This window comes from Anastrepha ludens, chromosome 3, assembly GCF_028408465.1.
Source record: "Anastrepha ludens isolate Willacy chromosome 3, idAnaLude1.1, whole genome shotgun sequence".
Lineage (NCBI taxonomy): Eukaryota > Metazoa > Arthropoda > Insecta > Diptera > Tephritidae > Anastrepha > Anastrepha ludens.
Genome location: NC_071499.1, coordinates 34345628 through 34471761, shown reverse-complemented (window position 1 = coordinate 34471761; position 126134 = coordinate 34345628). Strand labels below are relative to the sequence as shown.

General features: G+C 36.5%; 4 protein-coding genes across 4 annotated transcripts; 2 read left to right on the top strand and 2 right to left on the bottom strand.

Moving 5' to 3' along the window:
• Nucleotides 1–10159: 10159 nt before the first annotated feature.
• Nucleotides 10160–54961, bottom strand: LOC128857387 (xenotropic and polytropic retrovirus receptor 1-like). The gene is made up of 9 exons (XM_054093129.1): nucleotides 54637–54961; nucleotides 18538–18629; nucleotides 18067–18462; nucleotides 17735–17996; nucleotides 13524–13894; nucleotides 13113–13455; nucleotides 11775–11941; nucleotides 11577–11710; nucleotides 10160–11523 (listed from the first exon to the last, which is right to left on the bottom strand). Exons 2-9 carry the CDS (start codon nucleotides 18604–18606, stop codon nucleotides 11244–11246), a joined length of 2022 nt encoding a protein of 673 aa, XP_053949104.1. The 5' UTR covers nucleotides 18607–18629; nucleotides 54637–54961; the 3' UTR covers nucleotides 10160–11243.
• A 1958-nt stretch (nucleotides 54962–56919) lies between these two features.
• LOC128857385 (transcriptional adapter 3) lies at nucleotides 56920–59227 on the top strand. The gene has a single exon (XM_054093128.1). The coding sequence runs from the start codon at nucleotides 57052–57054 to the stop codon at nucleotides 58510–58512; it is 1461 nt and encodes a 486-aa protein (XP_053949103.1). The 5' UTR covers nucleotides 56920–57051; the 3' UTR covers nucleotides 58513–59227.
• A 5927-nt stretch (nucleotides 59228–65154) lies between these two features.
• LOC128857384 (uncharacterized) lies at nucleotides 65155–68307 on the bottom strand. Its single transcript, XM_054093127.1, has 6 exons — nucleotides 67946–68307; nucleotides 66982–67884; nucleotides 66748–66915; nucleotides 66246–66536; nucleotides 66012–66167; nucleotides 65155–65947 (listed from the first exon to the last, which is right to left on the bottom strand). Exons 1-6 carry the CDS (start codon nucleotides 68136–68138, stop codon nucleotides 65748–65750), a joined length of 1911 nt encoding a protein of 636 aa, XP_053949102.1. The 5' UTR covers nucleotides 68139–68307; the 3' UTR covers nucleotides 65155–65747.
• A 2851-nt stretch (nucleotides 68308–71158) lies between these two features.
• Nucleotides 71159–72563, top strand: LOC128856350 (3-hydroxyacyl-CoA dehydrogenase type-2). Its single transcript, XM_054091649.1, has 2 exons — nucleotides 71159–71335; nucleotides 71548–72563. Exons 1-2 carry the CDS (start codon nucleotides 71327–71329, stop codon nucleotides 72304–72306), a joined length of 768 nt encoding a protein of 255 aa, XP_053947624.1. The 5' UTR covers nucleotides 71159–71326; the 3' UTR covers nucleotides 72307–72563.
• The last annotated feature ends 53571 nt before the right edge of the window (nucleotides 72564–126134 follow it).

The following is a 126134-nucleotide window of genomic DNA, read 5'->3' as shown; positions in this document are numbered from 1 at the left end:
TCTCTGATTCTCTCCAATTCCTCCCTAAATCGAATCATCTCTTCGCTCCTGGCATTCTGACACTCATACTACTACTCATGATGGAAAGAATAATGAGATGGCGCCTATCGTGGTCCCGTTACTTTGCGCTCAAAGAATTTGACAAAGAGTTGCGTGATTTTAGCTCCAGTATGGTCAGATTACCATTTTCGTAACTTGATTTAGCATTTTTTTTTTGTTATTTAGTCTCGGAGTTTTAGTTCTTCCTTTGTAAAATATACATTTTTTTAAATTAGTTCAATAATTCACTCAGTTTTATTTAGCTTTACTTTTTTTTAACATCTGGTGGCATTGCCCGCGATTGCAGGTGTTGTTGGTGTTCTTCTGCTTTCGGCACTCAAATCTCTCTCTCGCTACTGCAGTGTTGCCTAGCTTTGGATATAAAAACGCACTAAAATGCCCATTCAAAGAAAATAACCCAACAAATTTTTATTGAATCACTTAAAGAACTTTATATGCGTGACAAATTGTCTTGAAACTGTGCGTTTTTTTAAATAAATGTGTTATGCCTATGTACAATTTAATTTATGAGGTTTTTTTGTTAAGCGAGACTCTTTTGTTAAGGGAACGACTTTTTTGCTATATTTGAAGTTATGTATATTAACTAAATAAGGTACTCTTTTTGTAAAAATGTCAGTATGGTTTCTTTAGTATTTTCTGGTATTTTCTTGTTTATTTTTACAATGAATATAACTCTTAATGTCCTATGTCTCACTAAGGATTGATGACCGGAAGAAACTATTACACCTCTATGGTTTTAATTCGCATTCAATAAATTCGAAGGCTTTTTAAAATGTGTCAAAAGGTTTTCAATCTTAAGAAGAGTTGAGAGAGGGGCATTTAATATTTTTCAATAACCTTAAATGGAGCCAAAAATTAAATTTGAACTTTCAAATTATCAAATTTTATAAGAGTAAAAAATTTTCATTAGCACTAAAATCTTCTCAGAGTGACCTTTTCTTGTTTAATAATATAGTTTGTTTTTTAACTTAAAGTTTCGGTAGCTTTAAATTAAAAAAAAGAAACAAACACGAAACTTAAAAATTTTTGCATTTTGGGTATAATAAAGCACTAAATTTATTGCGAAGAGCAAATGGTTGGCAATACTGCACAACTCAGCAAACTTGACGTCACGTACGCTCTGATGGGCTCAATCTTCTTTCTATCATTCTTGACTACTACTTACATATCTATCTACTTTATTTTATGCAGTTACAGGGAACCGTTATAATACACAAATGCACGTTCCCACGACAGTGGGCTCAACGTTACTGGAACCAAACCAATTTATATCCGGCCAAGGTCTTTCCACTCCAGCAGCATTCCCCGTACATGCAGGGGCGGATCGTGACATTGTGGGGCCCTGGGCTAATGTTACTCGGGGGCCCTGTTTTCTATGGTAATGCAGTATATAGTTATCAGAGAAAAAATCATCTTATAAAAACATTTATTTATCAAAACAAATATGACAATAAAGAATATTAAATTACAAATCAATCTTTCTGCATTTTCGTGCAGCTAATTCCATTATTTGCTCATCATCCTTTGTTTGATCACAATTTATCGAAAGAAGAGATAAATGATTAAGTCGATCGTTCGACATTGTTGTCCTATACTTATTTTCAATATATGACATCCTGGAGAAAGAGCGCTCCGCTTCGCAGCTGGTGATGGGCAACGTCAAAAAAAATTTTAAGATGGTGTAACAATTAGGAAATACACCAACAAGTTCCCTTTCATAGATAAGCTTAGATAAGCAGTCTGATTTAGATTGTAGTAAATATAATTTTAATTGAATGCATTCATTTACTAAATTTTCATCTACGTCATCTGAATAATATTTTACAATATTGCGTACACTTTCCAGATCCACGCTTTCCTGGTTTTTATTCTGCAAATCCATTAAAAAATTAAATTTTTTGCTGGTTGTCTCATAGACTTGACCCCTTTCATTTAAATCCATAATCAGCTTATCCAATGCAACGTTTAGCGTGCCTCTCTTAAATTTTTTTGCGCCGCACACTGAGACTTTAGCAGTAGACTTATCGGCAAATTTTGAAGTAATTTGTCTCTTGTAATCGTCGCTGTAATTTGTTTCCACACTAGTACTTAATTTTTTAGCTTTCCCTTCGTACTCTTTTAGCTTCTGATCAGAATGCTGTCGTATGTTGTACACGAACTCTTTTAACGAAACAATTAATTTAGTGCCTTTGCAAATATTTAAGCCAGGGCGCGCACACGAGTTGATCGATTTTAGTTGCCAAACTTACGATTTTTTTTCGTTGCAAGTAACGTTCGCTCACGTGTGCAAACAAAAGAACATATATAAAGTCAAGTATCAATGTTTATGTCAGCGCAGGATCAGCGCTGTCAAAAAGTGTGAGTACTTAATTAGTGGGCACTTAACCGTTTAAACGGTTCTGGCCGTCTAGTGTTTTTAGTAGAAAACTAATGTGAGTGTGGTAGTAAAATATCAGTGCGTCTTGTAGGGCATTCGTATTTTATTTTTATTGGTGGCTGGGGGCCCTTTGCAACCACGGGGCCCTAGGATGAAGCCCAAAAAGCCATTAGGTAGATCCGCCACTGCGTACATGTATGGCGAATGTTTATGCTGCTATAACAACAACAAAAACAACAAGTGCATTAGTGCGCTCAGGTAAAATGGCTTATATAAGTATTATAGGATTCTCTAATAGGGACTGGTCAATGGTGTCAAGCTTTGACGCGCATGCTGTTACGACGACGTCTGTCAAATCCACTATCATGCAGTCACTTTTGCTACATACATTCCCATGAATGAATTTATCTTAAGGCCTAAAAATTTCCAAAAATCGATTTTTTTGTTTTTTCGACATTTCGAAAGTATAGCATCTTAAAAATATAAATTACCAATATTATAGCTTCTACAGCCCATTAACTAGGTAAAGTGCGGTCCCCGCGCTCCTGTACCACAAACTTTAAACTCATTTATCTCGAAACGACTTTTTTCGGCCAGGTGTCAAAAAAAAAAAACTATTCATCCAAATCGTTTGAAATTTGAATATGTTGTTCGCAACATCAATGACTATCGCCCGTACTAGAATCATATTATTATTTCAATTATTTCGAATTTTTTTGATTAAAAAACGAAAAAACCCCGATTTTGAGAGTGTCAAATCCAAAGCCGCGCCATTTTGTCAATTTTTTTCTATTCTAGTACGGAACACATTCTGCAAAGAGCTCCCCATCAAACTCAAATTCAGGTTACCGGATCGCTGCAGTGTGTTCCAAGCAGAGGTGGCCGCAATCAAAGAAGTAGCTGACTGACTACTTACTTGCGTAATAACACTGTTAAGAAGGTAAATATTTACTCCGTAAGCCAAACGGCAATTAGGGCCCTAGACTCTATTATGATGCACTCGAAACTGGTCAGGGAATGCTGGTCTCACTTTCGATTGCATCACAATTCTTCGACATACGGATAATCTGGGTATCTGCTCATAGTGACATTGCTGGGCACGGGGGGCATTACGGGGCACTATCCGCGGTGTATACATGCCGTGAAACTCGGAATTACTTCGAGTCCTTTTTTCGTCAGCTGTATGGAGGATTAGATGGAATCATCTCAGCACCTGCTCCTTAGCTGCCTCGCTCTCGCGGCACTAAAATTTAAGCATCTTGGTTCTCACTTCTTTTTTGCGCCTGCTGACATAGCAGATCTTGATATCAAAAATCTGATGAACTTCATCAGCAGCATAAAACGGCTAACACAACCGCAAATTAGTCACCGTTCATAGTCCACAAATAGTCAACCCTCGCCACCCCTCTCCTTTTCGTCCTTCACTGGCTTCAAAGGATGAACCAAACTTCTTTCGTCTAAGTCGGCCCATTCTCTGGGTTACCAATAAAACCTAACCTAACGAGGCATAGCTAATTAATGATTTTTTTGGTTTTTGTGTTTCAGATAAATAGAAGAGCCAAAATGGACAACACCGTCCAGTTCCAATTTTTCGAGAGGGTGAACTTCAGCGCCATTTTTTAAATTATTAAGATTGAAGAAAAAAAATTATTTTCGTTTTTGTATATAAAAGAAGTTAAATAAAAAGTTTAAAAAATTTAAATATCGTTTTTCGTTTTAGTCCAGTCATTTGGTAAAAAAGGGAGTTACCTGGAAAGTTTTCCGGGAGTTTTCAAACTAGGTAATTTTTATAGATTTTGGCATGCTCTTTTCGAATTTCAACTTTGCCAGCTCGTATATTGAAAAAATGGCGCCTTAAAACAGTTTTTTTACAATATCTCCCTTCCGACGCATTTTATGAGAAAAACATACACATGTATACAAAATTAAACTAGAGATAATTTCCTACATTTTATGTTATTACGATTTTTTTGTAAAATCAATAGTTTTTGGCGTACGAGCGCCACAAAGTAATATTCACCTACACCCCCACGTTTTTTCGTATATTTACAATAATCTTCTACTATAGCAGGTTTTAGAAAAGCAGGTATAAGGGTAATGTGTCGCCTTTGTTGAAGGGTCCCTTTCTCTCTCGACCTTCAACGAAACATCTGTCGGTAGAACTGACATCATCATTTGGCATCGTGGTGAACCATTTTCATCTATTTGCAGTAACTACATCAAGTACGTTCGATCTAAATATAAATCCAATGCCATAATCGTATTCGACGGATATCGTAAAAATGTAGCAAACTGTAGTACTAAATTTCTTGAGCGATCCCGATGATCACGAATAACTGCTTCAGTAGACATACTTTTCGATGCGACAATGATTCCAATTGTGTCATAAGATAAATTTCTGGGAAATGATGCGAACAAGAACCGACTCATTAAAATGTTGAAAACAAAATTGGAAGCTGAGAATTTCATGGTCTCACAAGCCACGGAAGATGCGCATACTCTAATCATCAACACCGCAATACGTGTTTCACCAGCGTTCGACACCGTAATAGTGGTCGGCGAAGATATAGATCTTCTTATTCTTTTGACAGCTCTATGTACACGATCAAACGTGTACTTTCTCAAACCAGGAAAAGGTAAAATTACCCAACACATATATTCCACTGAAAGTATTATATATCAAACAGCTGCAGATCATATTCTATTTCATATTCATTCAGTGGCTGTAATACAACATATGCACTCTTTTATCAAGGAAAAATTAAATTCATTAATGTACTCCGAAAAAATCCTTATTTAAATCCAAACGTCCATCCAGAGATTATTGCTAAAGCAGGAGAACGTATTCTTCTTGAATTATACGGTTACAGTGATGTGAAAAGTAAGAAAATCATGTCTTTAAATGAGTACAGATATGCATGCTTCACAAAATCAGGATATAAAAATAAATTTAATATTGCGTCCCTACCACCAACAGAGGCAGCACCACGATAGCATTCATTCCGAACCTATCACCAGGTTCAGCAGTGGTATGCGAATGAACAAAATGCAGAACAATGGTGATGGAACAGAAACAAAACTGGGTTAGTTCCTGTTACAACACTCGAGCCCCCAGCTCCAGAATCCTTGGTAAAACTTATTTCTTGTAAATGTAAAAAGGGATGTCAGAAGGCCTGTGAATGCAGAAAAGCTGGGTTAAAATCCTCCGTTATATGCACAAATTGTAGTGGGGCTTGTAAAAATTCGCAAGTGCAATTGGATTACGATGAAGAAGAAGAAACTGCGACTATTTTAGAGCAAACGTTTGATGAAACGGACAACGAAGAGGATTGTGATGAGTCTGATAATCGTATCGCAGATGATGCGGACGAGATTTCAGTCAGCGACGTCTTAATCGGTGCCCAAGACGAACTCGTTGCGGTCCATCAGGAACGGTAAAACGTAGGAGATTGCGCTAAATTTTCGAAAGTGTGCATCACATGTGGATTAGGCCTACAGGGGACACCACGATAAAAGAAACGCGCCGCTTACTCTACCTCCAGGTGGTGTGGAAATGAGTTTTTTTCGAAAACCCATATTAAAATGTACTTTGTGGCGCTCATACGCCACAAAAATTTGATTTTACAAAAAAATCGTAATAACATAAAATGTAGGAAATTATCTCTAGTTTAATTTTATATACATATGTTTTTCTCATAAAATGCGTCGGAATGGAGATATTGTAAAAAAACTGTTTTTAGGAGCCATTTTTTCAATATGGCGGCGCTAGCGTCGCAGATACGAGGTAGCATAGTTGAAATTCGAAAAGAGCATCCCAAAATCTATAAAAATTATCCAGTTTCAAAACTCCCGCAATACTTTCCAGGTCTATCAGGTCTACCAGATGACTGGACTATTTTTTATTGTAAAATAAAATTCCTGAAAATACCCTAAATTTACGAGCTCTAGACCACCGGGACCCTAGTAGTTCTACCAAAAACTATAGCGTTTTCCAATAAAATACATGCACTTCAATCCATTTTTGGTTTCAATCGTGGTCGCGCCTATGCATAGGTTCCCAAATTAGTGGGGTCTATATTTTCGCACCGGCTCGGATTTATTTCTCACCGAGAATTGTTGCTCAAGAAGCAGTCAGGAAAAATTTATGAAATATGAACTGTGAGCGTCAAAATAAAGTGTACAAAGATATATTATATTTTACAAATATGATATCGATTTAGTATTTTGTTGATTTCTCTTTGGCTTTGATAACGGAAGACAGTCTTCGGGGCACCGACTCAACTAGTTTTTTTGTCACACCAGATGAAATTTTTTCCTACTCTTCCTTTATAGCGAGTTTCAGCATATCCGTATTGGTGATTGTCCTTTTCCGGATTTGGTGGTTTAAATGCTCCCACAAATGTTCAATAGGGTTTAAGGGGTTATATACCTTGTGGTCCGGTGAAATTAGCGAAAGTTGGGTTTTTTTTAAAGATATGTAGCAATAATTTTATTGTATAAAAGTTTTTATTATTGGATATTACAATGTTTAAAGAAAAAAAAAGGCTTTGTTTGTGTAAAAATATTTAAAAATGGCGGAGTTATGGCGTTTTCCCCCAAGACCCTTTTTTTGGAAGAGGCTTGCGGTGGACGCGATTCAAGTCCACCAAGTCAACTGAAATCAAAAAATCGAAAAGATTTCATTAGTATAGGGTTATATCTTCTTAGTGAACGATCAATATATTAAATATTTTGATTTTTGTGAAAATAGGAACATGTTTTTAAAAAACTCCACTTCTACAGTCCTAAAATTGGCATTAAAAAATTCATATCTGCAAAATAAAAATGTATACATAAAAAGTTGATCGTTCACTAAGAGGCGACATCAATTACGAACAATTTAATATAAAAAAAAATTATAAAAATCGGTTGAATACTTTTTTTGCAATCGCGTCCACCGCAAAAGCATTTTTGGAAAAACACGTTTTTGAGATAATCGCGTTTAAAGTTTCAAGCGCCGCATGAGGCCGTACGCTCAGGACGTGACGACGCACAATTTAAAACGCTGTAACTTTCGATCTATTGCTCAGATCTCTATGAAATGATTGGAAAATGTTCTCAAGGGATTGTACTTTACGATAAAGAAATAAAATTTATTTTGATTTTTTTGAAAAACACAAGGTATATAACCCCTTAAGTCCAGAGACTGTGGAGGATGATCTAATATCTTAGGAGTACGATAAAGCAGCCATTCTTTTACTATTTTTGCTGTGTGCTTGGGATCATCATTGTTGAAAGATCCAAAATACTTGCAAGTTTAATTTCTGCACACTGGTTAGCAAATTATTTTGCTTTGATATTCAAATAATCTGTTTTGTTCATGGTACTTTCAATAAAAACCAAATTGCCAACTCCGCTTGCCGCCATACAGTCATCCCCGCACCATCACTGAACCCCACCGTGTTTAACTGGGGTTATAAAATTTTGGTCGGCTAATTTACTACTTTTTGGTTCTCCAGACTTTAACCGGTTGTTTCTGCCCAAATACTTCGAAGTTATATTACTTTCATCGCTAAACAGGACATTATTCCAGAAAGAAGCATCCCGATTTTCGTATTTTTTGCACAATCAAGACGTTTTTTTTTAATATATTAACTTTCGATATTAGCGGCTTTTTTCGTGGGAGACGACCATGTAACCCATTTGCGTGCAACGCTCAACGCATTGTGCTGGCACTTACGCTAGTATCAGATGCAGTTGAAACTTTTTGTGATATTTTGACTGCACATTTAAAGGGATTTTCCTTCACATCACGCACTATAGACCATACTTCAGTCTCATTTAAAATTTTGGACGGGCTGCACCTGAGCGATTTTCTACTTTGCCGAACTTTTTGTATTTGTCAACTATTATGGCTTCTGTTGATCATAGAATTAATTTCATAAAGGTTTTACCTACCTAAAGCTTCGCAAAGTACCAGTTCTCTAACATCAGTCAAAGTTTGTTTACCCATTATTGAAAAAAATAAATAATAGAATTTAATTTACTGTAGACAAAAACTGTTCACTCTGCCGATCGCAACCAATTAAAATACAATATGAGAAAAGTTTCAATGCAACGAAAAAGGAAGTAAACAACCAAATATTGGGTTGGGGAAAAAGTAATGTCGTATTTTGTCAATTGAGCCCGACATTTAAACATATCTTGCGTTGTACTTATTGCATCGGGTCACACTAAACGGAGATTTGAAGACGACAATCTGTACTACAAGTGTCTCTTTGACAGTGTTATGATCGTACGTTTCAGTCTTAAGTTATAGCGCGTCAAAGATGGAGTCCATCAAGCAAGAAATTCATCATATTTTACGTTTTTACTACCTTAGAGGTAAAACTGCAACGAAGGGGGCGGCAAAAATTTGTGAAGTTTATGGGCCTGATACTGTAACGATTCGCACAGCACAGCGTTGGTTCGATCGATTTCTTTCTGGTGTAGTAGATGTCGAAGATGCACCCCGTACTGGTAGACCAATCGTCGTAGAGACTGATAAAATCGTTGAAATTATCTAAAGAGACCGGGATGTGAGCATTCGCTCGATTAGTCAGGAACTAGGTGTAGACCACAAAACCGTTTGGAACCATTTGCAGAAGATTGGATTCCAAAAAAAGCTGGATGTTTGGGTACCACACGTGTTGACGCAAAAAAATCTCTTGGACCGAATCAACGCTTGCGATCCTCTGCTAAAACGGAACGAACTTGACCCATTTCTGAATAGGATGGTGACTGGCGATAAAAAGTGGATCACGTACGACAACGCCAAGCGACAAGGATCGTAGTCGAGAAGCGGCGAGCCGGCCGAAACCATTGCCAAGCCCGGATTGACCATCAGGAAGGTTTTGCTGTGTGTTTGGTGGGATTGGAAGGGAATTATCCACTATGAGCTGCTTAGCTATGGCCAGACCCTTAATTCGGTCCTCTACTGTGAGCAACTTGACCGTTTGAAGCAGGCGATTGATCAGAAGCGGCCAGAATTGGTCAATAGGAATGGTGTTGTGTTCCACCAGGACAACGCTCGTCCTCACACATATTTGATGAGCCGCCAGAAGCTACGGGAGCTCGGATGGGTTGTCCTATCGCACCCACCATATAGTTCGGACCTGGCACCAAGTGACTATCATCTCTTGCGGTCCATGCAAAACGCCCTTGATGATACCAAGTTGGCCTCAAAAGAGGCTTGCGAAAACTGGTTGTCTGAGTTTTTTGCAAAAAAAGAGGGGGGTGTTTATAAAGGGGGGATAATGATGTTGCCTTCTAAATGGCAACAAGTTTGCGAACAAAACGGGGCATATTTGACTTGAATCGGATAATTCTAAGTACGTTAAATAAAGCGTCAAATTTCGATCACAAATACGACATTTATTTTTCCCCAACCCAATATAACGGTATTTTTTACGGTACAACATCGCTAAAATGCTACTGATGTACGTTATACACTTTATTTTGCGCGTAAAATATGCACTAAATTTTGTTTTTGTTGTAAAACTTTTGTTGTTGTAATTTATTTTTTATTGTTTTCTGGTATTAAGTAGAGAATCAAATACTAATTTAAAAAATATGAAATTAAAATATATTGCTTTGTTATAAAAGACTGAAATAAAATCCATATTATAACAAAATGCTTTGTGCACTTTATTTCAACGCTCACAGTATGTTTTAAGCTCTTACAACAACAACAACACAGACGTATACAAGTTAGAAAGAATTTATTATATTTCACATTTTTCTCCTAAAAATAATCACACATTTTTTATTTGTATAAATGAAATTTAATTGTGTATGTATTAGTTGGTATTAGTAAATATTACAATAGTTGATGTTAAAATAATTCGTTGACCTATTTTTACGCTTACAATCGAAGGATAATCAATATTATTTCAGTTTGAACAATATTCTTAAAATCGCTCATCAATAAAATGAGTGTCTAAAAAATTTAGATTAATTTTTCATTACTTCAGCAAGTGCGCCTAGGGCTTATTACGTAGCAATAAAAAGCAATAACAAAGGACTATTACAGATTTGATTTGCATGTTTTGTTTTTACAATTATAAAACTTACGTAAATGTTTAACATTGTGATAAAAATTCAATTTGGGGAATGCTTTGGGTTGGCAAAAAATAATTTCGCTATCGATCATTACATTATTAGGCATACATATGATACATACATATGTGTGTGTGTGTGTGTATACTAAGTCTAAATGGTTTTAATTTCTTGTCTTTTCAATTACATACCACATTTGTTTTGAATTGGTTAGTATAAAAACGAAAATCAAAAGAGCTCAACTTTACAAAATGTATAAGTACGAAATATTATTTGTAATTATTTACATAAGTAATACTGCCGAGAATATATTTAAAATTATTGTAGAATGTTTACAAAATAAACCGTTCACAATGCAATAAATGGGAATTTTACTACTTAATGTCACATTGGTTGGCTCTGCAGAAAACAACAGCAAAACGAGAATCAACTTACACTTTAAGTACTTAAATTAATGCCCAAAGAGATAATTGAACCATAGGTGTTTACGTTCGTATACAGAACGGCTGGCAAAAACAAATTTAAATATGTTTTATCTATAGCTTTTTTGCTAATATTAAGTTTTTTTTTTTTGCTTTTCAAGTTTTCAGTTTTTCCTCTTTTCAATTTTCACAATGGAAGTATAAACTTTACTGCAAGGCAAGCAGTCAACGCCTTTCAGCATTTAAACAATTATTAAAATTGACGTTGCTTTTAGCACAGCGGTGTGTGTGCGTGTGTGTGAGTGAAATTATAATTTCTTCGTGCCGTCAATATCGATGCTAAGATCCTGCATTGAACCACGCGGCTGTAGTAAGCTGCGCTTTTCAGGATCTTTGGTTTTCTTCGGTTTCGGGCGATTGGTTTTCGTATAACGATTAATGACACCATCCGGTTCGTCCATCATGCGCAATATTTGTGTTTGATCGGATGAATCGATTGGTGCAATGGAAATATCACGAACGGCACGGAATTTACCACAATTATTGAGATGTTCATTCTCCAAGCGGAAGAAGTTCCAAACGAAGCGTCTATTTAGGGATAGCAATTAGCGATGTTAATTAGAAATTATGCGTGCAAATACCTAAAAACTTCCGAAATGCCTGTAATGGACGTCATCACATCACTGCTAACTATTTTCATTTCAGTCAAGTAAAATGATAAGGCCCAAAGAAAGCGCAGCACCAAATCTTCGATGATGGCAAAGTAGTAAAATCCCTAGGCGAGTTAAAAAGAGTTTGAATTATTTGAATATTTTTGTCAATTTACTATTTGCACTCACTGTTGAGTAGACAATCTCCTCGCGCAAAAATGTGTTCTCGCCCGCATTCTTATCGAATAGACCCCAATCCATTTTTATATCCCAAGTGTAGGCGTAACAGGAAGAGATGATGGAAGCAATAATCCACAACCAAGTGAAGGGGTTATCGAACGTGCTGGCGTAGTATCCTGTTCAAATTGTAAGAAATATTCTCAGTTAAGATATGATACAAAAGTGATTGAGAGAGAGTTTTAATATCGCGACTGAGGGTCGCGACATAGATCCATAATCCAGGGACCGCCCATCATTGCAAGTTGAATCAAATCAATCATTTATATTTTATTATTATTTTGAGATTTTAAAATTTACGATCAATTACACAGGTCTGCCAAAAAATGGGTTCGGAATGTTCTATAAAAGTGTAATGTCATTTCCGAAGTAATTTTTTGCGTAGAATCCGAATCCGGGGTTTAAATTGCTATATCACGTCAGGACTTTGAGATATCCTAACCTAAAAGTGCAAAAACGCTGTTTTTGCCCATTTTTGAGGTTATGTAGCTACGAAAATTTTGCTCTTTATAAAAAAGTAGACGTGGTATTTTAAATTATAAGTCTTCCTCTTTTAAATGCCGTTGAGTTTGCTCATATATCTTAATTTTTCACTGAGATATCGAATTTTGAAGTCTCCATGGTCTAATTGGGTATTTTTTTTTTTGTGCGACTATGTAATCGACCGTATCACGTCTCATGTTATCTCAATGGATTTTCGAATATCGAAAAATTCACAAACATGGAAACTTCAAAATGCGATATCTCAGTGAAAAATAAAGATATTTAAGCAAATTCAACGGCATTTAAAAGAGGAAGAGTTATACTTTAAAACACTATGTTTTCTTTTTTATGAAGAGCAAAATCTGCGTAGCTACATAACCTCAAAAATGGGCAAAAACAGCGTTTTTGCACTTTTAGGTTAGGATATCTAAAAATCCTGACGTGATAGAGCAATTTAAACCCCGGATTCGGATTCTACGCAAAAAATTACTTCGAAAATGACCCTACACTTTCCTAGAACAAAACGTCGTTGACCTGTGTTATTACCAAGGCGAATATATTAATATTTTGCCATGTCCATGTGGCTGTCCGCCCAGAGTGAAACAAGGCGAATTCATTCCTTGTTTTCTACTTTGTCAATCTTTGACAATCAAAAGTACAAAATATTGTTGTTGGTCTAGTGACACCATATTTAAAGAATGCGCCTTGTATTTAAAGCAGTGTTCAACATTTTTTTATTGAAAATTTGAAAATAATGATTATTTTCGGTCGACAATTCGCGTCTAAAAATAATAGTTTAATACTTACTATTATTGAAACTCCTCAGCGTTGCGAATATCACCACAGCAAAAGTGCTCGAATACTTTCCAGCATTGACCAAGTGCGGAAATGCCTCACGACTATCCCGATAACGCCGCAAACATTGCGCAAAACGGAACCACGCCGGCAGGCAATTAAATATCGGACGTATAAGAAAATCTTTTTCCATGCATGCAGTAGCATCTTGCGCCTCAAACCAATTGCCATTCGTGAAATAGAAACACACCAAATACTCGAAATCCAGCAATGCCGTGGCGAGTGAATTCAATTGATCGCCCAGCCAGAAATCAGCAAAACCGACATGGAAAAAGGGCGCAGCTACCATGCGGCCCTAGGAAACAAAGTCAAAAATGTCAATTTATGGAGATACTTATTAGCAGAAATACTGTTATAACTCACGGTTATGCGCAGCAACCAGAAACGTGCGTCGTGATGGAATATGTGAAACGGATTCACCAAGAACGCGACCATTACAATTGTCAATGTCAGCGGATTAATGAAGGCCGGTATGCTTAGACTGGCGCTGTATAAAAAGCTTAACATACTCAGTGTCCAAATAACGCCAAATATAGCAGATAATTCCATTAGGTGTTGTTCGGAGAGATGATTACGTGGGTCTAATTCGAAGATGAGCACATGATTAACGCCCGATGAACGCCAACCGTATATGTTGACGCCAATGAGGAAAATAAATTCAATGATGAGTAGCGGACCGCGATAAAGACGAAACGTGACTTTGAGATTTTCGCCGGTGATGTCGTGGAAAATCGCTGAAATTAAAGTAAAAAATTACATTTACGAAAAAGTAAAAAATGTAATACATTTGAAATTTTTAATGAAGGAAGAAAATACGCGATATAAAAATCATGAAAAGAAAAACTCGCTCACGAGTCAACAAATTCCTCTTAAGCATAGTTGAGCAGCTATTTTTGCTTGGATGCTATCATGCAGATAATTCAGTAGGCACCTGCTGCAAGCGCACCTTCCTCCCAGGCAAGTTAGTAGATGTCAAATGTGTTCATAATTTACTTAAAGGTTCGACATTTACGAAATGGGCCGCTATACGCTTAAACAAAATTGGGAAATATTGAAAACCTATTTCCAAAGTGGTGAGTCTTCTTCTTCTTCCGCGGTTACAGTAAATGGCGAGCGTTACCGTGACATGATCAACGAGTTTTTGTTTCCAAAAATTGAAGAGGATGACATGGACGACCTTTGGTTTCAACAGGACGGTGCAACTTGTCACACTGCCAAAGTTACACTCGAACTTTTGGTTACCGTTTTTGAAAACCGAATAATCAGCCGAAATTCCGATATCGTTCTGTTGGACTATTTTTTGTGGGGAGCCGTTAAAGACAAATGCTATGCGAACCATCCAGAGACGATTGATGCTTTAAAACACGAAATCGAAGTTGCCATTCATGAAATTGGAGCCCAAACAATCGAAAATGTGCTTAAAAGTTGGGTTGATCGAATGGCCTACTGTAAAGCCAGTCGTGGCAGTCATTTGAACGATATTATTTTTCATTCATAAATGACAATGTTCATTCTTCAAAATAAAAAAAAAAGTTTGAAAAAATATTGATTAGTTTTTTTTTTTATAGCCGATTCAAAAAGAAAATTTTACATGGCCCACCCTATATATATATTTAACACTTGGGCATAAGGAACTACCGTTAAGCCTGTGGTAACACTCATCCAGGCTGAACTATGTTGGTGGACATAATAGCCTGATGCCAACATGGGTCCCGGGACACGTGGGTATCGTGGGTAACGAGACCTCTGACTCCTTAGCTAAGATGGGCTCTGAGGCCAACTTCTTTGGCCCTTTGGCACGCCCTTTTGTGGCCATCAAAGCCACAGTTAGCAAATGGGTTAGTACAACCCACAAGCGAGCTTGGCAGGCTGAGAGAAGCTACAGATGGACTAAACTGGTGTTACCTGTCATAGCCGATCGACTGTCGCAAACCCTTCCTGTCATCAAGCAGAAGAGAGTGCAGATGGCCGGTTGGACTGATGACGGGCCACTTTCTGTGGGCGAAGCACATGGAAAAGATAGGCATCTCAGATAGTGTATACTCTGCCCAGCTTGTGAAGAGGAGGATGAGACGACGGACCACTTCATGTGCGTCTGCCCCGCCTTCGCTCGAATCAGGTTTGAGGTCTTTGGCACTAATGCGTTAAGAAGCGACCATCTTGGCCCCTTGGCAGCACAAGATCTACTCAGATTTCCTCGGAGGTCGAGTAGATTTAAAGAAAATTAAAAGGAAATCCAAGTGTAGTACAATGGACTTAATTAATGTCTGAGTGCTGCACTTGCTAGTTGTCATCATATACCACGTTGACATAGATCTGACTATCGTGCGAACGTTTACAACACATGGCTGTTGTTTTTGTTGTTGGTGTTGTTGGTGCTGTTGCTGCATCCTTACCGAGCTCTTTCTTAGTAAGAGTGACATAAAGTACTAATATGCTACTAAAGTACTAGCGGAGAAGGTTGAAAAATCTCGGTCATTTGTAGCTGAAAGAAAGGCACACACGCTCAGTCCAGCCCTGCTCTATTTTAAGTTTAATAAGAGAACGGGGTCTCAATGAATTACTGTGATAAGTAGAGGGCACAAAACACCAGGAGGTCGCAGTGTAAACCTACAATAAATCTAAAATCTAAAGTACTAACAGCAGGGTCATCTAACGGCAGTACAATAAAACGTGTTATTTCGACGGAGTCATACCAAAAGTGGGACGGTCATTATTCCCTATCATTCAACTACCATATTTTATATATTATATCCATTTACTTACTATGCATTAATCGTGATTACCGCGCAGTTAATTCTGATTAAAATAGTAGAGTGACAGACGGATATTATACGGATTAGTGAACAGCTAATTTGCTTATGGGATAGTTTTGTCAGTAAAAGATGGGTTTTAGCTGCCCTGCTACTAAGAAATAATTATTTATTAAAAAAGTATTAAATTGTAATTTCTCAAACTGCTCCGCAATATCAAAGCAATTAATGAAATTTCGAACGTGTTAGTGCAAACTGGCATTGCACCCAGTTTTTCTTGTTCTTCTCTTTAAAAGTTTTATCATTTTTCATTCACAATAGATATTAACTGGCATTTTTCGGCAATATTGTCATCGACAATTTCCCTAATAGCTTAAATTATGAGAATTAAATCTAGTTGTCAATCCGCATTAGTATGGGTTCCTGGCCATCGCTACATTGAGGGTAACTGCAGAGCCGATCAACTAGCGAGACTCGGCACCAAGTGGACCGATGAGTACATAGACATTGACATAGGCAATGTGGCCGTCTACTGTGGCCGACTCTCAATGCTAAACGCACATAATCTTTGCTAAGCCAAAATAAGCACAGCCTTAACACACTGATTTCAGTCAGAACGGGGCATTGTCTGATAGGTAGGCACGCCCAAAGGATGAGTGTGCAAGCACATGACTTCTGTAGAAGTTGTTTTGATGAGTAAGAGGAAGAGACAATCTTGCACCTGCTGTGCCATTGTCCTGCTCTATCTAGACGGAGATTTGCTATTCTAGGCAGACAATTTTTTAACGAATTGGAAGAAATCAGTTCTGCAGAAATAGGAGGTATTCTAAATTTTTTAAAAAGCCACACTGGTTTTAGGAGAAATAGGGAAAGCTCCCCACGCGGCATCACAATGGGCTCTGAGCCTGAATGTATCCCACAGGACAACCGCTTCAACCTAATCTAACCTAACCTAACCTAGTTGCACTTCATTACTGAGATAATTCCGAATTGAGTCGTTAATCCCGATTAAATTCACCGCTGTCTAGGCTATATAAAAGCACTAACAGCGGATCCACGCTACCGGTACGACCCTAATTTATTTCCTTGTAAAACTGACACAGCACCAGCACTCCTCAAAAATGGTTGGAGAATATTTAATTGCTATAAAGACTCACAACAACAACAACAACTACAATTACTAAACCTAATGTTGGGTGAAGTAAAAAGTTCTCAAGGTTTTGCCGCTTTATTTTGACAATGCAATTAACATTTCCATAATTATTAGTATGCAAATGATTCCAAACAGTTTTGTGACTCATTTTCAATTCCTGTTCAATGGAATAAGTGCACACACGCGCATTCAACAAATGCCCTAACAAAACAGAATCATTGAAATCACCGCTTTGCAGTTGCATTCGATGCTATATTGAGTACATAAACAGAAAAAAAAATTTTTGGCCGCTTGCTCTTATTTTGCGACTTGATGTTAGTGCTACTAAAAAATGCACCAATTTTTTTATTTCTTTACCTCCATTTTGGGAAGCTGAAAAAACATTTTTTAAAGCGTAATCTCAACTTTAAATTATATTTATACAATTGGCGCTTTTTGGGTGCTTGTACGCGCTCCTTCTCCAATTTATGGTGCGTGTGTCTTGATATTTTTCCAATTTTAAATTACCGCCATATTTTATGGCCCGATACAAAGTATATGGCGTGAGATATGACTCACTAAAGATAGGCAGCGAAAAGCATTCCAACTTATTACGTCACCTTTCTTTCATTTTTTCTACCCAGAAAATTTCAAAATCAAAAAAATCATAAAAAATTCTCCCAACTCACCCGACAATATCACAACCACGGCAAGCACAATGAAACTGCCCGAAAAAAGCCCAACTTTAAAAGTAGTCCACGGACTCTGTTGTTCACCAAGTGGCGGTACACGTAAACGTTTCATGGCGCGCGTACGATCGCCGCCCTCCAACTCAGTCGTTACGGTGGTCTCAGTTTCATTGATGATATTGTCGATATCTTTGTTGATGAAAAAGTGTGAAGATTCCACATATTCCTGACGCCACTTGGCGCCGGTATCGACGCGCAGTAGCTGTAAGCAAACACAATTGCAAAAGATGATTAGCTTTTCTTATTTGGCAGCGATTATACGAAATACGCACCTTATCATGTTTCTTGAGAATTTTGCGAAAACCTGTATGATTTAAATTTTGATAGTTTTGCAGCAAAATCAAACTCAAGTAAAATTCGCTGAAAGCCAACTTCAATTCTGCGGCTTTACGATGCGGCAAACCAGGCTTTTTCAATGATTTCGACTTTTTCGCCGAACGTTCGGACTCTTCGATGCAGGTCTTCAGCTCGGCATTGAGTGTGGCGAATTTACGTGTCGCTTCGGCTAATTTTTCTGAATAGAATGTATTGATCTTTTTCAATTCCTTATCGCAATAATGAAAAAAATTCTCATCGAAATTGGCAAAATGTCGCTTAAGCACTTCATCTTCAACGCTGTCGACAGAGGGGGCTTCTTCGACGGCCATATAAAGCATGGCCTTCATTTCCTGAAATATTCAAATGAAAATATTATATGAAATACCTGGATATGCTTTCAAATGCTTCAAATAAGCAATAAGTACCTCATAATTAATGTATTGTTTGCGCCATTCCGGCGTTATATGCGCCGATAGGTGTTCGGCGAATTTCATCTTGTCTGCTCAATGGTTCGCTGCTGTAGAGGGAAAGAAATCGAATTAAAATTAATTGCGTTCAAAAACAGGTGTTTGTAGGAGTGAATTTAAAAACGAGACGCAAGTAAAAATTCGCAAAAAAAATTGTGTATATTATATCTGCTGTTATCTAAAATACTTAAGTTCTGCCGCGTTGCCATCAATCAAATAATTTGTATGCAAGCTTGTCTGCACTTCACCACAAGATTTTGATAAATTATGATTAATCGTAGTACAACCAGCCCCCTCACACATACCTACATGCACATGTGTATGTATAGGCGAAAATTTACACATCAATTTCCCTCGAGTTTTCATTAAAAAAATGTCAATGTCACAAATCACGCGCGTTGTTTGATCAATCGTCGTTACGTTTCGTCTCACTCACCCAAACCTGCTGGTAAACAAAAATAACCCATTTGTAATAACTTAAGTACATACAAATATAACAAAAGCAGCAGCAAATTATACGACGATTGATTGGGATTTATGAAGACACAGACAGCGGTGTGCGCTGACATAGAGCCGGTTTGGGTCAAAGTTTTCAACGTAACATGCTTCGGAAACCGTTTGAATTGTTTAAAACTGTAGTTTTCTTTTTCTTATTTTGAAAGAGTGCTAAAATGTTCAGAAATTTTAGGGAAATAATATTTGGGAAAATAAATAAGTGAAGTGATTAAGGGGTTAGGGGTAACCAGAGGCCCAAAAAAATTATGATTTTCAATCTTTTTTTTTTTGCCAGTTAGTTGCTTTATTTTACAAAAATAAAAACATAGCATTAATACATCAAGTTTCGACTTGACTTTAGCAAAATTTAAAAAAAAAAAAATTGTAAAAGTTATCGCTGTTTGTGTGGAAACCCTTTCTCCAGTAGTCCTTTGCGGTGATCATCACAAGTCCTTGGAGATTCATCTAAAATCAATCGGCCAAAAGAAATTTGTTTTATTAATAAATAATCTTGTTCCTGATCGAAGCATTTTTTTCCAAATTATATTGCGGCCTCAGGAAATATTTTTCAGATTTTCGAGAAAAAACCGACAATTAATTATTTAAAACAAAAACGAAATTTTGAAAAATAAATTCCTTCGATCAGGCCCGAATTTTTTATGTTTTTCAAAAGCAGTATACATTTTATTGAAATCTGCCAAGTGGGTTTTAAGTTACAGTGATCACCAATTCAAAAAACATAGTTTAGAGAAAAACGTATTTAAAGTTTTGCTATCGATTTATGTAGAGCCCGAGTACCCTTTGTTAATTGTTGAATAACTCGAAAAGTATTTGTCGGATTCAATTAAAATTTTCACACAATATTTTTAAAATACTATAGTTCAAGAAAACGCAAAAAAAATCCAATTTTCTGAAAATTCTGACTACCCCTAACCCCTTAATGTCAATAAAAATTATATGAATTAAAATGTTTCAAGCTGGCCGCTTAGTGAAATAAAATAGAACCAAACGTCGCCACTTTATTTCAAGAGTTTTTATTCTGGCAAATAACCTTTGAGTGCATGAACTCAAAAAAAATGCAAAATAATGTTGAATTAATTTTACCTCAATGTTTAGTGGAGTTATTTTTGATATTGCAGTATTGGAGTTATTTTTGATATTATTGACTTTTTTTTTCAAATAAATCTAAGTAATAAATTCAAATGAGCCCATTCAGTAAAAATGCGACGCAAATGATGGTCATTTGGCTTCAATTCTTGCACGAGCTGTGTTTTATATAGGCACATAACCCAAGGGTAATACGGAAAATTTTCTACGTAGTCGAAGGACAAAGGCCAATACGTTGAGAACAATGATAAACCCACACTTCAACGCCTTCTTCAACACTTCGCGCTACAGCAGCAATATTCGTTTCTTTCTTTGTCTTGTTGATGGTTTTGAATCGAGAAGAGTAAAAGTAGTGCGAAAACTATCAATAACTGCACGAACTACTTGCTTACTAGGCCGATTACATCGACCGTAAAATGAACTTCGCGAAAAGATTTGTTTGTTTTTTACTTTCAAAATAAGTTTCCACAATTTCAAAGCGTTGTTCTGGCATTAAACGATTTCAGTTGACTTGCCAATCCTTACAAAATTTGGCATTGTCAAACCATAGTTCTTGATATTGATAGATCTCATTCAGCTAAAAACCTTTCCAACCGACTAGCCTCACCTTTAACTGACCACCTAGGTCATTTACTTCAGAAATCACAAAAAAGGAGAACTTATTAAAGGAAAAATAATCCGTATTTAATTTTACCTCAATGCTTAGTGGAGATATTTTTGATATTGCAGGCTTACGTTCTGGGCCCAGATATGGCGCGCGGTTACCAAAGCGGGTCACGGGAATACTAAGCAAACTAATGACAACACCGAGCAAAAGAAGTCTGATCATGGCGACCAAAAACTCAATACTCTTATACAGCAGCGAAATATGCGGAGTTGCGCCAAATTGCAAAACTAAGCGCAAAGCGTTCGAGGCTGTACAACGTACAGCGGCACTCAGAGTTGCTTCGGCCTACTGCACTGCCTCAGCGCGACAGGCTGTGTAATCAGCTGGGAGATATATGTCGACCACATGGCCCGCAAACGAATGGATGCGTGGGATTCCAAGAAATACGCCACCACTATGCAGCGGTTGCTAAGTCGATGGGACATTGGATCGAGTGGCATATGGAGGGCGAAACTTATTCCAACAATAGACAAATGGACTCAAAGAAACTTCAGGGAAGTGAACCATTTCATGACTCAGTTTCTCTCTGGTCACATAGCTCAATAATCATGATTTATAGGGCCAGTACAGATTATATGGCTCCGAAATGCAATTGGCTGAGGAAATTCCGAAGAATAATAGAAGAAGAAGGGTGGAATAGAAGAATGATATCTAGCCCCAATACGCTTAACACATTTACTGACTGCTCGAAAATGTTAGACGGAGTAGGGACAGGCAAGCTAACTGTGATCACTGTAGTATCTTTCAAGCAGAAGCCTTTGCTGTAGGAAAGGCTGAAGAATTAGCAATCACAAAGACATCGAGCAACTCCAAAATAAATATATACGTTGACAGTGAAGCAGCGATAAAGGAAATAAACTCATATGAAATTTCATCTCAGGGAAGCCATAGAGAGATTGGTCCCAGACAGACGGCTGCACATCTATTGGGTACTCGGAGATAAGGGCATTGCAGGTGAGCTTGCCTTGTAGATGACATTGCCAACAGCCTGTTCACATCACATTTGAACAAGAAAACGACATATTAAAACCTTTAAATACGATCAACAATGGCATCGTTGCAGACATGAAAGGACGGATAGACAGGAAAAAAACCATGAAAAACCGAGAGAATCATGTGTAAACAGAATGCAAATAAATACGTCCGATTCGTACAAGCCCTGTCTAGAAAAGAAAGCAGAACTATCGTAGGTATACTGGCAGGCCACAACTTGCTGGCGGCACACGCAGACAAGTTAGGAATTACAAACAATGATAACTGCACATTTTGCAATGAATTGGAAGAGAAGGAAACTTTAGAACACCTTCTATGTTCGTGCGCTGGATCAACCAGAACAAGAATGAAATGCGTAGGAACTCTACAATATGAGAGTTTTAATGTATCTCGGGGTTAGCGCTTCAGCGTTTACTTAGATTCGCAAAAGACACAGACTTATTACAAGATCTCTACTATAGAGAAACGTAAAAATCTAGCACCATCTGGTACCACTAAGGACCAATAGGAGTTTAAGTGATGGCTTTCAGCCAGCCAGGTCAACCTAACCTAACCTAACCCACCATCTACATGAAGTTTCTTATTGATGTCCCGTCTTCTGACTGCAGTGCATATTTTTAAAGCTATATTGAACCAACTGCTAGAAATATACGTCTAAGTATTAATTATGCGAGCCTGATAGGTTTTAATGCCACTTTATCTAGCTTTAAATAAAATTGATTTACTGTGTTAAATTAGATATAAACAGAGTAAATAAAAAATAGAATTAAAAAAATAAATGGATAGCAAGGAATTGTATGAGTGGACGTCGTAACCGAACGGGTTGGTGCGTGACTACCATTCGGAATTCAAAGAGAACATAGGTTCGAATCTCGGTGAAACCAGAATGACCCAAAATTAAGAAAAAGTTGTTTCTAATAGCGGTCGCGCCTCGGCAGGCAATGACAAGCCTTCGAGTGTATTTCTGCCAATAAACAGCTTCTCATGAAAAATAATATTTGCCGTTCGGAGTCGGCTTGAAACTGTAGGTCGCTCCGTGGAATCACATCAAGACGCTCGCCACAAATAGAAGGAGATTCTGGTCCAAACACCTAAAAGGGTATACACACCAAGCAATATATATACAGGGTCCGATACTCGAAGTGTGACCAACTTCAGACCGCTCGCGCAGCTGATGCACGGGAATCAGCTGTCCGTTAGTTGGCTAAATGACAGTCCAGAGTATTGTTAACAAGCGCGCGGACGCATTTTGCCGGGAGCAAACGCGCAAAAAAAGAAAATCAGTAATGGATTTCAATCGTAATAGTGTGATTGCATTATATTCGGCTGGAAAATCACAACCAGCGATTGTTCGAGAGCTCGAGCACCTTAAAGTAAATAAAGTTTTTGTTTATCGCATCATTACTCGTTACAATGATACTGGTAGCATCGCAAAACGTCATCGAGGAGGTGATCAAAAGACTGCAACGTCTCGTGATATGCTTCAAAAAGTGAAGAAGCGGCTTGAGCGAACGTCCTCGGCATACTGAAAAATGATCTCAAAATCAAGCCTTACAATGTCCATAAGGCGCTTTATCTCCAAGCAGCAACAAGTCAAACTTGAGAGAGCGAAGGAGTTGCTTTGCCTAGCCGAAATTCCGAACATTATGTTTTCTGACGAGAAAATTTTTCAAATTGACAAATCGTAAACTCCTAAAGAGATAGGATTTATTTGTCCGAATGTTCATACGAGAATTTGAGTCATCGATTAGGCACCAGGAGGCAGCACCCGCCGGCAGCACAGGTAATGGTTTGGGCCGCTGTAACCGCAGATGGGTCCTCTCTAATCGTTTTTATCGAGCCTGACGTCTAGGTAAATGCGAAATATTATCGGAAAAGTATTCTGAAGGTTGCGTTGAAGCCGTAGGCAAGCAAACATTTCGGTGGTAGAGCATGGACGTTTCAACAGGATTCGGCACCGTCTCACAAAGCTCGAGTGAACCAAGAATGGCTAAAAAACAAAGTTCCGAACTCCATAACGTCCACACAATAGCTCTCAAATTCACCCGACGCGAGTCCGATGGATTATTATTTTGTTGGGCTATTTTGGAGAGCAAAATCCGAACAAAAAGATTCACCAGTCTCGAGGCGCTGAAAAAAGTGGGGCCAAATACCTGCAAGTCACTTTCGTGCAGCTTACAATTCGTTTCTGGACCGTCTCAAGGCCATAATCAAGGCAAAAGGTGGTCATATTGAGCAAAAGTAAATCGATTCTTAATTTTGTATTATAATATTTTCACACATTTTTATAAATAAAAAATGTGAATAAAAGTAATTTTCCAAACTAAATTTATGGTCTTTTTAATTTTTAATTAAACTTCGAGAGCGGGGCTCTGTATATAAGGAATTGAATGATGAAAAAAATTTAAGTAAAATCGTTAACTAATGCGAGTTTCTATTTCATCGCACACCGCTGTACGTGCATGCATATATTTTTATGTTACTACTTTGAGCGAGTTTGTTTACCTCTCTGCTGGCCGCATTCAAATAAATCAAACTGGCTTTTATCGACAATTATTCCACGCAATTGATAATACCGATTGCATTGATTTCATTTAGATTGATGAAAACTTTGCTGGGATTACATTACAATATCTTGAAATATAATCTCATGTTTTAGGGAAATGATTGGTAGATAGTTGAATGACATCAATGATGGAAAACATTTTGAACATGCTCAAGCACTTTTGGACAAAAAATTATTACACATGGTTCCATGTGTGTATATCGATCAACAATGAGGGTTTTTTGCTTTCGAGACGCGTTTCACTGAATGCCCCCACATACCACAATCTTATTACTTATTCAAAAAGCCAGTGAACTCGAAAGGCGCCCTACGATTTTTTAATTCCGATTTTAAAAGCTACTCGGGTATGCATTAAATGCCAAATATTACCTAGTGAATAAAAAAGCAATATGGCTCATGAACTGCTCTAATGTAAGAGATTTCCCTCAATGAAAAACAGGTTTCCAAACAACAACACATACACACTGTATAAACGTTCAAAGCTGAGATGCTGATTTCGCGGAAATGTGAAAAATTTTACAAAGTTTAACCCTTTTAAATTTCTTAGAAATCGCCTTTGCGAAAACTTTTCAAAGCTCCGATATAAAATTACGCGTAGTAAACTAACCACAAAACGCAATAGAATGTAAATTGTTAAGTTGTCGTTTTTCCGAGTATCAAGTGGCCCGTAGAACCTCAGCTAGTCAGATTTCGTTTAGTTGATTAATTCCGTGCAAGCGCCGCATTGCGACACTCGCTTTTAGCGCGTTAGCAGGAGAAGACTGCTTTTTGAGCAGAAACTTTGATCTATTCGAGAATTTGGATTTCCGAGCTCGCGTTTGCCACTCGTGTTGGAGTAGCGTGTCGTGACATTTGTTAACTTCTTTGCTGAAGGGAAGGAAGTCCGATGCAGCCACTTTATAGAACTGCTCTCGGAAATAAATTCCGAGTTTCCGCTTGGGAATTGCTTAAGTCTTTGAGATCTTTTACCAAGATGTCGACATTGGCTTCACTAAACCTCACTTGCGTGTTGGAAAAGTAGACAAGGTTTTCATATTTTCTCTCTCTTGTGTAAGCCAGTGCGTACGTAAGAGATCGCATTGTCTCGGTGAAAAATTATTCGTCAACGGCGGTTGGTTTTGCTAAATTCTCCGAAAACTTCTCGCAAAGAAATGGTCGTGTACCACTCAGAATTGACTTTTTTAAATTTCTCTAGTACAATTGCGCCATGACCAGATTTTCCGAAAAAACAGGCGAACGATTGGTTTGGGATGCTTCTTCTGTCGATTGCAATTTTGTTCCCGGCTCATATGCTTAGATTCAAGATTCGTCATCTGTTACGTGCTTTGAATATCGCGCCTGAATATTTTATACAATTCTTTACACCAATCGACACGAGTCCTCTTTGGGCAATTGTCAAATTATGCGGTAACTAACGAGAACAAATCTTCTTGACAACCAAATATTCATGCAATATTGAGTGTATGCTGATCCCACTAATGATCAAGGATGGCTCCACCTCACCATATGTCTCATAAAGATCTTGCGTTATGCAGCAATGATCTGGCACAACAACAGTTTTTGGACGACCTTCGTGGAGTTTATCCTGTAAGGATCGACGGCCACGTTGGAACTCGTTTTAAGTTGGTCAATGCACTTGTTTCTATAATCCACGTCGAAAATCGTAATAAATCATCGCACGAAAATCTTCACAAGTTAATTTCATCTTTTAAGTGAGATGCATTTTTCTACTAATATAATTGAAAAAAAAAACAAATAAAGGTCTGAAGTAAAATCGTTAAATGTAACTTTATGGTAAAAAATACCAAACTTTTTAATAAAATTATCGAAAATATAGGAGGCAACACTCGTACTCATCAATGAGTAAGTAAATTAATAGAGGAGTAAGTCCAGGTCACAACGGGCCCATTTCGTTCAGTTCAGTTAGAATGGCCATTTAGCAGACACATATTACTTAAAGCCGCTGAAAAATATTCAAATTTCCCCCAAAAAATCACAACCGACTACGCTTCATTTGCATCTGATTGTCATCCAGCACGACTTCTCCTTGAGGATGACGAGACATCTGAAACATGGCATGTGAAATATTTGAGAAGTTATACTCGTATACATATATAAATAGTTAGAACTTCGATCGGAAAAATATCCAGTCAACCAGAGGTTTTTAACTTTCATTACGAAGTCTATGTGGTGTTACCTATCTCTATCGAAAGATGATTAAGGATTTTTTATAGCCGGAATTGGATGGTATTGATTTGGACAACGTTTATTTTCAACAAGACGGCGCTACGTGCCACACAAGCAACGAAACCATTGATCTTTTACGGGAAAAGTTTCCGGAACGAGTTATCTCTCGCAGAGGTGATCACAATTGGCCACCGAGATCTTGTGATTTAACCCCATGAGACTTTTTTCTTTGAGGCCACGTGAAAGAGAAGGTCTACGCCAACAGCCCAGGGTCGATTCAAGACCTCAAAGATGGAATTCGCTATCGAGGACATAGCGCAGCCACTTTGCAATTCGGTTATGGAAAATTTCATGAAAAGGATATTGTACTGTAAGCGTGGTCGTGGTGGACATTTGCCTGATGTTATTTCCACTATTAACGGCATACCTTCCTCTTTATAATGAAAGAAACATCCGATCATTTATGTTAAGAAATAGCATTTTTCTTTGAATATCAAAATAACACCTCTTATTAGATAACCCTTTAGAACCGAATGTCGTGGGAACGTCAAACAAGATGATTCTTAGTATCTACTGCGTTGTCTACTAAAGTTGGCGCGCAGTGTTCATTTTAGTAACTTGAGTCCGTTGTAGATTCCAACTGGTATTGTATTCCACCAACTACCTGCTGTAGCAGACAGTAAGCTCGCATTTAAGAAAATGATCCAAGTACTTCTTCCAATACAGAGATATTATGAAAGATACTTGGCCTTCTTCAGAAGTGTTTATCTAGGCTTAAAAAATCAAATATAAAAAACTACTTTGCTGGGCTTTTCAAAATATTAAAATCTGTATTGGCGGGAAACCCATCGAAAAACAAAATACCAAAACTGTTCCCTAAGCCTTCGACGGTGTGAAGGAAACAATTCAAACACTTATACAAACATATAAAAAAACAACAATAACTATTCAGCTCACAATGAGTGTTCTAACTAATCACACCACTTACAGGCTTTTGCTGGCACAACTAAATTCACCCATAAAATTGTTGTCATGCGTGATATTTAGTAAAACAAAACAAAAAATACCTTCCACTTTCAACACCTGGTTGTGACCGCAGCAAATAGTAAATAGATTTTTCTGATAGCATGTCGCACGTGATCCCATTTCGTCAATAATATTTGCTAGCAGATTACAAATATCCTCAATATCAAAGTTACAAACATACGCACAAACATGCAATGGAATTAAGTTGTGAATGGGTTAGTAACAGGTGTAGCGCTGGAAGCAATTTTTTCACCCCAATGTAAAAACTATTGATTAACCAGCATTAAGGGAAGAGCAGAATTACGAGTAAAAGAAAATTGAACAAAAACGTAAATAGTATTTGAAAGTTCTTTTCAACTTTTTGGCAATTAATTTCAAAAAGGAAGCTTTATAGTCGGACTGCAATTACCAGGAATTTCTAAATTGGAAAGCTAGGTAGGTAGGTAGGTTAGATGGTAAGAGTACCACCACAGGTACACTACAAGTAGCCCCAGAGTGCCGTTTTGATACTATAATGTTGACTACTACCTGCGAAAAATTACAAAACTTAAAGGAAGAAAAACCACACTAAGGAATCTCAAGCGCCTAGCCATCAGACATTGGACCGGACATTTGGAAAGAAATTCGATTATACGGAAGTTCAAACTTCTCTGCATGTGTTCCGATCACCCGGTGACCGTTGAACACCACTATATGTTTTGAAGTGATTTTGAGATAGCACACTCGTTGTAAAGGTGTTGTAGGTAAGTGCCTAATAATATCCAAGGCAACCCGCGTAAAATTTTTGATCCAAAAATTTTGGATATTGTAAATTTTTCTAAAAAAGGCGGTCGCCGTAGCCAAATGGGTTGATGCATGACTATCATCCGCAATTCGAAGATCTTAGGCTCGAATCTCCGTGCAAGAAATACCAAAATGAAGAAAATGTTGTTTCTAAAGGGTGGTTAAGTTTCAAGGGCCGATGTTGATTTTGAATAAAATACAATTTTTTTAGAAAACTATTGTCATTTCTCTTTATTATGGCCTCGGCGGCACACCTCCATCCGATGGTCCAAATTTTCGATGACGCTGAGGCATAATTGAGGTTCTATGCCGTGAATGTGCCGAATTATCTCATCCTTGAGCTCTTGAATTGTTGCTGGCTTATCGATGTACACCTTTTCTTTCAAATAACCCCAAAGAAAGAAGTCCAACGGTGTCATATCACATTATGTTGGCGGCCATTTGACATCGCCGCGCCGTGAGATTATTCGGCCATAAAATTTTTCGCGCAAAGAGCCATTGTTCCGTTAGCTGAGTGACAAGTAGCACCGTCCGGTTGAAACCACATATCGTCCACATCAATATCTTCCAACTCGGGCCATAAAAAGTTCGTTATCATCTCACGATAGCGAACACTATTCATAGTAACTGCCTGACCGGCCTCATTTTGGAAAAAATACGGCCCAATGATGCCGCCGGCTCATAAACCGCACCAAACAGTCACTCTTTGTGGGTGCATTGGTTCTTCGGCAATCACTCTTGGATTATCATTCGCCCAAATGCGGCAATTCTGCTTATTGACGAATCCACTGGGGTGAAAATGTGCCTCATCACTGAAGATGAAATGTGCCAGCGATATGCATTTTGATTTGAACGCCCGTTTTCATAATAAGCCTAACTTTCCCGAGTGTATTTCTGCCATGAAAAAGCTCCTCGTAAAAAAATATCTGCCGTTCGGAGTCGGTTTAAAGCTGTAGGTCCATTTGTGTGGAACTTATCATTTGCATTTTTCAATATCTTAAAATTGTTCTATTCTCTATTGGTTAGGCAGTAGTAGCACGAAAAAGACGAACAGCGTGGAATGAACTTTCCTAACTGATTTTGATTCCATTTTTCTTTTTTCTAAGAGATCACCTTAATATCAGCGCGATATACTACAAAGTTTACTACTTATTTATTTTATTCTTATTTTCTGTTATTTAAAAAAAATTTTTTTTTATAATTTTATGTATATTTTTTCATATTTATTTTTTAATTTCTTTTATTTTTTTTAAATGATATTTTTTTTTTGTTTCAATGTATTCTTTTATTTATTTGTTTTTCTAATTTCTTGTTAATTTTTTTATATTTAATTTTTTCATATTTATTCTTTTTATATTAGTTTTTTTATTTTTTTTTTTATATTTATTTATTTTTTTATTTTTTTTTTTATTTTTTTTTTATTTTTTTTTTTTATTTTTTTATATTTTTTATACTTTTTTTATATTTTTTGTTTATATTTTTTTGTGTTTTTTTTTTGTAATTTTATTTATATTTTTCTTAGATTTGTTTTTTATATTTTTTTTTATACTTTTTTTCTGATTTTCAAATTTTTTTAGTTTTTTTTTATATTGTTTTTTCTTTTAATTTTTTTATATTTTTTTCATTTTTTTAATATTTTTTTTTATTTTCTTTTATAAGATTTTTTTTGTTTTTATAATTTTTTTTCCATATTTATTTTTTTATTATTTTTACTTTTTTATTATTTTTTACTGTTTTATTATTTTGTACTTTTTTATTATTTTTTATTTTTTTTTATTTTTTTTATTTTTTCTTATATTTTGTTTTTTTTTATATTTATTTTTTTCATATTTATTCTTTTTATATTAGTTTTTTTTTAATTTATTTTTTTATATTTATTTATTTTTATTTATTTTTTTTTATTTATTCTTTTATATTTATTTTTTTTTATTTTTATTTTTGTTTAAATATTTTTTTATATTAATTTTTTTTATATTTATTTTTTTTTTCATAAAAATATAGTTTATATAACAACAACAAAAATATTTATTAACATATAGTTTCAAACTTTGTATAAAATTATAAAGAAATCAACAAATTGTCATCAAAATTTCAAACTTTTTAAATAGAGTTTTTAGAAAATTTCTGGATATCCAGTGATTTTTTCGAGTTAGCTCTGTGCTGTTACGAATATTTTAAGCTGCATTATTTTAGCTCACCATTATTTTTTAAAAAATAAGCAAAACTTTCAAAACTTAAACAATCCACTTTTGAAAAGCGAATACCCGTTATTTAACTTCACTCAAACTGTAAAAGTAGTTGCTAATTTAATAAGAAAAAGTAAATCCCCAGCGATTAAAATAATAAAGAACAATCAAAGAAGAAGAAGGAAGTGAAAAAGAAGTTCAACTCGAAATACGAATAATTTTTAGTGCAAGAAACTAAAAAAAACCACTTCATATCTACCACAATTCTTAAAAATAACTTTTAAGTTAATTGTCAGGCCAAACCCCTTAGCAGCGCCTTGCAGGAAAAACGATTGGAATGGAAAAAGTCCCGCATCGTGGCAAATAATGAAAAAGTTCGTTTTGAATACGCTCGTAAATACGAATGCGAAGATTATTCGGTACTTTGCATACCTAACGGTACATATTACACAATTACATTAATGATCTTAATATTTTGAAGGTTCTTTTATGCGGATGGGAGCAAATTTCATTGGTTAAGATACGGGAATAAAATCACAAAGAAAACTGTGAAGCGCAGATGAGCATCCAATATCGCCTTAGATGTGAATAAACTTCTTTGAATCGACTGTATAACGATTAATAAAGAATAAAAATCAATACGTTGGCATGTAGAAGTGGAATGTAAAAGAAAATGCCCGCAAGTTGAGCATCACTGAGAATCTTAAATTCTATCGAGACAGTGATCCAAAACCCGTATCGCTGTTGATAAGAATGTTGGATGCTTTACAATGTGTCTGAAGGGAGAAAAGCGTTAGTAGCACGAACTTTGTCGTAGACAAAAAAATGAGATGCAGCCGCAAATTAAACAAAAATCACGTATGTATAAAAGTAAAGTAATTAGGGATGACAAATGCAACTCTGTCTGCAATTAGGGGCTATCAGTTGTGTTAATTAATTTATTAAGACATGCAAATTACGTCAGTAAGCAGCTTTTCACATAAATAAACTAATGATGTGTTAATTTAAGAGCTTGCGAGGAGAAATAGCAAGATTTATATATTTAATTTTAATCAAAACAAATAAGTTCACGGCGATAAGAGCAACGAGAAACCACATTTTCTTATCGTGATTGTAAATCGCATATTTTAAATGCTAAAGACGCATTAGATTATTATACCGAAGATTTTTCACTTAACAATATTTTGTAATTTTATGGAATATGGATATAACTGGGATCTTAATTCCGGTTTTTTTTTTTAATTCCGGGACTTATCGATTTAATTTTCGGGAATTCTCACTATACCTTTTTTTATCGAGTTAAATTTTTTTTTTTAGATAATAACGGCGGTTGCATAAAAGTGAATTGTCTTCATAACTTTCTGGACGCCTACTTACACAAAAAAATTTTCTGTCGTTTAACAGCTAATACGTACTTTCATTGTCTTCTGAGCATTGCCTTGAGTAAACCGCAAAATTCGCGATATCCGCGAAATTCAATAAAGGCACGTTTGAACTCAGAAGATTACATACATTTGTTGGGCAAAGTCGTGGCTAACTTTATGGAGGACCTGCCAGACACTAACGCCATATTTCAGCTAGATTACGCTGCCATACATACGTCTTGCGCCACCCGAAGCTGGTTTCAGTAAAAATAAATTCGAGAGTTGAATGAATGAAGTCGAAGTGCAAGACCTCAAAGTCTTTGGTGCTCTTACTCATTGCAGTACCTTAGGTAGGTAAGTTAGATGGCAAGAGTACCCCAGGTACACTACAAGAGGCACTTACGTACCGTTTTGATACCATAATGAGGACCACTACCTGTGAAAAAAATTAGGGAAGAGAAAACCGTCTACAGCCAACCAGTGCTGTTGATGTAGTGGAGGAAAGAAAAGGGATCTAGGCTGGAGAATTTCTTCAAGCCATTCCTAAAGGGCACGTTAAAGAATCTCAAGCGCCTAGCCGCCAGGGCCGGACATTTGCAGAAAAAGTGTTTAACAGTATCTTTCTCTGCAGGATCCCCACAGCTTCTGCAATAGGGGTTGTACGGAATTCCAAGCTTTTCCGCATGAGTACCGATCACCCAGTGACCAGTGAACACGGCAATGAGTTTGAAAATTGAATGGCGCGGGATTCCCATCACTTTAAGCGTTCTGTTTCTATCGTATTGAGGCCATAGTGCTTTTGAAATAGTACACGATGAGACAGACCTCCATCTGTCGCTTGCGCTTTTTTTAGAAAGAAATAGTGTAGTTTCCTTTTAACAACGGTCCAGGGGGCCCCGTTGTCTGAGAAGGGGAGAACTGAAACCGGTTCTGTCGACCCCTTCCCGGCAAGCTCATCGGCAATTTCATTTCCCTCTATATTCCTTTGCCCAGGAACCCACATAAGGGAAATGTTTCCTGCACGTTCGAGACGTTTGAATTCATCCTTACAGGAGTTTACCAGAAGAGAGCTGCAATATCGCGACGACAGGGCCTTGATCGCAGCTTGACTATCGGAAAAAATATTAATGTCTCCCTCCCAACAGCGATCCCTAAGCATTTTGCATGCTTGCAGGATCGCGAAGACCTCTGCTTGAAAAACGCTGCTCATTTCCGGCAGTTTAAAGGATACCGAAATGCTCGCTGATTTAGAGAAAACCCCCGCTGCCACTCCAGATTCCATCTTGGATTCGTCAGTGAAAACAGAAGTACCTATATCCGTGTCGACTCTCCCTTCTTTGCAGTACCTTATCCAACCCCAATTCCATTAGAAATCCTAAGATAGAGCTGGATTAGGCTGATCGTATGTGCCTTTCTTACGACTGCATCCGTTGTACTAGAGCCTTTGGTGACTGGTCACAGAAACGATAGGAGCCAGTGGACCATATCCCAATTCTGTGCAGATGGCAACGAAATCTGCAGTGAGTTCTGAGTTTGCCCTTAGGGAGGTTTATGAGTTACCTGAACCTCATCTGACTATATCGCAACACAATAAGGACTTCATAATTTGGTGGCCGCTCACATCTCTTAACCTTAGCTCTTCACTTCTCCTTGATGGTATGTTATCTCATAGCAAGAAAAGATTTGGGTCTTTCCGGCCGCAGCCTCTCTAGACAATGCATCCGCTATTACATGCCCAGTAGGCCGGGTCGATTTGTGGGGAGGCAAAAAAATCGCCCATTGCTCTGTGAAAATCATATTCTAGGGATCAAAATAAGAAACTTTGCCGAAGGAATCATGCCTCTAAAACGAATTCTGATGTCCCCCAATTTGGGTCGAACTTTTAGTGTCTTTTGTGGGGAGGCAAAAAAATCGCCCATTGCTCTGTGAAAATCATATTCTAGGGATCAAAATAAGAAACTTTGCCGAAAGAACCATACCTCTAAAGCGAATTCTGATGTCCCCCAATTTGGGTCGAACTTTTTAGTTTCTTTTCTCATGTAAAGGCCAAAAATGGTGATATTTTGAAATGATTGTATGGGGAACCTCCCAGGGGAGTTCCAGGGGGTGTGCCACTGGCATGGGTGGATCGGCCGTCCAAAGATAGAGGGGGTCGGTCATACATTTGGACTCGATTGGAGCACTCTAAATGGGTCAAAGTGGAGTTTTTCGTTCGACCCAAATTGGGGAAGTTCCTATCTAATTTGATCTTTGCACATAGACCGATGGCATACACTCCCGCTTGGAATATGGGGGGAAAACTACCCATCGACACAGACTGCTTTATTTTGGGGCCACATATTCCAGTGACTATGCCTTCTGGTGCCTTCAGCAGGTGTGAACCGTTAACCGGCTGTCAGCGAATTTGAAAAAATCTGCTGATTGGCTGCGCAACCGGGATTATGACAACGCACAGTGCGGCCGATTCCCGAAAAGCTGGACAAAACTCAAAAAATTAAGTAATTGATTCAAAATTTCTTACTCGAGGGTTGTCGGGGTCGCTGATTACGAATTTGATCTTAAAATTTTGAAAATCCACCCCCTTCCACCCCTATTGGCCACCCCCTCACGTGAAATAGCGTATATTCTAGAACATAATCAAGATGCATGTAAATTTATATGTTTTCGGGGTCGCAAGGTAGCAAGTGGTAGCAGCTGAATCTTGTTTTATTCAGTAACCATTACTTTTTTGAGTAACCTTTAATAGGTTTCAAAGCAGCATATCTACGTATTGCTGCAGCTAAAAATTTTGTGTCGAGGTATTGATATGTACTAAAGATTTCTCGTATTTTACTAACCTTCCGAAGATGATTCCATTTGGTTTTGTTCAATTTACTCCATTACAAAATCTTTCAAATGTGTACAACTTTCACTATTCATCGACAGTAATACGATGCTCAAACGAATGCCACGTTGCGACTGAAAATACAGAGGATACTTAGGGTACAGGACGTTGCTATGAACGGTTTTCACTACTCAAGGCATTACTGTAGCCAACCCAAAGACAAAAAAACTCTATCTAGAAACTTTTATTTTCGACTTTCCCAGCTTTTTGGGAATCGGCCGCACTGTGCAACGGTTTGTTTATGAAAAAATTGAGATTGTGTAGGTCATATACGAAAAATATCAACACAACCCCCGCTCATGTTGCTTCGTTGCCGTCTCAACAACGAATTTTTTCTGAATATTTTTTATTGTTTTTTTATTTTAGAAGCTGAGTCTTTAATCGAATTTCACATTTATGTTTGATTTTATTTTATTTTATTTTTTTTTTGTTTTTGATTTTAAATAATTAGATACAATTTTAAATAATAGTTCGAGTTGGCAGTTCTTTTAACTGCAGAACTTTTAATTTGTTTATATATATATATATATATATATATAATTGGCGCGTACACCCTTTTTGGGTATTTGGCCGAGCTCTTCCTCCTATTTGTGGTGTGCGTCTTGATGTTGTTCCACAAATGGAGGGACCTACAGTTTCAAGCCGACTCCGAACGGCAGATATTTTTTTAGTGATAGCTTTTTCATGGCAGAAATACACTCGGAGGTTTGCCATTGCCTGTCGAGGGGCGACCGCTATTAGAAAAATCTTTTTCTTAATTTTAGTGTTTCACCGAGATTCGAACCTACGTTTTCTCTGTGAATTCCGAATGGTAGTCACGCACCAACCCATTCGGCTACGGCGGCAGCCGAATTAATTTGTTTACCCCTACTAAATATTGCTAAAGAATATAAAAAATTATGAGTTTTAAAGTTTTTATTCAAAAGTTTTTAAGGAAAAACATAATAGTATATATGTAATATTCCATATGAATAACGGTGGACAACTAAGTAGAGCCAACATCCGTATTTTAGCCAATCAGCATCATGCTTGATTTTCATTTACCTCTCCCACTCTAGGATTCTCATAACGCTCATGACACGAGTGTTACAAATGCTGTGTTCTCACTCACTGTACTCAAATTGGTATGTCTCTCATATGAATATTTGGTAATGGATGGGCAGAGTCACCCTCGCTTAAAATAAAAAAATACCCTGAGACCAAAATTAGCAACCAATCCAACTTTAAAATGCCTATTCGGCCATGAATTTATTAACTTAATTTTAAGAAACTGAAAGATTTTCCATTCTAGCAAATTATTGCTGAATTTATCCAATTAATGGTTTACAGCTAATGAGAATGGCAAATGTCGATTTTGGGGACAATTGAACTGGTAGTCAAATTAGGTGCGCAAATAAAATGAAACGTTGACTGCTTGTGGGTGTATGACTTTTTGTTTGGGCCAGAATGTGCATTGATAATTTCATATACAAATTTTCGTGATAAACGTATTTATTATATGTGCAGGGAGTTTAATAGTAGTCGCAGCTGAAGTTCATTTCTTCGTTCTATTTAAAAATGTTGACGCTACAATTGAACGATTTTTTGAACAATAACAACTATGCAATTAAAGCAAATAGAGCGATAGACGATTGAACAATGAATTTTAAATTTTGAATGTCTCTACATAAACAGCTATGATCAGAGTAATAGTGGCGAATTATTATTTCTTAGAAAATTAATTGATATTAAATGATAAATATTTGCATGTCATGTAATGCTGGAAATCACTGCTCTCTAATATCGGGCAACAAAATAATTAAAATTTTTTGAATGTTTCTTTTTGCCATGTTTTCCTCGAATATCGAACAAGGAATTTGTCTTAAATCTTATGTTTCGAACGGGATTTCGTGTGCCGAATCGTTGAAAATGTTGCAGAAAACCTATAACGAGTGTGCTTTATCAAAAACATGGATCTACGAGTGGCATAAGGCTTTTGCACAGGGCCGAGAAGTCATGGAAGATTTGCCCCGATCTGGTAATTGTCGTTCCGCTACCCGACCATGACGAGGATAGCGATAATGCGGCTAAAGAACAACAAAGCCGCGGGCGCTGACGGACTACCGGCTGAGCTATTCAAACATGGCAGCGAAGAGCTGGTAAGGTGAAAGCCGATTGGAATTTAAGTGTGCTCTGCCCAATCCATGAGAAGGGTGATCCTGCAATCTGTGCCAATTACCACGGGATCAGTCTTCTAAATATCGCCTATAAGGTTCTAGCGAGCTTATTGTGTCAAAAGCTGAAACCCACCGTCAACCAACTGATTAGACCTTATCAGTGTGGCTTTAGACCTGGGAAATCTACCACCGACCAAATATTCACAATACGCCAAATCTTGGAAAATACCCATAAAAGGGCAATCGACACACATCATCTTTTCGTCGACTTTAAAGGATTATTCGACAGTACGGAAAGGAGTTACCTGTTTGCCGCGATGTCTGAATTTGGTATCCCCGTAAAACTAATACGGCTATGTAAGATGACGTTGCTCAACACCAGCAGCGCCGTCAGAATTGGGAAGGACCTCTCCGAGCCGTTTGATACCAAACGAGGTTTCAGACAGGGTGACTCGCTGTCGTGTGACTTCTTTAACCTGATGTTGGAGAGCATCGTAGGAGCCGCAGAACTTAATCGCTTAGGCACAATTTTTTATAAGAGCGTACTATTGCTGGTGTATGCCGATGATATTGACATAATCGGCCTTAACAACCGCGCTGTTAGTTCTGCCTTGTCCAAACTGGATAAAGAGGCAAAGCGAATGGGTCTGGTGGTGAACGAGGACAAAACGAAGTACCTCCTGTATTCAAACAAACAATCGCGTCGCAAATCGGCGCGTATCGGCACTCTCACGTATCGGCACCCTGTTGACAGTTATAATTTCGAGGTTGTAAAGGACTTGTTTATTTAGGAACCAGCATTAACGCCTCTAATAATGTCAGCCTAGAAATCCAACGTAGAATCTCTCTTGCCAACAAGTGCTACTTTGGAGTAAGTAGGGAACTGAGTAGTAAAGTCCTGTCTCGACGAACAAAACTAACACTCTACAAGACTCTCATCATGCCCATCCTAACGTAAGGCGCAGAATCTTTCACGATGACAACAACCGATTAGGCGCCCCTGGGACTGTTCGAGAGAAAGATTCTGCGTAAGATTTTTGGACCTTTGCACGTTGGCAACGGCGTATATCGCAGGCGATGAGACGATGAGCTGTATGAGCTTTTTGACGACATAGACATAGCGCAGCGAATAAAGATCCAGCGGCTACGTTGGCTGGATCATGTCGTCCGAAAGGATACGAACGCTCCGGTTCTGAAAGTATTCGATGCGATACCAGATGGTGGTAGCAGAGGAAGAGGAAGGCCTCATCTGCGTTGGAAAGATCAGGTGCAGAAGGACTTGGCTTCACTTAGTGTGTCCAACTGGCGCCGGTTAGCACGAGAAAGAAACGATTAGCGCGCTTTATTAAACACGGCCAAAATCGTGTAAGCGGTTATCACGCCAATTAAGAAGAAGGAGAAGATGTATTTGTGTCTTAATAAAACACCATCTGCTGTTTGAAGGCGGCAGAGACCGGTAGAAATAAGTTTGGGGGAAAAAGAAATCATTTATTTTCTCGGTAGATGGCTGTAAAGTATCGACAAACAATTTTAAGTTTATGTTCGTTGTCAAGGTGATATTTTACACTAAAAAAATTAGTTTGCTGTTTTTTAACAATGGAAGTCAACAAAGAGAAAATTCGTTACATTTTACAGTTTTCTTTGATAAAGACGAAAATGCAAGCCAGTCCGTTGAAATTGTGAATGGTATTTATGATATCGATACTGTAACAGCTAATTACGTGGAATTTTGGTTTCATCGATTCCGTTTAGGCATTTTTAATGTGAAAGAATATGGCGATAATGTCGATAAAATCACACAAATAATCGAAGTTGACCGGCATTTAGTATGCCTTCGAGCTAAAGATCGACCATAAAACAGTTCTAAGCCATTTGCGCAAAAATAATGAATTTTCTTTTCCCCAAAACTAATATTTCATTTAAAAAAGAGTAATTTCGCGCTCATTTTTGTAAATTTTTTTTTTTTTATATAATTAGCCACAAATTTAGAAAATTATTTCCTGCGTTCAGTAATTTATCATTCTAATGCCAATAGTCGATTAGGAGAAGTTGATGGTCCTGTTAATTTGCACTTTCCAAACGACAATTTATTATCTATTCGACAAGCATACCCAGACTATACTATCAATCATGTTTAATGACTATAAACGTCACCAATGAGGTGAGAAGTACAGGAACACATACACACGTATATGTGTGTATGTGCATTGAAACGCAGGAAAATTGATTTAAAGTGTTTAACTTGGCAACCGTACATACTTAGGCACATACATATATCCACTCGGAAATTGATTGAGCGATATATTAAGGGTGTGTACTCGAAGCGAAAACTACTCAACTTAATTCACAACAAGTTTTAAATGTGGTGGAAAATTTGAGCAAATTCTATATTTTCCAACATAATACGTACATATGTTGGAAAACACTTAAAGTAGCCTACTGAAAACTTAGACCAGTAAATTTTATAGTACTTGGCGCAAATGGTACCTTGGGTGCCACTAAAAAGTGTAAAATATAATGTTCAACTAGTCATATCCAATCATATGCAAAGAAAGCAAAAGATGGATGGATGAAAAATTGAGCCGCAATATATAATATAATATTTATCTGAGCTTAGGATCCGTAGATCGAGCAAATTGCATTGCAGTACATCTTAAGCGGAAATGCTAGGGGTACTGATATTTTCTCAAGTCGTTAAAATTCGCAAATCTGGTCTTCGTCCGTTAGCGGAAGTTTCATAGCGGAGGCTGAATTGTCTGTCTGCAAAATCAAATATTCCCTTGCCCACCCCTTGTCTTGGACAGTGCTAGTAAGTGCACGCTAAGCGGTGTTTCGAACCTTTTTTTGCGTTACGGCGTCGACACAGACCAATTTATGTAGCATACCGTTTATTCGAAAACAGATGCCTCTTACGGCCGCAATTACAGGAGAATAGATGCTGCAGACCATGGCGAAGTCTTAAGCAGAATATATCAGTGGCCCCGCCAGAGTCACCTCCTTACTTTAGGTTGCCATTAAAGGAGTGTTTGGTTGATTGTTACTTGAACCATATGGAAAGGATGGCTGCTGAAATGTTTCCAGGGGAATGACAGTCAAAATACTTTCCCAATTGTATGGATTTTTATGCACTAAATTATGGTCCCACCATGCCCTTGTCGATTGAAAGGTTGTCGATATTGTACACATATATAGTAACCAAGTTTATAATCTCTGCCATATAACACAGGTGGGTAAAATATCGTTGAGGGAAACCACCGACTTAGTACGGTGAAGCAAATAGTTTGTAACAAATGTTACAAATAATCACTTTTTAGTGTTCATGTACCCAAAAAACTTGCAAAGTAGGGGAAAGTGAGAAAGCAAAATGACATTTTATTTTGAGGGGAAGTTGCAAGTATTTACTGGAAAAATTTTTAATTGTAAGAATTTGCAATCTTTTTCGCAAGGTAAAAATAAACACGAATAAATTATTGTGAACAAAATAAATGAATCCGAAACTCGTTACTTTGCATTTCATTTGACTTATTTTTTTTTTAATGAAACTGCTTAGGCGTCGATGGACGAGCGAGAATGGAGAGTAAAATTTCAAGTTCATGCAACGTTTTGGGCATTTTCGTTCCGCGAGAGAGAAAAAAGATATTACGTAGAGGAAAAGGAGAGAGAGAGCTATAACTTATATATATCTTAGATACACTTTAGGTTATTTTTCCTGAGTTTTCCCTTGTGGTTCCTAATTTCTAGTGAGAAATAACACCGCCTACTTTTTGGCGCTTGTTTGTTGGCGCAAACTTGTAAGAAATATATTTTTGGTGCCTATTTTTTGGCGTTATATTTCTTTGGTGCCTACTGTTTGGGGCGTTTTCTTTTGGTACCCCTTTTTTTTGCATTTTTTTTTTGGTGCCTACTTTTGGGCGTTGTTTCCGTTTCCTGGCTAGTGCTTGTGCGTACTATAAAGTGCTATCCATTCCGGCGTCGGCTTTATTGGTATTGCCTTGCGGTATTTTGTGCCGTTGCTGCGGTCCTGGAATCGCTGCGTTTGGGCGGGTGATAAGCGCTCGGAGTAGTGCGCGTTGTTTGCACGGTTTGTGTCCGGCGTTTACCTACACCGGTCGACCCTTCTCCGTTTTTTGTAAATTTTGCCTATTTGTATTCTCTGAAAATGTTGTGAATTTATTTAGATATATATTCTTTCTCTCTCTCTCTATCTCTCTTGCATTCTCTCTCGGATCTCTCTCTCATTCTCTCTCGGATCTCTCCCTCTTTCTTTGACTGCCTTGAAAGTTTCACTTCTGTTATGTGTACTACTACGCTACACGCACTTTTTTTAATTTAATACGAGGTAGCTTAAGAAATTTTTTTTTTATATTAATTTTTGCGATATTTCCTGCCAACAATTTAATCAACTGTTCGTAAAACTTGCAAATTGCTACTGGTTTTGCGTTGAAGTATTGGGTATGGGAATAAGTTTCCGCCCTCGTAAAAGAAGTGTCGCTGCTAATACTACTTTTGTGTTCGCTTTAGTAATATACTGGTGATTTGGAGGTGTATATGTGAGGTATCGATCACAGTAGTTGACATTCGCTTGAAGCGTAAAGATCAATTTTTATCTGACGTCAAAAATGTCTACGTTCGACCCGATAAAACAGCATTTGCGGGAAGTCATGCTTCATTATTACCTTTTAAAGAAAAGTGCAGCTGAAACGTATCACATATTGATCAATATTTACGGTACTCTCGCTCTATCGAATACAACTTGGAAAGAGTGGTTTGATCGCTTCCAAAGTGGCCATTTCGACGTGAGTGATAAAGATCGCGAAAGTGCACCGAAAAAATTCGAAGATACTCAACTACAACAATTATTGGATGAAGACGCATGTCGAACCCTTGTCTAAAGAGTGAATGGGAATGGTCCAGAAAGCAGGTAACTGGGTGTTACATCAACGACCCGAATTTATATCGGACCAAGGGCTGTCACTCCAGCAGCATTCCCCGTACGTAAGTATGGGAAATATTTATGCTGTTGTTGCAACAATAACAGCGAAAAAATATTCAGGCTTCAAAGGTTATGTTGTGTATCTGGTAGGATCAGAACGGTGTCATCTATTATGAACTCCTTAAACCATCTGAAACCAACAGCTAATGCGTTTGAATCGAGCTCCCAAAGAAAAGCGGCCGGAATGGGACGGTAGACATGACAAACTGATTTTGCTACATACCAACGCCAGGTCACACGTTGCTAAATCGGTCCAGAAATATTTAGAGGGACTAAATTGGGAAATCTTGCCCCACCCGCCGTATTCCCAGACATTGCAGCTTCATATTACCATCTGTTCCGATCAATGCAGCCAGCCCTTATTGGAGAGCGGTTCACTTCTTACGAGAGCATCACAAACTGGCTCAATGAATGGATCAAGTCAAAAAACTGGAATTTTTCGTCAGAGGAATCCGTATGCTGCCTGTAAGATGGGTAAAGTTATAGCTTTCAATGGCACATACTTCACATAATATCAGGTATTATTTATTTAATTGTTTAAATAATTCGTAACTTTGGCTAAGAAAGGACGACAACTTATTCGCATACCCAATAGTTTTTTGATATTTTTCTCTTTCAGAGAGAATTCTCGGAAATTATATAATTAAATACATGAACAGACCTCATGATTCAATTACTAAAGGTTTGCTCACTAGTGACATTCGATTTTTGACACTCCCTTACAAAAGGTTTAATTTAAGAAGGTGAATAAAGTGAAAAATATTAAATCCTTTTTGGTAAAAATGGTAGCAAAAAAGTATTTTCTTACTTAAATGGAAAGAAACTGCGAACGGTTTAAAAAATAAATTTCAATTAATATTTGAAAGTAAAGAATGGTACAAATAGAAGTTATTAGCGGAAATTGGCAAGTCTAATATTAAAACAAGAAATTTTTTCACTTGATCCAAGTTTTTATTTTGTGAATTAATTTTTAAATTTAAAAACTATCGCGAAGTTACAAAGTTCGCCAATATGAAACTTTTTTGGTAAAAATAAATAAATAATTGGCACATACAATTCTGTTAGGTGTTTGGCCGTGATCCTCCTCCTATTTGTAGCGCGCGTCTTGATGTTATTGCATAAATGGAAGGACCTACAGTTTTATGTGGAGTTTTTTCATGCTGGTACTGTGCTTTGCTAAGCCTCCTCTGGACACTTCATCCATGCATGGGAAGGGGGGCTCATTGGAAACAAGTTCCGTCAATCCCAACTTTTTTATAATGAAGTCTGAAATGTTATCGATCGCGTCGAGACTATCCAATTATTCTCCCTGCAACATGAATTCCGTCTAAATCACCACATCACAAGAAATAAAGCTTTGTAAATTCTCCACTTATCGATCTCGGATTACCTCAATTACTCTGTCATGTCCTGACTTAAACGGTATGTATTTCATATCATACTACCATAGTCCTGAACCGATGAAAACTCTTTAGGGAGTTGTTGCTCGTAAGCAGACCATATTGGAAATGAAATGTTTTTTCTTTTCCTCCACTTTTACTCAAAATTTCTAGACCGAGCAACCCAGTGTCTTGCTAAGGGAGCCGATTTGTCAAGAGAGAACGAGAAAGCTGCTTACTGAGCAAACCTTTTATCATTGAATCATGAACAGACCTTATAAATAAATATATACAACAAAACATTATAAAAATAGATTTTCTTTTGAAAGTTTAAAAAAAGTATTAAATTTCATTCTGTCACTTTAAACATAAAAATGACATTCCCAATAGGGGGTTAAGTGTAATCAGAGGCCCGAAAAAATGATGATTTTCAACTTGAGTTATTTCGACTTGACTTGAGCAAAATTTCAAAACAAAAAATTAATAATTGTAAAAGTTGGGAGCGTGTCATTATTCTGTATTACAAAATTCTGGGTGACAAAATTCTGTAAATTGCAAAAAAATTCTGCTTTTTAAAATTCTCTTTTTTAAAATTCCGCCTTTTAAAATTCTGCTTTTTCAAAATTCTGCATGTTTAATGTGAAAAATTCTGCTTTATTCAAGTTTTGTGATTTTCGTCATACAAGAAGTAACAAAATAAACATTTATTCCATAAATATACATATGTATATGTTTAAGCGATAACAATATTTTAGTTTAGCCAATTACAATATTTTTTGGAATTCTTTTTAAATATGTAGTGTGACTTAATTCATTTCTTTTCTTAATAATTCTTCGCAGCTGTTCGTTTTTTTTAGAAGAGTTCTACGCAAAAATACTGTGGATTGCGTAGCCGGAGTCGGACTGATGAGGGTTATTTTTTTGAAGCGCGGCCGAAGGCCGCCCACGCGAAAAAAAGTGGATTCTATCGAAACTGAAGAAAAAATTATTATTATACAATAATATTATTATTATTATTTTTTTTATTTAATATCTCGAATAATAATAATAAATTAAATACTTACATTACCTCTTTAACATTGTTAACATTATATTTTAATACAGAATTTTGTAATACAGAATTTTGAAAGCAGAATTTTAGAAAGCAGAATTTTATAAAAGCAGAATTTTAAAAAGCAGAATTTTGTTTTTAGAATTTTGTACATACAGAATTTCGACACCAACCCGTAAAAGTTATCGCTGTTTGTATGGAGCCCGTTTCTCCAGAAGTCTCTTGCGGTGTTCATCACAAGTCCCTGGAGATGCATCTAAAATCAATCGGACAAGATAAATTAGTTTTATTAATAGGTAATCTTGTGCCTGATCCAAGCTTTTTTTCAAAATTAACAATATGGTGGCCTCAGGAAATATTTTTCAGATTTTCGAGAAAAAACCGAAAATTAATTATTTAAACAAAATCGAAATTTTTGAAAAAAAAATCCTTCGATGGGGCACGAATTTTTTATTTTTTTCAAAAGCAGTAAAAATTGTATAGAAATCTACCAAGCGGTTTTTAAGTTACAGCGATCCCCAATTCAAAAAATCAAATTTTTTGAGAAAAACGCATTTAAAGTTTTGCTATCGATATCCGGAGCGCCCGAGCGCCCTTTGTTAATTGTTGAATAACTCGAAAAGTGTTTTATCGGATTCCCTTTAAATTTTCACACAATATTTTTAAGATATTATACTTTAAGAAAGTGCAAAAAAAATCCAATTTTCTGAAAATTCTGACTACCCCTAACCCCATAAGTACACCACTTCCTATCAAAAAATATGCTTTCCAAGCAAATGACACACGCCCATACATATGTAGTGCTTAAGTATTCAGTTTCAACTTGAAATTTACAATAAATAGCAAATAATAGCATTCTAAGCAGTTCGTAGAGAGTTGAGTTTGGCAAGCCCTTATCACTGAGTATCACTGAAATGAGTTTGTGCTTACATATATTTTTGGTCTTGTTCTGCTTATCTCCACATTTGCTGCAATTGTTGGCTTTATACTGGTAAACATAATATAAAAATAATTAAATCTTTAACCAAGATTAAATCAGACATACGCAAACACACCGCACATACAACGGCGACAGTCTGTAGAGGGAAATACACTCGGAAATTAACAATTAGCGCTTGATAAATATTTGCCCAAAAAAACCCTAAACAACCACAAAGTTTGCTTTCTACTTGGCTCTCCAACGATCGAACGGAAATTTGCTAATAAAATATTGGAAATTTTTTAACCGAAAAACAAGAACTTTACTTTTAATTAGAATAGATAGGTAGAAAAGGAACGCATGAATTCACGTAACGGGTTATTCAAAACAATTGCACAATTTTGTTATTCACTGCTGAAGTAATTGGGCGGATATGAGTCCCTTTAATATTTATCTTCTTTCTTCCATGTTTAAAGATTTAACTTAGATTAGATTTGTGGGGGGTTGGACAAGTCCAAGCACCCAATTAGGAGACCATTGTACTACACCCCGATAGATTTCTTTCATAGAAAGAATAGAGAGATAGGAAAGATAAAAAGGCGGGTGGTAAGATGGATAAATTAGATTGAGGTCACTCTTCCACAAATCTCTTGGAATCATTGATGAATCTTCAGCGATCCAGAAGATGAAGAGTATGAACTTTATCCATACTCAGTATATCGCAACTCAATATCCTAAGTCTGATTCTTGAAAACGCCGGACAGCTACAGAGAAAATGATCTGCAGTGTCGTCATCTTCAAAACAGCATAGGCATATCGGGCTGCCGATTACCCCCATGGCACCCATATGCTGACCATAGGTGTTGTGCCCTGTGATTACACGCAACAGTACTCTCAGTTATTTCCGGCTGAGTTTTAGGAGAAAGGTCGATGTTTTCCTGTTTGGTTCTTTCACAAAACACTTGGCTACTCTGCACGAGTTCAACCCAGACTAACGTCCTCTATGGGCAGACCTCATGAAGTCGTCAATCCATAGTTGAATCGATGCAAAATTGACACCTAGAAAGGGTTCGGGGTCTAGTGGCATATTTGCAGAGCCTTCATTAGCCAGTTTAACAGCTAACTCATTCCCTGTAATACCACAATGTCCAGACACCCAAATAAGACTAACTTTGTTGTGTTTTGCAACACTGTTCAGTTTAGTCTTACATTCACCGACTAACTTCGAAGAGCAGCGTGGGTTAGAAAGGGCTTTCAATGCAGGTTGAATGTCACTACAAATTCCAATATTGCTACCCCGCCACTATTTCTCAATTACCCAATATGCCACGTTCAAGATGGCATAGACTTCCGTAAAGAATACCGTGGCTATCTGTCCTGTGGCATATGAGTACTTATTGTCTTCGTCTAAGTACCATAGAGATCCGCTACCATCACTGGTTTTGGATCCGTCGGTGTAGAAATTGTGCTGATATCCCGTTAATAGGTTCTCTGGACTTAACCATTGATCACTATCTGGAATCGAAACATCATATTTCCTACCGAAGCTAACGTAAAGCACCCAATTGTCCGCTAGCATCGAGAGCAATGTGCACCCCACGGACAACTGGTGGAATATCTGACAGTGGCCAGTATAATCTTCGCTTCCCCAGACCCCGTTAAGGGTCCTGTACGCTGCCTTCAACGCTTCCTTTCTAATTCAAAGATCTAGAAGTTGCAAGTTCAGGATGGCATTAAGGGCATAACCAGATGTCGTACGCATAGCCACCACCATATACAGAGGCGTATGTAATAATCGTCTAATCAGGGTGATGTAGGACCAGTGAAGATATAATTTACTTATCATATAAACCTATCGACAGTTTTGATTGTGTAGACAATCAAATGACATTAGAATAAGTGTAAATATTTTTTAGTTTTTTTAGTTAATAGCGGCTTGTTGATATGACAGCTCTTAACTTTATCGGCTCTTGTGCCTCGAAGTTGTCTGAGAAGGGTGAATCCTTGAATGATAGCCATTACAGCAGTAATCTTTTATTTTTATTACCGAAAGGCTACGTAAAAAGTCATCAAAACCAACTTTACACCAAAACCGATCATCTAGTAATAGAAAATCAATTTACATTTGAAACTAATAATAGACATTTAGTAGTGGCATTACTTTGTATTGCAACAGAAAATAAGCAGAAAACGCTATCTCTAACTGTGCCAAGGTAAAGGTCGAAATATACAGTGCCGGACAAAAGTATAGGCACAATAAGCTTTCCTCATTATTTTTTACAAAACATGTTCTAATATACCGTTACTTAAATTTTACTAGTTTTCTTTGCAAGATCAGTGAAAATTAGTGCGGTTGTGTAAGATTTTTTTGTCACAATGAGTCCGTTTCATCATTCGCACCATTGTTACCCGCTTCAAAGAGCATATGGGCATTTCCACAGAAATGTCAACCGAAGCCAAAAAATTCAAAGTATATAAAATTATGTTGTTTTAACATATTTTTATAGGGAATCTATCAAATGTAACTAATGTAAACAAATTTTACATTTGTACATACCACATTTTGAAATATTCGAATGCAAAGTCGAACCAGTGCAAAAATTCCATTTTAAACATTTCTGTTGCATGTTTTGTTTTGATTAATGATCTTGATAAGATATATTATGCCGTGTCTTTTGTTTTTTTAAATCTCGGTTTATATGTAAAGAATGTAAGAAAAATGTAAAAGGAACGATGCGATTGCCAATTACGGTAAATTTTTTCTTTGATTTACCGTATAACTCGATGTCGCGTGCGACATTGAAAAAGAACATTTGTTATCAGTGAGTCGAAGGTATTTGTACAATTTGCATCAAATATTAGTAACAAATAGATATTTTTATTGCTAATTAAATAAACAAAACTTTGCTGGAAAATAATCAGCGCTTTGCTCTTTTTACTTATTTAAAGCTTGTAGCGTGCGACATCGTAAGTGTAAAATGTACGGATTCAAAATAAATTTTCGTTCGAAAATATCTTTATTACTGTATGTAAATACAAAATATCAAATTTTTGAATGTAGATGAGTAAAAACGGCGGCGAGAAAAATAAGGCGAACTGTAAACGGTGGAGAGAAAGATTAAAGGATTATGAAACAAAATTACAAAACTATAAATTAAGAAACAAGGAAAGAATGCGGAAAGCTAGACAGACGTGGAGAGCACTGGCTGAAGGCAAAGAAGATATAATTCAAGAAAAACGGAAATATAATCGCATACGACAACGAGAGAGGCGTCAAAAACTCTTAGAAAATGGAATGTCATATGCACGTCAAAGCCGAAACGCATCGTACGAATGTAGACAAACCTTGGCGAAAGCTGTTAAAAAAGTGGAGAAAGCGATACCAAAAGACATGCACAGAAGGCTAAAAGTTCTTGAAGTCCTGGTAAAAAAATATAAGCAGTTTGAAGAAAAGAAAAACGTTAACCAATCCAACAGAACCGTACCAGAAAGCCTAATTAATGCCATCAATGCTTTTTATCAGAATGATAATATTAGTGTGCAAGCTTCGGGAAAGAAAGACGCCATTATAATTGAAGGCAAATTAATAGCTAAGCGCTTTATGTTAATGACTAGTAATGCCAGTTCTCACGGAAAGGGAGCCGTTGATGGAGTTGGAGCCGTCATTAAAAGAAAAGTGTGGCAAATAACAAAATCTAAAAACGTTTTTTTACCAGACGCACTATCGTTTTATCAATGTGCACAAAACAACACAAATGGAATTAAAATGTATTTTATGCCATCTGCTCAAATTGAAAATTTGTCTCTTCATTATAAGTTGGACGAAAAATGGAAGGAAGTGAAAAATATTCCAGGTATATCCCAGTTGCATTCGTTTTGTTGCGATGGCCAACAGTTAGAAGCAGCTAGGACTGCATATTCCATTAAAAGAACTTTATTTGACATTAGTAATACTATTCTCCGTTAAGTTAGTTTCCGTTCTTTGTTTTTACATAGTATATAAGATTAATATACTTATTTTTGTTTTTCTTTATTGAAGATATTTTGTTAAGTTTATAATTTTGGTTGTGAAAATAAATATATTGAATATATTAAAAATCATTTATAATCATCTTTTGCATGTCTAATTACATAAAAAGTAAAAAAATAAACATAAAAAGTATGATGGAACAAAATGTCGCATGCGACATGTCGCGTGCAACAATGATTAAAATTAAATAAAAAATAAACTACTTAAAATTTTTGAATAAAATAAAAAGCATTATTAAGATACATCAATGCATAACATTTAAAAATTAGTCGCATTAATATATTTCTCCAGGTTTCGCTGAAAAAAGTGTTTGATTTTTTTGCTTTGAAAGCGACTTCTGTTTTTGTCGCATGCGAATGGCTTGATTTTTTGTAATTAATATATCTTGAAAACGAATAATTTCCCAAAATCAACCTTAGCACCAATCATAGTGCCAATCAAGTGCTATAGCTTTCGCCTTTTGTCAAAATAAAATAATGTTTTGGTATATGTTTTTTTTCACTTTGAATGCGTACGAATGTCGCATTCGACATTGGAGAAATGCCCATATGAATTTCAGAATTTGCAGCGAAGTGGTCGTCCGCGCAAATTAACAGACCGAGAGCGATCGAAAAGTGAGAAATGATTCGAAAATTTCATCAGCCCAGATCGCGACGGAACTGTGAACTGAACGATCTAACTCAGAACGGGACAGCTGTGCGTTTTGCTAAAGCGCAGCGCATAAGATGGCTAGGTCATGTGATCCGTATGCCTGTTGACTGTACCGTGAAGAAAGCCTTGACAGGAAAGCTAATGGGCGTGAAGGCCAAAGGCAGACCGAGGAACCGTTGGATAGACGCAGTGGAACACGATCTTAAGAAGCTAGGAATACGTAACTACGTATTTATTGCAGGCCTTATGGACAAATCAGTTTATTTAAACATATTGAAGGAAAATCTCAAAAAAGTGCAGATCAGTTGAATCTGCCAAACTTTTTCGCATTTCAGCATGACAATGACCCTAAGCACACGGTGCATGATGTAAAGATGTGGCTTGCTTATCACACGGCACATCTTCTGCCACAACCTCTCACAGTCTCCGGACTTCAATCCTATTTAGCACTCGTGGGAGGAATTGGAACAACGAGTCAGAAAAGGTGCGATTTCCATGAAGCCTGAATTGAAAGCAGCATTAAAAGAAGAATGGCTTGATATTGACGAAGAATTTACGAAAAGTTTAGTGCACTCAATGCCAAATAGAGTGAAAGCCGTACAGGGACAGATACCTGTAAAATTTTGATTTTTTTTTTTCATAAAATATTAATATAATATAATCCTTTAAGAATATGGAAAAAAAAACCGTGGCGACTCTATTCTTTGCGTTCGAGCGCTGGGAGAGGTATAGTTACGTTGTATTCAAACTTTAGACGCGTTTTTCTCAAAATTATATTTTTCGTATTGGGGTAGGCTATAACTCGAAAAGTTATCGACCGATCTCCTTGAAATTTTGCACACATCTTTTTTATGATATTACTTTCTATGCGAATACAAGTATTCGAAAATTTTTCAAAAAAATAATTTTTTCGAAACAAAAATAGTAGGAAAATTCGCCCCAAATAGGTTTTTTAAGCATTTTATTCCGCGAATTTTTTACCCCCATTTTTGTTTAATTCATATAGAAATTATAACATTAAAAACAAAAAAAAATTTTTGGTTTTTTGTATTCAGGTCACTGACGCCAATGCTACAATGCCCGCCAATTGAGAAGCACCGCTGCGACCTTCCTGGAAGAATTGAGTGTACATCCGCCATTTTAAATGATTAAAAAAAAAAAAAAATTTTATATTATTTTAATGTATAAATAAATTGTATGCCAATTTCGAAAAAAATATATTGACTTCTTCTTCACTTAAATAATTTTAATGAAAATCAGGGAAAATACGGCCGTTTACAGGTATCTGTCCCCTTAAGACAAAAAGGCCGTCCAACGAAGTACTAACTTTTAGTTATTTATTTTTATTTTATTATTATTAAAGTCAAACGTACAACTATAGGTTATTTTTACAATGATTGACCTCAAGAATAGTTTATATTACATAAAAGGATACAGTAAAATCAAAATTAAAATTACAGATAGTAGTAAAGAAGTATAAGTTGGGGAAACTATCAAAAGGAAAGTAAGGTAAAAATAGTAGTAGTAGGAGTAGGGTTTAATTGGAAGAGATTTAAATAATGTGGAACCATTTGAGTACATTCAGCAATTTTCGGCAAGGTAGCGAAGCAATTTATTTTTGAAATACGAGCTTTCTTTTATACGTTTAATTTTGTAAGGTAAGGTATTCCAAAGACGGACAGAGAACACAAAGTATTGACGTTCAATCACCAAACAACTGTATTTCATCGGGACTAAGTTTAACGAACGGCAGGACTTTGAAAGTATAAGTCGATCTTTGAGGTATCTGGGTTTTTGAGTGTTTATGATCTTGTGGAGTAAAACTAAACATTTAAACCTAAGCAAGTCGTAAAAGGATACGGAAGCAATTTTTTTCGCAAAAACAGAAATATGGTCATAAGGTTTTTTACAGTACACGTATCTTGCAATGTTGTTATACAAAACATTAAGCTTACTACGACACACACTATCACAAGGAGTATATAACTCACAACCATACAGTAACATTGGTAACAAATATGTACGTTTTAGCTAGTAGCAGTCGAATGTTTACTGGTGTAAAATATTGAGTTGTCCATAAATTTCAGAGCATACCATAAACTTAACCTATGACAGTAAAGATGTGGTTGCTCCATGTCAAAGTTCTATTAAATGTAACCCCTAAATTTGTAACATTGTCCACATATTTGTCATTTAGTTTGACTTGTGTATAGCTTGATATATTTTTTGTAAATAACGATACATTGGGACTTACCAGGATTAAGAATTCATCCGTTGTCAGAAGCCCACTTGCTTGTGAGGCTCAAATCAGAATTCATATTACTTATGCAAATATCAATACAGCTAATGGGACAACTAACATATAATTGAACGTCATCAGCATATACATGGACATCACTATATTTAATCACACCGAACAAATCGTTAATGTACAAAACAAATAAAAGGGGGCCAAGGATAGAGCCTTGAGGTACACCTCTGGTTACAGGGAGAAAGTTTGACATGGTATTATCACCACATACGACTTGTAATCGGTCACTAAGATACGTTTCTATAAGAGTCAAAGCCGACGTTGAAAAGCTAACTAAGTTTTGAAGCTTCAAAATTAAGAGTTTATGGTCTACGGAGTCAAATGCTTTGGAATGGTCAAGTAGGGTTAGACAAGTCACATGCTTTTTGTCAATGTTGAGCCTTATGTCATTAGACACTTTTAGTAGTGCTGTGATGCAGCTCCTACTACATCTAAACCCCGACTGCAATGTGTTCACCAAGGCGTTGTTATTCAGAAATGTGTTTATTTGGCGATGCATAATACGCTCAAGAACTTTGGATAAGAACGGCAATATTGCAATCGGGCGGTAGTCTCCATTCGCTTTCTTAATTGGTATGATTTTGGCTCTCTTCCAAGAGTTGGGAAAGATTGACGTGGTTAAGACGGTATTCAGAGCATAGGTAAGATAATTTAAGATCTTTGGTAACAGGCATTTTATAAATTTTGGATGAATTCCATTCAGGCATTTTATAAATTTTGGATGAATTCCATTCAGGCCGGCCGCATTCGACTTGACACTAAGTATGGACTGTACTACCTCCCAATCATCGACACATTCAAAACAAAAACTGAACATCACAACGTTAAGATTAGAATTGTAATTGTCATAACATATTTATATTATTAACAGAGCCGGGCAAGCACACAATTTATCTCATTTAGTGCATTTACATGAACATCACATAAATCTAGCATAGGTGTAGTGTGTTTTTAAATTTTAAACATATAAAAGAACTGTGCCTATACTTTTGTTCAGCAAATGTTGCTGTACTTTTGCTTTTCTTTTAATTCATGATTTAAGCACTGTGAATTGTCGAAAATCAAAACTTGATTTTTTAACTAAAATATAATATGAGTATGCGTAACTTATGTGGGGGATTCTGCTGTTACCGTGGCGCCGCAATATTATGGCGGATTCTTATAGAACTCGACAAAAGAAAACGAAATGAAATAGTACAATTTTTTGATATCTCGCTTAGTTTTCGAGATATTGAATAAAAATACTGTGGATTGCGTAGCCGGAGTTGGACTGATGAGGGTTATTTTTTTAAGCGCGGGATGTCGAAAAATTTTACTCCTATATTTTGTCTTCTCTCTCCGAATTCTATCGAAACTGAAGAAAAAATTATTATTATTATTGTATTATTATTTTTTATTTAATATCTCGAAAACTAAGCGAGATATGAAAAAAGTTTACTCTTTCATTTCGTTTTCTTTTGTCGAGTTCTATAAGAATCCGCCATTAAATTGCGGCGCCACGGAAACAGCAGTATTGCCCTTACATATGTGGAATAAACAGTTTTTGTTATTGTTGATTTGAAAAACTTAACACATTTTTATTCCATTGTCGTTTGTGCCTATACTTATGTCCGTCACTGTAATTAAACTGCACTGCAAAAGATTTGCTAATTTTTATGGTTCAATTAAATTTTAATTGGTAAATAAATTATGAAGAGCTACTTTCAAAATGTAAAACAATATTTGTGTATCATTTCCTCGTTTTTTCCAAAACTACTGCAACCAATTAAAGCGAACTGGACAACAAAATGCACCTTCAATGTACGCAAAACGCCGCATTTTATTTTGCAGTCACATGAAAGGCATTAAATCAATGACTTTAAATCTTACTTCCATAGAAATTCTATAAAGAAAAAAAGTTCTAAAGTGGCTTGAAATGCTTGAATACAGAGTATTAAAACAGAGCCCATTAGAAACAAACGCTAAGAAAATTGCACCTCATTCACTCAAACCTGTCGAACAACACATTTCTGGGAACTCCCTGATTTTTACGATAACATTTCGAATATAATTAATCTTTTAGAGATTTTAATGGTGTTGTTGTAATCACAATTACTTTAATTTCAATTAAATCTCTGAAGGATGCTCAGTACAAGCAGCAATCGCACAACTTCTATAAGTTATATGTACAAATAAATGTACATATATTTAAAATAAAAAAATTTCATATAAATATGTATGTATGTATGTATTTATTGGATGTTCATTGACCGTTCACCCAATGGCTGTGAGTGAAACATGAAGAAAAACGAGAATTCCAAAAAAATTACCCCTTGCATTGAATATATCAGCGTTGAATGTTGCTTGGTTGATGGTCGCCGTTGTCGCGCCTATTAGCTGATTAAATTTATCACACTTTTTTGCTTCTAATTGAAAACTGATATCACAACCGTTTAATTAACACCCAAAGTAAGTAGCTTATTTTCAATCAATTCATTTAATTACTAGCCACTTTTAAGCACATTTTCACTTTTCTTAGAATTACTGGCATAGCTTAATTGATTCTTTAAGCAAAACAAGATAAATTTCTTAAGTTAATTTAAATAAAATACGGAACAAATTTTAGAAAACACCAAACACGACAAATTCGCAACTGCAACTAAACAAAGAACAGCTGAGAGATGCCAGGGCGAATTCAAACAAGGGTGGTGCCAAGGCGATTTGAGCATCATAGGTGGCGCCTTTCCAAAACAGTTACTTTATTGTTATTATTGTTATTTTTTAAAATATAATTAAAATTATAGATTAATCTAACATAAAAGATTTAGCTACCAGGGCTATTGACTTATAAGGGGTGGTTAAGTTTCAAGAGCCGATGTTGATTTTGAATAAAATACAATTTTTTAGGAAATTATTGTCATTTTTCTTTATTATGATAATATAGGTATGGTTCAATTACGTATGGAAGAAAATATCGGTCAAATGGTCACCGCAGCCTCGGCGACACACCTCCAAAGACCACCAAATGCAAATACATAGCTCCTGATCTAAAGGGTGGTTAAGTTTGAAGAGCCGGTGTTGATTTTGAATAAAATACTATTTTTTTACGAAAATATTGTCATTTTTCTTAATTTGGTAATATTGGTATGGTTCAATTACGTATGGAACAAAATATCGGCCAACTGGCCGCCGCGGCCTCGACGGCACACCTCCATCCGATGGTCCAAATTTTCGATGACGCTGAGGCATGATTGAGGTTCTATGCCGTTAATGTGCCGAATTATGTCATCCTTTAGCTCTTGAATTGTTGCTGGCTTATCGACGTACACCTTTTCTTTCAAATAACCCCAAAGAAAGAAGTCCAACGGTGTCGTTGACGTTTAGGTGTGGTTCACATTCAACATCGGCCGTTGAAATTTAACCACCCTTTATATATATAATTGGCGCGTACACCCTTCTTGGGTGTTTGTTCGAGCTCCTCCTCCTATTTGTGGCGTGCGTCTTGAAGTTGTTCCGCAAATGGAGGGACCTATAGTTTTAAGCCGACTCCGAAAATATTTTTTATGAGTAGCTTTTTCATGGCAGAAATACGTTCGGAGGTTTGCCATTGACTGCCGAAGGTCGACCGCTATTAAAAAAAATATTTTATTCATTTTGGTGTTTCACCGAGCTTCGAACCGATACTTTACATTAACCGATACTTTATTTTACGCGATTTTGACAAGTCTGACGTCAAGCTCCTTTCTAATAAAAAACAAACAAAAGATAAAATACATATTTGTGGATGGCATGATAATATTGTAATTTGTGAGATGTCAACTAAACAATCTAATGAAAACGACGTGCCGCGTATTAAATTGTGAAATCACAAATGAATATGTATTAAGTCTCCAAATGCAGTTTTTTCGTGTTTTTATGCGGAATAGCCCCTGGTGTCGCTCAAGCATGCATGTCCAGCAGGCTTATATGTGTGCGTGTCGGGTGACACTCGTACTTGCTTCGTGTCACACATACTTGTTGTCGGCTTTTGCATGATGAAAATCAAAAATTTTAAATATTAGCGTCAAGCACCCGACACGCACACATATAAGCTGCAGAACATGCATGCTTGAGCGTCACCAGGAGCTGGAAGACGCGGTGGCAAGAAAGTGTATGTATGTGGATGCGTATAACTACTTGTGTTTGGTTGTTTCCATTGATTTTACCCACTCTTCCTCTTCACAAACAAGTAATTCACCCTCTTTTTGTGTTTATTCCTGGTTTCTGACGACACAGCAAATTCGGAAGGCGCAACGTGATATTCTATAAAACTTGGATATTCTATCAATCTTCTACATTAAAACGCAAAAAACTGCATTTGGAGACTTAATACATATTCATTTGAGTTTTCACACGATTTTTGATTGGTTAAGGTTAAATCTCACAAATCACAATATTACCATGCCATTCACTGAATTTACACAAAAATGTAGTTTCTCCTGCTTTTCGTTTGTTTGTTTTTTATTGGAAAGGAGGCTGACGTCAGACATGTCAAAATCGCCAAAAATAAAGTAACTTTTTTTTGAAAGGCGCCACCTTCAATAGTCAATTTGCCTTGAAAGAAAACAAAAATTCTAATTCAGTTGGCAACGCGATCACTGACAGCTAAGAACGTAGTAATTCTGAATCAATACATCGTGTGAATCAAGAAAACGCTACAATTAATACGCAATTCATTAAATATTTGCTATAAAAACCCACATTCAATGGCTACAAGTAATGCAAAAGGCCTCAAAGCATCAGCATTTGGTGCTAGCTCGTCGGGAGGTGGCAATAGAACTGGCGGGAAGACAGGCCCGGTTTCGACGGCGTCCCAACCTGACACTGACGCTACTAGCAGTGCCATTAATATACCGTTTATAAAAACAAAAGACAACAGCAAACAATTACCAACATACCACGCAGCGCTACAACGGTCTACTGATGATCATTTAGCCGCTGAAGATTTGGATAATATACAATTGGAGCTTGAAACACTGCTGTCTAGTGTGGCGCTACGTTATCGTGTCTTAAAGTCTGAATACGAGAGTTTAGACAAAGATGAGCGACGGAATGAACGACGCACTAAACATGGCGCCAGTGGGGAAACACCCACAACTAATGTGGGTACTTCGTCTAGCGGTAAACGTAAGCGTGAGGAAACGTCAAGCGTACGAAAGCCCAAACATACACCTGCCTCGTCGTTAAAACACACAAAACATGCTAAAAACAGTCCGGTTGCACCGAATACGGATGACAGCATGGATTATGTGCCACCCTCTGGTTCACATGGTCATGGGCAGAATCGTGATCATCATCTGCAAAAGGTTACATTGCCTAAAAATGATACACCAAACAAATTTTGGCTTTCCGTCGAACCATATTGTATGCCATTAACGAACGAGGATCTACGTTTGCTCGATGATCTCTTAGATCAATATTCCGGACCATTGGTGCCGCCTATACCAGAGCTAGGTCCACATTACTCCACCATTTGGGCAACGGAAGATATGAAAGAAGTGCAACAAGCTTCAAATCCTAATGCAAATTCAAATCGCTTGAAACCACAAAATACTGCTGCAACCAGTATGATTAAGAAGGCTGAATCCATGATGGACGAATGTGTCACCGGACCCTTGACACAACGTTTAGTGTCTGCGCTACTGGAGGAGCAACTGATACAAAACCCCAGCGAACTGGCGGCAGCTGCAGTGGCGGATAGCAGCAATAGTAGTAGCGAAAATACGCACTCTTCGGCACAAATGAATTTTCGTTCTCTATCATTGCTACGTAATTGTATCGATATTGAGAAACGTGTGAAAAGAGAACTCATAGAACAAGGTATACTGGATTTAAATGATTTCCCAAACAATGACGAAGACGAAATACATGTTGAAATAAAACGTTTAATTTCGGAACTATCAGCGATTGCTGAGTACAATGGTGCTGCGCTGAAACGACTTCATGAGTCTGCCGCTGAAGAAATCAAACGTCTAGAAATTAAACGAAAACTCGACACAGTCGACCAGGAAATACTTGAAGCGTACAAACGTACCATGCAGAGTAAAGCTAAGCGCAAGCCGCTTAGTGCCGAAGATCAGCAGGAGATATATCGTTTGACTTCGGAACAAAAAACACTTTCTGATCAACTAGAGCGTATACAGGCAAATTGTTTTCTCTACGAATAGTTTTTGGCCACCACTGGTGGAGGGCAAGCACAATCAGATACGCGCGTTATTAGTGCAGCACCTGAACGCTCAATACTAGTGGCGCTTCTAAATGAAAAATAATATTAATTTTCACAATACCATAAGACCTCTAATTTATTTTCTTTTTCTCAACTATAAAATGCAAATTCAAACTTACTGCTGGAAAATGCGAAACCGCACCTCTGCACTATACCACAAATAAAAACGTTATAACCGGATAATATGCTGAAAAACTGAAAATTTAGAAGATCGCATTTTTTTTTAATTGTATTTTTGTATAAATTCAAAGCAAAAACAAAATCGGAAGTTGAAGTTTGTTTGGGAATAACTTTAAGGTTACAGTCACAGTCATTCAAATATGTATAGTCTTTTAGATTGTAGTATTGGATTTGAGGTTTGCGGCGCACAAACCTTTGCCTTAACTAGTGAGAATTGATTTAGGTTGTTGAAACTGTAAAAAATTCAGATATTTCACAGAAGTTGCATCTGTTATAGCAAAATAACATAAAATCGAAACGATTTCAATGCTGAGACAATATTTTTACCTCAACTGTATTGCCTGTTCCACCTTGTTCAGTCATTGAATTGTGATTTCTTGCGCAAATATTTGCATGAGCGGCTCTTAGCAAAATGTTATTCAATAAAGCATAATTAATAAACGAGTACCTATACAGTGGGGCCTTCTACAACCGAACCCTTACAATTCCACAATTTTAGTCCGCTTATGAGGTGGAGATGAAAACCGAAAGAAAAGTTATTTTTATTTTTTTATTTATTTATATAAGCTTATACAATGTAAATTTACATATGTATGTACAACCTAAAAACATGCAGCGCTAGCATCAGAGGCTATCAGCTGACCGTTGAATGAATGATTTGTGTTAAATTCTTCTCAATAGGTCACAATCTTTTAGAAAGTTATATATGGTTTTTATGTTTTCCTCAGTTGGGCTGGAAAGGAGGGAAATAGGATCCGTATTAGAGTAACATTATCTTTTATATCGAAGCATTGGGCAAAATTCTAATAGGTGGAGGACAGTTGCTGTGTCGTTGCAAAATGGACAGTTATTGGTTCTTATGCCACCAAGGAGGTGAGCATGCGTAGCTATTGTGTGTCCTATCCGGAGACGTATGTATGGAGTGAGAAAGTTAGCTGGAATTGTTGCAGGATATACTGGTTTGATCCTTGCTGAGTTGACTATTGTATAATGATGATTATAAGAAATCCAATCGATGAAAAGTTTCGAGTGCCTCTTTTCATTGATGAGACGATATACATATATCAGATTTTGTAAAGAAGTTGAGTGTTAATGTGGGCGCGTTAGATGCATCTTTTGCTAATTCGTCTGCGTAAAAATTTCCTGTTATACCAGTATGGCTAGGAACCCACATTAGCTTAATTTTCTTTTGATATAAAATAAGATATTCTCTAATTGAATTGATGACAGTAGTTTGGTTATAGCAATTTTTTATAGCTTGAAAACATGATAAGCTGTCGGTACATATTACATACTTTCCAGAGTTTTTAGAATCATGTAGAACAGCGTGGAAAATTGCGGTGGCCTCAGCAATAAATATAGAACAGAAAGGGAAAAGCAGCCCATAGGATATCGGCTTACCTTTCTCGCTAACGACAGCAAAAGACGTATTTGAGTTTTTAGAGTCGTCCGTGTAAAGAAATCTCCAACTATTATGTTTCAATTCGCTCGCGATTACTCGAAACTCAGCGATATAAATCGCATTAGGAGTGATGTTCTTAGGTAGGCGGACTAGATTGTCTATAAAAGATTCTTTAGGAATCAACCATGGTGGATGACAAAGTTTACGTAATTTAGGTGGTTTTAATGGCAAGTTATTTGTTTTAGCGAAAATCGCGCAAATGTATATAGCTGATTCAATTTTTGGCAATCGGATCCGTGATGACGATGAAAACAAAACTTTTCGTAGCAAGTTGTTGGAACCAAGAATAATCCTAGGGTAGAGTTTCATAGTACTGTCTTCCATGTTATCCCTTAGTGAGGGAAGGCCAGATTCAGCTAATAAATTTTTTATAGGCGATGTTGGAAATGCACGAAGCGATCTTCTTATAGCTGAATGATAGGGTGCAGCAAGCAGTTTGAGATGGTTATTTGAGTGATGTCCATAAATTTCAATAGCGTAGTTTATTACTGAGAGTATTAAAGCGTTGACGACTTGAATTAATAGAGCTGGGCCAATGAGCGAGCGCTTACATGATAGGTACTTAACAATATTTGAGTTTTTAATAATTCTATTTCTTATATACTGACAGTGATCTTTAAATACATACTTACTATCTAGAACTAATCCAAGAAACTTAAGTGTAGGAGAACATGTAATATTAACATTATTAAATGAAATGGTTGGAAAATTACAATTTTGTTGTGGAATGATTTAGATTTAGAGTACGATATATATAAAGGAAATCTACAAAGGAAGATGATATGGAATTCAGGTCGGAAGATTTGGAAAATAGGAGAAGGTCATCAGCATATAGCTGGTGACATATATTAGGAAAATTTAATAGAATAGAACTAATTTCGTCAAATGCTATGGTGAACAAAATAACTGATAACGGAGATCCCTGAGGAGTTCCGTTATCTAAGGGAAGTGTGGAAGAAGATGTATCAGAAATAAAAACTTTGATTTTACGTTTATAAAGGAAAGATTTTACGAAATTAAAAACACGGGGTCCTACCTTCCATTTAATTAATTGTCTTAGAACTACGTGTATGCCAACACGGTCAAAAGCCTTTTCAAAATCAAGCGAGAGAAGGGAAACGTGGTTTTTGTTAGATAGAGCATCACAAATGAAGTGGTCAAGGTACAAAAGAGCATCGATTGTGCTTTGGCCTTTTTTAAAAGCAACCTGATTAGAGTGAATAAGCTTATTAAATTGGAGGAACCAGGAAAGCCTTGTAGCAACAATTTTTTCTAAGAGTTATAAATTCTCTTTTCTTCTAAGGAAATATTTTTTTTATGAATTGTTTACAGTATGTACATTAAATTAATTCTATGTTTTTGTTTTTCTAAAAAATAATTACTCATTGAATGCATAAAGTAGTTTTAATTTTTACCGCCAGGACAATTTTTTCTTTAGTAGAATAAACTTTTTTGATACATGTTTTTTCCTGCCCTCTATTTTATTTGAAACAAACGTTTTGCGAACACAAAACAAATTACTCGTAAACAACGTTCTAGTCCGGGAGCCAGGGGTCGATTTTGGACTGCGTTTTTAACTCTTGACTATACTTGTGATTTAGTTTTCGTGAATAACGAAAGTGAACGTCAGCTGGCGCACCCTCGATGGGTGTGATGGTGGGAGGGTACGAAACGTGTTGAAAAACCAAGTCAGTTAATACCGGTTGAAATTTTTTTTGTGTATTGTTGACATTTAGCAGAATAAAAAAAATAGTCAACTGCGCCGTAGAGGGGGGAAATTACGTCAGCTGAACAGGCAAATGAGTTGTTAAACATTCTTTTTCGACACGTTTCGCAGCATCCCACGCACAGCTGTCGGTTGGTTTCGTCATCCATTGGATGACGTCTACCTTCAGTATTAAAATCAGTCGTCATGAAATGATGAGGTCAAAATGACTCCTGGCTCCTGGACTATTCATTGGAGCTAATAGCTACACATTTTTACAAAATTATCCAATTGCACTTACGAATGCTTTGGTGTATTTTTTGCAGTAATAATTGCGACGGTGTTACTTTTTATGAGATCGCATCGCGCGCTGTTTCATAATTTCTGCAACAATACCATCACCACGGGTTGTGTTAGTAAAGTGATGACAATCTGATGGTCAACCCTAGCTTATCAAGCGCAGTATAAAATTGTTTACGACGAAATGAATATGGAAGAGAATAAATCAGTTTTAATTAAATATATACTACTTTTAAGTGTAATACTGCTTGTGTATCGTTTTTAGGGCAAAATTAAGCTCAAAGGAAACGAAGTTATTGATGCGTTATTTCAAATAAAACGTTCGGCACGAAATAACTACTGTAATACGAAGAATGATAGAATACACGATTGCGCCTTCCGAATTCGCCGTGTCGTAAGAGCAGATGAACAAACAAGCCAAAGGAAGGGAATTACTTGTTTGTGAAGAAGACAAGGTGGATTTAATAAGGTGACAGCATTCACCCAGCTGAATTTTTCGCCGTAGGTATGGCTTATGTCAAAATGATATGCTTTGTTTGTATGTATTGGTATGTTTACATTCGTATGTTTACATTTGCTTGCTGATTTTGACATGATGCTTGCACCAAACGCAACAACAAATACATGTAGGGTTTTACTTATATGTGTTTGCTGTCACCTGTAATAAATTCGCCTTGGAAGAAGATGAGTAGGCGCAAGGCGAATTTAAATAAATAAATCAACCTTGAGTAGGCGAAAGCAATAAAAAGAACCAAGGCGAATCTATTAAAGGTGGTATCGGTAAATCAGCTGATTTGTTGTTTTTTTCTTTCGCCTTGTCCATGTGGCTGCCAGACCAGAATGAAACAAGGCAAATTCATTCATTGTTTTCTACTTTGCAAATACTTTGGTTTGACAATCTAACGTACAAAACATTGTTGTTGGTCAAGTGCCACCATCTTTAATGAATGTGCCTTGGAAACAGAAGAAGAAGAAATTATACGCACACACACATGATTTCTTTTTTTTCTTTCGCCGTGTCCATGTGGCTGCGAGGCCAGAATGAAACAAGGCAAATTCATTCTCTGTTTTCTACTTTGCAAATACTTTGGTTTGACAATCTAACGTACAAAACATTGTTGTTGGTCAAGTGCCACCATCTTTAATGAATGCGCCTTGGAAACAGAAGAAAACACATGCTTTCTTGCCACGGCGTCTTCCGCATAAAAACAAGCAAACTGAATTTAAAGACTTTATATAAATTTTTGCTTTCACAACTTAGCACACGGCACTTTGTTTTCATTAGTTTGATTAGTTTAAATCTCACAAATCACAATATTACCAAGCCATTCACTGAATTTACACAAAAATGTAGTTTCTCCTGCTTTTCGTTTGTTTGTTTTTTATTGGAAAGGAGGCTGACGTCAGACATGTCAAAATCGCCAAAAATAAAGTAACTTTTTTCTAATGGCGCCCACCTGAGATACTCTATTCGCCTTGGGACTGGTACGTTTTGCGCGTCACGACAGTTAAAGCGTTGCCGCAACGGATCCAATATGACGGGTGTGTTATATTATCATTCTTCAGTTGGATTTAAAACATAAACGATTCCCGGTAGTTAAGCATAAATTCTAAAAACTATGCCGTTAAGTTATATTGGAACTAGTGTGGGCTTCTCTTCTCAGACTTATGATGAGACAGATCCAAGTAAATATGCCAAGCAGTTTTTGGATGTTGACGTGCAGGATTTAATATTGCGGGATTTAAATGAATTTCATAATCCCACAACAAGGCCAGTTGATCGTTTGTTAGATTTTGTAATTTACCGCACGAGGAAAAAATTCTTGATTGATGAATTCTCGGTGAAGATGCTCCATTTAAACGATGTTTTTAAAAGAGAAAGTGACATATGGACTGAAAGCCCAGGCTTACCATGGACTACATATGGCGTTAAAACTAAGGGTGAAATTCGAGACGACCCTGAAAATATTCGTGCCGTACGAAAGTTTTGGCATTTGTTTGAAATCGGGGATGATATAGATTTTCCGGATTGTTGCGCGTTTGCAGGATCACATGTTTGCGACGCTGATAAGCATAAAGTGCGCACCATTTGGGATTATCCAGCCACCCTCAATTTTGGGGAAGCTGTTTTTGCTTGGCCATTAATTGAAGCTTACCAAAGATTATTACCAGAAAATACTCCTATTGCTTATGGACTGGAGACAGCAACAGGAGGGGCGAAGAAAATTAGAGAACGATTTGCAAGGTCTGATAAATACTATTACAGTCTTGGTTTTTCAAATTTTGATAAGACTGTACCCGCTTGGTTAATTGAGATCGCATTCGATATTGTGAAATATAATATTGATTATGCGCACTATCAAGAATATGGAGTTGCACACGCCCAACGAATGGTGAAAATGTTCGATCGTATACGAGACTATTTCATCCATACTACCGTTCGTATGTCTAATGGCAAGCGTTATAAAAAGGATTGCGGTATTCCAAGTGGAAGCTATTTCACCCAGCTTGTTGGCTCAATTGTTAATTGCATTGTGATAACTTATGCCATTTTGTCGACTACTCACGGAACGTTTAATGATGCAGTGTTTCTCGGCGACAAATCATTCTTTTCATGCGATGTGAAGGTTGACATTGCTCAGATTGCATCTGTGGCAGAACGTCTTGGAATGAAAATAAATGTAGAACAATCGCAGGTATCACGTTCCATTGATGAAATGAAATTCCTTGGGTATTATATAAATCATGGGCTGAGCAAGAAGACAGAAGGTGATTTGCTCCCGTCAACGGTTGAAAGTATAAAATTAAAAAAGTAGAGGATTCGGTTGCCGAAATGCGATTTGTTCTAAAAATATAATGCGAAAATTTGTTCTTTGACTTTTCCCCCGATTATGGGAGGAGTACGGGTTTTACGGTATATAAACATACATAAACACTTATTTGTAATGAAAATTTCTTCAGATTTATTAATAAATGGTAAATAGGAATGAATCCCATTGCAAGTATAAAAATATCAAATATTTATGCATAAACGTCTTTCAAATGCAACTCCGTGTATTCATTTGCAACGATACTATAAACTAAATTTAGGACTAATATCTAAAGGAAAATTCATACAAACATAAATATTTCATAGAGCAACGACTTTGTTGTTTTTCATATCACAATTTGTTTGGCATGTATGTATGTATGTACATAACTAAGTATTTATGTGATGTTTGAGTAAAATGAGTGCATGAACACAAGTTAGCGGTAGCGTCTACGGCATGGATTGTGCGAATTTCCTTCCACTACAGTCGAGTCTAAGCTAATAGAACGAACGACCTGTATACATCGCCGGCAAATCACTCGCCAATTGCATAGTTTTATGTGATGTTTAAACGACTGCGCAATGAATTTATGCAAGTTAAACTACAAATACGTTAGTGCATCATTTGTATGGCATACTGATTTGAATTGACATAACTTCAAATTTGGTTTTTTAGTATGCAATAAATGATACTTGATAATTTAATTTATCGAGGAATTCCTACGCATGTTTGGCTATAAGATCCGATTTCGTAGACACCAAAATATTGTTACAAATCGCCTTATTACGCAAATTTATATCCTCAGTCAATAAGATAACATGATCAACGTGTTGTTTGGCTTGTAAACAGCAGTTGATAATACGATCGTCTGGGGAGTTCACTTCAACGAGATGGTCAAGTTCGCTAAGAGCGCTTTGTGCTGCAGTAAAGCATCAAAATTAACAATTAAATATACATACATATATGTAGATAATTATGTTTACCTTGAATATGCTTAATTTTTGCTTCGAACTTGGCGTTCAGGTATTTAATAGCGCGCACTGCCAACACTTTGGTGCCATCGCCCACAGCAAACTGCTTCAGTTTGTCCAACTCTTGTAATACACAATATGGTATGAAGAGCACAGTACCTCTGGTTTCTATTAGGTGTACGATTATAAAATTTCAAAGTTGAATAAAATTTTAATTTTCAATTAATATCAATTACGACTACAAACCGCATAATTTCATATGGCTCAACTCTTCAATAAATGTTAGATGTTGTAGTAGCACGTTTGTGTCCAAAACAAAGTAATAAAAACCATTAAGCCACTTTCTATTTGCAGTTGTCGCATCCAGTTTCTGTTCTACTGCATAACGTAAGAGATTTTCATTGACAACGCCGTAATATTCACCCATAGTATCTGATGCTTGACTTCGAACGCTGGGCTCTGCGTTGCTAGACTCATTGCTGGATATCTCTATTATATCGGGCTTCATTTCTTCAATCGGCATCCAATCCATTGGCTCTGAATGTATGAAAATGTATAAGCATATATAAATGTCACTAAATTTACAGGAAATATGGATGTGATAGTATTTAGAGGCATATAGGGTGTTTGCTGGAAGAACGGCTTAAATACACATTTTCTTCAAATGAAATACTCCTCCAGCCGACGACGAGCAATATGTAAAACTACTTTGGAAAGTTATTATTTCTAACTATGTTCATGAACGCACCATCAACACTGCAGTTAGTGCCGCTAGCCATAGCACTATCGCGTAAAACAACGGCCAAAGCCGACGAACAAGCAGAGGCACAAATCCGCGTTGGCGTATTCAGTTCATTATTATTGGGAAGCTCTTGCTGGCGTAGAGAGTTACGCAGCCGTTCTAAACGAGTGTTAGCTTAAAAAAATTTTTGAATGTTAGTTAAAATTCATCTTTGCTAGTATCTCAATGCTTATCCCTTACCACTACCCCGTTCATATGCGGGCACCAAAAGGTTATTGGGCGTACCAAATATTTGAGATGGTGATGCAGTCAAGGCAACTGCTTTAAAATCCACAGATGGGCTGCCGTTGTTTGGCGTTGCAGTGCCTTTCATTACGATAGCCATTGGCGCAGTTGATGCCGCTTTGCGTTTATTGGAGACATCATTTTCACCATCACCTTCTATCTCAGTTGCATTATTTCTCAACGCCAAATGCACCTTAGGGCGTATGTGTGTTTCTTTTCTGCATATTTTGAGGTTATTTTTATCGACACATACTTCCAGTGGTTTTTGGCTTAAAGCCGTTTTGGTATTACAATATTTGTTGAAGGTACTTTTGCATATGGCTTTTATTTTGCTTACAATGGAACTGCCAATACTGAGGGATGCAGTAGTGCGTTGACTTGTATTCGGTTTATTTTTTACATCCTCGCTTTTATCTTTATGTGTTTCTTCTTGCTTTACTCGTTTTGGGGATGTTGTTACTGTTTCGCTTGCTAAGATAGCGTTAGACCATGCTCGCCTTTTTCGTTCATTTTTAGGCGAGATTTGTATTGATTTGTTGGGTGTGCTAATTTTCAGTGATTTATCTTTTTCCACTTTGCCCAGCAGCGCACCTTTACTTGTTGACGGTTGGGAATCCTTTCGCAACTCTATATTGTTATCGGCTTTTAAAGATTTTGATTTTGAATTTCTACTCTTTTTCATATCCGTTTCTTGAGGTACATTATTCTCGATTCCTTCCTTGATTGCGACGTCTTTGTCTTGGCTCCGTCCCCGTTGCGACTTGTTTTGTTTTTGTGAAACCATTTCTTTGCGTCCTTTTTTCAAGTTCTGTTGGAGTCGCTTAAGGCGGTCCTGGGCAGGAGTACGAAGCATTTTTGCTGTTGCAAAAGAAAATATTTTGTATTTGCTTAATTACAATAAAAGAGATATTTTGATTACTTGTGCATTTTTGTGGCGAAAGAGGTTTTTCATTTGCATTTGTAGTGGCGTCACCATCTATAAGTTCACTGCACCATTTGGTTTCGCCAGTTGTTTTGTTAAACATATAATATTTGCCTGGCCTCTTCTTTGACTGACATTTTATCCATTCGCTCGATTTGACTTCACTATTTCGAAGTTGTCGTTTTTCCATCGTGTTGTACTAATTAAGTCACCCCAAATTGCATAAAAGTATTCCAAAAAATATAAATCAGCTACAAGCCACAGATTTTTCTCGCGTCAATCATTTTCTTTTTCATTGACAACAATTTTTCACAGCTGACATATGTCAATTAACCTTTCAAAGCTCACTGCAAAAAATTGTGAGCAAACTTCATGAAGCAATAATTAAAGGTGATGGATATCTAATTTTCACCCTGTGCCGGCCATCTTGAGCCACTAAATAAATCCAAAAAAGTTACTTTTTATTTCATATCAAATTTTAAAGAAAAAGTATTTAAAAACATAGAAATGAAAACGTTTGCAAAACACTGCCCATTCAGTTTTGGGCAATTGATTTGACTTTAGCATCTTTCAATCGAGAGGTGTATTGCTGAAGCAGACAGCGAGTAACAGCATAGATAATAGTAATAGTTTGGCGGTTGGTGAATAGCTGAGCTACTCTTTTCGGAAAATTCGGTCGGTTATGGTGCTCACACTCACCATCGTAAACGTACGCCCGTACGCGTATCAGCTGAAACAATGAAACAACGATCTACGATACTACGGAACGGAACGGTGGTGAGAATTCATTTACATGGGGCTCTCATTAGTCATTACGTTGGTGAGTGTGGGCACCATAAATAGCTGACGACCTGTATACGATTCGCCTTTTGACACATATGGGCAACAACAAATGCTGAAAACAGCGAACACCGCACGGAATCCCTTACCGCAGTCCCTTACCGTGCACAAAAACTCAAAAAGAACTTTGTAACGTTTTTGTACCAATGAGCGTCGACGAGTCGCGTTACCAATATGGCAAACGAAAATATTTCTTTATAAAATGAACTGTATTGTAATCACAAAATGTCACCTGAAAACCATCCCGTCGCAATAATATTTACGGTGCCCGTCGGAATTGTGTTTAAAGGCATTCTTAAAATGTCTGAAATTTGTAATCCTCCTTTTGTAACTCCCTTGTGCCAATGAATAATCTGCTGTTTGAGTTATTCCTAATGTACGGATGCACTCAGTGGCTCCTTTTATTTCCCCTCCGATAGAGAAGGTAATATAACAAAATAAATTTCTTTTCATCGCTTGACATATCGACAATCCGTACTTAGACGATAGCTGGTGGCATTGTGTGCGGGCATATTGTCATCGTCGCTAAATTAAAAAAAAGTGCGTGTAGCGTAGTACCCATAAAAGAATTGAAACTTTCAAGGCAGACTAAGAAAGAGGGTGAGACCCGAAAGAGAATGAGAGAGAGAGAGAAAGAGAGAGAGAGAAGGAATATATATCTAAATAAATTCACAACATTTTCAGAGAATACAAATAGACAAAATTCACAAAAAACGGAGAAGGGACACAAACCGTGGCACCACTCCGAGCGTTTATCACCCGCACAAACGCAGCGATTCCAGGACCGCAGCAACGGCACAAATTACCGCAAGGCAATACCAATAAATTTGACTTCGGAATGGATAGCTCTTTGAAGTACGCACAAGCACTGGCCAGGAAACGGAAATAAGCGCCAAAAAGTAGGCACAAAAAAAAAACGCCAAAAAATTGGGACCAAAAATCGCCCCAAACAGTAGACACCAAACAAATATAATGCCAAAAAGTAGGCACCAAAAATATATTTCTTAGAAGTTTGCGCCAACAAACAAGCCCCAAAAAGTAGGCGGTGTTATTTCTCACTAGAAATTAGCAACCACAAGGAAAAACTCAGGACAAATAGCCCTAAGTGTATCTAGGATATTTATAAGGTATAGCTCTCTCTCTCTCCTTTCCCTCTACGTTATATCTTTTTTCTCTCTCGGGGAACGAAAATGCCTAAAACGCTGCATGCCCTTCAAATTTTACTCTCCATTCTCGCTCGTCCATCGACGCCTAAAAAGTTTCACTTCAATAATGTTAATGTTAAAAAAAATTTAATGCAGATGACGATACGACCCGTGAGCGAAGGCTTTTAAGGGGTATTTTACTTCTATGTGGTTTTGGTTACCAGAATTGTTTGTCAAACTACGAACTTTTGGGTATTTATTTAGGGTATTCGTCTTCCCAAGACGGCCGCCGTAGCCGAATGGCTTGGTGGGTAACTACCATTTGGAATTCGGAGTACGTAGATTCGAATCTCCGTAAAACACCAAAATGAAGAAAGAGTGTTTTTTAGTAGCTACCGCCTCTCGGTAGGCAATGGTAAACCTCCGAGTGTATTTCTGCTATGAAAAAGCTCCTTATAAAAAAATATTTGCCGTTCGGAGTCGGCTTGAAACTGCAGGTCCCTCCATTTGTGGAACAACTTCAAGGCGCACGCCATAGGAGGAGGAGCTCGGCAAACACTCAAAAAAGGGTGTAAGCACCAATTATATATATATTTAGATATCATCTCTACCAAAAGGGATTTTTTTATTAGTGCTGCCGAAAACAATTATGTATACTGCGAAATGTTAGTTTAATCGATCAAAAAACTTCACGGTTTCCCAGATTGTTAGCGCGAATTTTGTGAACTTCGCGAATCGAGGTGTTCATTTTTTCATGTATAATTAAAGCATAAAGTTATAGGTAAATATAACTTTACCAGATAGGTAAGCGTAACTACACCACAAGATAAATTTTATATGACGCTTTTCACACTAATTTCAAAATGAAGCCATTATCTTAATACACAAAAAAGACAAGCATCTTGCTCCTCCCTATACACCACTCAAAATACTATATGGTTCCGCTCAAAATACTATGTGGTTCCACTCATAATACTATGTGGTTCCATTGCTCTCAAACTCTTCCGTCTGAAAGTGTAGATGGACAAATTTTGTTAATGTTTGCAAATGCGATACCGTAAACACATTTCGAAAAAACCCAATGTTCGAAAGAGCAAAATGTGTATTTAAGGCTCAGCATGAACGCAGCTTTATTAATGCAATATCAAACTTTCTTCGAACTGTCTGGCAGCATTTCAATTGGCACTGGGAAGGGCCGCATTTATTTGTATCTTCTGGAAAGTGTACAACAACCTTGCAACCCATTAAGAAGGTGACGATAGGGCTCATCTTGGCAATTGGATGCATTTAACTATCTGGAGCAACCGGTGTTTTTCCAAATTTATATTTCTCTTATAAATACTTGTTATTAAAACAAAACCGACATTTATAATATTCTTTCGGCGCAAGCAACATGATCAAGGTGAGTACAATAACAAAGAAAAAACAATAAATAAATATTGCATTTCCCCCCCTGCGGTGTGATAAGCAAAGTCCAAAGTTCATTCGGACAAAGTGAAGAATTTGTATTGTTTTTCTACATATAAACAAGGTTTACATATTATACAATCACACTCTAATATTATCTCACTGACGATATTATGGATTCCTAACGAAATTTTCGCATTGTTCCAGAACGCTGTATCTCTAGTTACTGGCGGAGCCTCCGGTTTGGGGCGCGCAGCTGTTGAAAGATTTGCTCGTCAAGGCGCTCGTGTTGTGTTGGCCGATTTAAGCAGCTCGAAAGGCAGTGAGGTAGCCCGTGAGATTGGCGACAATGTAATCTTTGTGCCGGTCGACGTGACATCCGAGAAGGATGTGCAAGAGGCAGTGCAGACTGCCAAGGAAAAGTTTGGACGTCTCGATTTAGCTGTTAACTGTGCTGGTACAGCTGTAGCTGTCAAGACTTATAATTTCAACAAGGATGTGGCACATCGTTTGGATGACTTTACTCGTGTACTTACGGTCAACACTATTGGCACATTCAATGTCATTCGTCTTGCCGCCGGTGTGATGGGTATAAATGAACCCAACAAAGATGGCCAACGTGGCGTTATTGTAAACACAGCATCCGTAGCTGCATATGATGGCCAAATCGGACAGGCAGCCTATGCTGCTTCAAAGGCTGCTGTAGTTGGTATGACTCTGCCTATTGCTCGTGATCTTAGCACACAAGGCATTCGTGTGTGTACCATCGCTCCTGGCCTTTTCAATACACCAATGTTGATGTCATTGCCAGAGAAGGTGCGTACCTTTTTGGCCAAATCGATACCATTTCCTCAACGCTTGGGCGAGCCATCCGAATATGCTCACTTAGTGCAGGCGATTTATGAAAACCCGTTGCTGAATGGTGAGACTATTCGTCTCGATGGTGCACTTCGCATGCAACCTTAAAAGTTGTTTTTCAATCTAATCTGCTGCGTTAATTCTTTCAATTCACCGTCTAAAACGTTGCATTTAATTTGAGAGAATGTTTTTTTTTTGTAAATCTAGTTATTAAGTTGAATGTTCCAATCGTACGCTACGTGCAGACATGCCTCTATATGTGTATACTACACGTTATCTACGAAATATTCGAAAATGTCAATTATACAATTATAAATGAAAATAAAGTGAAGCAAGTTTTCTATACAATAATTCCTGTAAGAATATTTGGTTGTTTTAATTATCTGAGTGCACAAAAATAGCTTATCAATTGTCGCGTCAACTGGAACGGTGAACTTGTTTATTATCAAGCTTTGGTGATTTACTGTTATCACAAATATATTTGATTGTGTTTACACTTGCATTTATGTAGGCAGAATATCCAGGCAGTAGCAAGAAAACGCCACTAAAGCCTCTGATAGCCAAGACTTGGAAATATGTAATTTAACTTAGCTTATTTCTCGTAGAAATTTAAGAATTGTTGTAGTGCCCACACACACCGGACTTGTACGTGTGCGGTGTCTACTTGACGTCAGATACACAAAACCGAGCAAGACTTGCCCGTAAGGCGACGTAAAAAACAGCTGCCTTGTGTGTAAAATTGTATGCCTATGTTTGTAAAATAGTGAGGTACATGATGCAAAGAATAATGAGATGGCGCCCATCGTGGTCCCGTTACTTTGCGCTCAGCGAATTTGACAACTAGTTACGTGATTCTAGCTCCAGTATGGCCAGATTACCATTTTCGTAACTTGATTTAGCATTTTTTTTTTTGTTATTTTTATTATTTTTTGTCTCGGAGTTTTAGTTCTTTCTTCATGACATTTTTCTAGCTGTTCTAATTAAAATGTCATGTTTATAATTTTGTAAAATATACATTTTTTAATAATTATTTAAATAATTCACTCAGTTTTATTTAGCTTTACTTTTTTTTTAACATCTGGTGGCATTGCCCGCGATTGCCGGTATTGTTGGTGTTCTTCTGCTTTCGGCAGTCAAATCTCTCTCTGGCTACTGCAGAGTTGCCTAGCTTTGGATATAAAAACGCACTAAATGCCCATTTAAAGAAAATAAAACACGAAATTTTATTGTGTTAAGTAAGAACTTTGTATGACGCGTGAATGATAGAAAGACGATTGCGCCCATCAGAGCGTACGTGACGTCACGTTTGCAGAGTTGTGCAGTATTGCCAACCATTTGCTCTTCGCAATAAATTTAGTGCTTTTTTATACCGAAAATGCGACAATTTTTAAGTTTGGTGCTTGTGTCTTTTTGTTTTTAATTTAAGGCTACCGAGACTTTAGGTTGAAAAAAACGGTATTATTATACAAAAGAAGTTTAAAAAAGGCCACTCTGAGAAGATTTTAGTGCTAATGAAAATTTTTTTACTCTTATAAAATTTGATAATTTGAAAGTGCAGATTTAATTTTTGGCTCCATTTAAGGCTATGCAAAAATATTAAATGCCCCTCTCTCAACTCTTCTTAAGATTGAACACCTTTTTACACATTTTAAAAAGCCTTTGAATTTATTGAATGCGAATTGAATCCATAGAGGTGTAATCGTTTCTTCCGGTCATCAATCCTTAGTGAGACATAGAGCATCAAGAGGTGTATTCATAGTAAAAATAAGCAACAAAATACCAGAAAATACTAAAGAAACCATACTGACATTTTTACAAAAAGAGTACCTTATCTAGTTACATAACTTCAAATATAGCAAAAAAGTCGTTCCCTTAACAAAAGAATTTCGATTAACAAAAAAAAAACTCATAAATTAAATTGTACATAAGCATAACACATTTATTTAAAAAAAACGCACATTCTACAGACAATTTGTCACGCATACAAAGTTCTTAAAGTAATTCAATAAAAATTTGGTGTTTTATTTTCTTTAAATGGGCATTTAAGTGCGTTTTTATATCCAAAGCGAGAGAGAGATTTGACTGCTGAAAGGAGAAGAACACCAACAACAACTGCAATCGCGGGCAATGCGACCAGATGTTAAAAAAAGTAAATCTAAATAAAACTGAGTGAATTATTGAACTAATTTAAAAAAATGTATATTTTGCAAAATTATAAACATTATTTTTAATTAAAACAGGCTAGAAAAATGTTATAAAGGAAGAACTAAAACTCCGAGACAAAAAATAATAAAAATAACAAAAAAAAAAAAGCTAAATCAAGTTACGAAAATGGTTTTCTGGCCATACTGGTGCTAAAACGACGTAACTCATTGTCAAATTCGCTGTGCGCAAAGTAACGGTGCCACGATAGGTGCCATCTCCTTACTCTTTCCATCATGGTTTTCAATTATGTTTTTCCAAGTTTTTTTGTGGTCCGCCCGGCCTTCTTTTCGCTACGTCCATCTGCAACACTTGCCTCACTGCTACTTTATTTTTACTAAGAATAAAGGTGCTTTGAATCTTGTCCAGCAGTGTAACGCCGCTACCCCACCTCAGCATCCGCATTTCTGTTGCGTGCAGTTTCAGCTCTACTTCACCTCTATCACGATGGTGAATTTTTCATGGGAGAGAGAATTCCACTAAAAATTTATAAAAATTTTTCTCTTAAATATTATTCGGACATATAGTACGTATGCCTATTTCCATGCTTAAGGAGTTGCAAGGGCTTTGAAGACTAAAAAGCATATTTTTTCTATTTTTTTTATAAATAACAAAATATGTAAATTTAATATTAATTGAATAAAATTTGAAATAATGTAATAAAAATTGAAATTTCTATTTCCATTGAGCCACTGGAACCGTAATTATTACAATCTATCGCAAACAGCTGCCCGTTAACAAAAACAAAAAAAATTTGCCAGCAACTAAAAATTGAGGCAGCAAAGTAACTAAGGGGAGTCTGTTCAAGGTGGATGCATTCGAGCAACAACAACACTTTAAATTCGAACACAACAACAACGAATTCACAAGACAACATCAACTTTTCGTCAGTCATTCCGTTTTACTGGCATTTCTAAATTAAAGGCGAAATGAAGAAGAAGAAATCAACTACTCTAAATACACCATCACACTTAGATACGTCTTGAAAGTAAGAGCTCAAAGTGAGAGAAACGATTATTTTGTGTTAGAATCATCTAAAAGAATATGATTGTATTTTTGAAAAATACATTACAAATTTATAAACATACATAAAATATTCACAGAAAATATATTTTCGAGGTCGACTTTTTAAGGCTTCCAAATATTTTTTTACTTTATTCCGGCTTCTATAAAATTTCGTTTTCAGTTTTTTTTTAGTTTGTTTCTGTTTGTTTTTTTAATATGTTGACAAATTTTGACTGTTTATTGATTTATTTTTTAATTTAATATATTTTTTTGTATAAAAATATAGTTCATTCTTCAACTAAAGCCATATGAATCAAAATTTCAAAATTTGCACAAGATTTATAAAATTCGCCACAGTTTTATTAAAATTTTAAAATTTTGAAACAGAATTTAAAAAGAAAAATTAAGTTCATAGTTTCATGGCCCATTTAATTTTAGTGTAATAAAGATCAGGTTTGAAGTGGTTGAAAATTCTCTTTGGCTCTTGATAATTAATAATAATTTGCTCCCTTGACGTTGTTGTGTAGTTTCAACACATAAAAAAAAGAAGAGAGTATACAAAATCAATGGAGTTTTCTAGTAAATTCAAACTTCCCGCTCTAAGTTCCCGCAGTTTGTCAATAGATGCCGCCAGCAGTGTATGTAAATCCAGGTTAAGCTATGTAAGCAGACACAATATCCTGATGTTAACATGGGTCTCGGGACACGTGGATATCGTGGGTAACGATACCTCTGACTCCTTAGCTAGCTCTGATACCAACTTCTTTGCCCGGAGCCCGTTTTGCCACTCCCTTCTGCAGCCATCAAAACCACGGTTACAAGCGAGCTTGGCAGGCTGAGAGAGGCTGCAGATAGACTAATCTGAGATTACCTGTCATGTCCGACCGACTGTCGCAAATCCTCCTGTCATTAAGCAGAAGGGACTGCAGATAGCTGGTTGGACTGATGACGGGCCACTTTCTGTTGGCGAAGCACATGGAAAAGATAGGCATCTCAGACAGTGTACTCTCGCCTAGCTTGCGAAGAGGAGGATGAGACGGCGGACCACTTTCTTTGCGTCTGCCCTGCCTTCGCTCGAATCAGGTTTGAGGTCTTTGGCACTGATGTGTTAAAAAGCGACCACTTTGGCTCCTTGACATCTCAAGATCTACTTCGATTTCTTCGGAGACCGGGTAGATTTAAAGAAAATTTAAAGGGAATCCAAGTGTAGTACTTGCTTGTTGTCCCGACAAAAAAAAAAAAAAACTGAGGACCAAAAATTGCTCAAAATTCACCATTCGAAAGAGGCGAGAAAATACGAGAACTTTCTCACAGCATTGCAACTGGTGACAAAACGTGGTGTTTCCAACATGAACCTCAAACTAAGCACTAAGCGATAAAGTGCCGAATAGAACGCACCAGATGAGCCACCACCCAAAAAATTGCGATTGGAGAAGTCAAAAATCAAGTCGATGCTCATTTGATTTTACGATTCTAAGGGAATTGTCCACAAGGAGCGTTTATTGCATCGCATTCGTCGAACTCGCCCCGAATACCGTGAAAGAGGAAGCTGGCGCTTATTGCACGATAATGCACCATCTCATCGATCCACTCATGAGACTGATTTTTTGACTATAAATCGCATTTTAACCATCACGCCTCATATGGCTCCCTGTGACTTCTACCTATTCGGAAAATTGAATTTGGCCATGAAAGCAAAACGTTTTGCGTCCGGCAGAGTCCATCCAAAATGGTTGTACCGACATCCTGAAGGACATTCCGATGAATGACTTGAAACACTCTTTCGAAAAGCCAAAGGGGACTGTTTTGAATAAATAAACTCGAAGTTATCAGAACAACGCTCATGTCGTTTCTATTTTAGCTCAGTCTTAGTTTATTTTGGACTTGAACTTGTATGTATCAAACTTCGTCCGATTTTGATGAATGCCAGAGTTATTGATTAGCCCTCCTCGCTTAGGATGGGATATCCATGTGAAGTGTGAGGAGGAGAAGAAATTCCATTGATGCCATGGCTCATGTACGCATGACCTCCCATCTTTATAATCTGGCTACTGCCCCGTAGAAAATCTGGTCTGACTATAGCTGTAGGGATCTCACGGAGTAATTTTGTTGTACTCAACTTTTCCCTGCAATATAATAATAATCTGAATTCTCTGCATAATTTTCTGGTCTTTCACTCCATTTCTTCTATGTCTAGGATGTTGAATTAGGACTGATCATTTCGTTTACAGCACAAGCAAGGTACCCCTATTACGCCACATATCACAGATGTCAGGCTATTGCTGGAAAATTAAAAAAACGCTACCTCAAAATGACAAAGTTTGGTGTTTTACTAAAAAATTTAATCAAGCTTTCATCACAACTCCCTTTTTTTGGATTTGTTTCTCTTTTACTTCAATTTGCTCTATGTGCTGCCATCACTTTTTCACATTATGTGCGTGAGTCACGAACTACTTGCAATTCTTTATATGAGAAAACGTTCGTGAAATTCCAGCACTTCAACTTAACAAGTTGCGAGAAGTTGGAAAAAGGCGTTGACGTAAGAACCCCAGTTGCTTACTTGTTGAATTCACCATTGCAAGCCAATTGCCAGCGACTCGCTCTTTAAATAAAAATTCAATGTTGGCAAATTTTCAAAATAATCAATGTCGTAAAAAATTGCTTGCCGTTATGATTGCTTTTGTTGTACGCCGATTTTATGGGCATTTTTGTTGTTTCTATTACAACACTCGTATGTTGGCAGCTGTGCAATTTAATGTTTTCACTATTGTTGCACGAACAGTGGCTTCTCGCCAGTGTAGCAACTAGTAAATAATATCACGTTTTTGTTGTTATTGTTATTTAACATTTTGTGGCCAAAATTTAATTGAATTCATAAGTTAAAAAAGTTCAATTTGACCACAACTGGATAAGCATTCACACATACACGTGGTTCATGCATGTGTAATGGTTTTTTTTTTTGTTTTTGTTGGTTTCAGTTTGTAGCGCCTAATTTTTCGTAATTTCTATTTTAATTAAATCTAATGAATCGATAAATTGGTTTTGTTTACATTATGTATTTATTACGGCGTCAGACACTATGGCTGATGGGGCGTATGAGTAACTTCTAGTACGCAATGAATATTTTTTTGTGTTTTCATTTTTTTAATGACGGTCGCCTCAGCCGATTGCTCACTATTAGTGCCATAAAATATTAATTCTAGCGCTCCTTGTAATAAAATTCCTAGTACAAATGTGATGTATGAAAAGTAGGACAATTATATTTAAGGTTTCTCACGACTATTTATTCAATGGTGAAAATTTTGGTATAGAGTAATTTGAAGTGAAATATCTTGGGTGCTTTTTAACATTTTTATATTTTTATTTTTTTATATTTTTATTTTTTGGGGGTAAAATATATATAAAATATAGGTAGGTAGGTGAAATGGCACCAAAGTGCCGTTTTGATACCATTTTTAGACCTCTAATGGGCAGATATCTACAGCCAACCAGAGCTATTGATGTGATGCAGAAGATTGTTGGAATTTAGGTTGTACGACTTCCCCAGGCTGTCGAAGAAAGGAGCACACAGTGACCTTAAGCGCCTAGCAGCCAAACCGGGACATTTACAGAGAAAGTGCTTAACAATCTCCTTCCCTGAAAGGTCGCAGCAGCTTCTGCATCGGGGATTAAATGGTAAACCCAGCTTTTCCGTGTGAATACCGATCGTCCAATGAACAGTAAGCATAGCTTACGAAATGGAGCTCCATCTGATTTGTTCTTTGGGTATTTGGCCTAGCTCCTCCCCCTATTTGTGGCATACGTCTTGATGTTGTCCCCAAAATGGAGGGACCTCCAGTTTCAAGCCTACTCCGTACGACAGATATTTTGTATTAGAAGCTTTTTTATGGCAGAAATGCGCTCGGAGGCTTGGCATTGCCTGCCCAGGGGTGATCGTTATTAGGAAAAACTTTTTCTTCATTTTTCGTCTTTTACCGATGCTCGAACCTACTTCTCCCTGAATTCCGAATGGTCGTCACGCACCAACCCATTCGGCTACGGCGGCCGCAAGAAATAAGTTATGCAATTCTCCTTTAACAACAGTCAGGGAGATGCCGACGACCGGGTGGGAGACCTCTAAAACCAATTCAGTCGACCATTTCCGGGCAAGCTTTTCAGCAATTTCATTTCCCTCTATGTTCCTATAGCCTGGAACCGAGATCAGAGAAATGAAATAAAAGATTTGATCTCTTCTTTACAGGAGTTGACCAATTTGGAACTGTACCATGGGGTCGTCAGAGCCTTGATCGCAGCTTGACTATCGGAGAAAAGTTAATATCTCCCTCGCTCCCGCGTTCCCTAAGGATTCTGCATGCTTGCAGGATCGCAAAGAACTCTGCTGAAAAACACTAGCGCTGCTCGGCAGTTTTAAGGAAATAGATAAATTGGCTGATTTCGATAAAACCCATGCTCCGACTCCCGATTCTATCTTGAATCCGTCAGTGAATACAGAGGTACAGATTTTCCCCTCGTTCCAATTCTGCCTACTTGGAAAGATTGCCTTGGCACTACCCTCAAACTCTAGTATGCGGATAGGAAATCTGAACGATGTTCAGTGGAATTCGGTGTTAACTGCCCGTGATGATGCTACCATCTACCTTGAGAGAATGCCTTCAGAGGCTAACCTCCTTTAACTTGATTGCACTTTGAGCAGAGATGTGAGTAACGTGAAAGTCGATGGGAAATAAGTACAAAACGACATTAAAGACCATACTGGGGCAAGTTCTACATGATCCGGTGATGTCAATACAAGCACTTCTTTGCATACTCCCCAGTTTAGTAATATAATAGCCCTTACAACCAGCCGTATGTTAAAATTGGCAGAACCACTAAGTTGCACATCCAGAGAACAACCATTAATTCTTATATACATATACATATATAACATTACATAATATAATATAAATTAAATTCAATATCACAATTAAATTGTGTTTTAAGTTTTTCCTTTTCATAGTTTCCCTGTTGTGCTTAGTTGTTTTATATTTATGTTCATACTCGCATTATGTTTTGCCAATAAGAGAGGAAGTGGCTAATTACCCTTTTTTGAAAATCATTTCAGTCTTTTCACCAGAAACTCTACATACACTGGCACCTTAACACATACACATACAAACATGCAACCTTTAGCAGGAAAGGAAACAACGCTCAGACAAAGGTTTAAAAAAAAATTCGATCTAATTACATACTTATGTATATGTGTACATTAGGGCTGTCTGTTTTTTTTCCGAGAGCTGGTGAAATTTTCATCTATGTGCTTTGTTGGGTTTGAGTAGGTGGGGCGATACAACTACACACCCAAGCACTCAGGCATAAACACCCATTGCTCTTTAGATCTTTCTGTTGTAACAGGAAGAGAGAGGTATAACAAGATTAAAGGTTCTCGTGAGCGATTAACGTTTAGAATAATTCTCTTGCCAGTGCTTACATTCTCATCTTAGAACTTTTATACTCTCTGGTTGTTTGCTTCCATGAAAATCATTTTCATATATATATAATCCTATGTACATGGGTTCATGTGTGAGAACAACATCAAAATATATTAATTTAATATTTCGCCATCTAGTTGCCATCTTTGCTTCATCACCGAAATGACCAAAATCATTTTCTCTTGCATTCAATGCACTTTTCTGTTTTTTCATTGTTTATGTTGTCGACATCTCTTTTTAGGTGAGTACTCAAATAATGTAAAATATTTCTCGTTGGTTAATTTCCACTAGTTATAATTTTTAATAGGGAAAATATCACATTTAGATGCATGAGAATAAAAATTCTGAACATCGAGCATAGAGAGCTGACAATCGCAGCGGGAGTATGAGAAAACCCTCACACACATTTGTCACACTGATGAGAATACTCCAATCGTGACAACTGATGAGATTTCTACGATGAGAATGAATACTCATTCTCGTTACCAACAAGAATGATAGAAATTATATATACCGCTCATCAGAGACTGCGCCCATTGGTGCAGCTGTGCAGTGTTGCCAATCCTTTGCTCTTCGCAATAAATTCAGTGCGTTTTTATAGCTAAAATGCGACAATTTTTGAGTTTAGTGTTTTTTTGATTTGAAGCTACCAAAATTAGAAGCTAAAAAAAATTGTGTAATTAAAAAAGAGGCTAAAACGCCTCTCTTGCATTTAAGGCTTATAAAAAATCATAATTGGTGCGTATACTTCTGCTAGGTGTTTGGCCAAGCTCCCCTGCTATTAGAAAAAAATTATTTCTATCATATTACGGAACCGAATGGTAGTTACGCACCCCGAATAGTAGTTACGCTACGGCGGCCGCCTCTAAAGCTTATGCTGCGAAGATTTCAGTGCTACTTAAAATTTGTTGATTCTTATAAAATTTGATGTTTTGAAAGTGCAAATCTCATTTTTTGCTCTTTTCGAAGAATATTGGATCTGCTCCTCTTATAAAACCCTTCTATAAATTTAAAAAAGTCTTTGAATTTATTGAATACGAATTACAACTATAGAAGTGTATTCATAGCACAACAAAAAAAAAAAAAACGTACCAGTTAATACTGAAGAAACCTTTACGACCTTTTTGATAAAGGAGTATCTTGTTACATAACCTCAAATATAGCATCCTTATCTTGTTACATAACCTCAAATATAGCAAAGGCCTTTTCTAAGAAATTCTCTTAACATACATTTTAAATAATAAATAATTCAAATACACACAGTAGAGTAAATTTGTCACGCATACAAAGTTCTTAAAGTAATTCCATACGAACTTGATAATTTATTTTCTGTAAAACGGAATTACAGTGCTCTTTTATATCTAAAAATAGGCAACACTGCAGTTGCGAGGGAGAGATTTGACTGCTCCAAGGAGAAGAACAAGAACAAACTTGGAAAAAAATGTAAATAATGCGAAGAAATTTTCAACACAAATAATATACGCATAAATGACACACGAATAATCGCCAACACCAACAATAATCGCAATCGCCGACAATGTGGCCAGATGATATAAACAAAGTAAAGCTAAATAGAATTGAGTGAATTATTGAACTAATTTTAAAAAAAATTATAGTTCACATAATTATAAACATGAAATTTTAATTAAAAAAGACTAGTTAAATGCCAGGATGGTTCCATATGTAGAAGTCCAAGACGATTCTTCTACATATGGTTCAAGCAGCTCACAATTTCCTGGCTGCGCCCAAGTATTCTCTGGGTAGCTTCCGAACAGCCGTTTGGGAGTGAGCCAACGTGAAAGGGCAATGCATCCCAGGATGGCTGGTTGTGCGCTGGGTTTGGGACCCGCCACTTAAAAAGATTCACCAAGCTACTTGGCTCCTGATCGAAAATCGCGAAACCAAAACGATCATGTTGTGATAGATGGAAGACACGCTTCTAGTGTATTAGATATAAGTACGATTCAAGGACCCAACATCGACTCGGAACATTAAATCGTTGCAGCCAAACTACGCACACGCCCCTGTGCAGAAAAAAACGTACATCTACCTGCGCAAAGAATGTTCAACATCGAAAAGCTGCAATCACAAGAGACAGTCAGAAGACTCGCCACTCGACTCTCACTCCTGCTCTCAGAGAGTACTGCTCACAAACTGGCATGCACGAGCATTAGAGCAACATTTCTCGTTCTCTATGTACCGCCGCCGAACTCTGGCGAGCCCGAAAAAACCGTTGGTACGACGAGGAATGTGATGCTGCAGCAGAAAGAGGAGATGCTGCCTATAGAGCCACGCTGCGATCAGGCGCAACGCGAGCCATGTGGGATCGCTATCAAGAGCTAAGAAAGGAAGAGAGACGTATTATCCAAAAGAAGAAACTAGAGGCCGAAATACGTGAGTGCGAGGAGCTTGAGATGCTGGCCAATAGGAACAACGCCCGAAAATTCTACCAGAAAGTTCGGCGGCTTACAGAAGGTTTTAAGACCGGGGCGTTTTCCTGTAAGAACAAAGACGGCGATCTGGTGACTGACGTACAGAACAATCTTAAATTATGTAGGGAACACTTCTCGAATCTATTAAACAGTGACAGCTGCGCATGCGCCACCGAGAAAGTGAAGATCCCGATACCCCAATCGTTGGCGACGGAATTGTCGTTCCGTTACCCAACCATGACGAGGTGAGAATAGCGATAACGAGGCTAAAGAAAAACAAAGCCGCGGGCGCCGTTTTTATCGATTTCAAAGTTGCATTCGACAGTACATAAAGGAGTTACCTGTATGCCGCGATGTCTGAATTTGGTATCCCCGCAAAAATAATACGGCTATGCAAAATGATCATGCTCAATACCAGTCCTCAAACACACAGTCGGCGCACTCGCCTATGGGCACCCACGTCATTGTTGACAGCTATAATTTTGAAGTTGTAGGAGGCTTCGATTATCTAGGAACCAGCATTAATACCGATAACAATGTCAGCATGGAAATCCAACGTAGAATCTCTCTTGCCAACAAGTGCTACTTTGGACTAAGTAGACAACTGAGCAGTAAAGTCCTCTCTCGACGAACAAAACTAACACTCTACAAGGCTCTTGACATGCCCGTCCTAACGTATGGCGCAGAAGCGTGGGCGTGTCAAGACTAATTAGAGATGATCTCCATATCAAAACCTTCCGTCGCTCAACTGGTCACCTGTTGATAACGCGCTTGAAGAAAATTAGTCTCGACAGGTGCAAGCAGTCTCATCGGTGGCATGCGAGCAACGGCCATAAAAATATTATCTTTACAGATGAGAGAATGTTCACTGTTGAAGAAGTTTTTAGTAACCAAAACGACAAAATCTATGCCAAGACTTCTAAAGACGCAAAAAAATGTTGTTCCAATGGTTCAGCGTTGCCAACATCCAGCCTCCGTAATGGTTTGGTGGGGAGTATCTTGCAAAGACGTTACATCTCTTCATTTCTGCGAAAAAGGGAGTAATGCCGGAGCAAAAGAGTACCAGAAGGATGTCTTAGAAGGTTGTGTGAATCAGTTGAACAGTACTCTCTTCAATGGAGTATTCACATTATTAATATAAATAAAATTAACTTCATTACAAAAATTATTATAATTTCATATACAAATTATTAAATATTTATTTCTTAACAAAAGAATTTACAATAATCTTGTAAGCTTAGCAAAGCTAGCAATCGTAGTCATCTCCAAGCTGGTCCATTTGAAAAGAACTCCCATTAACCAATTCTAATCGGATGAAGGTGAACTTCACACTTAATTGCTCTTTACTGTTAACTACACTGGCTCTCACAGCAGTCGATTCACACTTGCATTGTAACTGCGAGCGAAGCGTATGATATTCGCTGTTAACTACACTCGCTCTCTCAGCAGTCGACTCACACTTGCATAGTAACTGCAAGCGATGCGTATGATCGTTGGTGTTAACTGCGCTGCCTCACACAGCAGTCGACGCACACCTGCATTGTAACTGCTATAGAGTCGTATGTATATGATGTTCGCTAGTTGGGCAGCAGAGAGCATATTCGTTCTGCTTAACTTATATAACGGACTTAACTTGTAAATGAACTTATGGCAGGAAAAGTATTGTTGTCAAATTCCCATATGAGAAGCCATAAAATAAAATATAAAAAAATAGTCTTAACATTTTCTGCCTTTTTCGGCATATAATATTTGGTTTTTTTGATTTTTTGCTTTCATACTTTAAAGGATATTTCTAATTTTGCCTAAAAATATTATATAAAAACTTCATTTCACTGAGAAAAAAAAAAACATAAATTTTTTTATCTATTCACCTCATACGACTTTACTGCCATCCTAATAGCATAACCGTTAATCCACTTATTCCATTTTAAATATGCCATTCTCTCCAAAACCAAATGTAGAATATAATAACTGTGAACTAAACTAGTAAATGGGTTTTTATAGTCGGGGTCGCCGTCAAGCGTCATTTGGTAGTTGGCTGCTTAGGGTTCCACTGTCATAGCACTTCGCCACAGTTCATGTGTTATGTGTTATTTCCTGTTTACTTGTGGTGCAACTCATTTGTGCAACAGCGGAAAATTGTGTGCCCTCAGAGTCGCGTGCATGTTTGCACTCTTGCATTTGTTTTCTGCTTTTCCTTTTTCCCTCTCCTTATTTGTAACATTGGTGCATTTGTCAGCTCACTTACTAACATAACATGCATTTTTTATATAAATAGAGGAAGTACCCTACCATGTATGTATGTATGTTTGTATGCATTTATGTAAGTATGTATGTCTGTATGTATGTATGTACGTATATATGTATATATGTATGCACGTATATATGTATGTATGTATGTAGATTTGTGTGCAATATGTTGGTGTGCTTGTCTTATTCAATTTAGTGGTCGTGTTAGATTGTGCTCGAATTCATTTTTGTTGTCCTCAGTTGATTGCATTTTACGAGCACCTATTCACTTTATGCACTCACATTGAAAACGCATAAGCAACAAGTGAAGTGGCATTGGAAGTTGAAGTTACGTGATGGCACATAGTAGGATTTTGAGTGGATTATATTTTTGAATTGATATTAGATAATTTCACTAAAAATGTTTCGAATTTAATTGAATTTAATTACTTTTTGGGAAATTTATTGATTAGCCTAAAAATAACTTTGCTTTCCGTAATCAGCCGACTACAAGTGGGATATGGTTTCGTCTGTGGATTTGACTAAATTGACTTTAATTTTATTGTCAGTTATAATGTTGGGTAGAGCAGTTGAAATGGCCAATGCGAATGGTGAAGGTGAAATTTCCAACAAAAGGAGCTGAATTATGCTTTCAGCTTCGGCTGTTTCGCAGGGAGTAGAGAAAGGGTGTATATAGAAGATCATAATAAGTAACTATGTATGAAAACAAAACAATATATGTTTAAGGGGGTATTCTGATCTAGAAATTTGAAAAAATAGATTTTTTTTTGCATATTTTCAAAGTTTAGACCTTCAAAAATATGCCCTCCAATTATTTTCGGAGATACAGCGGATTTTGTGACGTGCCGTCTAAGCCGGCCGAGTGGAGCGAATCGCACAATGAACGGCAGATGTTACCGGACGACTTGAGGACTCGTTCTTTCCAGAAAATCCTTCGTATCCCACACAACCTTTATTTATTCTATACATATATATGTACTTTATACTTCTGTAATATATACCTGGAAATATATCGCTGATTAGTCCAGAGTGACTAGTAAATATTATGATCTAAATTATTATATTGGAATTGTTGCTCAAACTTCAAACGCGATTTTCTCAAAACTACTTATTTTGAGATGGTCGTCATGATATCTCGAGTTCTACTTGACCGATCGCTTTAAAGTTTGATAAGAATTTTTTATTATACATCTGTCTATTGCGGCTCCCTCGGATTTTGAAATATTTAAGTTTGAAGTATTTTTAAAAAATTTGAAAAGGTAAAAAAAATTTTTTTTTTCAAGTTGACGCCATTTTGTGTAAATTCAATTTTTTTGGTAAATTTTGTAAAATTTGCTAATCATATTTTTGAGTCATCTTTTCTTCGGAGATTTTCATATCGAAACTATTAATTTTTATTTTTTTTTCTTGTTCACTTCTCTCGGGAGCATAGGGCCTCGATAAGACTCTTGCATCGTACACGGTTCTGTGCTGTTGTTTTTACACCGTCCCATGAGATGCCGGCATCTGCTAGTTCGCGCAGCATCGACCTTCCACAGGGGTTTTTTGGTCGACGGCGACCTCTGCTCCCTTGCTCTATTCTGGCAAAAAATATTGTTAAAAAGAATTGCAGAGATTAATTCAATTTTTTTTCAATGCTTTAACTTAACTATTGTAAAAAAATAAAACTATTTCTTTTGTAGTTTTTTTACCCCAAAAGAATTTCCAAAAGTTATAAGCACACATTTTTCTTTTTGCGAAATTTGAAAGTGTCCTTAAGAAATGCTATAAATAAAAAAAATGTGTGTTTTGATCTTTTCAAGCAATTAATTTATGAATATTTGGCGACATGGCTCAATCAACCGGCTCCCGCAGGCTATGGTAACTTTTTTTATTGCACAAAACACGATCGGCAACGTAAACAGATGATTTTCTAATGAAGCTTAGCTGTTTTAACGTATAAATTAAAATTAAATACATTTTTTTAATCCATTTTATTACCCATTTCTGCACCTTCCAGAATGTGCAACAAGTTCGGTGCGCTTTATTTGTTGATGTGGTATTCCAGGCAGATCTGGCAAAAAATAATAGTTCATGTTGAAAAATACAAAATCATATTATTGAAAACTAGTGAACGACCGAATATCGATATTTAAGGCCGAACAGAAGCGAAGCAAACCGAACATTTTAAAAAGGCCAGTTAATAAACAAGCAGTGATTTTTAAAAAATCGTGCATTTAATTAAGTCACTTTACAATATTCGTAATATTTTCTTGTTAAATTTTTTTCGTATCTTAAATATTATTGAAAAATTAAAAAAAAATATCTGAGGCAAAAACATTTTTTTTCCAAAAATGTTTAATAAAAAAGAATTTCAAAAATTTTTAATAAAAAAATTAAATGTTTAAATAAGAAATTATTTTATAAAAGGCTCATTCAATTTTAGTAGAATAAAGTGTAAGTTTGAACTCGCTCGAAAGTCCCGTTACTTTTGACACATTTTATAAATATATTATCTGAGTGCGTGCTTTTAAAAAGTGACAAACAAAAAATTTTTTTTCCAAAAATTTTGAAAAAAAAATTAAATTTATTAAAAAAATTTGTTTGGAAAAAGTATATTTTATAGCCCATTAAATTTTAGTATAATAAATTATAAGTTTGAACTAGCTCAAAAGTCCCGTTACTTTTGGCACATTTTATAAAAAAATTATCTGAGGGGGTGTTTTTCAAAAGTGATATAAATAAATATTTTTCCCAAAAATTTTGAACTAAAAGATTAAATTTTCGACCAAAAAATGTTTTTATAAAAATTTTTTTATAGCCCATTAAATTTTAGTATAAAAAGTATAAGTTTTAACTCGCTTAAAAGTCCCGTTACATTTGGCACATTTTATAAAAAAGTCCCTCAGATAACTTTTTTATTTATTTGTTTTTCAAAAGGGACAATAAGAAATTTTTTTCCCAAAACTTTTGAACAAACAAATTTAATTTTCAACAAAAAAATTAAGTATCCGACCAAAAAACCTACAGCGCTGATGAACTACTCACTAGGCCACATTCGATGGAGCAGAAGATGGTATTTCAAAGGAATTAAAAAAGGGCTTTGATACCATTACTCAAAAAATGTCACAAGAACTAAAAGTAGTTGTAATTTTTGAACAACTAAATTTATAGGAATATTCGGACAAAGTACATTTTTGGCCGCCGCCGAATCGAAACCGAATTATAATTTTGTGGCCGAAGCCGAAGATCGGTGGCTCTCTATTGAAAACTATTACAAAATCTGAAATAAGGGGGACAAACTATCGTCTAAAGTAGAAACGTTTTTTACATTTAACATTTTTACTTTCATAAGGAACAAAACAACGAAAACTACGTGTACCGGCAACATTATTTAAAGCGATTTGCTTAAATTGCTTTTAATTTACCAAATTCATCATAGGAAGAAAAGTCAATTTCATTTCTTTTTTTCCTCGACTACTCATTTTTTTTTTGTTAACGAGTGTTATTCCAATGCATGTGCACATTTGCACATTTCTACGTCAAGAAATAGCTAACAACATCTAATTATGCCAATCAGCTAGACTAAAATAGTTGAAAGTTCCTTTTCTTCACACACACACACACACACACACACACACATACACACTTCAAACAATGCGTGAATGTGAGCAAGTGATTTTACTAAGCGTATTGGCGGGACATTGGAGCAAAAATAAACGTAAAGGCGTGCCTATGCCTACATACATGCACACATTATACTGCATATATGTATGTATATAGAAGTTCATATGTGTGTGTGTATATGCAAAACAAAATCGGTACTTAAGCTTTGTATAAACTTATTTCAACCAAAAATACAACTGCTACTGTGCTGTTAAATATTCAAGTTTATATACACATACATATATTTGTATATGTGTGTGTAGGAATGCGCGCCCCCTAACTCGCATTGATTGCAGATATTCTCGGCTATTACTGTTTCTCTGCGTTTTCGTTAGTTGTGATTGCTGCTGGCTGCTTCTGTTTTTATTTCCTTTCCTGTTTTGTCTATGACCGTTAGTGTTTTTGGCATTGTTGTTGTTGTGCGCCCACATCTCCAACCATTAAGGAAACCTCCATTTGCATCACGAAGAAACAACAGCTCATGAATAAACAAGCTCACATATCATAAACTCGCCAAATGCACACACACACACATATATACACACACATTAGTTGGCCCTCACAATTTCCCGGACATTAATTTTTCACCACACCACCACAGCATATTTACTCAACACAGCGGCAACAGACACAGCAGCTGCGGTATTGGAAACTGGTGTGCAAAATATTTCTCGAAACTCACTAAGGCCAACATAATTCGGTTTGAAGAGGAATAGCGCAAAAGCAGCAAAGGAAAGGGAGAATAAGCTAAGAAAACAAGAAAAAAGGGTTTGCCTTGCACTTGGCTTATCTTCCATTCGTTTGCCACTACTGCCCTATATTGCCTACAACACACTTACGAATTTGCGACAGTCTCGTCGATATCCAGTTATTCGGCAGCAGTAGAGTTAATTTTACGCAGGAAAGCAACAGTCTCCCGCAGTTGCCGCAAGAAGTCGAAGTAGTCCAATCGCAGTTCTCGTATAGGTGAAACTGTGATGAGTATTCTGTAACACAGTTGGAAAGTTTATAGTCATTCTCATTTCTCTCTCTCTCTCTCTCTCTCTCTAACACTCACTCTTACATGAGCGCACTTATTTAAGAGCAAAATTATTTCAAAAGCCGTTTACGTTCTCAAAATTTAAAGACTTTCATCTCAAAAGTTTATTCAACACATCTGTGGGCTTTGCAGCTTTTCTTTGGAAATCAGAACTTTTGTGGGCCAAGGCATGAAGTATGTGGTTGTCAATAAATAAATGGCAAACTGAATGTGAAAGTTCATTTAAAATGAAGGCGAGAAAGGAGGTAATATTACAAGAGCTGTGTGTGAGTTAATGCTTTTAGTTACAAGATGTCATTCGAGCTATGAGTTAGAGTTTCATAAGCATCTTATGAGAGTCCGAGATATGAGGGTAGGCCTTTTCAAACATAGCGTACGAACGGTCCGTATATCAGTAAAAAGAAAGAAATAAACTTTGTCGATTAGAACTTCTTTCCACAAATATTTGCACTGAAATTCAGAATTCTTATTACTCAGAGATCTTATTCAGAAATTGCTCACCAGTTTTGATGGTGTTTAATAGTCACTAGTAAGCAGAGAATACCAATACTGCTCTACGATTACCAGGTTAGACCTGTTCACTAAATTACTTAGTCACTTACTGGATATCTCAATATCGCATTTTGTTAGATTTGCGGACGTTTAGCTCAAAACACTGTTTAGTAACTGAATGAGCATCGTAATTCCCATCTCTTGTAATTCGTAATCAAGAGAGAGGCAATGTATTTTATGTCGAAATTGGCCTCGTAGAGCGACATTATAGCGGTTGTTCACTATGGGACACACTCGAGCTCGTAACCCATTTTGGTGCCGCATGAAAAGCTTGGAAAGATGTAAAAAATGTGAAGAGATCAAAATCTTTTGCGGCTCCCTAATTTTCACGGAGCTGAAATCTTCCAACTCATTCAAAAATTGTTTACCTAAAGTGATGCATTTTCATCTGGCTAGAGCTGGACAGCGGCATAGAAATTGCAAAACAAACCTTGCCTATGCCATTGGCTACGTTACAGTTAGAAAACATGGTGCCGGGTACCGCTGGTTCAATTCTTTACAATTTCCCTCTTAATTATTGCCATTAGCTCAGCTTGAAATACACGAAAATAGGCGGAGAACGGAAAGCCAAACGAAATCCCCAGAAGTTGGAATAAACCCTTGAGCTTTAAGCATTGATGAAATCGCTCTGCCGCATCCTTCTTTCAAGGGTAGGGTGGTGTTTAGCTTTACACAGAGTTGTAAGTTCTTATTTCCAAATATATCCAATGGGTCCATAATCTATCTAAAGCACTGAAGCAAGGATCTACCTTCTCCTCAAATATGAATGAGACGCTATCAATGAAACTGTCCGCGGATAACATATGGCAAAAATAAATTTTTTGTTTTTTGGTAGGACTGTTATAAGCTTACATGGCAAATTTCAGCGTGATATGTCACATAGTTTGTTTTCTGTGCTACTGTAAACAAGTCAAGCTCGAGTGTGTTCTTCGAATTCTCTTTTATGACTTCAATTGTCTCAAAATGTTTTCCACGGAGCGGCAACTTGAGCTTGGGAAACAGGAAAAAGTCACATGGAGCCATATCAGGCGAATACGGTGCTTGCGGAACGATATTAACATTATTTTTGTTCAAATAATCGCGAACAAGACGTGATGTGTGATCTGGTGCATTATCGTGATGCAAGAACCATGACTTGTTGTCCGACAATTCCTTCCTTTTAAGACGAATGTTCTCGCGCAAATGCTTTAAAACGTCTAAATAATATTCAGCGTTAACCGATCGGCCTTGCGGAAGGAACTCCGAGTGCACCACACCTTCGTAATCGAAAAAAACAGTCAGCATAACCTTAATTTTTGAGCGACTTTGGCGTGGTTTTTTGGGTTGATGTACGGCCCTCTTTGAACGGTTTGTACCACTGGAAAACACGTGCATGCGATAGAACAGAGTCCCTATAGGTTGTTTGCAACATTTTTAAGGCGTCTGAAGCCGAAATTTTGTTGGAATAACAAAATTTCAAACAAATTCTTTGTTCAACTTGAATTTCCATCGTTAAATTCGAAGAACACACTCGAGCTTGACTTGTTTACAGTAGCACAGAAAACAAACTATGTGACATATCACGCTGAAATTTGCCATGGAAGCTTATAACAGTCCTACCAAAAAACAAAAAATTTATTTTTGCCATATGTCATCCGCGGACCGTTTTATTGATAACGTCTCGTTCATATTTGAGTAGAAGGTATATTCACTAAATTTTCATTTGGCTGCACTCTCTGCTTTTGAAAGTTTTTTTTGCAAGTAATGACGTTTTACGCACGCTGCAGGATGACGCCCTAACCACTTGACCACCAAAAATTAACTACACCGCTCTCTTTAACATTGTGCTTATTGCACGGATCGTTGTTGTAACCCATTACAATAACTATTAACCGAAGAAACTCGTTGAAACCTACTACAGATAAAGTTCTCACAAGAGGCAGATAGGGAAAGAGAAAAAATTCGTTATTCTTGAACGCTCCTCTCACTAATTACCTTTTTTGCGCTCCTGCTCTCCGTCATGCTGGCATCCATCTGAAGCTGTATCGGCTAAAAAGCTCAAGGTAAGCATATCTCCCAAATACCTACACACACATATACATTCATGCGAAGTCCCAGCGCTTTTTTATGCGGCATATGCCGGAGCAGCTCTACTCCTAGTGTTGCTGGTGTTGCATTTTAGCTGAATTTGTTTTTTGCATAACCAACAACAGTAACAACAACTCATACACCGCTTCGTTTCGGCTAATTTCTCGATTTTTACGACGTCGCCGACACAGCGTTCGGTTGTTGTTTCACCGCTATCGCTGTGGTTGGTCGGTCTACAGAAAACCCAGTGTGCTTTGGGCCGATAGTCGCTGGGTATACGCCGCGATGCTAAGAACCGCGTACGCAAGCGAAGTTGTCGCCGTCGTCATTGCCGCTTTAGCTGTCGTTGTCGTTGTTGTTGTTGTTATCGTTATCGTTGTAGTTGCTGCGCCCGCTGTTTACGACGCCACCACATTTACCATTGTGGCGCAGAAGAAACACGAATTAACGGAAATAAGGCAAAAGGATATAAACATAGGGGTGGAAATAAAGAGGAGGGAGAAAAACGAGGTGCAGAATTGTGAAAAAGTGCAAATGGAAGTGGTAGAAAAGTGTGTGGCTAACGTATAATATCTACACGCCACCCCCAGCAGCCTGTTTTGCGCACCTGCGGGGCGACTAAGGCTCGCTCGCTGCATTCGCGGGCAACGTCGACGTGTGTGCAGCGGGGAAGGCAACTAGTACGAGCACGGTTAACTGGGTAGCAAATGTGTGAGCGTGAACTCGATCGAAGATCGTCACTTTCGTAGTAACCGGTTGATAGATCGGCCGTTATACGGGTAATGGTCGCGGTGACCATTGACGCAGTGCGTCACTGTGCGCTGCTTCAACAATTGAGTTTTATGCGGGTGTGAGCAGTTCTGCGGCACTAAAATCAAAGCGCAGGACGGGTGTTCAACTTTTTTAACATGAAGCTTAGAAATAACCACTTATTTCTCATCTCCCTCCATGAACAACTTCAATGATAAAGTGATTTTAAGTGGCAAAAGAATTGATAACTACAAGGTCACTCGTAAAATGTACATAAAAAGTGGGATGATCTATGAAAAATTATAAAAAATTTACAATAAAATGTGCGAAGGCTGCTGCTACTTATGCTCTTTCTATTGCAAAGTTCGTTTCTCATCCTTCCGTCGTTTCACCTTACTTAGCTCAGCTGACGCGCAGTGATTGAAATTACAAAGTGAATGCAAAGAAGTGGAAAAATTAAAAAAAAGTTTCGACTAAAAAGATTGAAATTAAAAATTAACAAAAGATTCCCCTTTAGCAATCCTTCAAAGTACACAAAATCTTTTGATATTGCGGCCATCAACGTCAGTGACGTAAAATGAAAATCTCAATTGCCATCAGCACCTCTGCCACTTTCTCCTTCAACTCTTGCATCTACCACCACCACCACCATCGTCGTCGACTTTGCTGATTCGCTGCGTTTTGTGCTTCGCCTTTGGCGCATTTTATTGCTGGAGGTAATTAACCAAATCGAAACAAGTGTTTTAGTTGGCTGCTCAAAAGCGTAGCTAAGTTAAAAATAATTTTTTTCGGCTTCGTTAGTTCAAATATTTCATATACATGTTTTAAATAACAATTCAAGTCGTATAACATTAATGTACTCGCTCTTTGTGGCTTGGCGCTGTGCGAATATCCTTTTTCTGGCTAGCAAGGCAATTTCGCTCTGCCTTTGTGCATGTCCTTGAAATTTTAGGATGCTCTCCTTGCATAGTAAATAATGTTGTGCGTACGTCTATTTTTACTTCTTTTGTTTGCAGTTAGAACTTCAAAGGTCACGAATTCATGGAAAAAAAAACGGAAATTGTCTTGCTTGTTTGTGAGTGGTTTGGCAAATAAGGCACTTGAAAGTGATATGAGATGCTGAAAAAGTATGAAATAAAAATAAAAATTAAAAACAAATAAAACAAAAAAGTTATCAAGAGTGTTTCGAGTTAAAAAGTGAAAGTAAAATGAGAAAAAGTATCGATTTTCCCGTTGCAGTGATTTAAATTAAAAATTAGAGTGGTGCGCTTTTTAGGGAAAGCTGAATAATCGATTGCTCTGTTAGGGATGCAGTCTGACTCTCAGAACCTTATCGAAAGCTTATTTGAGATCTGTTTTCCCTTTTTTCTATATAAAATAATGGCTGTCTATGTTAGGGTGCGTTTAGCTGGAAAAAGTAGTTGGCTGATAGGCTTAAAAATTCGAGTACTCGTACGCGCGTGTTTTTTAGTAACATAAATTTTTTACCCCAAATTGCATTCGAACTCGCCAGTGAAGTGTTTTCAAAAATCAAAGTAACGCTAAGACTTTTCTACAAAGTAAAAAAAAAAGATACTACAAATGAGTGAAGTTTGTGAAAACTTTAATGCAGGCGAACCATATTTTTGAATTGAGTTGCCGTCGAACTAAATTATTCAAATTAATTAAATATGCAAGTTATTAAAATATTTTAATCTCAGTAGCAAAATGAAGGTATTTCAGAGCAATTTGGCACAAAAATAGTAATAAATAGAGTTGCCACCTGAATAAAAAAAATTAAAATTTGAATATGGTAATTAATAATATAATATATAATATTAAGTTAGTTCAGTTTATTAAAATAAATATATTAGTTTGAAGAATCTTTTAAAATAAATTTGAAGTTTTGAATAGGGTTGCCTCGTGCACGCAATTTCAAATTTAAATTTAAATACTGTAATTCATAATATATATAGATTTTGTCATGAAACGCAGAGTAAATGAAAGTTTTGTTCCAGACATTCTTAAAAATAGGGTTGCCACCTAGACAAAATTCAACATTTATGAAACATGCCAACTAAATAGTATATTTAAGTTTGACGTAAAATGAAAGCAGTTTGAGGAAATCTTGCTGACAGAAATATGTAGCTTTGAATAGGGTTACCATATATCCAAAAACTTAAAATTCAACATTTATGAAACATGCCAACTAAATAGTATATTAAAATGTGGCAGAAAATGAAAGCAGTTTGAGGAAAACTTGTTTATAGAAATATGTAGCTTTGAGTAGGGTTACCACTTATCCAAAAACTAAAAATTCAACATTTATGAAACATGCCAGCTAAATAATATAGTATATTAAAATGAGGCATAAAATGAAAGCATTTTGAGGAAATCTTGTTTACAGAAATATGTAACTTTGAATAGGGTTACCATTTATCCAAAAAATACAAATTCATCAAAATTGGTGATATATGGTCGTTAACCAATATATTAAAATATCGTATAAAATTAAATTAGGCTGAGAAAACCTTTTTTAAATAAATATGAAGTTTTCGAACAGGGTTGCCCCGTGCATGCAAGTTCAAATTTTAGTTTAAATTTGGTAATTAATAATCTACTAAAATATAGTCGTGAAATGCAGAGTAAATGAAAGTTTTGTTCCAGACATTCTTTAAAATAGGGTTGCCACCTATACAAAATTCAACATTTATGAAACATGCCAGGTAAATAGTATATTAAAATGTGGCATAAAATGAAAGCAATTTGAGGAAATCTTGTTTACAGAAATACGTAGCTTTGAGTAGGGTTACCACTTATCCAAAAACTTAAAATTTTTGAAATATGGTTGTTAAATAATATATTAAAATGTTGTACAAAAATTTAATTAGTCTGAAAAACACCATTTTAAATAAATATGAAGTTTTGAATAGGGTTGCCTCGTGCTCTCAAGTTCAAATTTAAATGTGGTGATTAAAAATATCTTAAGTTATTATCGTGAAATGCAGAGTTTATGAAAGTTTTATTTCAGACAATCTGTGAAATAGGGTTGCCTCCTATCTAAAAACTGAACAGAAGTTTCTTCACTGATATAGTTTTATATTGGCTTGCCACTATATAAAAACTAAAAAATAATAAAAAGTGGTAGTAAAAAAAATATATTAAAATGGCACATCGTATGCGACATGTTTGAGAAAATTTTTTATAGGCATATGGTATTTAAAGTAGGGTTGCCGTCTGCATACAAAAATATTTAAAAAATTTAAATTGGGGTAGTTTAGTAAGATATTAAAATTTTGATGTGGAAAAGAAGGAAATGCTAGCAGTTTGTGAAAGTTTTATTCCAGGCACTCTTTAAAATAGGGTTTCCACCTTTCCATCCACTCAACATTCATGAAATATGCCAGCTATATAACACGCAGGTATTTCCTTGTACCAGGAAATGCGGAAGTTAATGTGAAAAATGTCATGCCTCAGTTGCAAATAAAGCTTTCTTCTGTAGCAAAAAAGAAGGAGCTTAGAAGATGTTTAAAAGTGCAGATTTCTTGATAGACTACCGGAAAACTGTTTTGTTTTTGCTCTTCCATTAAATACGTTATACAAATAAAAATATAACAAAAACGCCAGGTAAACTAAAACTAAAACAAAAAAGCAAAATCAAAGTGAAATCATGCAAGTTCCAATTGCAGGAAAACGGAAGCTTGCGAGTATGTTTTGTGTGCATGCATGCATACATACATATCTATGTTCTTACTCGTATAAACTAAAAAATCCATGTTTGTATTTATTGTACTTGTACGAGCGCCGAGTATATTTATGCTGCTGCTGCCTTTGCTGTACTTGCAAGAATAAGAATAACTTGAAAAGCGGAAGTGTGAAGTATCTGCAATTGCGGCAGCTGTAGGGCTTCCGGGTCGAGTGGGCGGAGAAAACATTAATTTGAGAACTTTTCCAATTCGCAGAGTTTTTCTTTCATCTACTAGTAGTGCTAAGTGTCTGCAATTTGTTGCATTTTTTTGCGCAAAACATAAGTGTAAGGTGAATAAGGCAAGAGAAGAAAGCAGAATGAACGAAGAAAGAAAAATAAAAATTAATAAAATAAAATGGTTCGAAAAGAAGGCGGGAGTGTAAAATTTCTGTGAGGTGCAATACTGAATGGATAAAAAACTTGTAGAATAATTTGAAGTATACATATATAAATAGTATTATACAGGGTGGCGTTTTTGAAGACTTGTTTTTTTCACGTGGCATTACCGCCTCCAGTGGCAGTCAATTTGACAGCTGATTTGTGCAAATTTTACTAGGAATCGACGTATGCCAGAATAACCTTCTGTGAAGGAACTGAAAACAAAGTAGTGCTGCTATTCATTTTCACAAAAAAAATATTGATTAATTTATGAGTCTCATTTTTGGTTGCATAAACGAATTTTTGAGTGGAAAAAATGCAAAATAATGGTTTTCCTGAAAATTGACTTATTTGTATTGCGTTTAATAAGAAATAAGCTAAAAAAAAAATTTGAATGAAACTTTATAAATTTAATTTTTTGTATGGAATTTTTAAGAGTTCGAATTTTCACAAATTAAAAAAAAAATGTTTGGGATTAACAAACAATTAAGTTCGAAAAAAGTTTAATATAAAAAAAAATTCATAAAAAAAATGGTTAAAAATAAAAAAAAACTATTTTTGTGTGAAAAACTTTTAGGAAAAATATTTTTTTTTTTTTATTTTATTTATAAAATTAAAAAAAAATTGCTTTTTGTGAAAGTTTTTAAAAAAACTTAATCATTTTGAGTATAATGTTTGAGTAACAATGTTGTTTATTTTGCTATGAAATTCTTCAAGTTCGCATTTTTATAAGATTTAAAAAAAAATTTGCATAAAAATTGGCTTGTTTGTAGGCTTACGTTTAATAAGAAGTAAACTTAAAAAAAAATTTAAAAAATCTTTATAATTTTGAGTATTCATCAATGTTTAAATTTTTTATATGGAATTTTTAAGAACAAGAATTTTCATAAATTTTTAAACAAATTGTTGGGGTAAAAAAATTTAGTTTGAAAAAGTTTAATATAAAAAAAATTCATTAAAAAAATTCGTAAAAATAAAAGAGAACTATTTAATGAGAAAAATTTTTGAGAAAAATTATTGTTTTTTTATTTTATATATAAAATTAAAAAAAATTGCGTTTGGTGAAAATTTTGAAAAAAAAAACGTAATAATTTTGAGTATTATTCAATGTTGTATATTTTGCTAAGGAATTTTTAGGAGTTGAAATTTGTATAAGATTTAAAAAAAATGTTTGGATAAAAAAATTCAAGTTAAAAAAATTTAATTAAAAAAAACTCATAAAAAAATTAGTAAAAATAAAAAAATGTGATTCTTTTGTGAAAATTTTGGAAAAAATACTTGTTTTTTTTTGTGAAAGCCACCATCTAAAATAAAAAAATTTAATTATTTTAAATCCTTCAAAATTAAATTGTTCAAATTCAATCCAAAAAAATCAAATTATTTTTATTATCAAAATCAAATCCAAAAAATTAAACTATTTTTTTAATAAAAAAAATTTCAATCATTCAAAATTAAATTATTCAAAATAAATCCAAAAAATCAAATTAATTTTTTTTTAAATTAAATTTTTCTTTTTAATTTAATTTTTTTACAATATTTTTTTTTTTCATTGATGATTAAATTATACAAATTCAATCCGAAAAATCAAACTATTTTTTTTAATAAATTTTTTTTTTTTATAAAAAATCAAATTTTTTTTAATAAATTTTTTTTTTTTGAATCAAATTATTTGTTTTAATAAAACTTTGGTTTTATAATATTTGTTTTTTTATTAAAAAAAATAATTTGATTTTTTGAACTGAATTTCAATAATTTAATTATGAATGAAAAACTTTTTTATAAAAAAAATAATTTGATTTTTTGGATTGAGTTTGAACAATTGAATTTTGAATGATTTGAAATATTTTTATTGTTTTGTTAATTTTAGAGGGTGGCTTTCAAAAAAATTTTTTTGAATAAAAATAATTCGATTTATTTTAATTTAAAAAATAAATGGATAGAAAACTTTTAAGTTTGAAAAGAGTTTAATTTAAAAGAAATTTATAAAAAAATTGTAAAAATAAAAGATTTGATATTTTTGTAAAAATTTTTTAGAAATAAATTAGAAAACCACCCCCCTATATTTTTTTCATTAATAGCGTGTGATTTTTTAGCTATTATCTTTTTATACAGTTGGTTTAAACAGCTGACGCACGTTTCGTGTTTTGTTTCACTGTCAAACATCTTCAGTTTGGTCTATAATTTAACCATGAATCGTCTTACAAACGAACAACGCTTGCAAATCATTGAATTTTATTATAAAAATGCTTGTTCTGTTAAGGAAGCTTATCGCGCGAAAAATTGTGTTCAGCGACAAAGCTCATTTTTGGATCAATGGGTACGTAAATAAGCAGAATTGTCGATTTTGGAGTGAAGATCAGCTAGAAGAATTGCAAGAGCTACCAATATATCCAGAAAAGGTCTCAGTTTGGTGCGGTTTATGGGCTGGAGGACCGTACTTCTTCAAAGATGCTGCGAATCGTAACGTAATCACGTAACTGTGAATGGTGAGCGCTACCGTGAAATGATATCCAACTTTTCTTTGCCCAAAATGCAAGAGCTTGACTTGCATGACATGTGGTTTCAGCAAGACGGTGCCACATGCCACACAGCACGCGTAACAATGGACTTGTTGAGAGGCGAGTTCGGTGAACATTTTATTTCACGTTCGGGACCTGTCAATTGGCCACCCAGATCGTGCGATATAACGCCTTTAGATTATTTTTTGTGGGGCTATGTTAAAGCTCAGGTCTATTCAGACAAGCCTGCTTCAATTAACGCATTGAAAGACAACATTAAAGCATTTATATGTGAGATACCGGCCGAAACATTGGAAAGAGTATGCCAAAATTGAACTAAGCGGATGGACCATTTGAAGCGCAGTCGCGGTCACCATTTATATGAAATAATCTTCAAACATTAAATTATATGGACTGTACTATCGATTTAAATAAAAATATCATGAATTTTTCTGAATTTTACGTGTGTTTTTTTGAAAAACTTTCCTATAGCTCTTAAAAAATAACCCTTAACATTTCGAGACGGTTTTTCGTAACGCTAGCTCGTGTGTCGCGGCCTTGAAATTATACTCTGACGCGCGTAAAGAAGTTTCATTTCAAAAACTAACAATCACCTCAAATTAAATTTTACAAAAATGTGCGCTGGTACATAAAGTTCGGCTTCGATCTGATTTAGCATTTCCTTTCTTATTTTCATATGCGAATATTCATGTAAAAGCTCTTCAATTAATTCTTTGCTGGTTGGTTGGTTGGTTTAAGGGTGACCCCGCATCGGAGTGCCACATAGACCGCAAGTTGGGTCCGTTGTGTTGCCCTAGAGCTCATTATGTTACATGATTTCCCCACCTAACCGAGATTTTTATTGTGGATTTTGGTCAAAGATATTAATTCGTTTCGAGAATTTGATGAGAGATTCGATTTTCAGGCTCGAGAGTACTGAAAGATTGTCAATTGTTGGAGAGCCAAGAAGAGCGAGGCGACTTCTGGCTAGACCGGGACAACTGCACAGCAAATGTCTACTCGATACTTCTTCATCTTCGTCCTCGCAGTATCTGCACAGGTCGTTCTGAGGAACCCCGAGCCGACGTGCGTGAGTGCCCAACAGGCAGTGGCCGGTGATAAGAGATATTATATGCCTTAGTTCGTGTTTCGAAAGACTTATAAGGGTTTTCGTCTGTTTCAGATTGTAGGATGGCCAGATTTGTCTGGTCGTAACGCAAGTAGTTTCCACTCTCCACCTTCGATCAGCAATGATGTGAAATTCTCGATCAATGAGCAATTTACATGTTGAGAGCGGAATGTGGATTGTGGGTAAGTTACTAACATTTGATTGCGCAGCTCCGGCTCTTGCGAGCTCATCAGCTTTGCAGTTACCTTCGAATCCACTGTGACCCGGTATCCAGATAACTTGGACAGAATTCTGAACACTTATCTCGTTAAGAGATAAGAGACAGGATCGAACCACATCTGAGTGGGTATAAGAGGAGCTGAGTGCTCGAACGGCCGCTTGACTGTCGGTGAAAAAGCGGATATCCTCTAGTGATATTCTATTTTCTAAGAGAGTTTTCGCAGCATACCAGATAGCGCATACTTCCGCTTGGAATACGCTACAGTAGTCGGGTAATCTAAATGATAGATTGATGTGAGGGGAATTGGAAAAGATTCCAAATCCCACTTTGCCGTCTTGTTTTGAACCATCTGTATATATAGTCAGAGGGCCATTGATTTCGGTTAGATTTGTCTTCCATTCTTCCCTAGTTGGGAGTGAACAGGAGAATAGCAAGGGTGGTGATGGAAGACTTACATGATAGTCTGTGTCAGAAGAGATAACAGTGTTCCTGTTCAGTATGGCCGAATGGCCAAGATACTTATTCCATTTCGATATAGCATTCATGCGTGTCGCTGCTTTCGCTGCAATCGCTTTGCCAGCCAGATCGATAGGGAACAAGTGAAGCAACGTATTTAGAGCCTTAGTAGGTGTTGTACTTAAGCATCCTGTTATCAGGAGGCAGGCTGTTCTTTGAACTCGATCAATTGTGGCTACTCTACACCGTTTTTCGAGTGCTGTCCACCATACAACCACACCGTAGAAGAGTATCGGTTTGATGATCGAGGTATATATCCAATAAATGATCCGAGGTGAAAAACCCCAGGTTTTGCCTATAGCTTTCTTGCAAGTATAAAGAGCTATGAAAGCTTTTTTGCATCTGTTTTCGATGTTCAATTTCCAACTCAACTTCCTATCTAGAATAACTCCTAGATATTTAGCTGAATCAGATAGGAGTAATGATTCCCCTTTTAAGGTTATTGTTTGCAGTGGAGGAGATTGTTGTTTCCTATTGAAGAGAACAAGATCTGTCTTTGCTGGATTCGCATTTAGTCCGCACTCGGTGCACCATTTTGACAGAATATTGATTGAGCGTTGCATGAGCTCAGTAAGAGTATTCAGGTGTTTGCCTGACACGCAGAGAGCAATATCATCTGCATAGGCTACAACCTTGCAGCCTGCTTTTTCGAGATTTCGGAGCAAACTGTTTACAGCGAGATTCCAGAGAAGGGGTGAAAGTACTCCGCCTTGAGGAGTGCCTTTGACGGCGTACATTCTCATGCGGCTTAACCCAAGCTCTGAAGTGATTATTCTACTTTGGAGCATTTGTTCGATCATCTTACGGATGGAGTAATTAATACCCAATTTGGCAATTTCAGACAAAATAGCGTTGGGTTCAATATTATTAAAAGCACCTTCTATGTCCATAAATGCGACAAGAGAGTACTCCTTATTGTGAAGGGAGGTTTCCACTGTTTGCACCAGTGAATGAAGTGCCGTTTCAGTCGATTTCCCTTTGGTGTAGGCATGTTGTGCCTCTGAGATCAACTTAGTATCAAGTTGGGTTTTGATTTGCTCATCTAAGACTTTTTCAAAAGCCTTTAAGCAAAAAGAGGTTAGGCTAATGGGCCTGAAGTCGTTTGGTTTACAGTGTGAAGGCTTCCCCGTTTTCGGAATGAATACTACCTTCGATTTCTTCCAAATTGTCGGAAGATAAGACAGATTTAAACACTTGTTAAAGATCCTGGTTAACCAAGGCAGTAGAATTTCTAGTCCTTCTTGAAGTTCTGCTGGAATGATGTTGTCAGGACCTGGTGATTTAAATTTTTTAAAGCTTAGTATTGCTGTAGAGATGCTATTAGAGCTGATTAGATCTGATCTATTCCCATAATTACTCTGAAAAGTGCTGGGAAGTGCAGGTAAGTTGGCAACACAGCCTGGAAAGTGAGATTCTAGAAGTATTCTAAGAGTGTGGTCAGTTGAAGTAGTCCAAGTTCCATCTTGAGTCATGATAAAACTGGGAGAGACTGGGTTTGAAGCAAGAATCTTGCGTAGTCTGCTTACTTCTGAGGTGTTTTCTAATTCTTGAGTGTATGATCGCCAGGATGTGCGTTTTGCACTTCTGACAGCTTTCTTAAAGTCTTTGAGACATTGTCGATATTCTTCCCATTCGTCTGTTATTTTAGATTGGTTAAAGAGTTTCCGAGTTCGATTGCGAAGTTCTGAGATTTCTGGAGTCCACCAAAAAGGTTTATGCTTACCTCCTGTTTTTGTCAGGGGACAAGATTGTCGTGCTGCGCTTTGACACGTCTTCGTTATCATGTTGACAGCGTTTTCGATATCGTTTTTATTTGCCATTTCAAACTGCCTGATATCAGGAAGTCCATTGGCAAGATGTTCTTTATATTTGATCCAATTCATACGCTTTTTGTTAAGGTACTTCATGGGTTTTGCCGTTTCGGCTTTTAAAGTGAATGTTATATATTGGTGGTCGGAAAAAGAGTGCTGTTTATCAACGCTCCAGTCCTGCACCAGTTGTGTACATGATTCGCTAGCAAGAGTAATATCGAGTACCTCTCTTCTAGACGAGTTAAGAAACGTAGGGACATCACCTCTATTACATATATCAAGCTTATTCGCTAGAATATAATCAAAAAGTTGCTCACCTCGTGTGTTGTTGTTTGTACTGCCCCAAACAGTATTATGTGCATTAGCGTCTGCTCCAATAATGACGCGTTTCTGGATCAGATGCGCCGTATTGACGAGCCTTCTCACTGCTTCAGGAGGAGGCGCCTCCGCTGCGTCGTAAGGCATGTAAGCCGACACAATCCAAATCGGGCCGTGGACAGCTTCAACCTCTATGGCAGTGGTGTCAGCATTGCTAAAGGGAAGAAGAAAAGCATTAATATGTTTTCGAATGAGAATACAAGAGCGCGATCTAACGTTAGCCTCACCTTGAAACAAGGTGTAGTGCCTATCTTTCAGGCCGCATATCTTGTTGTTTAATATCCAAGGTTCTTGGATGAGAATGATGTCTTCTCTGAGGTCAGAGAGACCTTTGCTAATCTTTACTTTTTGGAATCTTGTAAAGGTGGTATCTGTTAAACAGCTGAGTTGTTGTTTTTTCTTTCGCCGTGTCCATATGGCTGCCAGCACAAAATGAAACGAGGCGAATTCATTCTTGGTTTCCTACTTTGCCAAACTTTGCTTTGACGATCAAACGCACAAAATATTGTTGTTGGTTTAGTGCCACTTTAAGGGGGTATTCTGGGCTAGACGCCTTAATTTTAGGTATTTTTAAAACTAAGATAACAAAAATGGAAAACATTTTTACTATCCATTTTTTTATAGTATTTATTAATATTGGAAAAGTATAAAAAAAATTAATAAAAAAAAAAAATTGTGGAATTACAGGCTGGCGGAGTGGGGGCTACATAAAAAACGGGGTTGACATGATTCTTACATCTAAAACAAACAAATTAAAAAAATTCTTCATTAGTTAGGTTGTCGCTATCGGATTACGCCAGGTCAAAGAAAAAAATTAAAAAAAAAATTCACAACTCGGCGTCGACTTGAAAAAAAAAACATTTTTTTACCCTATTTTTTTACCTTTTCAAATTTTTTAAAAATACTTCAAACTTCAATTTTTCAAAATCCGAGGCAGGCGCGATAGACAGATGTATAATAAAAAATTCTTATCAAACTTCAAAGCGATCAGTCAAGTAGAAATTGAGATATCATGACATCCATCTCAAAAAAAGTAGTTTTAAGAAAATCCCGTTTGAAGTTTGAGCAACAAATCCAATAGAATAACTTAGATCATAATATTTACTACTCACTCTGGATTAATCGGCGATATATTTCCAGGTATATATTATGGAAGTATAAACTATATAAAGGGTGGTTAAGTTTCAAGGGCCGATGTTGATTTTGAATAAAATACAATTTTTTAAGAAATTATTGTCTACTCTCTTTATGATAATATTAGTATACCTCAATTACGTATGGAAGAAAATATCGGTCAAATGGCCTCTGCGGCCTCGGCGGCACACCTGCATCCGATGGTCTAAATTTTCGATGACGCTGAGGCATAATTGAGGTTCTATGCCATTAATGTGCCGAATTATCTCATCCATTAGCTCTTGAATTGTTGCTGGCTTATCGACGTACACCTTTTCTTTCAAATAATCTCAAAGAAAGAAGTCCAACGGTGTCGTTGACGTTTAGGTGTGGTTCACATTCAACATCGACCCTTGAAATTTAACCACCCTTTATATATATATATAGAATAAATAAAGGTTGTGTGGGATACAAAAGATTTTCTGGAAAGAACGAGTCCTCAAGTCGTGCGGTAACATCTGCCGTTCATTGTGCGATTCGCTCCACTCGGCCGGCTTAGACGGCACGTCACAAAATCCACTGTATCTCCGAAAATAATTCGAATTTTGAAAAATCCATTGAGAGGCATATTTGTGAAAGTCTAAACTTTGAAAATATGCAAAACAAAAAAATCGATTTTTCTTAATTTCTAGACCAGAATACCCCCTTGAAAAAAAAATCATTTTGCAAATACAAATTTTTATTTATTGCTTGCGTGATTTTTTGTAACTTTCGTATTCTATTTAATCATTAATTAAAGCTTCCTTAAATTACGTTTTTTTTTTGTTTCTTTTACTTGCAGTGTGACGATGACGTTGACTATCGCATCAGATGTCGGTGGAAATTCAATTGAACTGAAAAAATATGGCGTTCGTGCAATTAAATTAATTTCGAAACAAATCAAATTTAATAGGCTGACTGAAGTCGGAAAAAATAAAAAGATGTTAGTGCTACAATGAAAATCTTATTAATAAGAAAAAAATCACCCACTGTTCGGAATGTGTGACAAGTGAATAAAAAATAAAATATCACAATATGTAATTATAATACAGATTATATCATTAACCGCAACAAGGCATATCAATAAAAAGCTCGCCCCGCCCAAAGAAGAAAATATGACAACGCCAGAGTGAAAAATTAAATGAAAAAATATTGTAAAAAAATGGTGACTTATTCTGTGTACCAAAATAGCGTGCGAAATTTGCTGAAGTAAAAGTAGCAGATAGAATTGAAAAGTAAAATCAGTAAAACGGTGAAATAATTAATATTTATTGTTCAACAATAAAAAAGTCTATGCTATGAATTATGGCGGCAAAGTGAAATCATCTAAAAATCTGCAGCAAATATAAAAAATTCAAAATCGTTTATCAGTCAACACTAAAATGAAATGAAAATTTTAATAATAATTAAAAAACATAAGAAATTAAAATTGTGCGGTATTTAAATTTAAGCGTTCATTCATAGTTTAATTTAACTTAATTTCAAAAGCTTATTAGTGCAGCAGCGGATTAGCAGCAATAGCTTATAAAAACAAATACAAATATTTTGCGGTTTAAGGTGAGTTAATGCATTTAAACAAATATTTTCATATTTACACCTGTGCCATTTCCTTACTAAAGCAGAGATGCCACTACTAGATCACCGAAAATGCTTAAAATGAAATATAGGGGTTTCCAATAGGAGGGTAGACTAGCGTAAGTGCACTAGCCTGCCATCGCAGAGGTTGTGGGCTCGAATCCCACGTAAAGAACGGTCCGCGCACTTTTCTAAATTTACCTACTTTCCCTTTTTCTAAAAAAAAAAAAAATTTCATTTCGCTAACCCAAAAACTTATACTTTCCATCCTTACTACAATAGTCTGCGCATTATTTGCATTGTGGCTGCTAAAACAAGCAAAAAACAATGAAAAGCACAAAGTTACACATTGCATCAGTGGTGCCAGCAAGAGGAAGCGGGCAGCCGCGGTAATAGCGCCGACACACCACTTTAGCGAAATCCTCAACCATCTGTGTGATCCTTCTGCCAGAAAAATATGAAACACAGATGGCGCTCCAAGCAGTAAGAAGGCGTTGTTCCTAAGCAACGACAGGTGGGCATTCCCGCTACTTAGGACTGATAGTGGCAGGCTTCACCTACCCTGTCAGAAATCAAATAGATTAAGGAAACCAAAAGCAAGACAAGTCTTGTCGATGCCCTATGCTACCGAGAGGAGTGAACAAGGCAAAAAAAAAAAAACATAGCAGCGTATGAATGCGGACACGCTGTGATGGCTGCGTCTGTTAAAACTATTTTTTGTTATTCAATTATTGTTGCCAAATCACTACCGAATCATAAAAATTGTGATACATTTTTATAAAAAGCGATTTGAGGTTATGGTTGAGGTTATGATTGTGATGCGAATTGGCCACCAAGGTCGTACAATTTGGCTCCATTAACCACCGTAACCGAAAAATACCATTCGGCCTTCGGGAGAGCGTAGGTTCGAATCTTCGAGCAGGAAACAGTAAAGTGAAAGAAAAAGTGTTTTTAATAGCGGTCGCCCCGCAGCAGGCAATGGCAAATCTTCGAGTGTATTTCTGCCATGAAAAAGCTCCTCATAAAAAATCATTTTCCATTCGGAGTCAACTTGAAACGGTAGATCCTTCCATTTGTGGGGGAAACATCAAGGCGCACAGCAAAAATAGGAGGAGGAGCTAGCCAAACATTGAACAGAAGTTTACGTCCCAATTATTTATTTATTTTTTGATAATTTTTCGTGGTTTTCTGAATCCTGGCCTTCTTTACTCTTTCCTCAATATTAGGTTTCCATGTGAGTATCCTGTCTAATATGAGTCCTAGATACTTGACATTCTCTTTCAAAGGAATCTCCACCCCTCCTCTCAGTCCAGCTTCTGGCCATGTTAGTTTCTTTTTGAATAACTTTTTTACTAAATAAAAAACATTATTTTGAGCGATGAAAATATTTATTTTCTCCTTTATGTGCTCTATTAATCATTTATACGCTCTAATGATCGGTTCGAAAATATGTGTCAGTAGTAGTTCCTTTTATCATTCCTTTTATATTCACAGTCCTAAACAACCGGAGAAAAAGGAAACAATCTTTCCTCTGCGAATGTCCTCCTCTATGGAATGACAGAATGTTAACCCTGGGTAAACCGCTGTTCGAGAGTCTGGAACAGCTGCCTGGTTTAAATGTCAACAACCTGATAAGGTTCCGGAACCGCACAGACTGGATAAAGTCATGCTGTAAATAACTAGTAAACAAGTTGGTAACGAGGATGTGGCAACAAAATGGTGCGGAAGCGCTAATTGGATTCTGGAAGAATCACCACTTGAACCAATCAACCAACCAGCTCCTTTTATTGTAAAACTGTTAAAAATGTTTTTACGGAACACTGTTTGGGCCATTTTCTGAAATTTTTCGCATTAAGTACCGAGCCTCGCTTTTTTTAAAATCTGTTTAATTGATTGTTACCCGTTTTTGGCTTCCCCGGAATTATTGTACACTATACGCTAGAGAATTTCCCAGAAGCTTTTTATTGGACGAGTGTGTGGGATCTTTGGAGGGTCATCCTTTGTCGGCACAATGGGATATTTTGATCAGTGAGCCTTTCCAATGTTTTTTGCTTAGTGATTGCTTGCAAGATCGGCCCAAAACATCATTTGCCGAGCTCCTCGTCCTATTTGTGGTGTGTACAAATAAATGATGTTGTTTTACAAATGAAAGGACCTACAGTTTTATGTCAGCTCCGAACAGCAGATGAATTTGTATTAGGAGCTTTTTTATGGCAGAAATGCACTCAGGAGCTTGCCGTTACCAGCCGAGGGGCGATTGCTACGAGACAATCTTTTTCTATCATTTGGTGTTTCATGCCTGGAGGAAGATAGCTTAGGATAAATTGCTTCAATAGCGGTCGAATATAAGTGTTAGAATAGATATCTTTGACTCCAGATGGAGCTGATACACTTTACAATGAAATGGCGCCCTACCTTTACCTACCAATACCTTTTAGCTTTCCTATCAAACTTTATTACGTGCGGAGCTAAGTTCTCGCTGTTTTTTGATGAAAATACAACTTTATTCTGAAAAAATGGTTACAAGTGAATCATTGAAAGTATTGCCCATCGCTGGCTACTACTTTTTCCCATCTTTCTGGTAGATCTCGTATACCGTCGCGGTAAAACTGTTCATCTTTTGAGGCTATCCACGGATCAAACCATTTTTTTATGTCTTCATATGAATGGAACTGCTGGTCAGCTAGAGCATGTGTCATCGATCGGAACAGGTGATAATCGGACGGCGCAATATCTGGAGAATATGGCGGGTGGGTTTGGAATTCCCATTTCAGTGTTTCCAGGTAGATTTTAACGGGCTTGGCAACGTGAGGCCGAACGTTGTCATGCTAGAGAATCACTTGTTCATGCCTCTCCGCGTATTGCGGCCGCTTCTCGCGCAGTGCTCAGCTCAAACGCATCAATTGAAGTCGATACCGATCCCCAGTGATGGTTTCGCTTGGTTTTAACAGTTCATCCAACAAAATACATAACATAACCTTCGCAGCGTGAATATTCGGCCGAGGCGACGACGTAGAAGCATGACCGGGCACTCCCCATGACTTTCTTTTCTTTGGATTGCTGTAATGAATCCATTTTTCATCACCCGTCAGGATGCGATGAAGAAAACCCTTCCTTTTTTTGCCGCTGGAGCAGTTGTTCACAGGCGAAAAAACGATGTTCAACATCTCTTATTTTTAACTCATAAGGAACCCAAGTTCCCTGTTTCTGAATCATTCCCAAAACATGCAATCGCTTGGAAATAGATTGGCGGGTAACTCCTAATACTGAAGCAAGCTCTTCTTGCGTTTGACACGGATCCTCATTGAGCAATGCCTCCAATTCAGCGTCTTCGAAGGTTTTTAGCCTACATTCGCGCGGACGGTCGTCAACATTAAAATCACCGTCTTTGAAGCGACGGAACCAATCTCGGCACGTTGTTTCACTTAAAGCAGCACCTCCATAAACTTTTTGTAGCTCTCGATGCGCTTCAGCCCCCGTTTTTTTCGAATGAAAGAGGAAAATCAACACTTCTTGCAAATGACAATTATTCTACTGCACAAAATCACATTTTCAAAAAAGTACTTGATACCAAAACAAAATCACTAATGTGTCGAAGCAGTTTGTTTACCATATGTCTCAGCTTGGTTTATGATGTTTAGGTTACGTAAGAATCCACTAGCACACACTGCTGGCGGCATCTATTGACAAACAGCGGGAACTTAGTTGCGCACCTAATACATATACTATCTGGCGTTCCTTCAATGCCATCAGGGTAATACGAGTACCCATCATTATCACTTCATTTATAATGCCAAAATATGGTAGCGCGTGAGTTCGACTTGTCTTCAAACACTTGGAGGATTTCCTTTGCTCTTAGTTTGCCAAAGAGATTTCAGACAGATTTGTCCAATTCCAATATGTACGCCATTACACTTGAAATTCGTACTTAATTTGTCTTAGACAGGTGTATGGGAGTACTGCAAGGTCCTCTCTGTGCATACTTAACAATTGTTTGTTACTTTATGTTGTGTAAGAACTGCTTGTCTTTAGTCTCAAAATTTTTGCAACGCTTGCTGCGATGAGAAATTGTTTCTCCCTCTCCGTCGCTCAATAGAGATGATAATCGTCGATGCTCTCAGGTGAGGGAAAACCAACAAATTTATTCACGTTTTTATGAGATAGGAAAATAAAAATTCTCCTCTATGCCACACCTGGCGGTTACATCTATGGTATTTGTTTGTTTAATATGAAAAATTGCAAGCCGTGTGTTTACTTAGAATAAGTGGATGATAGAATAATACCACAAATATACGAAAATTCCTCTTTAGCGAAAGGTATCGTATAAGCTTACGTTTTCCTAATACTATAATCTGCTGATACCAACCTCAAAGACTTACAAGACAGTAACAAAACCACCAAATATAAAATACAAAATATCCAGAGCTACAAAAGCATCAACACAAACGAAAGAAGGAAGCAACAACAAAATACATTTTATTTTTACAAAATATAATTTTATGATGCATAAACTGAGATGAAGTTAGAAGCTAGAAGTAGAGGAAGTAAGGTGGAAGAGCAGCCAGCAGCAACTTGCTGCTTTGGGGAGCTTTGCTGTTGGCCAGGTCATCAGTGGCGGCTGTGCGGCTGTGTATGCTCATGTATTTGTATGTTAAAAATTGGAATGCGGAATGAGAGCTTTTCTGCCTTTGTCTTCAGCAATCAAATAAAATGGATTACAAAGAAAAATGAAAAATTTTATCCCGAGTGTTGTGGACGTTGTGGGGCGTGTAAGCGCTATTAGGGGACTTAATGAGGTTTGTCGAAAGGGGCAGTGCGCTTTGAATTTTGGGTTTACATTGTGCAATTACCATGACAAATAAATATATTTAATAAAGTAGTGAAATATTTTGGCTCTAAGGAATTTCTTGAAGCATATTTGCGGGCGCGCAGAATGAACATAGCTCGCATACTTTTTCAAAATCAATTGGACTACCAACAGATTATTGGGGGAATGTGCGTTTTGAAGTGGCACGAGCCTGCTTTTAGTGCTTTGGAAATCTTGTTGAGTATCTACTTTTGGTTGATGATTTCGTTAGCTATGATATTTCAAAAATTTTGCGCGGACGGCTTAAATTCTGTAAAAATATGATAGTAGTCTTATTTATTACACCTTCCGGAGTTGTGGCAATAAATACGGCCTAATGTTTTTAGCTTTTTTTTAACTAATTTCGGCAGTTATGCTTATGATATTCTCCAAGCCAAGCGTTTTGGACATTGAGATGAACTTTTTAAAAATTGGTTTAATTGTAAATTGAAAAAGTTTAAAATGAATATTTTCCCGAAATTTTGAACACAAAAATATTTTAAGTTAAAAATTTTTTTTTTCGATAAATTAAACATAAAATTGTTTTACTAAAAAAAAATATTTTCAAAATTTAACTAAAAAAAATATTTTTTTATATATACATATTTATATTTATTATATACATATATAAACAATTTTTTATATTTCTTTTAGTAAAATAATTTTTTGAAACTATTTTTATTTTTAATTAATGAAGCTTTCTTTTTAATTTTTCGAAAAACATTTTTTGTGAAATTTTTTTTATTTTTATTTTTTATTGTAAGCTGAAAAACTTGAAAAAAATGCTGCTGAAATTTTGAACACAAAAAATATTTAAAATTAAAAATTTGTTTTTCGAAAAATTTTACACAACACCTTTTTAATAAAAAAAAATTATTTCCAAAAAATTAAAAAACAAAACATTTTTTTATACATACATATTTATGTTTATATATTTATTTATACCTATGTATATGCATATTTATATTAATTATATATTATAAAAAATATTTTCGAATAAATACAATTTTCAAGTTTAAAACCTTTCTTTTTAATTTTTCGTAAATTTGTTTTGTCAAATTTTTTAGAATTTTGTTGTTTTAATTGTTTGAATAAAATAACTTTTTGAAAATATTTTTATTTTTAATTAGTAAAGCTTTCTTTTTAATTTTTCGAAAAACATTTTTTGTGAATTTTTTTTGATTTTTTTTTTAATTTTTTGTGCTCAAAATTGCTAAACATGTTTTCTTAATTGTAAACTAGAAAACTTAAAAAAATGCTCCTGAAATTTGAAACACAGAAAATATTTAAAATTACAATTTTTTTTTTCGAAAATATTAAACACAACACCTTTTTAATAAAAAAAAATATTTTCAAAAAATTAAAAACAAACATATTTTTATATTACATATTTATGTTTATATATATATTTATATTTATATGTATCTATACTACTAAACCCCTCAAAACTACTCCTACGCGAGCGGGGCCGCGGGTTAAAGCTAGTTATATATGTATATATAAAAAAAAATTAATTTTTTGAATAAAATAATTTTTTGAAGCTAAAAAGTTTTCTTTTTAATGTTTCGAAAATTTTTTTTTGTGTAATTTTTAGTCTTTTTTTCTAATTTCTTGAATAAAATAATTTTTTTAAACTATTTTTATTGTTAATTAATAAAGTTTTCTTTTTAATTTTTCGAAAAAAATTTTTTGTGAAATTTTTTAGAATTTTTTTTTTAAATTTTTTGAAAAAAATAATTTTTTGAACGATTTTTATTTTTAATTAATAAAATTTTTGAATTTTTTTTTTCTAATTTTTTGAAAAAGAAGTTTTTGTGCTCAAAATTTTTGAAAATTGTTTGCATTGTAAAATGAAAAACTTAAAAAAATATTGAACACAAAAAATTAAGTTAAACAATTTTTTTGGAAAAAATTAAACTCAAAACTTTTTTAATAAAAAAAGAATATTTTCAGAAAGTTAAAAAACAATATTTTTATGTTTACATATTTATATTTATATATATATTTATTATTTATATAATTTTTTTTTTATTTTTATGAATAAATAAATTTTTTGATACCATTTTTGTTTTTAATTAAAAAAGTTGTCTTTTTAATTTTTCAAAAAAAATTTTTTGTGATATTTAAATTTTTTTTTTTTAATTTAGAAATTTTTTTTTTCATATAAAAGTTTTTTTTTTTAGGTTTTAGGTGAGACCTCATATTTTAATTTCTTTTTCAATTATAGCTGAGACTATGCCTCACTAATCTCTGAAAGTTTCATAATGGGATTCCCAGTTTTGAGTTATATTCAAATACCTAAAGCGAGCCACTTAAAAATCAGAGAAAATACTGCTCCAAGGAGGTCCAGGCATACGTACTTGCACTTTAACAAAATAATGATAGGGCCAAATAAAATAATCAAAAAATTCGTATTTTTTATTTCTTAAAGAAATTAACTGAAAGCTTCCACACAACGAATTTCGGAAGCCTTACAGTATAAAATTTGTATACTTTCGCTAGAAAAGCAGCAACTTTTTTTGATGAGTCACCCCAATGTGTATATAAAGAAATCGTTTTGATAATAAGATTTTTCTCTTGGCGTTTATCGCTTGCGTGGTAGTAAAATTTGAACCCTAATCAAAATTTTCTATCAATATAGTTGTAGAATATTTTAACCCTCGCTTTGAATGTATTTTTCACAAAGGAGGGGCAAAAATAGTATTTCAGTTTGTCTATAGATTTTTTTGAAAGCCTATGCAGAGAGGCCGCCGTAGCCGAATGGGCTGGTGCGTGACTATCATTCGGAATTCACACAGAGAACATAGGTTCGAACCTCGGTGAAATATCCAAGTTAAGAAAAACAGTTTTCTAATACCTCCGAGTGTATTTCTGCTATGAAAAACATCCTCATAAAAAGTACAGCCTTTCTTACTTGTTTTTCCCCCTGTAAAAATTCCAGACAACAAAACAAGAAAATCTAATGACATGAAATATCACTCAGAACCTCTAATTTTTCACTACCTTGGACGGTAATGAACTCAAGTCGCACGAACAACTAATGATCCCCGTCATAGGTGCATCCAATTCAATTGTTTCTTGCTATAAAAAGTAACGTTACGTGAATAAAATAAATACAAAAAACTAGAGTATATTTATTCATCTATAACGAAAGGCAAAGTAGAGAAGGTAGTAAAAAAAGACCCTGCGAATTGTTTTAAAGCAAGCGCGTTTCGAGTGGCAACAGTTGCAGCACGCAGCCTGCAAGCACACTTTCCCATTCATTACTTGTATATACTTGTATCTGTAGGTGTGTGTGTGCTATTTTTGCTCCTGTTGAGCTAGGTAAATTAAAAACAGACACTAACTGTACGCCCAAAGCATTCGTTGTGAAAAGACTCAGCATCCAAGCGGAAATAAAATGACCTTGTAGCGGAAACCAACACAGAGACCCAAATAAGGACAAAGGCAACGGCAAACACAACCCAACCAAGTGTCGGCAAGGTTGGATGGGGGAAATACACGTTGAGAATAATTTTCTTAGAATCGTATTTCTCTTAGAATCTTTCTAGCCGTAGCGACGCGTTAAGGTGTAAGTGACAAAGCTAAAAGACAAATGTGGCAGCATTAAAGAACCTCACAAAAACAGCTGAAGACGTAGCCGTGGGACAGTTGTTGGGCGAATTAAGCGCAACCAACAGTGAAAGCAGTAAAAGAAAAAAATAGAAAACAACGACAACAAAGTTATGAACTGTATTCACTGAGATGAATTCAACAGCAGAGAAATGTGTAAATCAAAAAAAAAAAAAAAAACGAAGAAGAAAAAGCAGAAGATATAAATGAACCGGCACGGAAAAACCATTCCAAGAAATGGGGAAAAACTTGTGAAGAAAAAAACAACCGCAAAAGGCCTTTCGTTAAGCAGATTCTTGTGTGTGTGTAATTGTCAAAGTTAAAGGCAAATGAAATGAAAGCAACAAGCTGCGATACATATTCGTTTATTGTTGGCAACCCGCATGTGCCTGCCCGGCCGCAAGCCAACTAATGTCCGCTGAAAGGCAGAAGATTGTGAATTCCTGTGCTGCACGTGGGTCTGTGTGTCGGTTATGGCAAATTGCAGCGCTTGCTTGAACTGGTTTTAGCGTCAACGTTGTGCTGTGAGGATTTAAAGATGTACAATTTCACATAAATATATTTGTAGTAAATGCTCTGTGTGCTTATATATTATATTTTATTAGATAAATAAGTGAATGGGTAAAGGAATATACCGAATAAGCATAAAATACCTCCACTTCACAGTAATAGAAAATCGCGTTGCTATGTTTGCCGACTTGGCTTTTTGTGTACCACCGGGAAAAAGTGACGTGGTAGGAAATTTATACGCCAGGTTAGGTTCGGTTGAGTGGCTGTCAACCGACACACTTAGGCCTGAATAATCCCATTGTGATATCACTGGAGCTTCTCCTTTAAAGTTCTGAGTTTTCTCTGCGCCAACCTGCGAATTTAATGAATTTTATTAATTTCGGCAACCCTATTTGTGAGACCTCTTCAATACTGTCAAGGAAGGCAATCGCCTTGCAAGCGTGGGCAGTGTTTTTCTGCCGGTACACAGAAGGTGTTCAACGTTTTCCCCTTCTTCAATACCCTGACAGTTTCGGAAAAAGTCATTATGTATGTGGAATCCCCCCTGCAATTAGACAATACCCGGTTAGTAACCCTACCGTATTTCTCATAGCCTGCCTCTTAAGATTCAGTAGCGATTTTGTGCGGCCGTAGTTTCATTCTGGCCAAGTTTTCCTGCTTATTTGGCAAAATAATGATTGCCTCCAACAGAGGCAGAGATGGAGTGTCTACCTATTAATAATTTCCACGTAGCTAAGGGAATCGATATTAGCACATTATCTGGGTGAATGTTGAGTGTTGCATCAGTCCTTGCAAGCTGATCTGCTTTGTTATTACCTTCTATATTTCGATGGCCTGGTTAAAAAATATGGTGATACTTCGCATAATATTTTGTGGCATTTAACTATTATTTTTGACAAGTGTTTTACTGAATCTAATGATTTCAGAGCTGCCTGACTATCCGAGTTGGGGAAATTAATTATTTTCTCGGTAGATGGCTATAGTGATCGATCGATATCTTGTAAAGTAACCATCAAACAATTTAAAGTTTATGCTCGTTGTCAATCTGACATTTCCGACTAAAACAAATTGTTTGTTGTTTCCTGTTTACTCCATTCAATTGTGAGTTACAGGGTGTTAACCATAGAAGTCAACCAAGAGAAAATTCGTTACATTTTACAGCTTTTCTTTGATAAAGGCGAAAATGCAAGCCAGGTTGATGAAATTGTGAATGATATTCATGCTGTAAGAACTAACTATAGGGTGGGCCATGTAAAATTTGCTTTTTGAATAGGCTATAAAAAAACGAATCAATATTTTTTCAAACTTTTTTTTTTATTTTGAAGAATGAACATTGTCATTTAGGTATAAAAAATAATATTGTTCAAATGACTGCTACGACTGGCTTTACAGTAGGCCATTCGATCAACCCAATTTTTAAGCACATTTTTGATTGTTTGGGCTCCAATTTCATGAATGGCAACTTCGATTTCGTGTTTTAAAGCATCAGTCGTCTCTGGATGGTTCGCATAGCATTTGTCCTTAACGGCTCTCCACAAAAAATAGTCCAACGGGCTTAAATCACAGCTCCGAGGCGGCCAATTGATATCGCAATTTCGGTTGATTATTCGGTTTTCAAAAACGGTAGCCAAAAGTTCGAGTATAACTTTGGCAATGTGACAAGTTGCACCGTCCTGTTGAAACCAAATGTCGTCCATGTCATCCTCTTCAATTTTTGGAAACAACTCGTTGAGCATGTCACGATAACGCTCGCCATTTACTGTAACCGCGGAGGAAGAAGAAGATTCACCACTTTGGAAATACGTTTTCAATATTTCCCAATTTTGTTCAAGCGTATAGCGTCCCATTTCGTAAATGTCAAACCTTTAAGTAAATTATGAACACATTTGACATGTCATTTGTGTTACCATTCTCAAAAAAATAGGTAGTTCAAAAAGCAAACACTATATGGCCCACCCTGTACCTGCAAATTTGGCTTGGTTGATTCCGTTCAGGCATTTTTGGTGTTCAAGATGCACCTCGCATAGGCAGGCTCGACGTCGAAATTGTCGATTAAATCCCAGAAATAATCGAAGTTTACCGGCATGTTAGATATGTGAAGATAGCTAAAATAAGGCTTTATATCGTATAATGTAATTTAATTTTTAACATATAGGCGTTACGTACAAGCAGTCCATCGTGTGTGCATTTACTTTTCGCTATTTTTCGAGATACATATGTAAAGCTCACCAGGCTGAATAGTGGATTTAAATGATGACAGATGCAGAAATTTCAGTCGGATAGCTATGTACATCGAGATTTGCATTTAAGTTGATTCCAACCACAATTATAGGCGCTTTACGAATTTTGTTTAGATTAATTTCATTGTTACTTGAGGCAGAGTTCAAACCAGCAAAGTCAGAATCACTTATAGCAGAGAGTCCTTCATTCTTTGTACATCCAACATTAGCAAGGGGTGCATTAGCTGCATTAGTAGGCGTAGCAGCAGCTAGCTCGGACGCCTACGCCGACATTGACGTCGTCTCTGCTCGCACTACTTTATAGGAGTGATCAGCATTATAGCTCAACACAGTGAGTACATTGGAGTTCTCATTGGGCGATACGATTAAAGGCGAAGCTGAAGATAAATTAACTAAGAGAGTCTGTTCCGTTATTGCAGTGTTGCCTTTGTTGGTGTCTTTGTTTTTAGATACTTGATGTTTCGTTTTTGCAGTCAGTGCACTGGGATTGGTTTTGTTTGCATAATTAGCAACAACAATGCAGCAACTTGTAATTTTCGAAGTTAGCGAAGAGATAATAGCATTATTATCATTGTTTATTGCGTATAGAGAGCGAACTTCAGCAAATAACTGGCAATTAACACTATTCAGAGCAATTGCCACAGTAAGTATTTGCACATTTTCGGAGCTCAGAGCATACAAACTCTTTGCAATATCGAGCAGCATCAAGAATGATAGAAAGAAGATTGCGCCCATCAGAGAGTACGTGACGTCACGTTTTTCCGAGTTGTGCAGTATTGCCAACCATTTGCTCTTCGCAATAAATTTAGTGCTTTTTTATACCGAAAATGCGAAAATTTTGAAGTTTCCTGTTTGTTTCTGTTTTTTTTTAATTTAAAGCTACCGAAACTCTTAGTTAAAAAAAAACTGTATTATTATACAAAAGAAGGTTAAAAAAGGCCACTCTGAGAAGATTTTAGTGCTAATGAAAATTAGTTGGTTGTTATAAAATTTGATATTTTGAAAGTGTGAATTTAATTTTTTGCTCCTTTTAAGGTTATGCAAGAATATTAAATGTCCCTCTCTCAACTCTTCTTAAGATTGAAAACCTTTTTACACATTTTAAAAGGCGTTTGAATTTACTGAATGCGGATTAAAACCATAGAGGTGTAATCGTTTCTTCCGGCCATCAATCCTTAGTCGGCCATAGGGCATCAAGAGGTGTATTCATTGTAAAAATAAGCCACAAAATACCAGAAAATACTAAAGAAACCATACTAACATTTTTACAAAAAGAGTACCTTATCTAGTTACATAACCTCAAATATAGCAAATAAGTCCTTCCCTTAACAAAAGAGTCTCGCTTAACCAAAAAAAGACTTATAAATTAAATTGTACATAAGCATAACACATTTATTAAAAAAAAAACGCACATTCCAAAGACAATTTGTCACGGATACAAAGTTCTTTAAGTGATTCAATAAAAATTTGATGCTTTAAATCGACATTTTGGTGCGTTTTTATATCCAAAGCTAGGCAACACTGCACTAGCGAGAGAGAGAGATTTGACTGCTGAAAGCAGAAGAACACCAACAACTGTAATCGCGAGCAGATGTTAAAAAAAAGTAAAGCTAAATAAAACTGAGGGAATTATTGAACTAATATAAAAAAAATGTATATTTTACAAAATTATAAACATTACATTTTGATTAGAACAGGCTAGAAAAATGTCATGAAGAAGGAACTAAAACTAAAAATAATATATTAAAAAAACAAATGCTAAATCAAGTTACGAAAATGGTAATCTGGCCATATTGCAGCTAAAATCACGTAACTCGTTGTCAAATTCGCTGAGAGCAAAGCAACGGGACCACGATAGGCGCCATCTCATTATTCTTTCCATCTTTCCATGTAGACTGTTGGATTTATCACTTGAATTATCACTATGATCCAAGTTTTCATCAACAATAGAGACAGCAATAGGGGGTGGGGAATGAATATGTAGTGAACACGAATTCCTAGGTAATAAACATAGACTGCGGAGCGAAAGAAAATACTTCCGTACACTGCAAAATTTATTCCATTTTTTACAAGATAGATGTCGCTATTCGCAAGTGAGTGCCAAAGAGATTCGCAATTCTCGAAGTGTTATTAATTCTAACCCATAATTTCGTTTTACTAGTTCAATATTTTCCTACAGGGTATGCACATACATACAAATACATATACAAGTAAGTTTAAATATATTCATATATATTTATTATGTGTTGCTCGTCTTTAATTGTGAGGTTGTCAAATTCTGATGGATTTTGTTTGTTAACCAGCAGCAATAAAATCTAAGGGAACAACAAAACTGCCAAAATAATAAAATGGCCCATGTTTCCCAAATGTACGAGTAAATAGGATTGTAATGCCCACGAACATTCCTTTGTTGGTGAATGATAGCGAATATAAATGGAAAATAGACAGGAAGCATAAGAAGATGGGATTTTATTAAATAAAGCGTCGAAGAGGAGATAAAGGAGGAAATAATTTAAGAGCTCTTAAGTGTTGTTGAGGAAATTATGTAGAATATTTAATGAGAACGGTAAATTGAAGTAATTAAATGCCCTATACAATTGTGTGTGATAATAAAAATGGATGTGATGTGAATGTGAAGGTACTGCTTTACATATCTGTACGAACTCTGGAAAAGAATTAAGTTGAATACTTCATATGTATGCTTATCCATAGGGATGGAAAATTAGTTTTTTTTGTTTTGTTTTTTTGTCAGAACACCTAGCAAGTGCAGGACTCAGACATTAATTAAGTCCATTGTACTACACTTGGATTCCCTTTTAATTTTCTTTAAATCTACTCGGCCTCCGAAGAGGAGCCAAGGTGGTCGCTTCAGTGCCAAAGACCTCAAGCTTGATTCGAGCGAAGGCGGGGCAGACGTACAGGAAGTGGTCCACCATCTCATCCTCCTCTACACAAGCTGGGCAGAGTACACGGTCTGAGATGCCTACCTTTTCCATGTGCTTCGCCCAAAGAAAGTGTCCCCTCATCAGTCCAACCACTTGTTTGCTCTCCCTTCTGCTTAATGACAAGAGGGTTTGCAACAGTCGATTGGACATGACAGGTAACATCAGTTTAGTCCATCTGCAGCCTCTCTCAGCCTGCCAAGCTCGCTTGTGGGTTGTATTAACCTATTTGCTAACCGTGGGGTTGATGACTGCAGAAGGGAGTGTCAAAACGGGCTCCGGACCCAAAGAAGTTGGCGTCAGAGGCCATCCTAAGAGTATCTAATGCCGGACCTGAAGTAGTCGGAAAATCTCCGGTGCAACAGATGGCCACAGTGCGCTGTAGTCTTGATAAGGTCCTCTTGACTTCCACGAGGGAGAGTCTACTCATACAGACCACTATTCATAGGTAATAATAGGTCTTATCGGACCCGTGTAGATCCATAGGACCTTGCTAGGAGAAAGACATCACGTTTTCCCAAAGACACCTTTGCACTGCCAGAAAGCTGTCAGTGCTTTGGATGTCTTTGTTTCAACGTGGGACTTCCAAAGAAGTTTACTATCAAGGATTACTCCATGATATTTGATTTCTTTGGATAGCTGGATTGTGACTCATTTTAGCTTAGGCAGAACGAGTCCATCAAGCTTCATCCTTCTGGTAAAGAGGACAATACAAGTTTTGGTGGGATTTTTCGATAGCCCATTCACACAGTACCAAGCGTCAATCATATCCAGAGTTTTCGCAGATGTTCCTAAACAAAGGACCCGTAAATAAACAGGCAACGTCGTCCGCATATGCTTGTGTGCAGAGCAATGAAATAGAGCAATGGAGACACCCCACCACCTTGGGGGCAGCCTCTATTAACCCCGGACGACACCAGCAGATTCTCCTTCGCCCGCACCGTGACGATTCTTTGGGATAGCATTGAACGAATCCAATTCACCAGCACCCGGTCTACACCATGTCTATTAGCAGAGCTGCACATATTGTCAAAAGTGGCATTATCAAAAGCCCCCTCTATATCCAAAAAGATATTCATAGCGTAGTCCCTCCTGTGGATGGCCAACTCTACCCTAGCAACAAGGTTTTGCAGTGCCGACTCGCAGGATTTTCCACTTTGATAGGCTTGGTGAAATGGAAACAGAGGGTAAGCCTTCAGCGACTTCTGACGTATGCGCAATTTCACCAGTCGTTCGAAACTTTTCAGCATGAAAGGAGTCATGCTGATGGGTCTAAAGCTTTTGGGGCTGGTGTAGTAATCTGTTCCATCCTCCAAGAGCGTGGTATGTAGGCATGCAGAGAAGATTTTCTTCAACGCTGCTGTCACGGACTCTGCGCCTTCCTTCAGCATGTCAGGATATATGCCATCTGGCCCGGGGGACTTTGTAGCCGCCAAAAGATTCGATGGCAAATCGAATGGCGGCTTCCTTCACCACAGATTTGGCAACGTACCAGTCACGTCGAGAAGGTGTAGCAGCTCTGGCAGCAGCCTCTTTCGTTAATTGCTGTTGCCGGCCAATGCTTATTTGATTTCCTGGACGTGAGAGTCCATCAGCAACCTGAATGTCTCCGCTTTGCTTCTCCGTGGAGGAGCCATCACATTTCCTAAGTGACCCCAGCTTTGCAGTTGCGCCCCTTGTCAGGATCCTAACCAATTTCACCGTGTCACTCAGAGATTCAATACCGCCGCAGAATTCCCTAAAGGAAACCCTTTTCGACTCACGAATTAGCTTCTTGTGGTTCCTCTGATTATGACGGTATCGCTCCTACCGTCCTCAGCAAGATTAGTCCTGAGGATCCGGTTTAGAAGTCTTCTCGAGTAACGCCTCAATGTTCGGAGCTCTCGATTCCATCACGGAACTGGAGTCCGATCAAGGAGAGGTCGATCTGGACAGGCTGACTCAAAACATTCAACTAAAGCAGCGCTGAGTTTCTCAACTGCCACCTCAAACTCCTGTTCTTTCAATGTCAATCAATTAATATGACACTTAGTGACTGCCAAAATTATTAGTTTGCTGGCAGGAGATACTTCAGGTTGCAGTTATTGGTATCCATATAATCGGCATATGGCAATAACTGGAAATTCTCGAAAAAAGAAGATGCCTGAGCGATTTAGTGCTGCAAGTCGAACTATCTTTTCGAATGATTAATGAAGCCTCCATTAGTACCATTAGTAAGGTCCAACCAGCTTATTCACGGTAATTTTGCGGTTTTAAGCGGACTGAGTCGTCGAGGATTAGCGTATATTCCAGTGGCACTCTTCGTATAGATTAGATGGAGCGCATTTAAATGCCCATCGGCAGCGTTCCTATCATCGCTTCCTTTTTGAAGAACTCCTCTGGCAGATCATTCACTTTCAAAGATTTGTTATTCTTAAGTGGTGTCAATCAACCGGTGGTCAATTTTGTAATAGGCCATTTGGAAAGTAAAGTTCTTAGAGTCTACGGAGGCCTGTGATTTTAGCTGCCTTTAAGCCGCTTCATAATTTACCCATGCCCTAGAGATCAACCCTCATCTCGTCGTTTATATTCTTACATGGTAATCCTCCGATTTAAACCCTTCTATAAGCCGACGTACTTTCTAGTTAATTTTCTGGCATTTTCCCTAAAGACCGTAATCTCAACCTGTTCTTAAGTGAGTGCCACTTATTTCGAACCATACTTTCTTTCTTCGAATAATATGGCTCTCTTTCTTTCTCTGGCTCTTAAGGCAGTTGTTGTTGTTGTTGTAGCAGTATCTTCGCCCTGTTAGTGTCGTGTAATCACCGGTCGTCTTCGTCTAGCTCATCTAACGGTAGGCCCAGGAAACTAGCTGTTTCGATGGGGTTGGGTCCAGAGGGAGAGAGGTGTTAGATGAGTGGATTAGATGGGGCATTTGAAAAGGTGGTTAGTGTCGTGCAGGGTGCCTTCACATGACGGACATATTTTAACCTGCTACAGTATCTAGAAAGTGATTGTGCCAAGGTTACGCGGAACTCTCGGGGAAGCTGGAGCTCTTCGTCTGCAACAGGTGGTGGTTGGACTCCGACAACGGCATTCGGGGGTCGGGAGCTTAAGAAGGTGGTATGGGTCTCCCGATGAATGTCGTATATGGCCTGTCTGTACACTGTCTGATCCTGGAGTGGCCTGTCTGTTTTGTCCCTTAAGGCAGCGTCTTTTGTGCTTACACTATTTGAGTGATACCTCGTCATTCCATTTTCTGGCTCGAGCTCTTTGAAATAAAATTTTTGTTTCGGCGCCAAATTTCATTCATAAATATAAGATTTTCTATAACCTGATCCCGTAATATGATCGAAATCTACATTGACTCCGAGTAGAGGCGCAATTGACAAATACCTCTTAGAGTCTCACTTAATCTTTAGTATTTTCTTTTAGTCAAAGACCTCACTTGCCATATCTCCAATATTTGCAGTGCCTCTGTATTTTCTTCTTAAGTTGCTTAAGTTTTACTTCGTTGTTTATGTTGACACAAATCTCTGCTACGCAATCAGACGCAATAAAAGTGTAAAGCAAAGAAGGTAAAGCAACAAAATAAATACTTATACGGTAATCCACACGGTAATGACATGTACATGTGTACATAAAGCGCGCACCTGTAGTGGTAGGCCATTATTTATGTATGTATGCATGTATTTGTGTGTACGTACATGTGTTTGTATTTTCAATTTGTCGCAAGCCAACGCAAGTTGTTAACTTCTCTTTTGGTTTGCAATTTACGCAAATGGCTCAGCAGCTCTGTGAGTTTTAACCCAATTCTCTTACTTTGGATTACTGGATTACTTTCATTGCTGCTGTGGTTTTCTTTGCATTCCATTTATTCTTTTGCCCATTGCCCATTACCCATTTTCTTATTTTTTATTATTTCTTCATCATTTCCGCCTAACTTGGTCACGTTCTTTCCCAGGTCAATTCAGCTGGTTAGCTGTTGGCTTACATTGTTCGTAGTCATATTTTTTCTACTGCTCTCCTTGCCCCAAGCTGTAAAAGTCGACTTACTAATGTTTATCGCACTTCTTATAACACTTTTTACCACAGCTGGACTCAGAATTTACTTCTTTGCAACCGTAGCTATTTTTATGCCTACTCATTTTTTCCGCTGCTTCCATTCATTGACTGCAAAAGAAATTAGATTAAACATTTGCTGCTAGACAACCATCTTTCTTCTCTCTTTAGCTACTTACGCTCGTACTTTAGTTCACCTGCAAAGTGCGAGTTGTAAATGAAAAGTTTTTACTTACTTTTCTTCTTAGCAAATTCCATTTTGTTGGTTTTCATCACTTTTTGTCATATTTTTATGGTAATTCGTAGTAACTGAGTGATTTGTACTTGCCTTATAAACTTAAATTTGTTTGTGTGTAACACAGCTTAGGCTACTTTGATTGAAAAACCCTGGTAAAATTAGAAACAAGTAGCATTTGATGTCATTTTCCTGCTGTTGCCTCACCTGCTGCCATTTATTTTAGACTTTTTGTTGTTGCCTCGGCTTTTTGTGTTGCTCAAATTAATTTGCTGGTCTTGCAGTAACTTTTCCACATCCCTAATTAGTGGTGAGATTAGCATAATCGTCGAAACTTGCAAGCCTAATGAAATATTAAATATTGGGCGACGGTGCGTATGAGTAACAATTAATTGTTGGCGACATTAATTTAAACGATATGGCTGGATGAGAGCTACACAATGGTTTTTGTTTAGCACTTTCGTTGTTATAATTTGCACATTCAGCGCTCTTACATGCATAAATAATGTTAATAAATGATCTGAAATTTTTGGACAGATTAAAAGGTAGGCCGGTTAAAAAAAATCGATTGATTGATTAAATGCTTATTTATTTTAATGGCGAACAAGACAGATACTGAAGCATGAAACTGTTTGTACTATGAATTGAAATAGCAATAAAATGCACCATTAATTAAGAAATATCATCTTTATGGGCGCTTAGGTAATAGCAGAAGT

Bases quoted from the DNA above. Each gene is read 5' to 3' on its own strand.
- LOC128857387 (XM_054093129.1), bottom strand. From the start codon at position 18,606: ATGAAATTCGCCGAACACCTATCGGCGCATATAACGCCGGAATGGCGC. The intron at 17,997-18,066 runs GTGCGTATTTCG...GTTTGCTTACAG, and splicing joins TTCTCAAGAAACATGATAAG to CTACTGCGCGTCGATACCGG. The intron at 13,456-13,523 runs GTGAGTTATAAC...TTTGTTTCCTAG, and splicing joins TCTGGTTGCTGCGCATAACC to GGCCGCATGGTAGCTGCGCC.
- LOC128857385 (XM_054093128.1), top strand. From the start codon at position 57,052: ATGGCTACAAGTAATGCAAAAGGCCTCAAAGCATCAGCATTTGGTGCT.
- LOC128857384 (XM_054093127.1), bottom strand. From the start codon at position 68,138: ATGGAAAAACGACAACTTCGAAATAGTGAAGTCAAATCGAGCGAATGG. The intron at 66,916-66,981 runs GTAAGGGATAAG...AATTTTTTTAAG, and splicing joins CGCATATGAACGGGGTAGTG to CTAACACTCGTTTAGAACGG. The intron at 66,537-66,747 runs GTGCGTTCATGA...TCATACATTCAG, and splicing joins CACTAACTGCAGTGTTGATG to AGCCAATGGATTGGATGCCG.